Raw genomic sequence first — 144,179 nt, forward strand, 5'->3', positions numbered from 1 at the left:
TGAATTCCCATCTAACACTGCTGGCACATGCTTATGTGTTTCAAAACTCCCCAAACCTGACAACTGACCTCACCCGCCTACCTTGAAAACGACTTTGTAATTACATAGCACTTAATCTGACAGGGAATCTATCTTCTGGCTCCGATCTACCTGGTTGGAGGGAAAAGGGTATAATTTCCTCACAATCTCATACCAACTGCAGAACACTTGTGCTGTCTTTTCAAACTATATTCATCGAGAACTGCCAGGTCTTTATAGTAGGAAAAATTAAGAGTAGTATTAAAAATGAGATTTTTACCTATGACTGATCCATGTTGACCTATGGCAGAAACCAACACAATACTGTAATTATCCTTCAATTTAAAATAAATAAATTTATTAAAAATGAGATTTTTTCCACAATCTTGTCATAGCTCACTTTTGGTGGTTTCATTAAATCTAAAATTCTCCAGCTGTTGGTCTTCATGTTAGAAATGAAACATTGCTTTCTACTAATATTAAGTCTATGTCCTAAATTAAAAAAAAGAAATTATTAAATTTAAAATTGTGTATTTTTAATCTAGCCTCTGTGGAAAATTAAGGCCTAAAACTACACACACAGCCTCATAAACTAACACCAAATTTCTTTTAGAAAAATTCCTAGAGGATATTTCCAATGAAAGTTAGACACACACAGGAACTCAGTCGGTCATGCCCAGTTTTCAATTACTGCATACATACAGAAAGATCTAAAAAACCTCTATCTCACAGAAAAGGTAGTTTTTTTGTGTATCAAATGACTTTGCTCCATTCACAGATCTGCTAAAATGTTAATGTACCTGAAATCTTTGTGTAACAACTTAATGGAAAGCTATTGGTCAGGAACTTGGGAAACCACTATTCCAGACCTGACTCCACAGAGAACTAGCTCTGTAACATAGCAAGTCACCCTCCCTCAATGGACACTGAAAAAGCTAAAGAGCAGACAGCAGTGAAGGCGTGGGTCCTGGGGTTCTGAGAGAGGGCCCCGAACACCCATCATGCCCCTAACTCAATCTACTTATGATTGTCAGTTTCTAACTGGAGCAAATCTGAAGTACTGATTCTCTAAACTTTTTTCTTTTTTTCCTTGGAGTCAGAATATTTAACACGAGACCTACCCTTTCAACAATTCTTTTAAGAGCACAGTGAGGTATTAACTCTAGCTACAATGTTGTACAGCGATCTCTAGAATTCATGCATCTTGCATAACTGAAATTTTCTATCCCTTGATCAGCAACTGCCATTTCCCCCTCCATCCAGCTCCAGAGTCAGCGTCACGGACTCAATGGACATGAGTCTGAGCAAACTCCAGGAGATGGTGAAGGAAAGGGAAGCCTGGCATGCTGCAGCCCACAGGGTCACAAAGAGTTGGGCAGAACTTAGTGACTGAACAACACCAGCCCCAGAACCACCATTCTACTCGCTGCTTCTATGAATTGGACTATTGTAGATCTCTCTGTGGCTGGCTTATCTCATTTACCTTCATATCCTCTGAGTTCACCTAAGTCATCACGTTTTATAGGAGGTCTTTCTTCCTTAAGGTTGAACAATACTCTGTTGCAAATATAAACCTTATTTTTGTTTATCCATTCAACTGTCAATGGACATTTAAGTTCCTTTCACATCCTGGCTATTATAAATAATGCTGCAATAAGTAAGGGAGTGCAAATATTGCTTTGAGATCTTGATTTTGATTCCTGTAGCTTGAAAGTAAGGAGTGCCTTCAACTAGAAATCCAATAAACAGTATCTCTCCTTTTGTCAATATAAACCCACATTAATATCTACATAGACCTCCACACACAAAATGATTGCACAAAGCACGAAAAACATCACACTTGCCTGGGTAATATTATATCAGTTGGCCTAAAATTATGCTGACAACAGAGTCTGTTTTATTAATACTTGGGATCTTTTCCTCCCTAATATTCAATTTAATTTCTGCTGTAATCACCTAGAAATAACTTCAGTTAACATACTTGATGCAATTCCTTAGGAAGAAACATAAGATCAGTTTCTTTTTAAAAGAATGTGAATCTTGAACTTAAAGTCTTATCTTTTCAATTTTGTCTTTACCTTTACATGGCTTTAAAATTACAGCATGTTAATCTGCTTCATACATAGACAATGTATTTCCATTACATCCATTCTAGTAGAGGCTCATCAACTTCAAGTAATGTAGCTGTTTTGACATGAGTTCTAGTGAACTGTGTGCTTTCAGGGTCCCCATATTTCCCATCCTACACCCTTTTGCTTCAGTATTCTTGACCCAATATTTTCCTATGCTATTTTTAATTACCTAACAATTTTCTTTATTCTGGAACTATACTTATACTCCTGGGGTGAGAAACTTTTGTGACTATGTTTCCACAATGATCCCTTCAAACAGAGTAAAGGCACATTCTGAAATACGATCTAATATACTACGCCCATATGTAATTTTTAAAATAGATTAGTTTAGTAAACAAAAAAACTGCAGAATTTATGACACTGATTCAGCCCCACCATTCTTTTTAATCCAGAAGTTGTGTTCTGAATTCAAAATGTTATGTTGAAAATGATGAACTTTCACTGCCAAAAAAAAAAAAAAAGAAAAAAAGAACATGAGGTTTTCAGCCTGTCCAACCTCAAAGGGGAATGAAAGATGTTTCATAAGTGAGAGATTTTTTACCAATTTTCAGGCTGTTACAGAGCTCTCAATCTGTGCTAAGACATTTCAAAAGTGTAAAATACATTTGTTTCTTTTACAAACTAAGACAGCACAAATGAAACGAAACAAGTTGCTGCAATTTGGTGTGAGCAAATTCAGGCAGCTGCTGCTGTGCTAACGAGATTGGGGGTTATCTTACCAGCTCTGCTGAGCCTTCAGCCCCTTCCTTAAGGATAATTGAGTGCTAATTCAAGGGAAGGAGGCAATGGACCAAGATAGTTTTCATAAAATATGAACACTCCCCAGCACACATTCCTTCTGGCAGCTGCTTCTTCATGAAAATTCTGAAATGCATCATCACATTCACAGTGAATGTGGTTAGCTCTATCAGTTCTATAGGTCAGCCAAGATACCATGATTAATCTTTTTGTACCATATGAGAGGAGAATCACAGTAATATAAGACAAAAATAATGCTTGAACTAAACTATTTTTTATAAAAAGATGGGAATACCAGACCACCTGATCTGCCTCTTGAGAAATCTGTATGCAGGTCAGGAAGCAACAGTTAGAAATGGACATGGAACAACAGACTGGTTCCAAATAGGAAACGGAGTACGTCAAGGCTGTATATTGTCACCCTGCTTATTTAACTTATATGCAGAGTACATCATGAGAAACACTGGACTGGAAGAAGCACAAGCTGGAATCAAGATTGCCGGGAGAAATATCAATAACCTCAGATATGCAGATGACACCACCCTTATGGCAGAAAGTGAAGAGGAACTCAAAAGCCTCTTGATGAAAGTGAAAGTGGAGAGTGAAAAAGTTGGCTTAAAGCTCATCATTCAGAAAACGAAGATCATGGCATCTGGTCCCATCACTTCATGGGAAATAGATGGGGAAACAGTGGAAACAGTGTCAGACTTTATTTTTCTGGGCTCCAAAATCACTGCAGATGGTGACTGCAGCCATGAAATTAAAAGACGCTTACTCCTTGGAAGGAAAGTTATGACCAACCTAGATAGCATATTCAAAAGCAGAGACATTACTTTGCCAACAAAGGTCCATCTATTCAAGGCTATGGTTTTTCCTGTGGTCATGTATGGATGTGAGAGTTGGACTGTGAAGAAGGCTGAGCATTGAAGAATTGATGCTTTTGAACTATGGTGTTGGAGAAGACTCTTGAGAGTCCCTTGGACTGCGAGGAGATCCAACCAGTCCATTCTGAAGGAGATCAGCCCTGGGATTTCTTTGGAAGGAATGATGCTAAAGCTGAAACTCCAGTACTTTGGCCACCTCATGCGAAGAATTGACTGACTGGAAAAGTCTCTGATGCTGGGAGGGATTGGGGGCAGGAGGAGAAGGGGATGACAGAGGATGAGACGGCTGGATGGCATCACTGACTAGATGGATATAAGTCTGAGTGAACTCCGGGAGTTAGTGATAGACAGGGAAGCCTGGCGTGCTGTGATTCAAGGGGTCGCAAAGAGTCGGACACGACTGAGTGACTGAACTGAACTGAACTGAAGTTTTCTGACGTGACTAGGATTGGGGATTGTAATCTAAGGTACATTTATGTTCACACAATGTGGATATGTGTTCATTCGGTGAAGGTTTGTGAAGAAAGTGTCCTTAAGATGTACTGAGGTTTCAAGTCTCTAAAACAATATTAAGCAGACACACACACAGTGGTATTTTAAAAAAAATAATAAATCACAAGTTATAGTTAAATACAAGTCTTGAACTAAAATAAACTCTTACATGAATTAGAGGACTTGTTCTGGATATAAAAGTAACCTGATTAAATATCTGAATGAAATAGTTGCATGCAGATCAGCAGAAAAGATCTAATCGGTGGTGTTCAGTACATACCAAACAACATTATTAACTTATAATCTATAAATTTTTGTGGCAGAAACCTGATAGATTTCATGATTTGCTTATTTTTGTATACTCGTTTCCTAATGAACCACTGCCAACTTGCCTGCTATGCTGCACTGATTCAGAGTAAGAGATAGACCTCATACAAGAAGTCCCACTAGAGAAGCAAATAAACTCGGTGTGTCTCAGAGTCAGCTTGTGAGTTCCACGTGAAATCTATGGAAAATGAATCAATCTGCTAGTCTTTCATATTATGTATGTTACACAATCACCACAGTCCAGTCCCGAACACTGCAAGAAAAATCTACACCTAATTTTTGAAGAGTCCGTTCACGTGGTTAGGTCATTCTAAGCTTTAGCAGTCACCCCTATCGCTTGATGAACTAGTCACACAGTCAGGAACAGAACTGCTCTCGAGCTGTTTGATTTCCTTAAGGAATTCTGATTTGGCATCTCCTTGCCTCACCTCTGCCCTCATCCACAAGAATCCATAATTTGTTCTCACACTTCTCCCACTTTCTCCAAGTCTCCTGAAGGTGTCCTATTACCATCAGACAGAACGTAGAGACCCTGTGATCGAGTCTTGACACGCTTCATCTCATTAGTGCCTTTTTTAATCATCCAGGGTGACAACCCATGATAAATTATGTCAAAACACAGGATTCTAAATGAGGAGAGGGAAAGTGAGGGAAAGGAATGTACTCCAAGAATAGATGTGTTTATTCATCTAATTTTGAAATTGAAGAGAAAGAAAGATAAACCCGAGAGGGCCAGGGAGCACTCTGAGCTAGACTGGGGTTGGGGGTTGGGAGGAGAAGTGAGGAAGAAGAATTGCAAATGAAACTCCCCAAAAGGGAAAAGACGGGGAAGCTAGCCATTTCTCAGTTCTGTTTACTGACCTCTTTTACCTATCAAGGGATAAAGAATGTATCTGAATCCAAGAAGGAAGGAAACAAAGAAGGGAAGGAGGAGGGAAGGAAGCAAGAAAGGAAGGAAAGCAGGGAGGGAAGAAAGAAAAAAATGTTTGGCATCTCAAACTGAGACACTTGGTTAGTTCCTTTGCAGGAATACATTGACTCCTCTGTGAATTCCCTGAAGCAGCGCTGGAGTGAAAGCAGAGGTAGCCAGAAGAGGCAGGACCAGGGAGAACCACTGCAAGAATCATCACCATCCCCTGCTACACAGAATACCTAAGAGGGGTCCTTCCCCTACGGTCTCCTGCCCTAAAGGAGCTTCTCAAGGACCCAGAGGCTGAACAAGCAGCAGTTCTGACCACACTGCAAAGAGAGTCCTGTCTCCTTGTCACTTTCCTTCCTCTCTCTGTTAACAGTGTGACTCTCCCTCCTAAAAATAAGAATCCAGGGGAAGACAAAAAGGGGAGGGAAAATGGGGAGAACCCTGAGCCCAGCAAAACTCTTGAGTTTAGCAGCTGTTGCTCACAGGTCAGCTGCTAAACTGACCTGGGCTTTTTTGCTGGGCTCAGGGTGACCTGACCTCACAAGTCAGGCTCATCCAATAAAAATCTATGTAATGACTGAAAGAAAGGGCCCAGGATCCGTTTGATATAGCAGGATCTTTAGTTTAACCAAGCAGTCAGGCAAAGATGTTCTCTTTTCCACAAATCTCCTATGACAAGGAACTGACTGAAATATGACCTGACAAGGGGTCTGGTTCTCATTGCTTCTAATTCCAACTCAGGAAGGAAACATCTGAGCTGAACACTGAGGCGTCAAAGATGTTCATGGAAAACTGTTTAGATTGGGTCTTTTTCCCCCAAAGTATTTCACGAGTCAAAATATCAGGTTTAATCTGGAAAAACTGAATAAAAAATTTAAAGTAAATGCATTCCCCTTCCAACTCTGACAAATACAATAACTGTATTAGGTTAGAATATATATCTTACTTCAATCATTAAAATGGAGGTGACAGATTAATTTCCATTTTCATAATTACATAAACCTTAGTTCATTGCAAATTTTACACTTTTTTGGCAAGCAAAACTGTCTGGAACATATCACAACATGCTCAGTCTCCTTCATCTGAAAAAACAAACCTGTCTTAACTCTCCTTGCCTCTTTTATTGCCTTCTTTCCTACAAAGCCATGCTTCTTTCAAGAAATTTATATTTCCACCTTCCTATCCACCTCCAAAACTATGACAGTTTGGCATCCTTTGCTATGACTCCATCAAGGCCACCAACGTCTTGGTCTTGCCTAATCCAAGAGACACTTAGAATTCAAAATGTGTCCCACTGCCCACTGGCTCCTTGGAACTCTTTCCTTGTCTTCTGTGACACCACCCACTGAGGCTTTCATCCCCCTTCCTGGCTCTCCTCCCACCCCACTGATCACATCTCCTCAGTTTTCATTACCAACCCTTCTTCTGCTCTCCTTGTAAATGTCTCCGTTCCCCAAAGGTCCATCAGTCTTTTTTTTTTTTTTCAAATTTCCATACATTCCTGCTGGTGAGTTCAAATGGGTCCACAACCTCAACTACTTCCCATGGCATATTCTTCCCTCTGGTCCTCTTCCACACCCTTATGCACCTGGGACACATCTTCAAGACATAACTCAACACAGTGTTGGACACAATGGATGCACACTGAGTACCTACTGAAGAATGAATGCATGCGTTTGATTTACAGAACGTTCTTAACTCTGCTGGGGAAACCAATAGCTGAATTTCCAAAGAGGAGCCTGGATTACATTCAGTCTTGCAATAGCTCAAAGCTACCCTTGTAAAGTCACCATCATCATCACTACCCTCTGTTTAATGTATGTAGACAGTGGATACTCATTGGAAGGATTGATGCTGAAGCTGAAGCTCTAATGCTCTGGCCACCTGATGTAAAGAGCTGACTCATTATTGGAAAAGACCCTGATGCTGGGAAAGATTGAAGGCAGCAGGAGAAGGGGGAGACAGAGGATGAGATGGTTGGATGGCATCACGGACTCAATGGATATGAGTTTGAGCAAACTCCAGGGGCTAATGAAGGACAGGAAAGCCTGGCGTGCTGCAGTCCATGGGGTCTCAAAGAGTCGGACACGACTGAGTGACTGAACAACAAGACAATAGATGGATGAATGCCCAAATCCAAGTCTTTCTGGTTCTAAAACTCATGTCATTTTTTGCTATTTTATATGTTCCCACAAAAAGAGGGGAGAACCATTCTTTTCCACTTTTAAAAAGAATACTTAGAAGCTTTGTCACCTCATGGACTCCACTGCATCAGTGGATTGGTGAGGCTGCACTAGAGAGACTGGCATCATCCAGCCAAAGTAATATAACTCCAGGAAGGAGACAGCTATGCAGCAGGACTGGCCAAGCAGAGCTGAGGTGATGGGCGACCTGCAGGGGAGAGAGGTGGCCCTATTTTCTCAGTAGACAAGTAAACAGAGGCCACAGTAATTCAGTCATGCCCAGAGGAGCAAGGCATTCCTTCACCTACAGACAGTGACTCTCTGGGGAGTCCCAGGTATTGCCCCAGAAAGACTATTCTGGGAACCTGGAGTCAGTCATGGGTTTGGAGTTAAGACTCAGGAAAACACAGTTTGCCATGAAAAGTTTTACCTTGGAAAACAGTAGCTCTCAAAGAAGTCATGAAATTTATATGACTAGAAATATTGGTATAATTTTCTTGCTTTATTGAAATAAATAAATCATGTTTTAGAATGTGATGACTCTTCTCTTTTCAGCAGGAATGTTTAATTTTGTAAGTACACTTTCCTGTAAGGTGAGAGGAAATATATCTGAAAAGCTATTAAGATTTTATCAAATGTTATCAATTCATGACACCAAAGTATGTCTCATATGAGAGTGAGAAGGATATCCTGAAATAATTACAAATAGATTTTTGCTCACAGCAAACCCACAACAAGCTCTGTTATAAATAGTCTCCTTTTACTGTAAAGTTGAGTAAGTGAAAGGGATTAATTCATGGTCTGAACACACATCCCAGCAGTGCTCAGGGGACAGTATCTCAACAGACATCTGGACAAGCCACTGATTAATTAATAGATTAATTAATAGATTAATTAATCAGACAGCTGTACTCTTAGGAGAGAATTTAATTGTTTGGATTAATAACCCTACTAATTAATCCTAAAAATCAACAACCTTAGAGTTGAGAAACTGCTGATTGTCTAAAGCCCCTTCTGTATGATAAATATCCTTCTCAAGCACTTACTGGCTAACCAGACAACAGCCACCAGGATGCTCAGTGCCATGAAGGTGATTCTTCAGCGGGATCAACACTCTTCCTGCCTCACCCCCACCATCATAACCCCACAAGTCTTCATGGCATGAAGGGGAAGTCCTCGGATGGTGTTTATTTGAAACTTGAAGCACGTGACACCAAAACAAAGCATGCCATTTCCTAGAAAGAAGGCTCCGAATAAATTTAAAGAAAGATTGCCACGAGCTAGCATGATTGGTCCATATGACATTTTTCAAGATGAAACAGAAACAGACAGAACCTTATTCCATATCACCTATCTAACAGATAAAGCAGGGATGTACAAATACTAATAAATGGGCATGTTTGTCAAGTTAGGAGGAAAAATGGTTTGGGATAGCAGCTTATTAATAACTGGGGACAGAGAAACACTTGAGCGTTTGATAACTCATTATTCAAATAGAATTTTTTTCAAGTGGCATTCTTAGAGCAAAATATAATGTCATTTCCCTGGAAAATGTGTGTTTAGAGAATAGACGTTAGTCTCCAATTTTCAAGTACACATACACAGAATCAAAAATTTTGCCAAAGTAGCATTTATGGCCACAATGAAACACCAGTAGTTTAATAACCAGGCAGTCAGAAATATACTTTTAATCAATTTTTGCAAATCACATTAAGTTTCACAACTTGAGAACACTGTATAAGAAAGTTCATGGTAATGACTGTGCTGAGACAAAGACAGTCAATGGACCAGTAAGTCCATCTACATCATGATATATTCTTTGACAAAAGTAGAGGAGGTATTAAAAAAAAAAAAAAAAAAACCAACAGAGGAAAAAAAGACAAGTACATATCCTGGCAAAGAAGAAAACATTAATGAAGATAAAAGAAATACTAAAATAATGTGATTTTCTAGATAAATTTTAGTTACTTTTACATGGCCTTAAGTACCTTACCTAACAGGGAACCTGGCAAACACAGCAGGGGTTCCAGCTAATACATCATGTAAACAGGATGTTTTCCAAATATATTTTCCTTAGATACCCATGCCAGCAAAATCTATGCTGCATAAGTCTATATCACATTCATCTGTGTCATAAAGACAAAATAATAATACTGAGTTGTATAAAGGACTCCTGTTATCATTATTTTCCAGATAAGAACTCAGAGGCATTGAAGGGTATGGATGAAATGCCTACAAATTAAAATTTAGATAAATGTTGAAAAGGGTGTGGAGAGAAAGGTTCCTTCTTACACTGTTGGTGGGAATGTAAACTGGTGCAGCCAATATGGAGAAGAGTATGGAGATTTCTCAAAAAACTAAAAATAGAGTTACCTTATGATCCAGAGATCCCACTCCTGGGCATACCTCAAGAGAAACACATATAACTTGAAAAGATACATGCACCCCAACACTCATTGGCTATTTACAATAGACAAGACATGGAAGCAACCTAAATGTCCATCAATAGATGAATGAATAAAGAAGATTAGTATATATACAGAAAGGAATATTACTCAGCCATAAAAAGAATGAAATAATGCCATTTTCAGCAACAAGGGTGCACCTAGAGATTATCACACTAAGTGAAGTAAGTCAGACAAAGTAAAATATCATATGATATCACTTACATGTGAAATCTAAAAAAAGGATACAAATAAACTTATTCAAAACACAAATAGATTTACAGACAGACAATAAACTTATGGCTACCAAAGGGAAAAGAAAGGAGAGGGATTAATTACACAGGAGTTTGGGATTAAAATATATACATTATATAAAATAGATAACCAACAAGGACCCACTGTACAATACAGGGAACTACACGCATATATACATTCTGTCTTAGATTCTTTTACATTATACATTATTACAAGACACTCAGTATGGTTCCCTGTGATCCATCTAGGTGATCACTCACCTAGAGCCAGACATCCTGGAAAGCAAAGTCAAGTGGGCCTTAGGAAGCATCACTACGAACAAAGCTGATGGAGGTGATGGAATTCCAGTTGAGCTATTTCAAATCCTAAAAGATGATGCTGTGAAAGTGCTGCACTCAATATGCCAGCAAATTTGGAAAACTCAGCAGTGGTCACAGGACTGGAAAAGGTCAGTTTTCATTCTAATCCTAAAGAAAGGCAATGCCAAAGAATGCTCAAACTACTGCACAATTGCACTCATCTCCAGTACTCTTGCCTGGAAAATCCCATGGAAGGAGGAGCCTGGTGGGCTTCAGTCCATGGGGTTGTGAAGAGTCAGACACAACTGAGCGACTTCACTTTCACTTTTCACTTTCACTCATTGGAGAAGGAAATGGCAACCCACTCCAGTGTTCTTGCCTGGAGAATCCCAGGGACAGCAGAGCCTGGTGGGCTGCCATCTATGGGGTCGCACAGAGTCGGACACGACTGAAGTGACTTAGCAGCACACGTTAGCAAAGTAATGTTCAAAATTCTGCAAGTCAGGCTTTAACAGTATGTGAACCATGAACTTCCAGATGTTCAAGCTGGATTTAGAAAAGGCAGAGGAAGCAGAGATCAAATTGCCAACATCCGTGGGGTCATTGAAAAAGCAAAAGAGTCCAGAAAAACATCTACTTCTGCTTTATTGACTACACCAAAGCCTTTGACTGTGTGGATCATAACAAACTGTGGAAAATTCTTCAAGAGATGGGAATATCAGACCACCTTTCCTGCCTCCTGAGAAATCTGTATATAGGTCAAGAAGCAACAGTTAGAACTGGACATGGAACAACAGACTGGTTCCAAACTGGGAAAGGAGTACGTCAAGGCTGTATATTGTCACCCTGCTTATTTAACTTATATGCAAAGTACATCATGAGAGATGCCGGGCTGGGTGAAGCACAAGTGGGAATCAAGATTGCCAGGATAAATACCAGATGACACCACCTTTATGGCAGAAGTGAGGAAGAACTAAAGAGCCTCTTGATGAAAGTGAAAGAAGAGAGCAAAAAAGTTGGCTTTAAGCTCAACATTCAGAAAACTAAGATCATGGCATCTGGTCCCATCACTTCATGGCAAATAGATGGGGAAACAGTGGAAACAGTGACAGACTTTATTTTCTTGGGCTCCAAAATCACTGCAGATGCTGACTGCAGCCATGAAATTAAAATACACTTGCTCCTTGGAAGAAAAGCTATTGTCAACCTAGACAGTATACTAAAAAGCACAGACATTACTTTGCCAACAATGGTCTGTCTAGTCAAGGCTATGGTTTTTCCAGTAGTCCTCTATGGATGTGAGAGTTGGACTAAAAAGAAAGCTGAGTGCCAAAGAATTGATGCTTTTGAACTGTGGTGTTGGAGAAGACACTTGAGAGTCCCTTGGACTGTAAGGAGATCCAACCAGTCAATCCTAAAGAAGATCAGTCCTGGGTGTTCATTGGAGGGACTGATGTTGAAGCTGAAACTCCAATACTTTGGCCACCTCATGTGAAGAACTGACTCATTTGAAAAGACCCTGATGCTGGGAAAGATTGAAGGCGAGAGGAGAAGGGGATGACAGAGGATGAGATGGTTGGATGGCATCACTGACTTGATGAACATGAGTTTGAATAAGCTCCAGAGCTTGGTGATGGACAAGAAAGCCTGGTGTGCTGCAGTCCATGGGATCGCATAGAGTTGGACACAACTGAGCGACTAAATTGAACTGAAAATTAATGCAACATTGTAATTCAATACTTACAAAAGCAATACATTTTTTAAAGCAATAAAGCATAATTTTTTTTAAAAAATTCAGTATTGCAATCACTGTGAGATGGGGTGGGAAGTGGGGGGCAGTAGCCCACAACACCTTCACGACCAGGGAGGACAAAAAACAAGGGCATAAGGGCTGCACTAGAGACCTGAGTTAGAATCTGAACTCTACTGACCATCTCCTTGGAAAGTTATTCTAAGCTGCAGTACTAATTGGGAAAAATAATAGCCTCGATCTCAGAAGGCTGATGTGAGCATTAAGTTATTGATTGTGTATAAAGCTTTTTGCACCATATTAAAACAGTAATACTTATTGTCTTCAGTATGAAAAAAAAAAGATTTCACGGTCTGTGTGAGCATTCCACACATAATGGGGAGTTTTGAGGGGGCTGCTCAAGGTGCAGTGGGTCTCAGAGCAGGATCAGTTTTCAGGGTGGCATACTATGCAGTGGTGTTATCATGTTGAGGAAGTTCTAAGGCAGTTGATGAAAATTTTTCTACCATATAAAATTAAATTAATAGCTTTACCAAGGTTTTCTTCTGTAGCTTTAGAGAAGCTACATTCTGTCCTCCATTTGCGCCTGGAGGAGGGATGTTCAAGTGAGTAAATATAACAACCGTCACATTTTAAGGTACACACATCGACCTCTAAGGAAAGCGTGAAAGTGTTAGTCCCTCAGTCATGACCAACTCTTTGTGACCCCATGGACTGTAGCCCACCAGGTTCCTCTGTTCATGGAATTCTCCTGGCAAGAATATTGGGGTGGGGTGGGTTGTCATTTCTTCTCCAGAGGAAAACATACACACATACTACACACACATTTTAAAATGACATCGAAGTTACTTCAGTGTTTCTGTAAGTCTTCGAAGATGCTTCAAGCTCTTGAATTACCCAAGGACCAGTCAGGTTGAATCTGTTTTCCTCTAATGGCCAGAATTCACAGACATGCAAGTTGGTGACAACTTCTGATTAACTGACTGTTAGTAAAGACTGTTCAGAGTTTCCTTTCCAGTAATATGTCTCAAGTGTGGATGAGCTCTGAACACCCACCTCCTTGCTCCATACTCCTGCCTAGTATCTTTCTCCTTTTACTTCTGAAAAGAATCAGCCATCATAATAACTCTCCGAAATCCATTTAATTATATACCTTCAAGTGGAAACAGCTATTTACCAATACCTACCTTTGTCACATAATGGATTAGATGAAAACTTGTAAAAATCCACTCAGTTTCAATTACCTCTGCTGCTCAGAACTTGGTATAATTAAAGTCAATGGCATTATCTGTAAACTTCATTATAATCTCATTTTACCTTCAATGTTCCCTGCCACCAAAACCTTTTACAAGAGCTGTTAATAAAAAGGAAAAGAGACTATTGCATTCTCCTCTTCCTGCTCTTCCCTAACCTCTGATGAAGTCTTAACAAGCAAAGAAATGAGAGAAAGAAGAACAAGGGAGGGGCGCAAAGAAGATCAAAGTGCTCAGATAATACCAATGGACTAATTAAGGCTGTGAAATGGAAGTGTTCGTGCTTGTACTTTTCTCTTTGGCTTCTGGTGCTTTGTATTTTTACCTTCACAGAAATGAATTTGCAGAAAGACTAAGTCGACCTCCTACAATGGATGTGTTTGCTAAGCCTCAGGACATAGAGGCGGAAAGTAACTACAAGAGATGATCTGGGAGAAGAAAGCACAATGGAGTCTGATGTCAATGAATGATTTTGCAGTTTTAATTCTTCTGAAGTTCAGGCTCAAGTCATGCCAGTATCTGGGACAACTTTGCAGACACAGACAGCCTGAAAGTACTGCATTCAGCCAACTGCGGAGAAGGAAATGGCAACCCTCTCCAGTATTCTTGCCTGGAGAATCCCGGGACAGAGGAGCCTGGTGGGCTGCCGTCTGTGGGGTCGCAGAGACAGACACGACTGAAGTGACTTAGCGTGCATGCATGCATGCATTGGAGAAGGAAATGGCAACCCTCTCCAGTATTCTTGCCTGGAGAATCCCAGGGACAGAGGAGCCTGGTGGGCTGCCATTTATGGGGTCGTACAGAGTCAGACACGACTGATGCGACTTAGCAGCAGCAGCAGCAGCCAACTGCAAATGCCTGGTACCCAACGCCACTATACAAAGCTTGGGCATTAGCTACAATTCCAAACACATTAACTATAAGGAATCCACCAGAAGTACTAACCAATCATTCTGTAGTACTAATAACAGGTCTATTAAATTGGCAACTTTTTGTACGGAAAGCCTTTCTTGTTTCCTTGGTCTAAAGTAGGTCACCTACCCCTCCTCCTAGTCTCCTGTACTTTGATTTTAGTACACTGATCATATATTTATTTGAATATTTATTCATATCAGTATTTTGTCTGCCTCTCCCCTAGATGGTAAGCTCTGTTAGGACAGGGAACCAAGTCTATTTTGTTTGCCATTATAAATTCATATATTTTCCAGGGTGACAGAGGAGCCTCTCAATATTCAATAAAATAAATGAAAAAATGAATGAGTGGGCAAATACACGGGTGCTAGAATTCAGCCCTGGCCACGAACTTCTGATGTGACCAAGTGAAGTCACTCCCCTTCACCACAATTTCTCTTCCCTCTGTTGTTGTTATTGTTGTTTAGTCACTAAGTTGTGTCTGACTCTTTTGTGACCTCATGGACTAGCCCACCAGGCTCCTGTGTCCATAGGATTTCCCAGGCAAGAATACTGGAGTAGGTTGCCATCTCCTTTTCCGGGGATCAAACCCACATCTCCTGCATTAGCAGGCAGATTCATTACTGCTCAGCCACCTGGGAAGCCCTCTTCCCTCTACACAGCCTTAATTACCTCTGCAATATCCCAGGACATGACTTCACATTTTTAAAAAAATCATCATAAGCTGATCACAAGGAAAATTTCAAAACTTTTCATTTAAATGTCACTCAGTGAGGTCAAGCTGACTTCTAACTACTGAAGTTTGTTCCTGGTAAACAGGAAATGGGAAGAAAAAAAAAAAAGACCATAAAATCAAGTAGTGGCTGCCCCCCTCATGTGGGGTGTGACCCTCTTGCCTTCAGCAAATGCTCACTAGTTTCTAATATGTACAGGACCATGCAAGGCACGTGAGGGATACGAAATACTTCATTCACTGAAGGAACTTGTATTCCACGGGAGTTATATCTTCTTTGAAGAATGCTAAAGAAAAATAATTTCTCCCGGTTCCTATGTGAAAATAGCTATGGGCCATTTAAGAGATAAATACAATCTTTCTCTCCTGGAAAAACCCAAAGAAATATTTGGGAGCATTAAACCATCACAATTCTGGCTCTGACTTCAAATAAACAGGACCAATAAACCCTCCCTTCTCTGCATTTCTAATTTAGCAAGGCCTTTATACACCCTCTAAGAGCAAGTGAATTTCACATTCGCATCTTATTCAAAATGTGTTGGCATTTTGCTAGATTTTTTAACTGTAGTTGGCAGCACTGAACCATCTATTTGGGAATATAGAGCGATATCTGCTCAGAGCTCCTATTCTGGGCCCATACACACACACACATGAATGTACATATTTAGAATATCTATACTGAATGTTTTTTTGATGGAATTAGGGAGGGAGAAAAACCAGAGACACATCAGGTTAGCGTCCAGTAATACCACTAGATCTCATTTACTGAGTGCTGACTATGTGTTAGGCACTTGCATTTATATCATGTTTAATTCTCTCAGAGCACTATAAACAATTACTATCACTTACCTAGTACTGGTGGCTCAGGCAGTAAAGACACCGCCGGCAAAGCAGGAGACCCGGGTTCAATTCCCGGGTCGGGAAGATCCCCTGCAGAAGGAAACGGCAACCTATTCCAGTATTCTTGCCTGGAGAATTCCATGGACAGAAGAGCGTCACAGGATACATTTCATGGAGTCACAAAGAGTCGGACACGACTGAGCAATAAACACTTTTACTTTTCCATGAGCCAGGTTCTATTTTAAGAGCCTGTAAATATGTCGTCTTATTTAAGGCTCTCATAGTCTCATGTTATGGCAGAGCACTCAGGCAGTTGGGCACGAGTCAAGGCCTGCAACTACCTTTCCACAAAATGCTGCTATAATCCCACGTGCAAATGAAGGCTGGGGCTTGGCAGGCTGGCTGGCTGGCCCAAGGTCACGTACCCTGCAAATGGCCAAGCTGGGCTCTCAAACCAGGTCATCTGTAGCCAGCTCCCAATCCTTTATGTCCTGGTGGTATGATGGCCATGCTAGATTTGTCTCTGTGGCATATATGAGGAAGAAAAACTTGATGTTTGAGAAGCAGAGTTAGAGAAAAGAGGGACATGTTTAGAGTATGAAGAAGTTGTTCTAAAAGGCCTTACAGACTGACTAACCACAAAAGTTACTGTCCAAACTTTTGAAAGTGAAATGGGGGCTGTTAATAATAATACCTGGACAACAGGCATAAACCAAGAGGTGTGATCACCCAAAAGAACTCTGATGCGATTCACCTTATTAGTTGAAGTAAGTAAAAAGATGCATAGGAAAAATAACCCACATACCACTTTCTCTAGGTTAGGTGATCCTTATGAACAACAACGCAGAAGGCAATGGCACCCCACTCCAGTACTCTTGCCTGGAAAATCCCATGGATGGAGGAGCCCGGTGGGCTGCAGTCCATGGGGTCGCTAAGAGTCAGGACACGACTGAGCGACTTCACTTTCACTTTTCACTTTCATGCACTGGAGAAGGAAATGGCAACCCACTCCAGTGTTGCTGCCTGGAGAATCCCAGGGTTGGCGGAGCCTGGTGGGCTGCCGTCTATGGGGTCGCACAGAGTCGGACACGACTGAAGCAACTTAGCAGCAGCAGCAGCATGAGCAACAAAAGTATAAATAATGTTGACAAACAGATGATCTTTTTTTTTTAGTAGTCCTCTAAAATGTATTTCAAAATCATATCACAGAGTAAGAAAATGAATTTTATTCAGGGAACTGAAATAATTGCCTGAAACCAGGTAATATCATTCACATGATATATTTGTCTAAAATACTTGAAAACAAATTAGATGTTTCAGACTCCTAGGAAGACTTGTTAATTAGCATAAAAATGATTCTCAAGAATAAATGAGATAAATTGAAAGCAACTTTACCCTGGTCTTTGCTTCTCATCTTCCTATTGACTCACTTTATTGCTTGTTTCACCTTAATTTCTTGGCTTCTATTTTAAAAATCCTATAGTAGCAAGTATCTACCACTGTAAGAAATCAATAGAATTTTAAAAGTGGAAACATCTTCATTCATTTTCAAAAATGCAAAGCTTCAAACATGGAAAGTTTCCAGGTTGTAGACTATCTTTCCAGCAAATGAGTCCTCACAGTTCAACTTTATTTGTTATAAACTCAGAAATGGAACAGAGGAGAGAGACTAAGTTCTAGGAGACTAAACAACAAAAATAAGTCATTGCTCTGGCAGGCTGAGAAGGGCAAAGCATGTTAGACAGTGGAAGGGAAAACACAGAAGCGGAGAAGTCCCATCAAGTCTGGAAAAAGCTGCAATAGAAAAAATTATCACACAGTCAGTTCAAGGGCTTACAGGTGCATCCCTGCTGGTGTTAGTAAATTCACCATGACATGAGTGGAGAATATCTAACTATCTATATTCATTCATTTTACAAGATTTTAGATTTATTATACTTGATGATACTTTTACAGAACAGCATGTCTTCAAGAGTCATTAAAAAAATATCTTTAGCAAGAATTATAGTTGTTTAAGGAATGACGCTGAGGCTGAATCTCCAGTACTTTGGCCACCTGATGAGACGAGCTGACTCGTTAGAAAGGACCCTGATGCTGGGAAAGATTGAAGGCAAAAGGAAAAGAGGGTGGCAGAGGATGAGATGGTTAAATGGCACCACCAACTCAATGGACATGAATGTAAGCAAACTTCGGGAGATAGTGAGGGACAGGGAGACCTGGCGTGCTCCAGTCCGTGGGGTCACAAAGAGCTGGACATGACTTTGAGACTGAACAGTAACAACATAGTTGTTGCAGGTGATGGGAACAGAATGGTGAAAAGTTACAGGCCTTATTGCTAAAAGGTTACAGTCTAGCAGAGAAGACAAGAATTAAACAAGTGCACACACACATAAAGACCGTCAAACTCCCTAAATCTAACAGGAAAACAACATTCATTTTATTGGCATTCACATTATGATCAACGTCGCAGAAAAACAGCTATTTTCTTCAAAGCTTAAAATAACATATAAAACCATAGATGAGGTGCAGCAGAATACATCATTTATGTGCTAATAACTGTTTATTATTTCTCATAATTGTTTTTCTTTCAGCCTATTAGAGAAAGGCAGGTGAGGAGCAAAAAAAAAAAAAAAAAAAGAAGAATGCTAAACTTTTTTTCATTTTGACTTTTATTAATTGGCCTTTATTTTTGCTGTCAAGGCCCTTTTCCATTCTTTCTGTGTCTTTATATTTATCTTTATATCACTTACATCTTTACATTATTGCAATATGAATTATAATCGCTAATACTTTAACCCCTATTATTTTCACAGAGTATGGAGGAAATGATAAAAAGAAAAACCTAGGCAGTGTGGACTTATTTAGAGAAAGACCATGGTATTATTGATTAGTTTAAATGTGGGGGGATATTCAGGCAGAAATATTCTAGACTCTCCACTCAGCAATCTCTCCGTAAACACCCAAAGAGCTATTAACATCAATACAGATATCCCTCCTTTAGTTTGTTTCCCTTGTGAAAGGCAGAAGCGTTCTTATTAAATATTTATATGAGTGAAATTTCAGAAGATTGGGTGTTTTCGAATATATGTACACAAGGACTTTTCCCCACCCTTTAAAAAATAAGTCAAATACGTCTGTTTCCAAAGCTTTCCAAATATACACATCCTAACAAATTGGTGTGTGATGATATGAAACGAGGCAGTTTGCCCATAATTGAAGACATTTTGCCAACAAGTCCCAGGCTGCCAAGAGAAGCGGTGACAACGTTCTGAATATGAGTGTATGATCCCTATGTAAATATCTAGGCATTCTGCCCTTTTGAAGCCATGATACAGGCCCATATGACTGGCAGATTCCTTAATTAATCATGGCGTCCTGTGATGGCCACCCTTAAGGATGACTGACTGCTACCTCAGCTCCAAGCTAATATTCACTTCCCACCCCATTCTCTGATCTGACCCATTTCTTTTTGTCATGACCACATTGTTCAGAAATGAGGCACCAAGAAAATTTCACTTAAACTACAACTCATCTTTTTGTGGTCCTTACCACTAAAAGAACTTTGATTTTCTTAACACGTAATTTTCACTTTTCACTAGCTGTTTTCTGCATTCATGGTGTGAATATATGTATATATTTCCTCTCTCAAACTGAGATGGTATTAGGACTTAAGAAAATCAAAGTTCTTTACAAATCCATAATTTAAGACCAAAAATAAGAATCCTTTAAATGACACCAAAAAATGGCAGGTTCTTCATACTGTATATAGGGTTTGTTCCTCCTGAAAAGAAGGAAGTAAATTGCTACTCCATTGGAACACTTTTTCAAGCTATGAAGAAGTAATTTCTTATGCTAGAGTAGTAATTTATTAAATGAATTCCTAGTGACCTGAAGACTCAATGCACCTACTAACAGAAGCACTTTGCTGCCTTTTCATTAATAGTTCTTGCCCATTTCATAAAATTCATAAGAGGCAGGAGCAAGCCCATCACTGCTCTTAAGAGCAACATCTTACTCTCTTTGGTGAGATTAATTATTGACTTTGGGGGCATGTTTTCTGACTTAACAATCACTGGGGAAAGGGTTCATGCTATAATTCCATCCAGCCTCATCCTTTCCCTCTGATAATATTTACAGCAGCATTTGGAGTTATCTCTGTAGCTTTTTATTTGAAACTGTCAATGTTTAAAAATCCTCCACGGGCCTCCTGTGCTTAGTCACTCAGTCATGTCTGACTCTTTTCAACCCCATGGACTGTAGCCCACCAGGCTTCTCTGTCAATGGGGATTCTCCAGGCAAGAATACTAGAGTGGGTTGCCATGCCCTCCTTCAGGGGATTTTCCTAACCCAGGGATCAAACCCAGGTCTCCCACATTGCAGGCAGATTCTTTACCATCTGAGCCACCAGGGAACCACTGGTCTCCATCCCTCTCCATTTATAGATCCTCAACTAGTTGCCACGACATTCTCCAGATTCTTGTATCACTATTAGTGGTTCTCAACCTTTTGTCTGCACCATATATACCTCCTATAAATAACAGACACTCATTCAAGGGCTGGGGCATTGGTGGTTGGGAATAAAACTTTAAAAGTCAGTGGGTTGGTAATGTGAGTTGCTCAGTCATATCTAACTCCTTGAGATCCCATGGACTATAGCCCATCAGGCTCCTCTGTCCATGGGATTCTCCAGGCAACAATACTGGAGTGGGTAGCCATTCCCTTCCCCAGGAGATCTTCCTGACTCAGGGATTGAACTTGGGTCTCCTGCACTGCAGGCAGATTCTTTACTATCTGAGCCACCAGAAGTCAATGTGGATGGGTGCAATTTTTAGAACCTCCCCTCCAAAATACGGTTAACATAGCTATACATTTATATATCCTTGATAATATTAAGAACCATTTGTTTGTTATAGCTATTTCTACCAGGAAGCTACTTTTGAAAACTCAATGATTTTCTCTCATGCTCTTTTCTTCCTGTCACATTTCCTATTAAGGGTTTTATAGTTGATAGCACATTTGCCAAAGATAACACACAAGTTACATTCTGCCAGGCACTCACAGAGCTAATCTAATTAGTGGCTTGAAACCCTTTAACGATAAGTATGTGTCCTCATTTATTTATTCTAAGAAGGTATGTTACACTAACAAAATAAGTATATAATTGGAATTAGATAACAATTCATCAGTGGTAAGACATTGTGTAGAATCAGGGAAGCAAATGTCACCCAAAGCCATGTTCCCACGCTGCCTGGCATGGTCGCTGGGCTTCATTATCCAGTAATAAGCAGAGGGGTGTGGGCCAGGAATTGGCCAGCACAGCAGCTGTGAGTACAGAGCAACACTGGCTGGGCTAGAAAAGCAAGTGGAAGGCGTAGGCTCTGGGCAGCTTCAGGCTAAGTAAGCCCTACCCAGAACCAGCACTGGGTCTCTGGTATCTTAGGGTAAGGAATATGAGTGGCAAAGAGTTAAAGAAGCAGTGGATCACACTACAGAGATTAAAGAATTCCTTTATAAATATAATATAATGAAAAGACAAATGACAGGTCTTTGAAAAACAAAAGAAAGTCCTTAGTCAAGAGCATCTGAATGGTCTCCATGAACTGTCCATAAAAATGTATGAAACGGGTTTGTTTGTTTGTTTGTTTTTGATGAGCTGTCTTTTAGTAATCATGGAAGCAGTACACGCTCAGAGCTAATATTCATTAATAAAGGAAAAGTCATAACAATGCCTATAAATCCAACCAAAGATAAAAATTGTTACATGCTGCCTGGTATTTTTCCTACATGGATAGGCTGTATAAATTTTTACTGAAATCCTATATGCTCTGAAGTAGGTTAAAGTATTTTAAACTTGATAATATAACTGAACATTTTATGTATATACATCTTAGACGAATATTCCAGAGATGTAGCTTTATTTGCAAAAAAAAATAAAAATAAAAAATGAACTAGTTTCTTTTCTAACAAGTTTCTTCCAGGTAAATTGCCAATTTTTGCAGACTTTTTTTAATTCCACATAATTATCAGGTAACTCATTCCAGAGTAACGGAATACTTCCATAAATTTCCCTTGCTCTTCATTTTACCACTCTTCAAGCAGAATGGCAAGAGGTTATGGACTACTTTATGAGCAGTTTTTCATTTCAGTATAGGGCTGATGGTTCCTGCATAAAAATTACCTGTAACCTTCTGGATCTATCTTTCAAGTAGTTATGCATATGATTTAATATGCTGGCCCAGGCATACTAGAGTCAGCTAAATATATGGATTGTATGTGTCAGCTCTTTCTCATAAATAATAATGTTGTACTTTCTCTCTCAAAACAATTGGCTGCCACAATGACAACTGATTGTAGGAAAAACAAAGAGGGTTTCTCGCGATGGATCCTTAATAGGTTTTAAATAATAAAAATTACAACATGATAAGCTCAAAAGCATAGCGATTACATTTCCCTTGTTTAGAATGTAATCCAAATTCTTGCATTAATTCCGTGTTGTGTGTTTATATTTTGGTTCACTGAGGCTTACTGATTAGACCAGATACATCTTGTAGCATTTCTTTCAATATCCAGCTCACTGTGGTATTGGATTGAGCAACTATTCCCTCCAGAGCGCTGATCTGGCATCTGGAGAAACAGCTGCTCTGTTTCATATTGGAAAAATATTCACATAATGAAATGTTTATGCTTAAAACTGGATATGGATTTTATACATCCTGTTTTTATGTAATGAAAGGGGTATGTTATTTTAAGAAATCATTAAGTATTCTAATGTTTAGTCAGATTTTCATTTCGTGTAACAAGATTTTCCCAGAAGCTGATGCCACACAGACCCCAACCCACCCCATCCGCCTAAAGCAACTGTGTCTTCTAGCACCTGCAGAAACAATGAAGGTTTCAGCTGTGCACCACAGCAGGCAGGCAGGCAGGCACCACGGAACCCCATTGCACACAAGCAGGTGCAGCTAACACCAGGCCTCTGGATGCAGTACTGGTACAACCCAAAGTCTTGCTCACAGCTTTTGGGGCTCTGCACCTTAGAGACTCAAACTTGGGTTTCCCTGGTGGCTCAGTGGTAAAGAATCCACCTGAAACTGCAGGATTACAGGAGACGTGGGTTTGATCCCTGGGTGGGGAAGATCCCCTGGAGAAGGAAATGGCAACCACCTCCAGTATTCTTGCCTGAAAAATTCCATGGAGAAAGGAGCCTGGTGGGATATAGTCCACAGGGTCACAAAAAGTCGGGCATGACTGAGCACACATGCATACTATGGTATGGTACAACTTAGAAACTCAGGGAGGTGTTTTCATAGAGTTTTTAAAATTAAAACCACACATTTGCAATACAAAGTGCAGAGAGGAAAAGCCAAAACAGTTACTGTGCTCATTTTCTGCTTTTAACATACTCAAGGGGGATACCTAGAGCTCCCCTTGATTTTAGAGCCTGCGTACTGCCTGCTGCCAAGAAGTCCTTCTGCAGAGGACAGCAGGCCAGGCCCTTTCCTAGAGCCCTGGACCAACTTCGGGAGCACAGCTTATTCCTATGGGGACTCTTTTGATGAGCATATTACTATTTCTATTAGGTCAAATATAAAGGTCACTTTAGGGATACAGAGAATCTTAGACATAAAACTAGCTTCAGCAAAACCAGCACTCAGGATTTTCTATCTACTAGCCTATAAAGTTTCCACACTGGTCCTTTCTATCTTAGATGGAAAGACACCCTCCTCCCCCTGCCTAAGGTTGCTGTCTCCCCCTCTACCTGTACCCTTCTTAGGAGCCCCTCTCTGGATGATCTGCTCACTCTATTCCCACATCTCACCTTTAACCCCTCTCTACAGACCCTCAACCATCACTAACCTACCTGTAGAACTAAACAAAACCAAATCCAAACACCTCTCCAGCCATCTCCCCACCACAGCTCCAGCCATTCCAGCTCCCGCCCCTTCACAGCCACACTTATTCTAAGTGGACCCCTCTTGCAGGCCTTGTTTGCTCACCTTCCGTCCATCTGTCAAAGCCACGTCACCCTTTTTCATTGGAGTCTCTACCTTCCATGTCATGGGACTTTATCTAATGGCTACTTTTCAGTCCTTCCTTACCTAGACCTTTCACAACACATGACATTGTCAAATGTTCTTTTTCTTGGAACTGTCTCTCTTTTTGTCTTTGGTGACCATCTTCTCTTGGCTGTTTCCTCCTACCTTGGTCAAAGCTCCTATGCTTCATGGGTTCATGTGAATACTGATGCTTAGGGCTATGTGCTGTCTCTTGGCCTTTCCTTCTCTCACTCTCCACACTGTGCCTGGGCCACCCTATCTTTCCTGTGGTTTTAATTAGCATATGCCAATGACCCCCAGACATTTATCTTCAGCACAGATCACTCTCCAGAGGTGCAGAAATACATTCTCCATCCAACTGCACATCTCACCCCAAAGACCTCAAACTCAATGCATCCAAAATGGAGTTCACCATATCCCTAGCCCTGCTAACAGACTCCTTATCTTGTGCATCCTTCACGAATGAATGACATCATTCATGGAGATACCTGTCAGGTCATATATGACCCCTCCCTCTCCTTCATCTCCCATCCCCCAACCAGCAGGAACCAGTAAAGGGGAATCATGTCACTTTTCTGAGTACCTTTTTGTCTCAACAGTACTCTCTCTTCTCTCTTGCAACTCTTACCTTGAGGAAGCCTGTTTAAAAAGAGAAGAAGAAAAAAATACTGTTCTTTTCCTTGGTGAGAGACTGACAAGAGGTAGAATAGAATAAAAAGCCACCACAAAGCTGTACCCCCAATATGGCATCTTTTTCCTGCCTGCTGCTATGGCTGGAAGGCCATGTGTAGACAAATAGCAAGAGGTAATGTCACCTTCCTGCTCCTAGATCTAGGTGAGAATTTTCATTTAAAAAAAAAGTCATAGATTGGCTGCAAAAAAGGAATTTCAGGTACATGAAAACTAGAAAAATAAAATGTAAGAATTTGCCAGAAATATGATTGTCAACCAAACAGAATGTGGACTTGGATAGTTTTTATGAACATCTACTTCTATACTGTCTAACATGTTATGGCTAGCTACCTAAGACTATTTAAATGTAAGTTAATTAATTTTGAAAAATTAAATTAAATTTTAAAATGTTGCATCCTCAGCAGCATAAGCCATACTCCAAACACTCAGCAGTCATGTATGGCTAGTGGCTACGGTATTGAATGGGGCAGAATAAAACATTCCCATCACCGCACAGAGTGCTACCTGACAGGACTGGTCCAGACAAATATAATTAATGCGAATGGGAAATAAAATAGAGGGAGCTAAGATTGAATGAGAGGAAAAGGCCAGTGGTAGATTGGCGCTGACAAGAGCTGTGCCTTTGGCCTTTATGGTATAAAGGTGGTGACGACCAAATAAGAAGGAGGAAGTCTCAGGGGAGAACCAGGGAAAGGCTGTCATGAATTCTCAGAATAATGGTGCTCACAGGAAGACTAGCATTTTTTTTTTTTTCTTAGCTGCAGAGCACAGCATGCGAGATCTTAGTTTCTGGACCGGGAATCAAATCTGTGCGCCCTGCAGTGGAGGCACAGAGGCTTAACCCCTGGGCCACCAGGGAAATCAAGACTAGCCTTAATATTAGCATCCTCTGGTTTCTTCTCAGATGACATCGCTTCCCTCCTCAAAGACCTGAGCAGCAGTTGTCAGTGCTGGGAGCCAGACACCCGGAAGAGCTGGTGTGGATTTTCAGTGTACCAGTAATCTGCTGACAAGAATATTTAAAGCGGCAGTTTGTGCATAATTGGTGATTTTATGCACTAGGCTCTTCCTATCATAACCAGATTATCATGGATTTGCATTCTAATACAGCACTAAATGACCCACACCTATATTTCTTCAGAAAATCACTCTCCATGATGGCAGGATTATGTCTCGTTTTCCCTAGCACTTAGAACAGTGCCTGGCATGAGTAAGGAATCAATACACATTTGTCATATGAAAATACGCTGGGCATGTGAATGCTGACAGCCATACACCTTGAGAAACAAGAGGTTGAAAATATCCAGCCTACAAAATAAAGTAGGTCCTCTCAGTATATTCATAATATTTAGGAATCAGAGACCACTTTCCAAGCCAACAGACATATCTTCCCTTTATTCACCTATTCGTCCTTACGTGCCTAGGCTCCAGAGCCACTGGACGACATCCTTTCCTCCACAAACACCACACACTTTCATCCCTTTAGGCCTCTGCTCAAGCAGCTCCCCTATTGGAGAATCCCTCCCCCTCACTCCTCTTTCACCCTCCCATAAATCAAAATCCTACCCAGCTTTTAAGACTGTTCATCTAAATCATACACATCATGCAACAGGAATTTACTTGGCACAGCAAGATCAAGCCAGTCAATCCTAAAGGAAATCAGTCCTGAATATTCATTGGACAGACTGATGCTGAAGCTGAAGCTCCAATACCTTGGCCACCTGATGCGAAGAACTGACTCACTGGAAAAGACCCTGATGCTGGGAAGGATTGAGGGGAGGTGGAGAAGGGGGCAACAGAGGATGAGATGGTTGGATGGCATCATCAACTCAATGGACATGAGTTTGAGGAAACTCCAGGAGATAGTAACAGACAGGAAAGCCTGGTGTGCTGAAGTCCATGGGGTTGCAAAGAGTCGGATAGGACTCAGCGACTGAACAACAAGCACTGCCATTTTGTTTTGATGGAGTTTGAATCCTCTGTACAACCCACCTCCTTCCTACACACAGTAAATACTTTGTTCATTCCTCCTTGGGGTCCCTTCAGGAGCCCACCGTGGTACCTGCAGGAACACTGCTCAATAAACTCTCCTCAAATAGCATCATTTAGGAATTGGGCCTTGGTTCATCACACAATCTTAACAGCAAAGTTGTCGAATGTGAAAATGAATTCTGATGGCAACTGATAACATTTATTGGGCACTTACTATATGCATCAGTTCAGCTCAGTCGCTCAGTCGTGTCCGACTCTTTGCAACCCCATGAATTGCAGCACGCCAGACCTCACTGCCCATCACCAGCTCCCAGAATTCACCCAAATTCATGTCCATCGAGTTGGTGATGCCATCCAGCCATCTCATCCTCTGTTGTCCCCTTCTCCTCCTGCCCCCAATCCCTCCCAGCATCAGGGTCTTTTCCAATGAGTCAACTCTTCACAGGAGGTGGCCAAAGTACTGGAGTTTCAGCTTTAGCATCATTCCTTCCAAAGAAATCCAAGGGCTGATCTCCTTCAGAATGGACTGGTTGGATCTCCTTGCTGTCCAAGGGACTCTCAAGAGTCTTCTCCAACACCACAGTTCAAAAGCATCAATTCTTCGGCGCTGAGCTTTCTTCACAGTCCAACTCTCACATCCATATATGACCACTGGAAAAACCATAGCCTTGACTAGATGGACCTTTGTTGGCAAAGTAATGTCTATCTAGGTTGGTCATAACTTTCCTTCCAAGGAGTAAGCGTCTTTTAATTTCATGGCTGAAATCGCCATCTGCAGTGATTTTGGAGCCCCAAAAAATAAAGTCTGACACTGTTTCCACTGTTTCCCCATCTATTTGCCATGAAGTGATGGGACTGGATGCCATTTTCTTCGTTTTCTGAATGTTGAGCTTTAAGCAAACCTTTTCACTCTCCTCTTTCACTTTTATCAAGAGGCTTTTTAGTTCCTCTTCACTTTCTGCCATAAGGGTGGTGTCATCTGCATATCTGAGCACAGAACTACATAAACAGCTCATATAACCCTGACATAGGTGAGGTAACTCACCCAAGGCCACATGGATTTAGGTGGCAGAAAGGAAGTCAAATCCACGTGTAACTCTTTCCACTGACATTTGTGTTTTCTTTTCTTTGCACTGTGTTTTATGATCTGTAATAAGTGTGGATCAGCTTAATTTTTTCACTTTGAATATATGACTCTATAAAATATGAATGAGTGTTACCCACAGACAACTCTCAACCTCTGCTGTATGTTTTTCCTGTGGATGTTAATTCCAAAATGTTTGAAAGCATTTTTAACTACAGGATGTGGATTATAACCTATTAATATTTATCATGCTCTATGTCTACTATAACCAAGTTTACCATCAAGGGGAAAATTATGCTTAATTTTTTTCTATAACCAGATAATGCCTTAGAATTGTTTTTGAATCATGCAAAAAATAAACTCATCCTTTATTGTGAAGACATATTTATACTCATGCAATTTTTCAATAATTAGAAGCTCCCTTGGGATCCCCAAGGTGAGCAGAGAGGTGTACTGGGTAGTCCAAGTTACTCTCCTAACTGGAAGTCAATCTTCGTTTGGGAGGTGGGAATGAAAATGGGCACAGCATTTTATTTGCCCAGGATTATTTACTACTTATGAAACAAGGTGAATTTATATATAAGTAGACCCCGAACGTGGGGCTTCCCAGGTGGCGCTAGAGGTAAAGAGCCCACCTGCCAATGCAGAGGCATAAGAGACTGGAATTCAATCCCTGGGTCACGAAGATCCTCTGGAGGAGGGCATGGCAATCCACTCCAGTATTCTTGCCTGGAGAATTCCATGGATAGAGGAGCCTTGTGGGCTACAGTCCATAGGGCTGCAAAGAGTTGAACACAACTGAAGCGACTCAGCAGGCACACAGACCCCAAACATTCTACTAACACCACAGCTAAGCAGTAGAGTATCAAAATGAGTAAACCTTAAGCAACTATTAATTAAGAGTCAAAAAAATCTAAAGGCAAGATTCAAAATATAAAGCAGAAGGGCAATAAACTTCTGATGGCAGTAAGCTTAATTCCCAGCACTTTCTTGTCCTTACTCCGTCAGCTGTACGTAACTCTGTGAAGCAGGCTCTGTAAATGTGTTCCAACTTCTCCCCATTGAATGATACAGTCAGAGGCCTTGCCTTATTCCTATTATTGCATTTAACAGACCTATTATTTTGATAGATTGGACTTTTTAAATAGTATACTCCATGCTAGAATATAGCCTTCATCAGTTTATTCTTTTCAAGTATTGGTTGAGATTTATACTACAGTTTGTGTTTTAAAAACACCAAACACTACATTTATATACAGATTTAGTTGCTACATGCTTTTTAAAAAAACTCATTTCTCTAAATCACATACAACTGGCTGTTTTCCATACTACAAACACTATTTTGGTTTATATCAATGATGTCTGGAGATTTTAAATCTAAGTAGAGATTTAATTTTTCATTCAAAAGTCACTTCTTTGCCAACCCTTTCCTCACACCTCTAAAATCTAGGAAATGTGCCAAGATTTTCAAAAAACATATTTACTTATTCTTTGAATGTACTTGGAGGGAGATTAAAGCATAGAAAAATAAAAGCAGATGAATAGGACTTGTGGGCTAAAAGAGATATATTTGACTCATTTTGTTGTCAGTTACAAGAAGGAAAGAGAGAAAAAGAAAGAAGGAAAGAAAACAGCCTCAAAAATTTGAGGCAATGAGTCCAGTGTTTCCTAACACTATGCCTTAGTCAATCACATCTATCAAACTCTTCAATGAACTCCTTTGTCTTAACATGTACATAAATATTACCCTGTTTTGTATTTCATGGGGGGCAATAAAGTAATTTTCTAAAAATAATATTTCTAATGCTAATATTGGGATTTTATCAAGATGAGATCTATTGGAAGTTATAGTTTGTTATATGTCTAACTGAATGATCATCGGTTCATTCAAAGAAGATACTATGTTTTCTCCCCAAAGGCCCAATTAAAAAAAAATTTGGTCACCAAATTCCTTCAGTTCAGGCATCATGGAGAATATTCACAGACATTTGGAAATGTTTGGATCTTGGTACAAAGCTGCCCACTGGGTTATATAAGTAAAAAAAAAAAAATTTGACATGTACACACTGCTATACTAAAAATGTATAACCAACAAGGGTCTACTATATAGCACAGGGAACTCTGCCAAATATTATGAAAAACCTAAATGCAAAGAGAGTTTGAAAAAAGAATATATACATGTATATGTGTAACTGAATCACTCTGCTATACACTTGAAACTAACACAATGTTGTTAATTAACTATACTCCAATATAAAAAAAAGTTTATCAATTAATTAAGACAAAACAAGAAGAATCAATATGTGTAAGAGAAAATGATTTGGGGGAGGGTCAAAAATTCCAAAATGTTTATTTTCCTCTCAGAATGTATAAAGTGATTTCAAATGGCAAATTATTATACCTTAGGGGGCACACATGGAGGAGGAAAAAGTAATTAAAAACCAGTGTAATAAAATTAGTTTCCATTTCAATCACCTGATATATGCAGTGTGTTTTCAGGATATGGCTAGTACTCACAAGCATACCTTTTATAAATCTAAGGACACCTGAAATCAAAGAGGTGAAATGAATTTCCTGAGACTTAAAAAGTCTCTGTGTCTTAGTTTCCTTACCTATAAAATGGAGCAGCAACAGCAACTACCTTATTGGGTTATTATAAGAATTAAATGGAATTTGTATACCTTGCTCTGACCAATGAAAGCACTGGGTATTTTTTCACCAAGGCCACTCAGTAGGGAGCTGGGGTTCCTTTCTCCCAATGCCCCAGCCTCTTTCTGCTTCACCACACATCCTCTGAGCATAAGGAATGGAAGACCAATAGTTTCTGAGGACATTTAGAAACTTCAAATATTTTAACAGGGTCCTAATATTTAAAGGTCAAATAGTAAATTATGAGCTGCCACTTGGAATTCTAATTACAATATAGAGTATTTCTTGCCCTGAAGCATTAGTGAGAACAAACTCCTGCTTTCAGCAGTGGTTGGGGACACTGGTGCTATGATGGTTAACTCTATAATAAGGCATCATCATTAAAGGACTCAGGCTTCCCTGATAGCTCAGTTGGTAAAGAATCCATCTACAACGCAGGAGACCCTGGTTCAATTCCTGGGTCGGGACGATCCCCTGGAGAAGGGATAGACTACCCACTAGTATTCTTGTGCTTCCCTGGTGGCTCAGCTGGTAAAGAATCCGCCTGCAATGACGGAGACCTGGGTTTGATCCCTGGGTTAGGAAGATCACCTGGAGACGGGAAAGGATACCCACTCCAGTATTCTGGCCTGGAGAATTCCATGGACTGTGTGGTCCATATGGTTGCAAAAAGTTGGACACGACTGAATGACTTTCATACACCATTAAAGGACTCAAATGAAAAATTATCATTCCATAGCAGAAGGTGCTACATTTTATAAAATATAATATTTAAATCATCATTTAAAGACTCTCCATGAGCCAGAGATCCCCATGAAATACAGAATACAGTAAACCAAATTTACCAGTATGTTTTGTGTGTGTATGTATGTGTGTGTTGCTCAGTCGTATCTGACTCTTTGCAATCCTATGGACTATTGGCCACCAAGCATCTCTGTCCATGGGATTCTCCAGGCAAGAATACCGGAGTGAGTAGCCATTCTCTTCTCGAGGTTATCTTCCAAACCCAGGGATCAAACCTGGGTGTGTCTCCTGCATTACAGGCAGATTCCTTACCACCTGACTCAACAGGGAAGCTCATATATGCCATGACTGTAGGGTAAATCAGATCAGAAGATCACAGAATAATATTAACACAGACTGAACTACAAAAAAGGTCAAAAGAAATTCTTACGCAGTCTAAGGTAGTTACAGACAAAATTACTAGTATGGAATTATCAAAACTTACTAATATATAATATAGAGAAGAACAGAAAGTAAAATAAGATGGATGGTCTAATTTTCCTCATAATTTTACAGGAAGTGTATTTTGTGAATTTGAAAGCGCACTTTGTCCCGTTTCGATGACATCAGGACAGAGAACAATGGAAGGGAAGCTACAGCTGACTACACAGGGCTAGTGACACAATTGCTTTGAGGTGTGCATATGCAAACTCAGATGCCATTCCTGGTACGACAATTGCAGAGACTCCAGCCTACATTTCAGCTAACAAACCATTTAATCACCATTTGAAGAAAGAATGAGACACTGTCTGGAAACCTTCTGCAGACAAGTAAGATCAAGATAGTACCAACATCTGAACTCGTATTAATAGAAGGGCTTGGATGAAATCCAGAGATGACAGAGACTCTCAGGCTCCGTCAGCCATCCTCCTGCCGACCAGGACACTGTGAAGACAGACCTGAGTCCAAACGTGACTCAGAAGAGTCTGCCTAGAAAAACGCTGAAGGATGACCTCATGCTTCCTTCGCTTTACTTTTACAGCTGTGTGTGTCTGAGTGATAAAGCATAAATATCTATGTATACAGAAGTCTAAGATAGCTCTGCCGATAAGCTAAAAAGAAAAATCTTAATGAAAAAGTTGTATGGTGTACTAGTTGAACACTTCTTCTCTTCCAGTGGCACTTACTAGTGGCCTTACCCTCTACAGCACCTTAGACTTGCAGTATATTTCATCCCTTCTTCCTCTTGTCTCCTGACCCCTCTAACACGCCGTCTTTTAAGATAAACTTTCTCTCATCCATCTGACCCCTCCTGCTTCTTAATGTAAGGCCCTTATAACGGAGGAGCCTGGCAGGCTACAGTCTATGGGGTCGCAAGAATCAGACACAACTGAACAACTAAGCACACGTTTGGTCTCATAAGAATTTAACCCTATAAAACGTAAATGAAGGTTAAGGAGCTCAGTCATGCCTGACTCTCTGTGGCCCCATGGACCACAGCCTGCTGGGCTCCTGTGTCCATGGCATTTTTCAGGCAAGAATAATGGAGCGAGTATTACTCACTCCATTTCCTCTTCCAGGGGATTGTCTCAAGCCAGGGATGGAACCCTGTGCCTCTTGCATCTCCTGCACTGGCAGGCAGGTTCTTAGCCACTGTGCCACCTGGGAAGCCTCACTGTTTGTGTAGGACAGCTTATCAAAGTATCTTTGCATCTTCTCTAGTAACACAGCATACACTAGCATTCATGTGATAAGTACATTTATCAGAGTTTGATTAACTTTAATTGCAAGAATAGATTTATACTTTATTAACTTTAATTGCAGGAATAGGTGATATCCTTCTCACAATCCACGTTAGAAAAATATAACCAAAGGAAAATCATAATTCCAATAGTGTGGCAATTTGGTACTTTCAGACGCCTTCACAAATTATATTTGATATATTTCTGCAGAAGAAAACTTAAATGAGCATGTAAATTTTTATTTTATAAAATATTTGCATTTATAGTTTTATACAAAAGGAAACAGGAAACCCAGAGGACTTGAACAACAATAAACCCCACCTCAAGGTGAACTTCTGATAAAGAGAAATTTGGTTTCCTGGGTCCTGGAGTGAAAGGCACATATGTGTGCTCAGTTGTGTCCGACTCTCTGTGACCCCATGGACTATAGCTCTCAAGACTCCTCTGCCCATGGGATTCTCCAAGCAAGAATACTGGAGTGGGTAGCCATTTCCTTCTCCAGCGGATCTTTCTGACTCAGGGACTGAACCTGGGTCTCCTGCCCTGCAGGTAGAATCTTTACAATCTGCGCTACTAGGGAAGTCCCAGTGAAAGGCATGCTCTCCTTCAAACACAAAGGCCATCAAGTTCCTGAAAGTTCCCCAAGACCAGAAATGCCCTGGTAGAACCAAATGACACAACTTGACTTCAGTTTCTTTATGCATGTGAGCAAGGTCACTTGGCTCTTCATTCAACAATATTACTGAACACCTACCACGTACCAGAAATGCACCAGAACTACATAAGGATCAGTCATAAGCAGGGAACAACTCTAGTGGGGGCGAACCAGATGTGCTCACAGCCTTGGGACGGTCACAGTCAAAAAAACAGACCACGCCGCTCAGTGACTTTCTTCTAAAGGACATGATGTTATTCACAGATACCATCTGTTTCCCAGACCTTTCACAGGGTGTGTTTAGGCAATTCTGTCCAGTGGACATGTTTACAGACCTGAGAGCAGCAAAGGGGTGAAAGGAAGTGGTTAGACAGCCACTCACTAGAAAAACCAAGACTAGATTGCAATCAGGGCTTCTGATTTACAGGTCAGGATTTAGAAAAAAGACTAAATGTATATTCTTCACTCAAAATGGCTATTTTTGCAAATGCTAGTATGTAGATTGATTAATTTCCAAAATGAAGTTGAAGTTGAATTGATGGAGCTCGGCAGATGTACAAGAATGCACACCGAATATATACAACCCATGATTGGTGTTCATTACTCAACCAAGAGACAGATGAGATTCCACAGATATCCTGTTAATGGTATGTGGATGTATTAAAGTGGAGAAAGTGGGCCAAAAAAGTGTCCATAATTATATGAAGACGCTCTGTCCTCAGAGTAACTCTAGGGTCAGGGAGGGAGGGAAGTAAGCTTTTCACTAAAATTGTTCAAGATTCCTCTTATAAATTAAGAAATCCTCAATGGGACAGCATATGACCTGCAATCAAACTAAAAGGTATTCATTTTCCGGACTCAGTTGACAGACTTTAAGGGCTGCCTTAGGCGAAGTGATTTTACTAATAACATAAACCATCTTATTTTCTATTAAATCCTCCTTACTTGGGATCACTACTGCATGCTCGTAGGGGAAACGTTTTTTAAAAAATACATTTTGCAGCTGCTCACCAACATTATTGACTTTTCTAAATAATGCTCAACAGATCAAGGAAGATTTGAAGCATGAGATTTTAGAGCTGAAAGATTAGGTTTTCATACCATAACACTGGCCCCACAGAACCCAGGAGCTGCTTGGAGCTTTAGTTTATGAACAAAAGCATGTCTTGAAAACCTCTGAAACTAAGTTGAAATTAAAGCCAGTCTACAAAGATGGGTCTTTTTTTTTTTTTTAAATGCCACAGATCCCTGTAGGTATCTTTCTAGGACCTGACATCAGACAAAAAGCCAGGATTAGAGGATCTGGGAAAACCTCAACTGTCTATCACCAGCCCAGTGTCATGGTGGGCTTGTCACACACTCCAGGCTCCAGTGTGTCTTAACTACACAATTTCTGAATCTGTTTAGGTCTTCCTCAGGTCCTTTTTCATTTCTAAAAATCAGAAATCTGCATATTTCTTCCTAATATTTATTCCACGTCCTCCTGGTTTTAAATTTACTTTCCTCTCATCTTGTATTCAGTGTGAATAAAAACAGCTATTCATTATCATCAAAACATACCACATGATACCATATAGAGAGAACCCAAAACACTATTTCAAAACTTCTTTGAATTAATGTTGGGGGCTGCTTATCATGTGCTAATTAGTGTGCTAAGCATTTACAATGATTATTCTATTTGTTCAAAGGTCATGAAGGCAGAAAGTGGTAAGGCTGGAATTTAAATGTTTAGGTCTCATGACCCCAGAGATGCCGCTTATTTATAGTTGAATCACATCAAACTGTGGGTGATGGAGTTTCAGGGACTCTGGAAGCCACAGCAGGATCCATGGGAGAAACTCCACAAATGAACCCACTGACCCCCTAATATATCCCAGCACTCTCCCTCCCACTCTGGGGGGCCACAATAACTGGAACAGAATTGCATGCTATTTATCACCCTCAAAAGTACTTTTTTAATCAGAAGAGAGGTGGGGAGAGAAGGGAGAAGCCACAACACACATATACATAACCATCACACAAAAGCATCCAAGCAAACATCATTAAGGATTTATTTGAATTTTGCATGCAGTGTGGGGAGCCAGGCTTTCTCCTTTCTTCTGTGTTAGCACTCTGATTTCCCATGCTAACCATAATGCTCCAGTATCGTAAACATTTATATATCATCCATTTAAATAACGCACATACTATGTCCCATTCATTGAAATGTAAATGATCACAAAAGAGCCAAGGCGGGAATCGCAGTGAAAGCTGTAACATTTATTGAACAGAGGACATATGTTTGCAGATCACAGCGTTGCATGAGCATACATTCCAGGATTCATAACATGGTTCCAATTCAGCTTTCTCACACAGTCCCTTTTTCAAACGGTAACTGAAAGGAAAAAGGTGTCAACTGCAATTACATATACAAAACCACAGGGCAACTTTCATTTAGAATGCATCTCTGCTCTACTGCCTAGACAGACACGAGGTGCTTTTTCAGGCCTGTGCACACATTTTTGTATGATTAGAACTTTTCAAAGAACAATGCTTTCATAACCCACAGGGTATCTGAGAATACTGTCCAGCTTATCAAGCTGAGCAACAACTTCAATGAACAACAGAATTTCTAACATTTGTCTTAATCAATATTCCACTTTGCCCTTAAGATACTCAATACAGCAACTCAGTTTTTGGAATAACAAAGGAAAATTCATCTGACAAAGGGCATGGTACAGAATATATCTATAAAAGGTATTTCTCATCAACATTAAATAGCCAACTTCTTTCCTTTTGTTCTAGTGGAAGAAATTCTGGCCAAATTGTAAAAAACAAAAAACAAAAAAACCCCACCAAGCTCTTGAAGTAGTCTTTAACCTGCAATTTTCCTCGAAACATTATCTTTAAATAATAACAATAAAAAATAAAATTTAATTTCTAGGAATTTAAACAATTTAAAAGAAAATCTCTATTTTGATCAGTTAAAAAAATAAGGTTGTTCATTTTTCTGAACTACTGTTCTTTTTTCTTTCCTTTTATGGAAATATCTAAAATAGTGATCATGAAATACAAAATGATTATAATTTATCTCCTTAAGAGATTAATAACAGAAAACTGAAGAGGATTTTTGAATCAAAGAATCTGATAGGTAAAACATCTGATATAGGAATGTTTCATTGATGACCACTCAGACTATTAATAAGAATAAAATTAGGAAATCTAAAAGAGAAAGCCTAGCTGATTCACTTTGCTCTGCAGAACTAATTTTGTTTAATTTAATACAGCATCTATGATCTATGATGGCTTTCTTCTAAGCACAAGTTGTCAGCTGATCTATTCTAAGAATTCCCTATTACTCCGTCCTTGGTATGAATGGAGATCTGGCCATTTTTAAGGTGAAGCTCTTGCTTATGTCTTGCATATGTCTCTGGATATAATCTTCTTCTTTATTTTGAAATTCAGAAATCCTCTGCCTGTCTGAACATGATATTTTAACACATAATTAAATATTACATGTAAATATTAATCGTTTTGTCCAAGAACTACATTTTCTTTGACCTTCTTTTTGTTACTGCTCAATGTTCATGCAAAGACCTTTTTATAACACCCAGACTCTTCACTAAGAACAAACCAGAAAGGCTCTTCTGTTTGCTGGCAGGTGCATCCCAGGCATAGCACATCTGGTTTCTCTTCATCTAGAAGAGTTTGCTGATCCGCCATCATCTGCTTCGTGTCTTGGCTGGATTCATCTCAGAAAAGGCTATGGGGGAATGCCCACGTGCACTCCTAATTTGTAAATCACAATCATAAAATGAAAGGAAAATGCACATTTGCCCTCACTAATTTGCAGAGCAAATTTATAAATCTAGAGCGGTTTTAAAAAGAGGTAAATTAAAGAGTTCCTTTATATGTGACTATTTCCCCAGACTTGAAAAACACTGATCTTAGTCATTGGTTCATTGTTTTTAGAAATCACAGTCTTTTCATTCTATCAATAAACGCTTCTTCAACCCTACTACGAGCAGGCACTGAAATCCTGTTTTATCCTTCCTAAAAGAAAGCAAGGGTTTCCCAGGTGCCACAGTGGTAAAAAATCTGCCTGCAATGCAAGAGATGCAAGAGATGTGAGTTAAATCCCTGGGTGGGGAAGATCACCTGGAGAAAGAAATGGCAACCCACTCCATATTCTTGGCAGGGAAATCCCATGGACAGAGCAGCCTGGTGGGCTACCATCCATGGGGTTGCAGAGTCAGACAAGACTGAGCAACTAAGCACACCACAAACACACACACCAAAGAAAGCAAAGGGCCTTATTCAGTGGGTTGAAGACAGCCACAAGGACATGTCAATTTATGCTTGAGTGGTCTAGTTAGTTTCAAGGTAATCTCTTTTATATAAGAGGAAAAAAAGAAGGCAAGAGAGTGAGGCACTGTGCACCTACTATGCGTCAAACACCATGAACTGTGTGGGTTTGTTGCAGAACTCTTAAGCCTCCTAAGAACTAAGGAAGGGTATTTATTCTTCCCATTTTATGGACAAGGATTAAAAAGTCTTTGATGAGTTCAGTAATTGTTCAAGATCATTTCCCATGCTACAGTCTCAGCTTGCCTTCTTTTTTTTAAAATTTTTATTGAGGTATCATTGATTTACAATGTTGGGTCAGTTTCATGTGTACAGTACAATGAATCAGTTATACACATGCATATATCCAGTCTTTCTTCTAGATTCTTTTCCCATATAGGTCATTACAGAGTATTCACTAGAGTTCCCTGTGCTATATAATAAGTAGGTCCTTATCAATTATCTATTTTTATATATAACAGTTAGCTTATGTTCATAACACAATCACCACAGGAAAAAGCTATCAACATGATTCTAGAATTTGAACTCGGATCTGAGGAACTCCAAAATGAAAACTCAATGCTTACTGTTTCTGTTATTAATTTCACAACATCAAGATGCTATAAATTTCTCTAGACAGAAAAAATGTCTGAGTAACAGCTATTCTAAATTGATATAATTTCCTTTGTGAGGAAAGAACTCTTAAAATTATGCATCACTCTGCCAAGAATATGTGAGTAAGTAAAATCTTCATTTCAAAAATTTTAGATCAAATGAAGAAAATTTTGCTATAATCCTCCCAATTCCTCAATATTATGAAGTCTGTAATTAACCTCTCTCGATGGTCTAGGAAATACAAATCAAGATAATCCTCTAGTTTTGATAATATATTTATTTATCCCTCCATTATTTCCTTCTCCTTAAAAAATTAAGGCTACCATGAATATTAGAGAAAAGAAAAAAACACTGTGAAAAATTACTCTTCTTAAGCATTTTTATCTCCAGATACAATTCATGGTAAGATTACTTCCTTTCTCATATCTATAGTCTAACTCTTAACTCATCTTCATTTAACACAAAGGAATTAATGGGCTTCCTTCAATACTTTTCTGCTTAAAGCTTTCTTCCTCTACTTTCAGGTAAGAAATCTTTCAACTCCATAGGCTATTTCACTGTTCTAGATTGTGCCTCTTAATTTAGATTGCTGTTGTTGTTCAGTTGCTAAGTCATGTAACTCTTTGCCACTTTGTGGACTGCAGAACACCACAGCTCCTCTGTCCTCCATTCTCTCCTAGTTTGCTCAAATTTGAGTCTATTGAGTGGATAATGCTATCTAACCATCTTACCCTCTGCTGTCCCCTTCTTCTCTCGCCTTCAGACTTTCCCAGCATCAAGATCTTTTCCTATGAGTAGGGTCTTTTCCAGTGAGTCAGCTCTTCGCACAGCTGGCCAAAGTATTGGAGCTTCAGCTTCAGCATCAGTCCTTCCAATGAATATTCAGGACTGATTTCCTTTAGGATTGACTGGTTTGATCTCCTTGCAGTCTGAGGGACTCTCAAGAGTCTTCTCCAACACCACAGTTCAAAAGCATCAATTCTTAGGCACTCAGTCATATTTATGGTCCACATCCATACATGACTACTTATGGACTTTGACTTTATAGACTTTTGTCGGTAAAGTGATGCCTCTGCTTTTTAATAGGCTGTCTAGGTTTATCATAGCTTTTCTTCCAAGGAGCAAGCGTCTTTTAATTTCATGGCTGCACTCACCATCTGCAGTGATTTTGGAGTCCAAGAAAATAGTCTGTCACTGTTTCCATTGTTTCCCCATCTATTTGCCATGAAGTTATGGGACTGAATGCCATGATCTTCGTTTTTTGAATGTTGAGGTTCAAGCTAGCTTTTTCACTCTCCTGTTTCACCCTCGTCAAGAGTCTCTTTAGTTGCTCTTCACATTCTGCCATTTTGCCAGAGTGGTATCATCTGCATACCTGAGGTTGTTGATATTTCTCCTGGCAATGTAGGTAGAGGATTATCTTTTTCAAATTTCAAGAGCAAACCCAAAGAGAAGATTTAAACTTGGCAAAATAATTGAAGTTACATATTATACAAATAGAAAATCAAACTTGAAATGACTGAAGAATTTTCTAGTTCCTGTAGATTGCATCATAATGCCCAGGGTGAAAATAATAGATTTTTCAGAAATCAGGTCCTCTCCAGCAACAATTCAACAAATGCATGAAAATGTACATCTGTGAAATAAATCTGCCACAGATGCTGCACCTGGAAATGAGGTCTAGAACAGGAAGCCATTTATTATCACAATAAATCATATCTATAAATCTATAGAGATCCCCACTCCATGAAAAGAAAAAAAACCTAGTTTGGAAATTTTAAAGACTCTAGTTCACTTAAAAAAAATAATGATGAAAGATTGGTTGGAATATAACTCTTACAGAGCTGCAAGCTACAGCATGTTGTTTAAAAGACAATGTATACATACTTTCAGAGCTTAATTTCCTTGCATTTGTACTTAAGAATGAGACTGAATTTACCCAGTCTAAATTAATCTTTAGAAGTGGCTAAACTATGTAAACCTGATATTTTTAAAGTGATTAATATGGCCCTTGGAGACCTTAACTGCCTACCCATTCCAGTATGCACCAGGAAAAAATGAAGGTAAATTTCTTTTTTTTTCTGAGAGTTTCCTACTCTTGAGTATTATGTGATGTAAACTTTTATCTCTTATGTATATCTAAGCAGTCCAGAGAAGATTTTGGAATACAGTTCTGCCTAGCTGTTCTCAGAAGCTGTTTGACCGTGGGGCTGGCTGTGTTTCTAGATCTTTTTGATGGTTTCCTTTCAACTAAGTTTTTGGTCTTCTCAACATGGTTGCATTTTCTAAGCAGAGAAGAAAACTGCCAACATCCAAAGGCAAGAACATCAGGAAGCAGAAAAAATTCAAGATTCATCTTCATTTCCTCCTTTCACCTCCTTCTACTCTCCTTTTAGTCTCTTGTTATAAAGGGCTCTTAATATCCACTCCCACTGCTCACCCCCCGCCAAAGGCCTGAAATCGGAATCTGGGGAGGCAATCTGGGGCATAGCAGCGTCCAGGGCTGAGGAAAACCAGCCATCAAGCCACACAGCTGGCCCTTGCTCAACGTGCATCAGAGTAAGACACTCTTACAGGTCCCAACACTCAAGTTCAGTCAGATAAAATTTAAAAACAGAAGTTAGAAAAAAGTTTCTTCCTTTGCTTTTCTTTCTTTATAAGTATATCTTGTAAGGAACATCAATCTGTCACCTTTATCATTGTACTTATATGTGAAATAACTATATAAAGCACCTAAAATAAGAGCTCCTTCACCAAACTATTCTATATAGAATTATGCAAAATATCTCAACCTATGAAAACATAATCTTATATGAAGTGGAAAAAAAATGTTTAAATACAAAATTTAAATGACTATTCTCAAGTTAAAGGCTAATTTAGAAATGATGTAACATCTAGCTATTGCCAGAAACTTTTTTGTCTTGTATTACACACTTAAAATCAGTCAGATTAACCAAAAGCTTTAGCCAGTTTCATTTGTTTTCATCAAGAATGTATAGTATGGAGGGCAGAACCCTCAAACACGCAGAAGACTGTTTCTAACAATGGTATGTTTTTTAAAAAATGAATTCAGTACTTCTTTATGTGTGATATTTCACTGCCTTTTGTCTAGCTATTATGAATGTGTTACCCAGTGTACTAAGTTGATAATTCCAGAATTTTTCCAAGCAAAAAGTTAGGCTGATGAGTATTTCCAGGGTCATCATCCATTTCCCTTTTTGAAAGAAGGTTCTAAATATGCCCTTTTCCAGTCTTCAGGCACCTTATCAGTCCTCCACGAGTTTTCAAAAATGATATCTAGCGGTTCTGTGATGACTTCGGCCAATTCATTAAGAACTCTAGGATGCCAGCCATTGGGACCTGTGGATTTGAACATATCGGGGTTATTTAAGTTCTCCTTTACCCATTCTTCCCCTAGTCCATCACGGATTTCTGCTCCATTTAAGTCATACTTGTCCTTTTCTGGTTACCATATGGAATTTTGAAAACTAACTTTAAGACTCTGTTGTTTATCAATCAATTTTCTCTTTGAAGCTAATAATAAGAAAATGTATTTTATTCTTCTCAAGCCTATATTTGTTTTTTTAAAAAAGGTCTACTTCTCTTTCCTTTAATGTTTCTTATGAGAATAGGAAAGTAAAAAAAAAAATTAAATAAAAATATATCTTATAATAGTTTGCCTTCCTAAATCACATCACTCAATTCTACACTTTGGTAGCCTTAGTCATAGAATATCAGTCAACATACAGCAGAATATTTGAAATATTTGAAACGCTACCTAGCTCATGCTCAGGAGGTATGTATCTATCCAGCTTGTCTGTGTAAAGGCTAATTCAAAATGCACCTTCCTAAATAAAAGATTCACAACCATCTTTAATCATAATCATTTGTGTGCACAAACAGTAACTTTTTCACACAAGCTTTTAAGCATATTTGTGCATTAGCTGGAAAGAGATGAATAAGGATTTCTTACAAAGCAGTAACCTAGCAGAATTCATCTGCTATTGTGTGGTCGTCTGCACCAGTGTTCTGGGATTGATATTACACTAATTATCGCCAAGCTCTGATTGGTGTTGACAGTTTTAACCCCTTCATGGTCACCATGATTCCTCCACAAATGAAAAGCAGCAACAGATTACAGTTTCCTGCCCATCTGTCACTGTTGTGCCCTGGGCCAAGAGCCCCTTGACAGATCAGAATGGACAAAGGAGAAGGAAAAAAAAGAGTGCAAAGGAAGAATGAGGATGCCTGGGTCTCTCCCATGATTTTTGATACGATAGGCAGACTGTGCTGCTTGGATTCAACCATTTACTTGTTTTTTGGTGTGTTTGTTTTTATTGTTGCTTAACTGAAAATGCTTTTGGAAAAGGCTGAATCACTTTTGCTCTCTTTCATTTTTGTTTTTCTAGTCTACAACTCTCCAGTGTTACCCCCAGTTTTATCTCTTGCAGAAAAATTGTATTGCAGGCATTATTGAAAGACTTTAAAAAATGATTCTGCACATTTCTCTAGGGTACAATAATTGGTTTTAGCACAGGCTATGTTCACCCCTGCTCAAACAGCCACCTGCTGATAGCAATATGTTAACTAATGTGTCACTATTAATTACTTTGGGCAAAATCATCCAACAATTGCATCTAAATGGACAGAAAGTATTACTAGCCATGCTCAGAAAGTTTCTTTCCCCAGAGAATCAGGCTGTTTTGAGATCTTTTTGTCCCTGTAATACCAAGTAATAATATCTTAGAACTCACTAATATATTCAAATAGTCACTCAGATAAACCCATCTCCAAGCCAATCCATTCCTCTATGAAAATCAAGCTCCTATTATAAACTATGTAAAAGTAATGTTCGATCTAACTTGACAAGCTAAGTTTTTTGGTGTTTTTTCTTTTGAGGGGAGGAGTGAGGGAAATTTAGCTTAACATGAAGGCAAAACTGTTTTATTTTTAATGCTCTAATAAATGAATAAATGAAAAAGTGCTGCAACAAAAATGTATTTGCTTTAGAGTGTGAGTTAACTTGCTATTTCTACCTGAAAAACCAGAAAGAGCCTCTGGTTACAGCATTAGGGCAACTAAGAACCGACTCATTAGAAAAGACTCTGATAGGAAAGATTGAAGGCAGGAGGAGAAGCGGATGACAGAGGATGAGATGGTTGGATGGCATCACCAACTCAATGGACATGAATTTGAGCAAGCTCTGGGAGATAGTGAAGGACAGGGAAGGCTGGAGTGCTGCAGTCCGTGGGATCGGAAAGAGTCGGACACTACTGAGAGACTGAACAACTGAACAACAAAAGACCTCAGGAAGACTACAGCTGAATTTTGACAAAGTCACCAAGGAAGGAGACACCATCCTGAGAAGACTCTTGTTAAAACAAAAGATTCTCAGGTGTTGCACCGTGCCTGATACAGCTCTGCCTGGAGTCAGCAAGATACCCCTGCCAACCATTAAAGGTCATTGTGTTCAAGATCATCGTCTTCCAGGAACCTATGGAAATAAAGAAAATGCCTTGGACAGGCTGTCATCTAGTAAACGCAGGCACCCTCCACATTAAACTCAGCTAAAGATGTGGGCCACGAAGTCATTCACAAATATAGCATCAAGCTAACAGCTCCAACTGAAACCTCTTGCATCTTAGGTTCAGCAAAAACAAATTGCATTGATTAAACAAGCCCAGCCTTGCCATTTGCTAGTTTTCATTCTTTGGGGGAAAGGGTGGGAGGCAAACAAACAGGATTTCCGCAGTTGGGTCATGGAGAGTTTCAAGATGTGAGAGCAGTCTCAGAGAACAGTAATTAGTGGAGCACATGTTGCTTCATGATCACAGGAGACATTAGTAATTTCCCTGCTCGGAAGGCTCCTTGGCGCTCTGGCACCTGGCATGCACTATGACATCCTAGATCCTGCTCCTTATAGATCCCACTCTTCAAGCAGAAGAGAAATGAACACATGTTTACAACTCTGATCAGCATTAAGGAGATAACTGCTAAAAAGATGTCTTATGGGCAAACAAGCGATGTCAGTCCAGTCTCACTTCACAGAGCTGCTCCTATCAGCTCACATTTTTCCATTTCATTTTCCCCCTAAATTGTCCAGCATATTCCTACAGAGAAAAAAAAAAAAGCCCTTTCTTCATTCCTCCAAGGAAAATAAAAATCTGTTTCATGTAAGTTTGGGCTTTCCAGGTGACACTAGTGGGAAAGAATCCGCCTGCCAATGCAGGAGACACAAGAGCCGCGTATTCATCCCTAGGTCAGGAAGATCCCCTGGAAGGGGAAATGGCAACCCTCTCTAATATTCTCGCCTGGGAAATCCCATGGACAGAGGAGCCTGCCAGGTTATAGTCCATGGGATCACAAAGAGTCATACATGACTGAGAACACACACATACACACACCTTATAAGCATTTACAGCCTTCTTTGGATATAGGACTAGGTTGACTTAAAAAAAAAATCATGAAAAACATTGCCTCAAATCTGGTCCTTTCTCAAAACTCGCAAAAATCCATCTCTGGACCAATAAATGAGTGAGTGAGTGAGTGAAAGTTGCTCAGTCATGTCCAACTCTTTGCGACCCCATGGACTATACAGTCCATGGAATTCTCCAGGCCAGAATACTGGAGTGGCTAGCCTTTGCCTTCTCCAGGGGATCTTCCCGACCCAGGAATCGAACCTTGTCTCCTGCATTGCAGGCGGACGCTTTACTAACTGAGCTATAAGGGAGATCACAAGACCAATAAATGGTAAATTATATTTTTGGTTCTACTAACGTTCTTGAAGCTTTACTGTTTTTAAAGACAGAGTTTATAAAAATTGAATGCCAGTAGCCTATAATGTGTCAAATTATTATCTATTTCTGAGAAGATCTTACTAAAACGTTTATAACCCTAGCTGGCCTAATTCTTCCCCGACCTGCTTTGAGACACTCAGAGTTCTTACCTCAGGGCCATACAAACCTAATTCCTGGGCTGAACTGTGGGTTTCTCAGTTTTATTTGTTCTAGGCTATTAAGGAGGGTGAGAGAAGAAGAGAGGAAGTCTTTCATTTCCCACATATCTGGTAATTCTAATCTATTACAGTTCCAATCAGAGAAACGAAGGGGGTTCACAGAGGCACAGAAAAAGTTATTGAGAGAATAAAAAACTATTATCCTGTGGCTAAATATTAAGTTTTATGAGATAATGTGTGTTTTTTTCTTAGCTGATTATTCTGATTTTTAACTGACTTCAGGTCTGCTACTCTTTTTAGCTTCTAATTTCCCCCTAATTAAAAGACAATCAGTGTCAGATGCAGGATAAGCCATTTAGAAGTTATTTTGCTATTGTGATAGTATTTAAAAGGAGGTAGCCCCACTGCAGATGTAGAACCAATAAATTCTCCACATTTGGTAGCAGAGATTAAAAAAAAAAAAAAAAAAAAACTGGTACCTGTACAATAATAGTCCATGCAATTTCCTTACAATTGGGGGTGGGTCAACTGTCTCTCAAAGGCAATGGCACCCCACTCCAGTACTCTTGCCAGGAAAATCTCATGGACAGAGGAGCCTAGTGGGCTGCAGTCCATGGGGTCGCTAAGACTCAGACACAGCTGAGCGACTTCACTTTCACTTTTCACTTTCATGCATTGGAGAAGGAAATGGCAACCCACTCCAGTGTTCTTGCCTGGAGAATCCCAGGGACGGGGGAGCCTGGTGGGCTGCCATCTATGGGGTTGCATAGAGTCGGACACGACTGAAACAACTTAGCAGCAGTAGCAGCAGCAACTGTCTCTTAGGAAAAATAAATTAAAAATAACAGTAAAAATTTTGCCTGGATGGCACACATGCACTAATCTGGTGATACACATGATTTTTTTTTACCACATGACTTTCTCAACATTTAGCCATGTCACACTACCTATCATGATGGACCCAAGGAAGATTGGTAATACTCTAACAGACTGGGGAGGTGGCAGGTGCGTATAAATCCAGCCTCATTTTAGCTTCAAATTTCTCCAAAGGCATAACCACATTTTACACTTCTTTCTATCCACTGCAGCTGTGAAATTAGAAGACGACAGCTTCTAGGAAGGAGAGCTATGACAAACCTAGAGAGTATACTAAAAAGCAGAGACATCACTTTGCAGAAGTCCATATAGTCAAGGCTATGGTCTTTCCAGTAGTCATGTATGGATGTGAGAGTTGGACCATAAAGAACGCAGAGTGCCAAAAAATTAATGTTTTTGAACTGTGCTGCTGGAGAAGACTCTTGAGAGTCACTTGTCCACCAAGAGATCAAACCAGTCAATCCTAAAGGAAATCACCCCTGAATATTCATTGGAAGGACTGATGTTGAAGATGAAGCTCCAATCCTTGGCCACTTGATGCTAAGAGCCAACCCATTGGAAAAGACCTTGATGCAGGGAAAGACTGAAGGTAGACGGAGAAGAGGGCAACAGAGGATGAGATGGTTGGATGGCATCACCAATTCAATGGACATGAACTTGGGCAAACTCTGGGAGATGGTGAGGGACAAGGAGGCCTGCCTTGCTGCAGAACATGGGGTCGCAAAGAGTCAGACAGGACTTGGCCTCTGAACAACAACAGCAATATCCACCCTGGGAATATTATAGAGCACATCACATACTACTGCTGCTGGCTGATTCAACTGTCCACAGTAAAATTTTTACATCCAATTTCTCAGTAAACCAAGTTGCTATCAAGAAATTTAAGTCTAGCAAGTCAGACAGGAGTATAGATACCTTTGCCTACATGGCAGAGAAAAAAATATCAATATGTTCACTAATCCCATCAGTATCTTCATGGTCACCTTTCAGTTCCTCCAAAGGCCTCTGAGGGGTGCCTCTGAGCTCCTGGGAAGGTTGAGGCTGCCTCCCAGAACAACAATCTGGAGTACATGATGTCATGTTACACAATGAGCTGGCATGGATATCCTTTTTCCTGCTACAGGAGTTCCACAGGGTAGATTTCTTAGGGATTCTATAGACTAGACAAACGTTTGCCTGCTCCAGAATGATCTGTGTATACTTTCTTTTTTTTGACTGTAAACACAAATACCCAAATGGAATATAAACTGTTCTTTATCACTATCCTGTCTTCATAGAAAAACATCTATTTTTGCTTTATTGACTATGCCAAAGCCTTTGACTGTGTGGATCACAATAAACTGTGGAAAATTCTTCAAGAGATGGGAATACCAGACCACCTGACCTGCCTCTTGAGAAACCTATATGCAGGTCAGGAGGCAACAGTTAGAACTGGACATGGAACAGACTGGTTCCAAATAGGAAAAGGAGTACGTCAAGGCTGTATACTGTCACCCTGCTTATTTAACTTCTATGCAGAATACATCATGAGAAACGCTGGGCTGGAAGAAGCACAAGCTGGAATCAAGATTGCCGGGAGAAATATCAATAACCTCAGATATGCAGATGACACCACCCTTATGGCAGAAAGTGAGAGGAACTAAAAAGCCTCTTGATGAAAGTGAAAGAGGAGAGTGAAAAAGTTGGCTTAAAGCTCAACATTCAGAAAACGAAGATCATGGTATCTGGTCCCATCACTTCATGGGAAATAGATAGGGAAACAGTGGAAACAGTGTCAGACTTTATTTTTTTGGGCTCCAAAATCACTGCAGATGGTCACTGCAGCCATGAAATTAAAAGACACTTACTCCTTGGAAGGAAAATTATGATCAACCTAGATAGCATATTGAAAAGCAGGGACATTACTTTGCCAACAAAGGTCCGTCTAGTCAAGGCTATGGTTTTTCCAGTGGTCATATATGGATGCAACAGTTGGACTGTGAAGAAAGCTGAGCGCCGAAGAATTGATGCCTTTGAACTGTGGTGCTGGACAAGACTCTTGAGTGTCCCTTGGACTGCAAGGAGATCCAACCAGTCCATTCTAAAGGAGATCAGCCCTGGGATTTCTTTGGAAGGAATGATGCTAAAGCTGAAAGTCCAGTACTCTGGCCACCTCATGCGAAGAGTCGACTCATTGGAAAAGACTCTGATGCTGGGAGGGATTGAGGGCAGGAGAAGCCGCGACAGAGGATGAGATGGCTGGATGGCATCACCAACTCGATGGACGTGAGTCTGAGTGAACTCCGGGAGTTGGTGATGGATAGGGAGGCCTGGTGTGCTGCGATTCATGGGGTCGCAAAGAGTCAGACACTACTAAGCGACTGAACTGAACTGAACTGTCTTCATGTATGGTGTGTCCTTGCTAAGTACTGATTTACTAGCTAGTTCCTGGACAAAACTAAATAGGTTATAACAAACTGCACTGCTACTTACCACTTTCTCTGGACTCACAGAGTTCTAGGCTTCACTCAGGATTAAATTTGCAGGTTTTCAGCAAATTGAAATATACTGGAGAGGATGGAAATTTTTCTACCCCTTCTTATTCAGCAAACCCTCAGGAAAAAACTCAGAGGTTAAAAGACAAAAGTGTCTTTGTTTATTCTCTCCTCCAGGCATTAACTGGCTTTATAATTTTTCCAACTGAATAGCTATGTAAATTCCCGATTTCTTAAAAGCACTTTGTTGCAGTCATCGCATATTCCAAATATGCTAAAATTCCCCCACATGGAGAGCAGCCCACAGGGCTGTGGTCTGCAAGCTGCAGAAAACTGCAGACAAGAGGCCTAGGACCTCCCTCACTGCCCAGAGTTGGTCCTGACTTATCTCTACCAGGAAGAAATTATCAGGAGTTGAACTGTTAGGAATTCTGAATTGTTCTTTCAGCAATTTTATAATAATTAACAGCCGGTCACAACATGAAGCTGGGGCTAGGTCACCACACTTTCAAGAAGTATAATAGCACAGTTAAGAAGGCAAAATAGTAGCTGTAGGGGACAGTGCTTTTAAGAACAAGGAAGGATCTGGGCACGTTTACAGAAGGAGTGGAAGGGTTCCATGGAGAGAGACCAAATGCAAGAAAACAAAGGGATAATTATGGGCCATAATTATGACTAGGGCCATGAGTAGATACCCAGAGGACGGATTAGTCTTAGAGGGGAGAGGGTAATTCTTCACCAGAAACAGGGAACAAAGAACAGATGGGCAAAGATGCCAACACACTTTGAGATGAAGAAGGGGAGAGTGAGGGAGCTCTTGTGCAGCAGGCTCGATGTTCTAGGTAATGACGTAGCCAAGGCTGTCTGCAGAAGGGGAGGTGAGGGGGCAGGGGTAGTTTTAAGGCACCCGAAGGTGGCATGGGGGGATCTGGAACAGTCACCAAGAGAATAGTGACATGAAATCAGTTTGACAGTTCCAAGAAGAAAGATTAGGCTGGGCTGGGCAGGACTGGCATGGAATTACAAAGAAAGGGCTTTTAGAGACTTTCTGTACTATGCTTCAAAGTCTCCAAAAGCTACCCAAAATAGTGATCAAGACACAGGCCTAGAAATGCTCAATAGAAGTCCAGAACAGAAACAATGATAAATGCTACAGGATGCTGAATACTAGGGCTTCCCAGGTGGCTCAGTGGTAAAAAAGACCTGCAATGCAGGAGATGCAGGAGACGTGGGTTCTTATGTCCATTGAGTCGGTGATGCCATCCAACCATCTCATCCTCTGTTGTCCCCTTCTCCTCCTGCCCTCAGTTTTTCCCAGCATCAGGGTCTTTTCCAATGAGTCAGTTCTTCACATCAGGTGGCCAAAGTATTGTAGTTTCAGCCTCAGCATCAGTCCTTCCAATGAATACTCAAGACTGATTTCCTTCAGGATGGACTGGCTGGATGTCCCTGCAGTCCAAGGGACTCTCAAGAGTCTTCTGCAACACCACAGTTCAAAAGCATCAATTATTTGGCACTCAGCTTTCTTTATAGTCCAACTCTCACATCCATACATGACTACTGGAAAAACCATAGCTTTGTTGGCAAAGAGATGTCTTTGCTTTTTAATACCCTATCTAGGTTTGTCCTTACAAGGAGCAAATGCCTTTTAATATTGTGGCTGCAGTCTCCGTCCACAGTGATTTTGGAGCCCAAGAAAATAAAATCTGTCACTGTTTCTACTTTTTCCCCATCTAATTGCCATGAAGTGATGGGACTGGATGTCATGATCTTGGGTTTTTAAATGGTGAGTTTTAAGCTAGCTTTTTCACTCTCCTCTTTCATCCTCATCAAGAGGCTCTTTAGTTCCTTTAGTTCTTTATCTTTATAGTACATACTATGATTATAACCAGTCTACCTCAGTAACAGTCAACAGCTACTAATATTAACTGAATAAACTTCTTCTGTGCCAGGCACTGTGCTGAGGACACAGCATATTTAAACATAATCTCCTTTACTTCTTACCATAAGCCCACATGATGGCTGTCCTGAACTCAGTTTTACAAAGAATCTGAGGCTTTCAAGTGTAGATATCCTGAGAGTGTCAAATTAGTGGCAAAACCGTTCTATCCAACAGTGAAGCTCACCCTTGTAAAAGTATGTCTGCACTCCCCATCATTTTTGTTTTATTTTATTTATGTATTTACTTATTTATTTTGGTTGCACAGCATGCAGGACTCAGCCAATCAGGGATTGAACCCATGCTCCCTGTAAAGGAAGTAAGGAGTCTTAACTACTGGGCCGCCAGGGAATTCCCCCCACCATTTTTGATTGGGAATGTACAATAGTTGAATAACATCCCCCCAAACTCACAGCCACCTGAAATTCCAGAATGTGAACTTAGAAATACAGCCTTTGCAGATGATGTAAGCTCTGCAGATGCCATTACTGGTGTCCTTTCAAGAGGAGAGGAGACACACAAAGAAGAAGGCCATATGAAGACGGACACACAGAATGCAGTGATGCAGCTATTAATACAAGCCCAGTAATGCCAGGAGCCACCTGACGCTGGGAGAGAGGCAAGGAAGAATTCTCCCTTCAAGGCTTTGGAAGGGAGCATGGCCTCACCAAAACTGTGTTTTCATACTTCTGGAATCCCAAACTGCTAGAGAGTGAATGTATGTTGCTTTAAGCCACTCAGTTTGTGGTACAGCCCTCAGAAACTAATATGGAACCCTTTCATAGAAATATATAATTTCTCAAATGAGCTTAGGAGTATTTTTAATCACTTCATTTTCAGCAGTACATGCAAATGTGATTTTAAGCAAAAAGTATTTCATTTTTATTCAGGGTAAGAAATGTGCATAATACTTACTTAGATATTATATTTAATGTCATTCATAATATATAAGAAAATTTTAACTTCATCCTATTAAATAAATGATGCCAACTATTTAATCATGTAGGAAAAATATGATTTATAAAAAATACATTAAAAACTAAATACTGTGTTTCTGCATGGCCTCCATGTATATTAAGATGCAGACTGAGATTTAACTATTTCCTACAAGATCAAAAATATAAAATAGTCAGCAGTTGGGGTGAATGTTTTTATTTTGCTTGATGTCCACTAGTTTCTATACCTGAATATTTATAATTTGCTTTAAATTGCAAGATAAGAAAAAAGGTTTCAGTGACTACTTGTAAGTATTTCTCTACAAATCACATACTACATAGGTGGACATTTTTATTTCCAATAAGTTAAAAATGAATGTAAATGCCAGTATTTTTCTATTCTGCTATCAGTTATTGAAGAATTGAAGAATGAGAGTTTAACGTGCAATGTAAGCATATTTGAGCTCTAAGAGGTTTTCATTTCACAGAGGAAAATATTTAAATAATTTCCATTGTACACTTAAAGATATGTAATGAAAGAGTTACTATTCCCAATCTGGAGAACTTTTTTGACTCCTTTAACAGTTCAGAAACCTCCAGCTAGTCAACATGGCGATTTCTATATTAGCAGTTCTCAAACATCTGGTTCCAGGAACAATTTGTAGTTTTAAAAACCACTGAGGATTTCAAAGAGCTTTTGTTAATGAATTGTAATTCATATATATATATATATGTGTGTATATATATATACACACACATATATAAATAAAATAACTTGATATTTACCATATTTGAAACTGCAAATGTGAAATATTTAAAATATCTAATTCATTTAAAAATTAAAATAGTACATTCATCATGTTAACATAAATAACATTTTTATGAAAGATAAATATATTTACCCCCAAATTAATAATAAACATGGCATTGTTTTGCATTTTTGCATATCTCTTTAATGGCTAGTTTAATAGGCTACTGAGTACTTACATCTTCCACACTTGAACTGTGATAATATGTTGTTTTAGTTGAAATATATGAAGGAAATCTGTCATTAGAAAGAGGAAAATATTTTAATAGATTTTCTAGGTAGACAATTGTAGACATTCTTTTGATACCATGCCAAAATTAAACATATAGTTTAATAACATATAGTTTCTTAAGTCAGTTAGAATGTGAAATCTGAAACCATATCAATAAACTTTTTGTACTCCATTAACTACATGAAAATATGTCTGTCTTCTACTATTAACAGATCCTTTCTCATATGTGACTTGGTAATATCATGCATTAATCATTTGGAAAGTACTGGGTTCCTGAGTTATGCAAATCTTCTAAATGTTAACACTTAATCATCATTCAATGTCAAAAAAGAAACATATGCTACTATCACCACCCACCCCATCAAAAAAGGCTTCAAGTCTTGGGAAACTGTCAGTTTTACTGTGGCATACACAGGTTTCTAATGTAAGTTTTACTTAAATATTCAAATTTTGTCATTAACATATATTGTCCATTGTTTTTCTTAAAATATAACTAGTCGCTCAGTAGCGAATGATTCTTTGTGACCCCATGGACTGTACTCCACCAGGCTCCCAGGATTTTCCAGGCAAGAATACTGGGGTAGGTTGCCATTTCCTTCTCCAGGGGATCTTCCTAACCCAGGAATCAAACCTGGGTCTCCCACATTGCAGGCAGACTCATTACTATCTGAGCCACCAGGGAAAGGTTCACTTTATTACTTTCAAGAAATTTAGCTGCCAAATATCCAATAGGTAACCATAGTTTGTTCCATAGTGTTCTTCTAAGTGAAAATGATATTCCATGACAAAAGCAGCTAGTTGAGCTAGTAACTTAGACAACAATAGAAGGGGTTGGTAAGAGACAAGGTTCACGTTCACTTCCATTTGCAACAGAAATCTTTGTGAGTGGTTATCAAAATACATGTACTCAAAAGTTGAGAGTTAATAAGCTTACTAATTTCTACTGCTTCATCAAGGACATTTTAAGGAAAATGGTCATTTTTTTTGGCATGTGTACAAGAATGCCATAAGCACTACCGTAGTTTACGGTCACTGCCTTGATTGGCATTAATGTGATAGCATTTTTACACCTAGAGGCTTTTGTGCTACTAATGTAATTGTCCACAAGGTGAAAAAGACAAATAATGTCAAAGAGTATTGTTATGAAATAATTATTATCTTGCAAACTGAGTCTTGGGGACCCCTAGGGAATCTGTGGACCACACATTGAGAACAATAGTCTAAACCACTTCTAGACACCCGAGTCAAGATACAGGCCACATACACACACACACAAAGTCACCAGTGGCTCTCAGACCAATGCATCAGTCTGGAATATAATTCTCCCCTTTGCAATAACTCCTTCCTTACAATCATTCTGCCTTTACCTTCCTGGCTCCCTACCTGCCTCAACCTCATGAAACTAGGAAGTCTGTATATAGTCTTTCTGCCTTGAAGGTGAGTTGACTTTCCTCCTCTGGGGAGGGGGTTTGCAAAGATAGCTAGGCTGGCTTGGGTGGAAGGGGTGGGCAGGGGAAACACTTCTCAAAGGGACTGTGTTTGCCAGCCTTTACAAAAGCAAGAGCTTTTGAAGTGACTTAGGCAATTCTGATCAAAAATAACCCTTTGTTTCTTAGCGTCCAGTCCCAGCTCCCCGAACACTGAAGCGTGGCCTCCACTGGGCTTTAACTTCACCTGCCAAATTGGAATGGGCAGGGAAGCAAGACAACTGTCATAATCCTCTTTAGCAATTCTTTGGAAAGCACATTTGCATGTTCAGTTGCAGCCAGAGTGAAGCACTACTCAGGGGATCTCTGCTATTTTCCATCACTCCACTTCTCTGATTTTTGCAGGGGAAAGAGGGACACTTTCAAATGTCTCAAGAGGGTCTTAAGAACCATCAGCTAACTGTTTAAAAAAAAAAAACAAAACCAACAGTACTTATGAAGTCTTCTGAATAATCCTCAAAATGCTAGCCTTGTCCAAATGAACTCTGAGGACATGTAAATGGGTTACCTGAAGCAGCAAAACATGTAAATAGGACTGAGTTCCATCATACACTGAAGGTCTTTTGCACACATACACTTGCTGTTATGAAGTGGTACTCTGAGAAGGTTTGGGTGCAAAACACAAATCAGAGGGCTTCAAACAGTTACAGTTCAAGGTAGCCTAATGTCATGTGTCCAGAGTAAGTCCAGGGTGGCTCTGTATGTGTGTATGTGTGTGAGAGAGATGTTGAGGCAGGGAGGGTGGGGGAAGATGGAGGAAGCATGGGTCTACTTCCTCAAACCAAACCAGCCTATCCTCCAGGTTTTCCTCGGCAATCATCACATCCCTTCCTGCCAGGACAGAAGTGAAATCCTGGGGGAAGCAGTGCAGGGTTAGAGATCCGTGCTCAGACTCTGGAAGGAAACTCCAGGCTGATGACTTCCTGGATGGGTGGCCATGGACACAGAGCTGCTCTGTGCTTCTTTCCCATCTGAAATGGGAACCACAGTGCTACCTACATTTCAGAGAGCTATTATCAGAATTAAAAGAGAAAATAGTTGCAAGACGGTTTAGAACAGTATCTGGCACAGTGTAAGCCGATGTAAGTGTCTGAATGTTTTTTCTAACACATGCCCCATAACAGGCATGGAATTCTATTTCTTCATTCAATCAGGGAGTGATATAAACCCACCCCTTAGGAGGCATAGATACTTAGACACATCTTCAGAACAAAAACATAATGGATGTGCGGCAACATTATTAAGTTAGTCATCCACAAATGTTATTAGAATAAATCATGAATAATGTGTATGCTTTAAGCACTGTCTAGCCATTAACTTTTAAAAATTTCATTTAGCTTTGTGAAGCATGCCCTATAGAACATAACTCCCATAGCAGTCGTTCTCAGCTTATTCAAGCATAAAAACCTCTTTTTAATTGTTTTAAAACATAAGACCTGCCCTACTTCTGCCATAGGGCATGTGTGCATGCACCCCCCCACCCCCACTATACACCACAAAAGAGAGTAACTTCATATTACATTCTTCTTACTTTCTTCCCACTGTTTGAGAAAAATTGTTGCTTTAAAAGTGACCAAGAGGGAATTCCCTGGTGGTCCAATGTTTAGGACTCTGAGCTTTAGCTGCTGAAGATGTGGGTCAATCCCTGATCAGGTAACTAAGATCCCACAAGCCCCATGATACAGTCAAAAATAAGGAAAAATAAAATAAAATGTACATTGTTGTATAAAAAAGTGACCAAGAATTCAAGAATTTCTTCAAATAAATTTATAGAATAGTTGGTACCCAACTAGGTTCCAAGACCCGTGGATTAATTCCTCAAGAGTCTGGGTTTCTCATGTTAGAAGATGCTTTCACAGAAGAAAGGGAATCATCAGAAACTAAGATCATGTTCTTGAAAAATTCAAATACATTAAAAAATTAACCAAGTGAAAGTCAAATGCCAGAATCGCAACTTCTTTAATACCGTGTGGTTGCTCCAGTCATGCATGGGTTAGTATGCCAGTCAAGAAGTATTTCAGTACATCTGAATACAGCAGTATTTCAATAAGCTAAAGGCCAACATTTTTTATGACTTAAATCAGAACAGTTTGCTTTCATCTCCACACAATCTTCCACAGTTGAGCCTGACAATTTTTCATTGTTTACTCCTTTAGGAATCTGACCCACTGTAACAAAGATGTTAAAAAACAGAGAAACAGATAATTCCATGTAGTTTCTGCAAGAATCATGCCTGGTTCCAGAGATAATAGAAAGGACTGAAATTTCCTGGAACTAATACAGATCCATGGAAACATCCCCAAGCAAAAACAGAGAAGTTCAATGGACTACATATCTTTCAGACAATTCAAAACTAGGATAACAAGAGATTTCAGAAACCCCCTATTGCTGATAGGAGTTTCCCTTGTATGACATGGAACACAATCCCAAGAGCTGACTTTTTGTCCCTCAGATAAAACTGTATTTAAAATATGTATAAAGTGAAGTCGCTCAGTCGTGTCCAACTCTTTGCGATCTCATGGACTGTAGTCTACCAGGCTTCTCTGTCCATGGGATTTTCCAGGCAAGAGTACTGGACTGGGGTGCCATTTCCTTCTCCAGGGGATCCTCCTGATCCAGGGATCGAACCCAGGTCTCCTGCATTGCAGGCAGACACTTTACCCTCTGAGCCACCAGAAAAGCCCATTAAAAAATATGTATAAACATCTGCTAAAATCACATTTAGGAACCAGTTCTTCAGTTATTCTCTTCTGTGTTTCTCATTTCCTTTGGGACCTAATGTAAAATCACCTCTCACATAACTGCATTCTACCATCACTTTGAAGGCAGAGCTGTTTTTATTTTAGGATATCATGTGCAAAATCATGCTATTTGACACTACATTATATTCACAGATGATCCAAGTTAAATAAAGACACCTTGCTGATTTCTTAATATAGATTCAGCTAAGATTAGTTATGCATCTGCCACCTTAACATTCAGATTGAGGGGAAAAAAAGCCTTAGTTAAAAATCACACTGGCATCAGAAGCACTTAGAATTTCATGGTTCATTTAAGAGCATCACAATCAAGAATTTAATTATGTCAGAAAAGAATGGTAGCTTCTTAACAACCAAAATGGCACCCCCTCCATTTCTCTCGCTTCCACCGCCAAAGTGGGTCATTTTCCTTAACCTTTACTTACAGGCTTGTCCTCTGATCTATGGAACACAGAGTTTGATGAGATGAGTTTCAGATACCCTCTGGTCTTACCATGCTGTGATTTTAAGACTTCAAGAGAACAGGCTGACAAGGAAGTGAAGGGGAAACAGAGCCAAGACGCTATGGGAACTTGGCCAATTCAGTCCCTAAACAAGGCAGTATCTCCCATGATGTAGACACAAATTCCACTTGTCTCTGTCAGTGGACTGGCCACTCGGAGTTCCTAAAAACAACAGTTTCACCAAAACCAGAATTCTGTATTAACATTTAAATATCGGCCTACTTTATTCAGTCCATTCTATTGTTCATGCAAGGAACTCTGTGACACCTGTTATAAAAGAAAATTCAACTGAGGAAAGGTGAAGATCTAGTTGGCTTTTAAAATAAATAAATAAAACTTAAACAAATAAACATTTCCCTAGTAGTAGTGTTAGTCACTCAGTCGTGTATGACTCTTTGCGACCCCATGGACTGTAGCCCACCAGGCTCCTCTGTCCATGGGATTTTCCAGGCAAGAGTACTACAGTGGGTAGCCATGCTCTCCTCCAGGGGATCTTCCCGTCCCAGTGACAGGACTTGGGTCTCCTGCATTGCAGGCAGAATCTTTGCCATCTGAGCCACCAGGGAACCCCAACAGTATGTTAGTCAATAAACCACTGAACCTCAAAAAAACATGATTCCTCCCAAATAAAGTCTGTGTTACAGCATCAGAATGGACTGAGAACTAAGGACAGGAAATTAATCTCTGTGAGGTGGAGGGGAAAGTCGTGTTTTGGAATCAGCAAATCTAACAATAACTTCCAGGCTGAGTAACAAAGTGCTTATGCTTGCTTCACAAGCTTCTATAAATGTAGTAAAATCCTTTACAGTGTCAAGTTAAAGTTTACACCACTGAATTACTTAAAGAATTCACTCTAGTGGTAGATAATGTTCTAATTGGTTCAATTAAAAAAATGTCTGACTGGTTCCTCCAAAAACAGAAACTGAGACGAAAGCTTTAGGTACAGTCATTTATTTGAGAATGTGATCCCAGAGAGCAGAAATAGTGGCCAGGGAGAGTGAAATAAACACAAGGATGCGACTGGCCACTCTGTGATGTGCTGTTCGATTCTGTAAGATGGTCAGAGGAACCTCAGGAAATGCATTTCAAAACCATGCATGCGAGAGAAGAAAGAAGAAACATTTAGCCCTCATCTTCTATTACCCACTTGTCAAGGTTTGCTTCGTGGGTGGTCATTTTTCTGCACTTCTTGTTTACACACGTTGAATGCCCAGTCGGCTCTCATAGGAGCTAATAACAAAGTCAAAGGAGATCCTGGCTATAAAACAAGAAGCACAGGCTTGAGCGAATGAGCCGTCAGGCTACATCTCAGAGCTACCTGTTGAAGCTTGTGCAGAACTGTTCACTCAGCAGTGGGTGGGATAAGAAATAAGGCCAAGATGATTTGAACTGATGTACACAAGCGTCAGGCATGTGTATGAGTCAGGATGGGCCACTTATGCTGCAGTAACAAATGACCCCATGATTTCAATGAATTACAACTACAAAGGTTTCTTTTTACTCATGATGCAATTCCAAGGTGGGTATGCTATGATCCTGGGACAATTTCTTCACTCTAGGACCAAAGCTGAGAAATCAGTCTCCATCAAAAACATAGCCAATCATTGTGGTTTGAGGGGAAATAATAAATTTGTGAACTCTGCAGTTTTATAAAGCTTCTGCCTGGAAGAGGTCCATATCACTTCTACTCACCTTTCATTGACTAAAACATGCCATCTGCCTAAATTTAATTCAAAGGGCTGGAATATATAATCCTTCAGCAGAAAGGGGTATAATGTAGCAAGGTGACTGAGAGTACAGTAACACAGTCTATTACTTTGTACTTTCATTTTCACAGAAGAAAAGCCAAGGGTAAGAGGAACAATTCACTTTAAGGAACCCTGTGAAAATTCTTTCATGGTACCATCTTTTCTTTGAGCACATGGCAATCAATATTTAGGAATATTAAGTCTCAATCAAAGAAACTAAATCTTTTTCCAATGAAGAAGAAAAAAGCATGAGGGATACCTCATGGGGAAGGATAAGAAACCATCACACGTCCTATACTGTGAATTTCTTCATCTTATGGATGTTGAAATGATTCTCAGAAATCCCAAATAATGTTGACTTCTAAGGACATTAATGACAGACCTGGGCCGAGGCTTCAATTCTCTGTATTCCCATTCTAGGGTAAAGTTGATAGGGAACATTCATCAACATTTTATATTCAAGTTACCTGAAGAGTATAAACACTTTACAGAAAATCTCTTTTTTTTAATTTAACAACTTAATGTAACAATGAAAGAATTTAAATAGCAAGGCAAGCATTCCCTGACAAGACAAAATTCAATTTAATTTATTAATAAATACCACTGCAAGTAAGCATGTTACAGTTAGAACATTTGATTTATCAGCCTGCTGACCAGAAACATCGAGGTCTTTGTATTAATACAAACTTAAGTATCATCAGAATTCTATTAGATGAAACAACCAAGTGGGAAGAGGGAAGAGTTTAAAAGAGCCTCATTGAAATAAAGGGAGTCCCTATTTGGGAGAGAAAACTGTAACCTCCAAGCCTTTATTTGATTTGATCTGCCTCAGGGGCCAATGATGAAAGGGTGGTAGACCATTCCAGTCATTTATTCATTCCATCTGTATTTACTCAGTGCTCATCCTGTGCACAGCACAGTTCTAGGCACTGGGCGCAATGCCTAGAAGAGCGAGGCAGCTATGCCCCTCCCTTCATGGAGTGTACACTTTAGGGAGGAGGAGGGGATACAGAGAATAAACAATGAGATGTGCAAATAATCAAGATAACTTCAAATTAGGGCAGGTCTTTAAAGACAGTACTAGCAGTTTGAAGGGGAGAGGTGGGATGCCAATCTCTAAGTGGTGATCTATCTGAACGGGCAACATGTAAGAAAATTATGACACTATGTATATAAAGTGCAACCTGGCTGTTAGAAACAGCAACATTATCCTTTAAGGGCTACTGTTACTCTAGTAAGATTTCTGAATGTTTCAGTCTCTGTGCTCTCCCCCATGTCCCATTCTCCACTAAATCTCTCTTTTAATTGCCCAGTATTTTATTCTTTCCTTGCTTTATTTATTAAATGCATTTTTATGATTATAGTCTTAATTTTTCCAGTGTTCTTGCCTGGAGAATCTCAGGGACGGTTGAGCCTCGTGGGCTGCCGTCTATGGGGTCCCACAGAGTCGGACACGACTGAAGTGACTTAGCAGCAGTAGCAGCAGCAGTCTTAATTTTAAAAAAATAAGCTATTTTATATCCCCATTATCCAAATTAAGTTGCTTTTTAAGTATTTTGTATACATCATGAATACTTTGCAAGAAAATTCATCCTCCCACCTCACCAACCTCAGTTTCCTCCTCTTCCCCTACCTGCATTTAATTCCTGTTGTAGAAAGATTTCTTCCCTTTCAAAGCTGTGTTTGGGGGAGAAAAAAACAAAACAAAACAGGTTCTGCACAACAAAAACTTCCTTTCTAACCTATCCTGGGCAGAAACACCTAAGGGAAACAGAATTTGAAGAATGTCCTCACTGACTTTCACCTTTGTCCAAACCCCTTGCCCTTTGAGTAAGGCTGACACCCATGAGTACATGATGTCACTCCCATGATTAAATTACACTGTATGACAAAACGCAGATTCTTTGGGTTGGCTTAATCTAATTCTGGTCATTTTAAAACACAGTGTTCCTCTGGCTAGAAGACAGAGAAACTGGGAGCAAGAGAGGGAGTTGGCTCACCACTTCCATTGTGAAGATGGAAGGGCTTACATGAGAAGGAACACAGTCAGCCCCTGGTTGCCCAGCACTGCTGCTAAGTCGCTTCAGTCGTGTCCAACTCTGTGCGACCCCATAGACGGCAGCCCATCAGGCTCCCCCGTCCCTGGGATTCTCCAGGCAAGAACACTGGAGTGGGTTGCCATTTCCTTCTCCAATACATGAAAGTGAAAAGTGAAAGTGAAGTCACACAGTCGTGTCCAACCCTACAGCCAGCAAAAATGTGGGAACCTCGAATCTACAGCTGAACAAATTGGATTCTCCCAACAACTTACGATCTTAGGAGCAGATTCTCCCCAAAATCCTCCAGATAAGAGCCCAAGTTGACTGATACCTTGGCTTTGGCTTTCTAAAACCCTGAGCAGAGAATCCAGCCAACTTGCCCAGAGTGTGGACCTACAGAACTAATTGTGAGATAACCAATGAGGGTTATTTTTAACCATTAAGTTGGTGGAAACTTGTCAGGCAGCAAGAGAAACTAATACAACATGTAACCAGATTTATCAACCTAGTGTTCTATCGTTCAGTTCTGTTTCAGTCGCTCAGTCGTGTTCGACTCTGTGATCCCATGAACCGCAGCATGCCAAGCCTCCCTATCCATCACCAACTCCCAAAGTTTATGCAAACTCATGTCCATTGAGTCGGTGATGCCATCCAACCATCTCATCCTCTGTCGTCCCCTTCTCCTCCTGCCCTCAATATTTCCCAGCATCAGGATCTTTTCAAATGAATCATTGGGCACCTACCGATCTGGGGACTTTCTCTTTCAGTACCCTATCATTTTGCCTTTTCATACTGTTCATGGGGTTCTCAAGGCAAGAATACTGAAGTGGCTTGCCATTCCCTTCTCCAGTGGACCACATTCTGTCAGACCTCTCCATGATGACCCGCCCATCTTGTGTGGCCTCACATGGCATGGCTTGGTTTCATTGAGTTAGACAAGGCTGTGGTCCGTGTGATCAGATTGGCCTGTTATCTGTGATTGTGGTTTCAGTGTGTCTGCCCTCTGATCCCCTCTCGCAATACCTACCGTCTCACTTGGGTTTCTCTTACCTTGGACGTGGGGTATCTCTTCATGGCTGCTCCAGCAAAGTGCAGCCACTGCTCCTTACCTTAAATGGCTAAATAATGACTCCTTCCCATCTTCAGAATGTGTATCATTAATTCTAATGAAATGAGGGGAATTTTCTGGGAGCAAAAAGGGAGGAGGATCAGTGATGAAAAAGTGGGAGCCAATGTGGGACAGATTCAGGGCAGACATACTGTATGATTTACCCTGCCCAGGTGCAGTATCACAGCTGTGCTGGGCCACCAACTTCTCTAAAGGAAGGAAAGAGAAAAGCTAGGAAAAACTAAAATGTGCCACAGCACAAGTGACAGGAAACTGGGTACAACCAGCTGATTTTCTTATCGATTCTTGGCACATGGAGTAGGGGGATGGGGGGATGATAAAACTGCTCAAATGATGTCATGCCTTCCTGGCATTTTTCCAATGATAAATTCACATGATTATATGCAGAGTTCAGAAGCATCTGCATATTGCAGCAAAGGAAACACTGCGTGTTCCCCTGATGGCCCTGCCTTTTCCTTGGCACAAAGGAAGACTACTGCTTCAGGCTCCCCTACAAATATGTTAGGGGTATGATGGAGTTCCGGCAAACAGGTTTTAAGTAGAAATAACAGAAGTCATCTCCAGGTCACACTCTTTAAAAATAGCAAGATCCATCTCAAGCGCTCTTGTCCCTCAAGAGGCCTTGTGCTGAGATGACAGGCCACTAGATAGAGGGAGTCTGGATCTCTGAGTCACTGTGTGGAAGAGAGCCTCCACCAACAAATACTAGACTTTCTTGGGGCCATACATAAGTATCTGTTAAGGTTTTGAAATTGAGTGGGGGGTCATTTTCTTATTATGGCACAACTTAATAATATTAATTTATCCTAAATAATACATGTGTATTTGCTCATTTGATTTAATTTAACAAGTTTGGACAGAATCTCTTTATCTTAGACTTTTTCTTGATTCAGTGCAACATCTAAGCATTACACGAGGACATTAACACAGGAACTTGAATATCAAATTTAATTACTGTTATGAGAAACTCACATTCTGACACATCTGATATTTACACTGGATAATTTCTGTCTTACATAAAACTACAATGAGGAGCACATATACACATGCAAATTTATAACATACATGTAATTATCAACAGTAGGAATAATGACAAACTCCTTCCTGCAGTACCAGTTTTAAAAGTGTATTGGCCTCAACCACATCTCTGTCCCACACTGACCCTCACATCAGAAGATGGGGCTAACCCTATGATCTTCTCAGCCTAATTTAAGCAATGTCAACCTGGAACAAGGACAAGTTGAAAGTAAAAACAAGCAATTGTTTAGCAGAGAGAAGGACTCACAATGAGAAGTCAAATTATTTCCCTGAACATTCAGAAAAGGTGTTTAACCATTTAGAAACCAGGAGAAGCAGTGAATATACCAGGATTTCTAACCTAATCACCCATCTGCCATTTACTTGAAATGAATTTCAAAAGACCTAAGAAAAGACAAAGGGCTAATACATATTCTTAATGTACAAGATTATAATTAACCTAACGTCTGTTTCAAATTTACTATTATCTATTAAAGAATAAATAATTTCACAGCCCTCTAATACAGCTCTTAAGCTTTAAATCACTGACCATAACTAATAAGCAGCTTAATAGCAAGAATACCCTAAATAGAGCCACAGACTGCAATTTCACTGAGTGTAAATCATCATCATTTTTAATGCGAAGGCAACAGCAAATCTCTGTAATTACTGGGTGCATTTTGAATCACTTTTATTATTACCGCACTGCCTCCATTAAAAGTCCAAAACACTGAACTGTATGGAATATAAAACTGGAATTATGATACCCTACAAACTCTAATTGAAATCCATAAATTTTCTGCTAGTATTCAGAATTATTTTGTTGCCAAAGAATTTCAGCTATTCAGAATTAACTTTGAAAGCATTTGCTTTGTCTCAAGCAATAAGTAAGAGCATTTTACACTGCCAAATTAGGGGAAGTCAATTTTGGAGCAAAACTATGTGGATGGTTTCTTAATCACCAGGATTTTACATTTCTAAGGAAAATCATAATATGAAAAAAGAAAAACAGAACAGATAAATAGAATATACCATCCACAAAAGCGTATTAAACAGTGCATCCCTCCCCAAACCACATCAAAAAACTAAGATCATGGCATCCCATCACTTCACAGCAAACAGAAGAGGAAAAAGTGGAAGCAGTGACAGATACTATTTTCTTGGGCTCTAAAATCACTGTGGAGAGTGGCTGCAGTCACGAAATTAAAAGATGCTTGCTCCTTGGAAGAAAAGCTACAACAAACCTAGACAGGATATTAAAAAGCAGAGACATCACTTTGATGACAAAGGTCCGTATAGTCAAAGCTATGGTTTTTCCAGTAGTCATGCACGGATGTGAGAGTTAGACAATAAGAAGGCTGAGAGTCAAAGAACTGATGTTTTTGAATTGTGGTGTTGGAGAAGACTCCTGAGAATCCCTTAGACAGACAGCAAGGAGATCAAACCAGTCAATCCTAAAGGAAATCAACCCTGAATCTTCATTGAAAGGTCTGTTGCTGAAGCTGAAGTTCCAATACTTTGGCTACCTGATGCAAGGAGCTGACTCATTGGAAAAGACCCTGATGCTAGGAAAGACTGAGGGCAAGAGGAGAAGGGGGCAGCAGAGGATGAGATGGTTAGACAGCATCAGTGACTTTTTACATGAATTTGAGCAGACTCCAGGAGATAGTGGAGGACAGGGGAGCCTGGCATGCTGCAGTCCATGAGGTCGCAAAGAGTCAGACAGGGCTCAGCGACTGAACAACAAACAACAAATCACTGCCACAGCCACCCTCACCAATCGGATGTGAGGGGGACTGCAACAGTCCCAACAACAGCAGCATCAATCTCCTTACTAAAAATGACCAAAGGATGTCACTCCATTTACAAAAAGTTTATAATGACAACATTCTTGTCGGCACACATATGAGCAATGAACAGGGCCACCAAGCCACTGGAAGGGATGGTGATATTATGAACATAACTTTGTGTGCAAGTTTAATAGCTAATGATGTAATAACTGCCTCTTAAATATATTCCATAAATACTGGCATTCACATGAATGCACATATCTGTGTAGCTATAGTATTTACTATTTACATCACAGGGTTCAGCATGCAGTGTAACCATCCTATTAAAATTAAATTTCCTATATACTAACTCCTACTAATTTGCCTAATGTCCACTATAGAGGTTACAGCCCTGCAAAACTAACAATTTTCTTTTAATGAGGTTGTGCCACCATAGGGAGCCTTTTTATAAACTGCATGCATTATAATTTTCCAATCACAATGCACTGGCATCTGAAGGGCCTTAATCTCCTTTGAGTATCTTATTTTTGAATATACTTTAAAAAAAAAAAAAAGGATTTTGCTCTCCCTTGAACATTCCTTTCCCACTGCTTATATGTGTTTGCTTATATTTCACGTTCTCCTGGAATGCTTCCATTCCTCCTCTCAATTCATATCTAAACCTGACTCAAATTTCATCCTTTATGTCAGAAATTCCCAGATCACCCCACCCTGAAGGATTCATTCTCCTTATTCTAAACTCAGTTCAACTAGCAGTCCCCCTGCTTTCCCCATCTTTGCTGCCTTAAGCTATTACTTAATTTACACATGTAATATTTCACAAATTTTTCTTATCAACTGTAAATTCATCAACAGAAATCATGCCCTCGTCGTGCTGAAGTATTTTTAAAAACTGCCCATAATTCCCAATACTCAAGAGTTCCATAATTTTAGGTTTAGATGTTCTTCCTCAAGTTATTTAGACCTAAATGTTGTCATAATATCCAGTTTGGCTCCAAGCAAATCAAACCTATAGATATGGCAAAGCCAAGACTCTGATAGTAAATTTTTTTTTAATTAAAATTTTCTCACTTTTATATAAGTTCAAGTAAGTTCTATAATTCTGACTTTGCTATCCAGTAATGACCTATACAGGAAAATAATAAAGAGTGGTTATATGCAGATGTATAATTAATTCAATTCACTTTGCTAGACAGTAGAAACTAACACAACATCTTAAATCCACTATACAGCAATAAATTTTTTTTTCTAAATTTCTGACTTGCTCTCACTAGAACTTTCTCCAGAGGAGTGAGCAGAGGAAATTCTCATTTAAAAATCATAAAAAAATGTTTCTAGATGTCAAAATGTACACTTGTGTTTATGCAAATTAGTGCAAACCAGGGCAAATGACACAACTTTCAACAGAGAATTTTCTAGCCAATTGTGCAGCCAGGAGAAATGTGACTTCAAATCTTGATTTTGTCAAAGCCAGGATGGGAAAGAGGGTTAGAATGACATGAGTCAGTGATTCTCAAACCAGTGAGTTACCCAACCTGCTGTGCGTGTGTTATCTGACTCTTACTTCTTGCCCTAACTGTTCTTTCAGACAAGCTTCTGTTAACTCTGCTTGGGAATTCCTTATGAGATTTTTGCTTCATAAAGGGTACTACAAAAAAATTGAAAACCCCAGCCCTTTCACTTCTGACATAGCACGTCTCTACAAATACTGTCATTTTATATGGAAGGAGACAGGCTGAAAAGGCTAAAGCGTTCACCTCACTCAGGACCCCAAACTAAAGTAGCCAATGGCAAAGCAGGGATCAACCCCCCCCCCAAATCCACCTGTGTCGTTCTGCGGCATGCTAGGTATGGCAGACTGTCACACTGTGGCAGGAGGTGACCTGACCCCCTCCCACCCTTTGTTGTGTCCAAGTGGGGAGTTCACATTGGGGTTTGTGATGGTTCATTTTCTGGATCAATGTGGCTTGGCTATGGTGCCCCAAGACAGTCTGGATGTTGCTATGAAGATATTTTTTTTTTAATGTGGTTAACATTTAAATCAACCTACAACAGACTATAGCAGTTTTGCCTGAACAACATGGGTAGGTCTCATCCAGTTAGTTCAAAGCCTTAGGAGAAAAACCGGAAGTCTCCCAAGAATGAAGAAATTCTGTCTTCAGACTGACTTTGGACTCAAGACCACAACATCAGCTCTTCCCTGAGTCTCCAGCCTGGCCCACAGGTTTAGACACACCAGCCCCCACAACCATGTGGGCCAATGCCTTAAAATAAATCAGACTTTCACTCTCTCCTTCTTTTTCTCTCCACACATACATGCACAAACACACACACCATGCACACACTCTACTGATTTATTCTGATCCTCTAATATAGAATCCTCACCCTTTTTCAGTAACTCTCTTACTGTCTTTTGCCACCACTAAGCTTCCTGGGTATCATGTCTTGCAATCCTGTTGTCCCTGAAAGCTTTGCCTGATCCCTAAAATGCTCCCTTTACTTGATCAAAGTCAGGTCTGCCATGAAGGCTTCATTGGTGACTCAGATAGTAAGGAATCTGCCCTCAATGCAGGAGACTTGGGTTCGATCCCTGGATCAGGAAGATCTTCCAGAGAAGGAAATGGCAACCCACTCCAGTATTCTTGACTGGAAAGTCTCATGGACAGAAAAGCCTGGCAGGCTCTAATCCATGAGGTCACAAAGAGTCGGACACAACTCAATGCCTAACACGTACACACAGAAGCTTCCGGGCTTCATACCTGGGCTTTTCCCAGGGCTTTGACCTAATTGTGCATTTTGTTCCTTAAAAGTGGCCCACCCACTCAATTTGACAAACCTTCATCTCCAAAAGACCTGGCTCCATCCCTGGGTTCTACAGATGGGTGGGCCTGGGCCCCCAGTTGGAGTCTGAGCTCCTAACCTGCCCACCCCACCTCTGGCAGTGCCACCAGACTCCTCCCCTGCCCAAGGTCTGACCATTCCTGGGACCAGGCTGCATGGCAGGTATGTAAAATCTCAGCTCAGAAGAACTTAAGTTAACCTTGACTACTTAAAATTCTAAAAGTAACTCGCACAATAAGCCCTCCTCAGTGGAGTGCAGTTAATATTTAATAACTGGCTCCCCAGGGGTCAGGACAAACGATGGCAGTGCATAGGCGCCGGCAAGGAGGAGGTAGCCGCGGCTGGAGCGGCGGGGACCCAGGGCGGCGACCATGACCCAGCAGGGCACGGCGCTGCTGAATTACAACAACAAGCTGGAAGGGCTTCCATAGTAGTTCAGCTGGTAAAGAATCTGCCTGCAACGCAGGAGACCCCGGTTCAGTCTCTGGGTTGGAAAGATTCCCTGGAGAAGGAAACGGCTACCTACTCCAGGATTCTGGTCGGGAGAATTCCATGGGCTGTAAAGTCCATGGGGTCGCAAAAAGTCAGACACGACTGAGCGACTTTCACTTTCATAGGGGGGAAATGAATGCACACGGATACATTCATAAACATATTACACATGTAACTGATATAAATGATGCATAGCACATCACTTACAAAAAGATATCCAGTATCCTTGCCTGGAAAATCTCATGGACACAGGAGCCTGGTGGGCTGCAGTCCATGGGGTAGCAAAGAGTCGGGCATGACTGAGCAACTAACACTTACACCCCTTATGGTAAATTCCATAATACCCAAGTGATTCTCACAGTATGCTTTTGTTGCTTTGGGCTGAACGCTTGTGTTGGAAGCCAACCCATAATAATAAAGAGCATGCTTCTGACCTGAATGTTGGTTGCTCGTTTGTTGAAATTAATCAGCAAGATGAAAATGGAGGCAAGTGTCCTCTTAGCACACATTCCATTGAGTGGGTGCCTGCCAGGCACCGGGCATGGTGTCCTGCCTTGGGGTTGAAGAGGTAAATAAGACAAGGGCCTGCCTTCACATCTTATAGACTGAAAAGACTTAAAACAGCAATTATCCTGACAGTCATCTAAGATTACAATTAAGTACTGCAATTTCAGGCAGAATATTTTAAGTGTTGTGCCAAATTCACTTCTACAATTTACATAATCATAACTATTGTGACTTGGGTGTAGATTTCATATGTGGACTGGACTTCATTCACAAAAACAAGTTTAAATTTTTTTCGGAAACATTAGAACAAAAATCAATTGAGCGTTTTAAATCCTAAAGAATCTCTTTGGTCTCCAAAATGGAAAAGAAAAATATATACATTATTTTTAAATCCTTGAAAGTTCAAGTGCCCTGGGATAATTGAAATGTATATTCTGGTTTTGTTACAGAGACTTCTCAAGCCAGAAGGGATCTACAGTGGGGAGAAAAAGGCATGTTTCATAAACAGAACACTGTTTAATGTGCCACAGTCAAGACAGTAGTTTACAATTTTAAATAAGGCTAATTCTAAATGAAAGTAGGTCAAGTTCAGAGGTTAACTTGGATTAACTTGGATCTGTGTAATGTGATTTGGTAGTTCTTAGAATAACAGATTAAGACGTCAAATGGCAGAAATTGCAAAGAAGGCTGGTTATGCAAAATGCCCAGAGCTCAGAACCAAGGACTTTTCTCCCAGTGTTTAGGAAGCACAGCCCGGCCAAGCATCTCGCCAACTCCTCAACTCCACCCCAAGCCACTCTGCACCCCTGATTTCTGCGTTTTAGTTGGTGATCCTTAGCATTTACAGCAAAGCCTTGGTAAGGTTTGCTTCTCACTGTTTGTTCTGCTTAATTAATTAATTTCACAACCCTCAATAGTCACCACAAAGATTTAAAAAACAAAAACGACCAGCCAGTTGTGGTTGAGAAGGCAGGGGTGGGGGCTGGATGGCACGTCTCTAGGATGCCAGCAAAAGGAAGGAGTGGGCAGGCCCCAGAGGGTACCGTGGGCTGTTTCACTTTGCACTTCTCTGCAGAAAGGAAATGAGAACTGACATGCCCTATCACTTACAAAAAGCTCTCTGCACCTGCCTCCTGCACACTGCCCACCGGCCCTGCTCCAAGGTAAATGCCAACAAGAAAAATGTGCATGTGCGTATGTGACACATGTGTACAAGACTGTGGTAAGTAAGTATTACTAAAAAACATTCCTACACTAGTATTAACCTGATTCCTTTCCTAGTCACCTCTACTTATAGTTTAAAAGGTTAATTTTTTTTTCATTTTTATTGGATGGCTCAGCAGCTAAAGAATCTGCCTGGCAAAGCGGGGGGACATGGGTTCGACCCCTGGGTAGGGAAGATGCCCGGGAGAAGGAAATGGAAACCCACTCCAGTATTCTTGCCTGAAAAATCCCATGGACAGAAGAGCCTGGTGGGCTGCAGCTCATGAGGTCGCAAAGAGTTGGGCACAACTAGGCACACACAGCACAGAGCTGATTTTCAATGTTGTGCTGCTTCCTGCTTGCTGTACAGCAAGGTGCATCAGTTATACATATGTCCACTCTTTTAGATTCTTTTCCTATGGAGGTCATTACAGAATACTGAGGAGAGTTCTCTGTGCTATACCGTAGGTCCTTATTAGTTACCTGTTTCATATGTAACAGTGTGTATAGGTCATTCCCAGGCTATCCCTAACCTCTTTCCCCCAGTAGCTATTAGACTGTGTTCTACACCTGTAACCCTGTTTCTATTCTGTAAATAAGCCATTTGCACCATTTTTTTAGATTCCACATATAAGCACTATCATATGATATTTGTCCTTATGGTAATTATTGCTAAAGAGAAATCCCAATCACAAAGAACAAATACTTCCTTTCCTGTGGCAGAACCTCTGAATATGTTTGCTGGATAGCTCTGTTTGTAGGATTGTTTAAAGGAGACTATAAATACTAGAAAAGTACCTTTTCCATATGTAGTAAAGACTAATCTATCTTAAGGGGAAAAAAAAGATGCTGAAGAGTCCCAACTATTTATGATATTTTTAAATGTCCTTTCAATCTGTTACTAAAACTAACAAACCTTTTCTGCTAACTTTATTCTTTTAAACATGCAATACAAATCGTAAGTATCTCAGTTACCATTTGCATTGTATAAACTGGGCAGCTTCTGAAAGAATTATTTTATGATACTATTCGAAATAGCCATATAGCTCTTCCCTTCTGTGGCCATCGCTGAAGCGCCAGTGGCCAAAATGAAATCCAATCCCTTTGTTAAAAAAAAAAATAGCCATATATTACAAAGTATTTATAAGTGCCCAACTCATTTTTATTGGATGTTTCAAAATATGCTAAAGTGAGTATAGGACTAACAAAGTGGTATGACAAGCATTAATAATAAATTGCTTTGCTCAAAGTGGGAAGAAGTAGGCAGAAAGCACAAAAGGTTCAAGAAAATCATTACCAGTGAGTTTATTCAGCATTTTCTGTGAATGCCATCCTTTCTTTATGCAAACCTTCCTATAACATTATCTGTAACAAAATGGTAATGGTATCCAATTGTTCTGGGTATCTTAACACAAAGAAATAACTTATTTGCATCTACTCCACATAAGTAAGACAATTAAATTTATACTGTTAACAGAATCAAATGTTCAATTCTAGAAAATAAAGCTACCTAAGTCAATCCTAAAGGAAATCAGTCCTGAATATTCATTGGAAGGACTGCTGCTGAAGCTGAAACTCCAATACTTTGGCCACATGATGTGAAGAAGTGACTCATTGGAAAAGACTCTGATGCTGGGAAAGATTGAAGGCAGGAGGAGGAGACAACAGAGGATGAGATGGTTGGATGGCATCACCAACTCAGTGGACGTGAATTTGAGTAAACTCCCAGAGTTGGTGATAGACAGGGAGGCCTGGTGTGCTGCAGTCCACGGGGTTGCAAAGAGTCGGACATGACTGAGTGACTGAACTGAAATTGAAGTTACATCTAAATTGATATTTCTCAAATTGTTGGATTAAGGCCAAGGAGAGTTATTTTTCAAAAATATTATGGTGTACACAAGAATAAAAAGTACACATTATTTGATAAGGTTACCAGAACTATATTAAAAATATTTTTTAAATATATAAGAAAAAGTTTAGTTTATTTATACAAATATGGCTGGAAAGACAAATATTTTGCTAATAGTTCTACTGTTAACATGCCTGTGAAAAGATTCACCATTTTCATCTCTAACGGCAGCTAAACATCGAACACATATTAGTTAACTTCCTGAATGCTTACTATGTACCAAGCACTGTGATAAATGCTTGGTATACATTTTCTCCTTTAATCTTCAGAACAATCTTATAAGGTAGGGAACATTATCTTTCATTTATAGATAAGAAAAGAGTGGCAGAGAAAGATTAAGCCATCTCTGTTGGAGGTTACACAAATCAAAAATGATGGAGCCCAGGGCATCTGACCTGAGCGCCTGGGATCTCATCAACTATACATGCTGTTGAGCACTTGCTTAGTTGGTTGTTCTCTAGTAAATATTATGCAATTGTGCTATGGACTTATCTTCTTCCTTTCCAAACTTACTTAAAACTATTGTAATAAGGACTGCTTCTGGATTTGGGAGAGACTGAGCTCTTCAGACAGAGAAGGCAATGGCACCCCACTCCAGTACTCTTGCCTGGAAAATCCCATGGACGGAGGAGTCTGGTAGGCTGCAGTCCATGGGGTTGCTAAGAGTCGGACACGACTGAGCGACTTCACTTTCACTCACTGGAGAAGGAAATGGCAACCCGCTCCAGTGCTCTTGCCTGGAGAATCCCAGGGACGGGGGAGCCTGGTGGGCTGCCGTCTATGGGGTTGCACAGAGTCGGACGTGACTGAAGTGACTTAGCAGCAGCAGAGCTCTTCAGAACGGATCGCCTTCACTGAGCAACCACCTAGATCCATCAGCATCTGAGCAACTAGCCACTTTCAGCCTTACAGTCAAGCTCAGATCCCAACACATGACCCAGATTGACTTCAACCCCAACAGCATGACTGCCTGTCAGGTGGTAGAATATAGATGCAACCCCTTTATGTCAGTGTTATGGGTTGAATTGTGTCCTGCCCAAAATTCACATGTTGAAGTCCCAAGCCCCAGGATTCTAGAATATGACTGTATTGAAGATAGGGCCTTTAAGAGGTAATTACAGGATAATAAGGTCATAAGGGTGGGCTCTCATCCAATAGGACTGGTGCCCTTATAAGAGGCAATCAGAATATTAGGACACAGACAACGCACAGAGAGGAGACCCAGGGAGAAGACGGCCATCTGCAAGCCAAGAAGAGTCCTCAGAATGGAATGAACCCTACCCACACCTTGACCTTGGACTTCCAGCCTCCAGAACTGTGAGGAAATAAATTTCTGTTGTTTAAATCACCCACTCTGTGGTATTTTGTTATAGCAGCCCCAGTCAACTAATACAGTTTAGCAATTAAATCCATGTTCAACCCTTGCAGGAATATCCTGAATTATATGCTTTTGACCAACAAAAAAGGAAAAGTAGTTGATTACCATTAGAGAAATATAGGAGACAGTTTTTTAAATCAAAGCCCTGAAGTCGGAGGGTAGCATGGAACCCAATAAACTGGTGCTTGTGGAGAAAGAGAATCAGAATTCCTGAGGAGATAACAGGGAAGAAAACAAAGAACGGTGAAAGCATGAAGAAGCTTTGTAAAATAAACAGGTTTAGGTAACTGTCCTTGTCAAACATATCTGACAGGTCCCACGCAATGGAATAAATTCTACACTCCTTAGCACTAAAGCAAAGCACCTAAAAAGTCCAGCCCAGCCCTAAGCTGCATCCTACACTAAATAAGCCCCTGGAAGAGGAAATGTCAACCCACTCTAGTATTCTTGCCTATATAATTCCATGGACAGAGGAACCTGGCGGGCTACAGTATATGTGGTCGCAGAGAGTCAGACACAACTGAGTGACTGAACTGAAATGAACATCATAAACCATCTAGCTTTCCAGATGGCATACTGGCTGTCTCGGTTGTGCTTTTCTACCCGTAGGTAAGCATATCAACAGACTGATCCTTCAAAAGCAGCAGAATTTGTCAAGCACATTCAGGGACACTGACAATAACCAGCACTTCTCTAACACAGGTTGACAGATGTTGCTCTCTTTACGAGACTCTGTGACACAGGTTTCAGCTGATTTTGCCCACACAGGAACCAACACCATGGTTCACACCTCAACTTACAATCTTAACTGCTTTTCTTTAGGAATTTGAGGGCTGTGGTTTAAGTCTGACCTTTCCATTATGACTAACAATGATGCCAAGTCACAAATGGGAAAAGGTTTGAATCAGATCCTTTGTAAGCGCTAGCTATGGACACTCTGGATATCAACTGATTTTACTTAAAGACTGAATACTATTTATACAGAGTTCTATTTTTTAAGGTTCTATTCTCTCTGTATGGGTGTTCCATGAAGTTTTAAAAATGTATTTCCACTCCCAAACAGGCCAACTGATGACTAGCTTGCATCAGGGGTCAACCACGTCATCACCTCCTCCATAAGATCTTCCTGCTTTCCAGATCAGATACCCACTCCACTGACTCTCATAACAGGCTCCCACACCTACTCACAGTACTTATCACAGTCAGAGCACTGTAGTTCCCTACTGAGTGGTGTGTTCTCATAATAAGTTCTTGAGAGCACAGACTGAGTCTTATTCTTCAAGATAATTCCACCACCTAACAAACAAAGTCTAACAGAGAGAGTCAAAAAATTTCAAATGAATGCAGAAATGAGTTTATGCACAGCACAAGCAAACATCAGTTTTGCAGTAAAACAGCATGGACAAAGAATGGCACTGCCTTTCAGTAAACAAAGGGTGTTGCAGCCATTAAGTCATCAATCTCTTCAGCCACCCTTGATGGTGAACCTAAGGGGAACATAGGTTGGAGAAAAACAGGACACTGGCCCTAGATAGTTAAAGTGTATATCAAAGGAGTAATTTGAATAAGCTCAGACTCTTGCATCTTCCCTTACAGAGAAAAGTGCTAAACTCATTAACTTGAGGTGTCTGTTTTTTCTTTAATTAGCAGTCATCTTTTGATATTTCAACTACCTGGATTTTTGTTTGGTTTGGATTTTTTTTTTTTTTTTTTTTTTGGCAAAATCTCCTATATACCCTGGCTCCTCACTTACCTCTGCGGACCCTTACCTCCCTTACCTCCTCTCCAAGTTATCTGAGAGGCTATATCCAGTAAGTCCGCTAAATAAAATATAATCCTCAACTTTTAGGTTGCAGTTTTTCAGTGATCAATAGTAACATTTATCTAGATTCTTACTTCAGGTCATCAAGAACACATGGAGATCTAAGTCTTCTGTCCCCTATTACATTCAATTGCTAAAGCAACACAGAGATAACATTATTTGAGTCCTTACTGTGTTCTGGGAATTTTTCTAAGTCCTTTATGTGTATTATTTAAGTGCTCACAAAAAAAATTCATATAAGGTATCAAGGATTGCTATCCCATTTTACAGATAAGGAAAATAAGGCCCCAAGAAGAGCCGTAACTTATCCAACCCTCCTCACATAGCACAACATTATTGTAAACAGAAAGTATCACACGATCTCAAAATTATATTTTAAATTTTTTCTAAGACCTTACTATGTGTCCTTCTAGAGTATACTAGCATTTGGGGATAAGTCTGTTTAAATATAATTTGCATAGTGTATCCTTTTAATCTATTTGGCTCAATGAATTTTGACAGACATATACAGTTATGAAACCACAACCACAATAAAATATATAACATTTTCATCATCTCAAAAAATTTTCCACGTGCCCTCTGGCAGTCATTCCCATTCCTCCATCCCAGCCCATGGCAATCACTGATCTTTTTTTCTGTCACTATACTTTTGTCTTTTCTAGAGTATCATACAAATGGAAGTATACACTATGTAGTCTTCTGAATCTAGTTCCCTTCATCTTGCATTAGGCTTCCAAGGTTATTGCCAAGGGTCAGTTATTTGTTCCTTTTTTTTGTTTGGTAGTATCTCACAGTATGGATATATGACAATCTGTTTCTACACTCACAAGCAGATGAAGATTTGGGCTGTTTCCAGTTTGGGACTATTTTCAGTAAAGCTTCTATGTATATCCATGCACAAGTTTTTGTATGGACATACGTTTAACGTCTCTTGGGTACAGCTATGAATGAGGCTGCCTGGTTGTGTGGTAAGCTTATGAGTACCTTCATAATAATTTGCCAAACTGTTTTCCAAAGAGGTTGGACCATTCTGCATTATCAGAAATGTGCATTCTATTTGCTTTATATTCTTAAGAGTGCTTGGCTTTGACAAGCTTTTTCATTTTAGCCATTCTAAGCTGAAATCAAGATTGTCAGGAGAAATATCAATAACCTCAGATATGCAGATGACACCACCCTTATGGCAGAAAGTGAAGAAGAACTACAAAGCTTCTTGATGAAAGTGAAAGAGAAGAGTGAAAGGGTTGGCTTAAAGCTCAACATTCAGAAAACTAAGATCATGGTATCTAGTCCCATCACTTCATGGCAAATAGATGGGGAAACAGTAGAAACAGTGTCAGACTTTTTTTTGGTGGGGGGGGGGGTCCAAAATCACTGCAGATGGTGATTGCAGCCATGAAATTAAAAGACACTTACTCCTTGGAAGAAAAGTTATGACCAACGCAGATAGCATATTCAAAAGCAGAGACATTACTTTGCCAACAAAGGTCCATCTAGTCAAGGCTACGGTTTTTCCAGTGGTCATGGTATGGATGTGAGAGTTGGACTGTGAAGAAAGCTGAGTACTGAAGAATTGATGGTTTTGAACTGTGGTGTTGGAGAAGACTCTTGAGAATCCCTTGGACTGCAAGGAGATCCAACCAGTCCATTCTAAAGGAGATCAGTCCTGAATATTCATTGGAAGGACTGATGCTGAAGCTGAAACTCCAATACTTTGGCCACCTCACGCGAAGAGTTGACTCATTGGAAAAGACTCTGATGCTGGGAGGGATTGGGGGCAGGAGGAGAAGGGGACGAAAGAGGATGAGATGGCTGGATGGCATCACCGACTCAATGGACATCAATTTGAGTGAACTCCCGGAGTTGGTGATGGACAGGGAGACCTGGCATGCTGCAATTCCTGGGGTCGCAAAGAGTCAGACACAACTGAGGCACTGAACTGAACTGAATAGTATCTCACAGTGGTTTTAATCTGCATTTCTCTAATGACTAATGATGTTGAGCATCTTACCATGTGCATAATTGCAACCCATAAATCTTTAGTGAAGGTAAAAATATTTGTCTATTTTCCTGCTGAAATGATTTTATTCTTATTGGTGAATTGTTAGAGTTCTTTCTATATTCTAGTTAGTTCATCAGTTCAGTAGCTCAGTCATGTCTGACACTCTGAACCCCATGGACTGCAGCACACCAGGCCTCCCTGTCCATCACCAACCCCCAGAGCTTGCTCAAACTCATTTCCATCCAGTCAGTGACGCCATCCAACCATCCAACCATCTCATCCTCTGTCATCCCCTTCTCCTCCTGTCTTCAATCTTTCCCAGCATCAAGGTCTTTTCCAATGAGTCAGTTCTTCACATCATGTGGCCAAAGTATTGGAGCTTCAGCTTCAGCATTAGTCCTTTAATCCGACAAGCATTTTGCAAATTCTTTCTCTCAGTCTCTGGCTTAAACTTTTATTTCCTTAATAATATATTTTAAATACATTCTTTAACAATATAATTTTTAATAAAGTTTATTTTAGAAAAGTTTCAGATTTATAGAAAAATCAAGAAGGCAGTATAAAGAGTTCCCATATAAACCCATACCCATTTTCCCCTATGTTTTTTTTTTAAATAATTAATAGCCATTTTTTAACTTTCAACCTAATAGTTACAATATCCTGGTCATTCCTAGGTCTGGTTCTATTGACTGCTTTTTCTCTGCTAAGTCAATTTACTTTTCCATTCCTTTTGCATATCTATGAGTTTTGATTAAATGCAAAACACTATATGTAAAAGAGCAGCTGAGACTACGGTAAATGAATTTACTTCTGGGAGGGGCACATCTCTTCTGTTATCAGGCTATTATTGTGAGTGGCTGTGTTAATCTAAGAGTACTGAAGTGGATGTGTGTTTTGTTGTTGCTACAGTAACAAGGGTACAGCAAAAACTATGAATTCCTCTAGCAGTGGATTCCAGCTACCTTATGTTTAGTGAGAGATCTGGAGTAACAGCGGTGTTTTCTTAGTATTCCAGTCCACACCAATACATGGTGGGGTCAAAAGGAGTTTTCTTTATTCTCCTGTTGCACATGTCTTTGACAGACCTTGTGCACCTAAGCTTCCTAGGTGAGGCTTTCTCAGCATCCCTTCATTCTCTGCCCATGAATGACAGCCAGTCTCTACCTTGCACCGCTGGAGGACCGTGGGTCCATGCCTGCTCTTCCCCAGCTATGGCAGACCCCTGGTTAATATCAGTTCAGATCCTGGGCATAAATGGATTTCCCACTCCTCCCTTGGTGGTGGTTGTTGTTCAGTCGCTCAGTCATGTCCGACTCTTTGCGACCCCATGGACTGCAGCACACCAGGCTTCACTGTCCTTCACTGTCTCTCAGAGTTTGCTCAAACTCATGTCCTTTGAGTCAGTGATGCCATTCAACCATCTCGTCCTCTGTTGTCCCCTTCTCCTCCTGCCTTCAATCTTGTACCTCCCTTGGTACAGACGGGCTTTATCCAGTGTCAATGCGGGGCTGGGACAGTATATTTTCTATACCTATCCAATTAATCTGTCAAAAAGAACCTGGATCCAGGTGGTTGGGCAGCTTTCTTGCCCATCCCCTGCCTATGACACCTTTTGTATCCTATGACAAAAGTTCTGGGACACTAGGGGATTTTGTGCCTGTCTCGCATCACCTGCATGCCTGCATCACTGACAGGCTCTCTCTGGTTTTCTGGCCCCTCCTAATCTTTCTCATGAGTATTGAGTGAAGGCCTATGCAAAAGAGTGGCAAGCATATACATATCCTCTTTGTGTCTGGGGTGTGTTTGTGTTTGTGATCATTTAAAACTGTTGTGCTAGCCCATACTAGCTTTTTAAATTTTTCAAAAAACTTTGCTTGTTGTCTTAACATCTGCCTTGATGGCTGGTAAAAGCAGAGACATTACTGTGCCAACAAAAGTCCATCTAGTCAAAGCTATGGTTTTTCCAGTAGTCACGTATGGATGTGAGAGTTGGACTATAAAGAAAGCTGAGTGCTGAAGAATTGATGCTTTTGAATTGCAGTGTTGGCGAAGACTCAAGAGTCCCTTGGACTGCAAGGAGATCAAACCAGTCCATCCTAAAGGAAATCAATCCTAAATATTCATTAGAAGGAATGATGCTAAAGCTGAAACTCCAATACCTTGGCCACCTCATACAAAGAATGGACTCATTGGAAATGACCCTGATGCTGGGAAAAATTGAGGGCAGGAGGAGAAGGATGAGCATGAGATGGTTGGATGGCATCACCAACTCAATGGACATGAGTTTGAGTAAACTCCCGGAGTTGGTGATAAACAGGGAGGCCTGGCGTGCTGCAGTCCATGGGGTCACAAAGGGTCAGACATGACTGAGCAACTGAACTGAACTGACCATGATGTGTCTCTTCTCTCCTTGGAATTTGGATCACCTGTTTGCCTTTAGAACTCAGATCTCTGATGGAACAAAAGATAGGCATGCTATTGTACATTATGCATCTTTTTCTCATGCTTAAAGTGGGAGCAGTGTCTTCTTGTGGCTTTCTATACCTTAAATGAAAGCAGAACTATAGAGCTTAATATTATTTAAAACAAGTTATTGATCCTATAGGACATTACAGTATAACCAAGGGCTTTCTCATTATTTTGAAACTTTCCTTCTTTCCAACAAAATTAAGCCTCATATTCAGTATGTGAGTCTTTTTTTCAGACTGAAATGATCTGAAGGTTTCCTAGGCATATTCCAATTAAGACACACATGGTGCTCACAGATGTAATGTGGGATGAGCTTTACTGGAACTCAATAATATGTCAACTAGTTCTTCAGATCAAGACAGCTTATTTCCCCAAGTTTGTAACTGCTACTCAATTTCAAATATCCTTAATTTTATTGCAAAATAAGACCATTAAAATGGATGAACCTAAGCAAAGGGGGTACTTATTATAAATGAATATATTTTTTAAACAAACAAATCAAGACACATGTGCTAAAAAAAAGTATCCTTAAAAGTAATTTTTGTAAACAGTGCTGCAATGGACACTGGTGTGCACATATCCTTTGGGGCTATTTACAATAACAAAGACATGGAAGCAATATAAATGTCCATTGACAAAAGAATGGATAAAGAAGATGTGGTATACACACACACACACACACACACACACTGGCATATTACTCAGCTATAAAGAAGAATGAAACAATGCCATTTGCAGCAACATGGATGAGATTATCACTTCAGCAACCTAGAGATTATCATATTAAACAAAGTAAGTTAGAGAAAGATAAATATTATATGATATCACTGATACATGCAATCTAATTTTTTTAAATGATACAAATTTGTATCATTTAAAAAAAATTAGATTGCACGTAAAATTATTTACAAAACAGAAACAGACTCACAGATATCAAAAACAAACATATGGGCTTCCCTGGTGGCTCAGATGGTAATGAATACAGGAGACCTTCAATACAGGAGACCTGGCTTTGATCCATGGGTTGGGAAGATCCCCTGGAGGAGGAAATGGCAACCACTCCAGTGTTCTTGCCTGGAGAATCCCATGGACAGAGAAACCTGGTGGGTTACAGTCCATGGGATCACAAAGAGTTGGACCTGACTGAGCGACTGAGCACAAGGTTACCAAAAGGGAAACACAGCAGGGTAGCAGGAAGGATAAATCAGGAGCTTGGGATGAACACACACGAACTACCCCACAGAAGACAGATAATCAACAAGGGCCTACTGCACAGCACAGGGAACTCTGCTCAGTATTCTGTGATAACTATATGAGAAAAGAATCTAAAAAACAATGAATATATGTATAACAATCACTGCTGTATGTCTGAAACTGCTGCTGCTAAGTCATTTCAGTTGTGTCTGACTCTGCGTGACCCCATAGACGGCAGCCCACCAGGCTCCCCGTCCCTGGGATTCTCCCGGCAAGAACACTGGAGGGGGTTGCCATTTCCTTCTCCAATGCATGAAAGTGAAAAGTGAAAGTGAAGTCGCTCAGTCGTGTCTGACTCTTAGCGACCCCATGGACTGCAGCCTACCAGGCTCCTCCGTCCATGGGATTTTCCAGGCAAGAGTACTGGAGTGGGGTGCCATTGCCTTCTCCAACATCTGAAACTAACACATTGTAAATCAAACATACTCCAATAAATTAAATTTTTTTAATTTAAAAATAAAAATCTTTTAAAAAGTAACTTGTTGGGAGACAATGCTTATTACAACAGTAGCGCTACGTACATGATCAAAATATTAATAAATCATTTCTCCCTAGAATGCACATTTCTAAGAAAAGCAGCTTTGTCTCGATACAGTCACATTTTTTGTTTGTTTGTTTTACTTTTTATTTGATTGTTTGGGATTTGGAACTAAAATAGGACTACCCACTAACTAAATGGGAACCCACTCCAGTGTTGTTGCCTGGAAAATTTCAGAGGAGACTAGTATGGGATTGCGAAGAGTCTGACACGACTGCGTGACTGAGCACACACTAACTAACTTGTTTACTAAAATGACTTGCAATTGTTTCAGAACCCCACGTCAAAAACCAAAAATGCCATTCAGTTCAGTTCAGTTCAGTCGCTCAGTCGTGTCCGACTCTTTGGGACCCCATGAATCACAGCACGCCAGGCTTCCCTGTCCATCACAAACTCCCGGAGTTCACTCAAACTCACCTCCATCAAGTCGGTGATGCCATCCAGCCATATTACAGATGTTCAAAACCTGTGTTGGAGGCTACAAAAGCAACTCAGAAGAAGTATTCCAAGAAAGAAGAGAATCACTTGATTAAACGTCCACTTCCCATACTATTCTACACTTTTTCTAAATGAAGAAAAGCCCTGCATCTTAAGAACTTATCTTAAACTAAAATTGGGCTTCCCTGGTGGCTCAGTGGTTAAAGAATCTGCCTGTCAACGCGGGAGACATGGGTTGGGTCCCTGATCCGAGAAGATGCCACATGCCACCAAGCAACTTAGGCCAAAACTACAGTCACGTGCCCTACAGCCTCCACAAGAGGGGGAGCATGCTCAGTTGTGCCCAACTCTTTGCGACCCCATGGACAGGCTCCTTTGTCCATGGGATTATCCAGGCAAGAATACTAGAGTGTGTTCCTATTTCCTTCTCCAGGGCATCTTCCCAACCCAGAGACTGAACCCAAGCCTCTTGCGACTCCTGCACTGGCAGGCAGATTCTTCACCTCTGCACCACTTGGGAAGTCCCACAACAACAGAAGCCACCGCAATGAGATGCCCAAGCACCACAAACAAGAGTAGCCCCGCTCACCACAGCTAGAGAAAGCTGGCGAAGCAACGAAGGCCCAGCACAGCCAAACATAATTAAAAAAAAAAAAAAGAAACTAAAATCACAAGTTAAATATATAGCAAAGACAGTAATACAGTAAAAACTGGGCCTTCCCTAGTTGAGACTCTGTGCTCCCAATGCAGGGGGCCCAGGTTTGCTCCCTGATTAGGGAACTAAATCCCACATGCCACAACTAAAGATCCCATGTGCCACAACCAAGATTAAAGAGCTCAGTTGCAAGCAACAGCTAAGATCTGGCACAGCCAAATAAAAAATTGTATTAAAAATACAGTAAAAACTCTTGAAAATCAGAACCAAAAAGAACTAGTATTTGCTGTGCAGAACATGTTCGACAGTAACATACACAGTTAATGATGACTAATTGCTTCATCAGTGGATTAACACTGATGAAGATTAACAAAGGTTAACAGGGACTTTTGTTACCAAACTGATGTGATTTAGTTTCTATATGACTCTCTTTCCAGTCTCCTTTTGCCAATCAGTATCTGTAATGCATGTTGAAAGAATGAAGGCATTCTCTTTGTCTTATCAAACATAAAATATGGATTCATTCTATCATGAGCCTGTGGAATTTACACTGATTAGCATGCTATTAAATTTTAAAAATAAAGTGAAAATCTCTAGGACATATCCACTCCCTACCCCCACAACTAGTCCTCATCTTCCTCACCTATAAAGTGGATAGCACAAATAACGTTGCTCTCAAAAACCTGTGATGAGGACAAAATGAAATACTGCGATAAAGCATTCAAATAATATAGACTGTTACCATGATTATTATCCTGCATGAAGGAGGGAGTTCAGTCAAGAAGTCCCCTCCAGATGTGAAGAGGAAAATCAGACATATCCATAATTAATTCATATAAGGTTAAATCAAGAATGTATATGTGTTCAGTCGCTTAGTCATATCCGACTCCATTTTGCAACCCTATGGACTGTAGCCTGCAGGCTTCTCTGTCCATGGAATTTTCCAGGCAAGAATATTGGAGTGGGTTGCAATTTCCTCCTCCAGGGGATCTTCCCGTCCCAGGGATCAAACCCACCTCTCTTGCCTGTGTCCTCTGCCTTGGAAGGTAGATTCTTTACACTTGAGCCACCTGGAAAGCCCTTGAATCAAGAATACGTCTAACTTTCACAATGAGTGAATCGAGGCACAGTGAAAGTGGTCATATTACAGGGTGAGCTTGCTGCTCTAGGAAGCGCCTGCTTTTTCAGTTTGCCAGCCTCCAAAAGCACACCTCTCCTACTTTTCCTACAAATCACTTGTAACATAATTCAGCATGTGTATCCCAAAACAGCAATCTTGGGGGTGATAAAGAAGATCATGCTTCCTGTCAGAGAGCAGGACTAATGTGACTCAGCAGGTCAAGCCTGTCACTGTCACAGTGTTTTAATAAACGATTAGAAGATTCAATTCACCACTATTTTCAAGGTGAGTATATCAATATAAGGAATCATATTAACAGAGATACACACATGGCCCAAACTGCTCTGCCAAGAAGTGGCAGTAAAAACTCTGATTTAAAATGACATGGCAATAAAACTCAAAGTTAATGTCACCAACCTAACTCCAACTCTCCACCACCTCTCTATAATGAAGTCGGTCTCAAAAGAATAAATTACTTTGCATACCCCCTGGCTCCACTCTAATCTATAATGGATGTAATATGCATATCCTAAATTATTTTTCAACTGCGCAAGCCTAAGCAAGCCGGAGAAGGCAATGGCACCCCACTCCAGTATTCCTGCCTGGAAAATCCCATGGATAGAGGAGCCTGGAAGGCTGCAGTCCATGGGGTCGCTAAGAGTCGGACACGACTGATGACTTCACTTTCACTTTTCACTTTCATGCACTGGAGAAGGAAATGGCACCCCACTCCAGTGTTCTTGCCTGGAGAATGCCAGGGACGGGGGAGCCTGGTGGGCTGCCGTCTATGGGGTTGCACAGAGTCGGACATGATTGAAGTGACTTAGCAGTAAGCGAGCCAGAGAAACAGGGGGTTTGTGGGACTCCAGATAGGAACTAATCCCATCTTTTCTTTAGATGCTTTACAAATGATGGTGACTAAAGCACTGACTTTGGATGCAATTAACAACTCATCGAATTTTTTTTTCTTTCACATTTAGGTAGAGCCAGAAATAGAGGAAAACAACAGAATGGGAAAGACTAGAGATCTCTTCAAGAAAATTAGAGATACCAAGGGAACATTTCATGCAAAGATGGGCTCGATAAAAGACAGAAATGGTATGACCTAACAGAAGCAGAAGATATTAAGAAGAGGTGGCAAGAATACACTGAAGAACTGTACAAAAAAGATCTTCACGATCAAGATAATCATGATGGTATGATCACTCACCTAGAGCCAGACATCCTGGAATGTGAAGTCTAGTGGGCCTCAGAAAGCATCACTATGAACAAAGCTAGTGGAGGCAATGGAATTCCAGTTGAGCTATTTCAAATCCTGGAAGATGATGCTGTGAAAGTGCTGCACTTAATATGCCCACAAATTTGGAAAACTCAGCAGTGGCCACAGGACTGGAAAAGGTCAGTTTTCATTCCAATCCCAAAGAAAGGCAATGCCAGAGAGTGCTCAAACTACTGCACAATTGCACTCATTTCACACGCTAGGAAAGTACTGCTCAAAATTCTCCAAGCCAGGCTTCAGCAATAAGTGAACTGTGAACTTCCAGATGTTCAAGCTGGTTTTAGAAAAGGCAGAGGAACCAGAGATCAGATTGCCAATATCTGCTGGATCGTGGAAAAAGCAAGAGAATTCCAGAAAAACATCTATTTCTGCTTTATTGACTATGCCAAAGCCTTTGACTGTGTGGATCACAACAAACTGTGGAAAATTCTGGAAGAGATGGGAATACCAGACCACCTGACCTGCCTCTTGAGAAACCTATATGCAGGTCAGGATGCAACAGTTAGAATGGGACACGGAACAACAGACTGGTTCCAAATAGGAAAAGGAGTTCGTCAAGGCTGTATATTGTCACCCTGTTTATTTAATTTATATGCAGAGTACATCATGAGAAATGCTGGGCTGGAAGAAGCACAAGCTGGAATCAAGATTGCTGGGAGAAATATCAATAACCTCAGATATGCAGATGACACCACCCTTATGGCAGAAAGTGAAGAGGAACTAAAAAGCCTCTTGATGAAAGTGAAAAAGGAGAGTGAAAAAGTTGGCTTAAAGCTCAACATTCAGAAAACGAAGATCATGGCATCTGGTCCTGTCACTTCATGGGAAATAGATGGGGAAACAGTGGAAACAGTGTCAGACTTTATTTTGGGGGGCTCCAAAATCACTGCAGATGGTGACTGCAGCCATGAAATTAAAAGACGCTTACTCTTTGGAAGAAAAGTTATGACCAACCTAGATAGCATATTCAAAAGCAGAGACATTACTTTGCCAACAAAAGTCCGGCTAGAAAAGGCTATGGTTTTTCCAGTGGTCATGTATGGATGTGAGAGTTGGACTGTGAAGAAGGCTGAGCGCCGAAGAATTGGTGCTTTTGAACTGTGGTATTGGAGAAGACTCCTGAGAGTCTCTTGGACTGCAAGGAGATCCAACCAGTCCATTCTGAAGGAGATCAGCTCTGGGTGTTCTTTGGAGGGAATGATGCTAAAGCTGAAGCTCCAGTACTTTGGCCACCTCATGTGAACAGCTGACTCACTGGAAAAGACTCTGATGCTGGGAGGGATTGGGGGCAGGAGGAGAAGGGGACGACAGAGGATGAGATGGCTGGATGGCATCACTGACTCGATGGACGTGGGTTTGAGTGAACTCCAGGAGTTGGTGATGGACAGGGAGGCCTGGCGTGCTGTGATTCATGGGGTTGCAAAGAGTTGGACATGACTGAGCGACTGAAGTGAACTCAACTGAACTTTTCATCTTAACTGAATTCTGTAGTTAGCAAGTCCTAAGAATTACTCAGGGACTTCCCAGGTGGCTCAGCAGTAAAGAATCCATCTGCCAATGCATGAGACACAGGAAACGCAGGTTCAATCCCTAGGTTGGGCAGATTCCCTGGAGGAGGGCATGGCAACCCACTCCTATATTCTTGCCTGGGAAATCACAAGGACAGTGGAGCCTGGTGGGCTACAGTCCATAGGGTTGCAAAGAGTCAGATACAACTGAGCAGCTAAATACACACACGCACAAAAATTACTCAACTTTTTTAATGTAAAATATTTCCCCTTCATAAAGACCATCTGCCACTGTATTACTTTCTGGCCATGAAAATATGGCTAAACTTAAAGCAGTACTACTTTTGTCAATCAAGAGTTTCCGAAGGAGAGCGTCCTAATCCAGCAGTGTTTCATTTTGCATTGATACATGGCTACTTTAAGTGCCTACATCTTTACTGCATGATTGATGGCCAGCTTGGGAAGTGTTGGGTGCATCCATTTCTACAAACTAAGCAGAATATAGCAACTGAGGTAGCTGTTTCATCTAGAAACATACCATTCTTGTATCCCATGTTTAACATTTGCTTCAATGGCCTTTTAAAATGAAAGTCATTCTATTTGACCTTTCCACAAATGTTTAATTGTCAATCAAGGATTTGCTCCAATAATATTTCTTACAGAGTTCTCCAACTTAATCTTTATTACAAGTGGACTGTTGTTTCTATGCAAAGCCAAACATTCACATTAAAATGAATGCCACTTCCATTTCTTTTATAAGGGTCTTCTATTTAACATGGCATCTGGCAAGCAGCCCCATCTGTATTTTCCACTAAAAGGTGTGGGGTGGGGTGGGGGCAGAAAGGGCGAAGACTAATTGATCAGGGAATACAAGGTATGTGGGGGAAGTGGAAGAGTGGGAGGATGGAGAATATAATTCTAGAATCTGGGAGCAATTTCCTGAACTGCACATGGTGGTGAGGTGGGGAGCCCATTTTGGCTGTGAAAACGGTAAAATCAATAAAGATTCAAGTTAACCCCTCACCCCCCTCAGAGTCTGTGCCTTCTGGTTCAAAGACAAAATGTCTCCACAAACCAGAAAACTAAATCATTGCTCACAACTCCGTGTCAACTGCCTTTTGACTAAGAAGAGTGTGGCGCTGGTCCCCCCATCTCCCCGCTGTCACTGCCTCTCCTGCTTGTCTAGACAGAGATGGCAACCTCCAAAAGCTACTGGCGGAAGTCAACTGTAATAATATCATGACAACAACTGTCGCAGTGCTTACAAACTGAAGGTAAATGTCAAACATCATCGTGAAAGGAAAGATGCGTCGTATAAAAGAATGTGACAGTAATCTGGGCGTGAGATCACAAAATTCCTCCCCTCACACCCAGGTTGCTTCAAAAGACATCACTTAAGGATGGTTCATGTCAGGAAATCTGTTCATGCAATACATCAAGCGGCAGGCCCAAGAAGAAAAAGACTCTCAACTATTTTTAAGTTGCAAAAAAAGACATTTACTAGAATCAAATGTCCATTCCTAACAAAAAATGCCTAGAAAATTACTAAAACCAAGATGCTCTTCAACATCACGAAGGAGACCTTAAGCTGAGAGCCAATGGCAGAATACTAACAAAATCCTTGTAGCATGTCCATTAAAATTTGGAATAAGACAAAAACATCTACTTATCATTCTTATTTAGCACTGCCATATAAACTCTAGCCAATGCGATAAGACCAGAACAGACAAATAAAAGCTATAATTCCTGTGAAGTAGGTGATAAAATTTTGTCTATATCAGATTACATATAACATTAGAACTTTATCTTATATCATATCCCTAAATAAATTTCAGATGAATTAGAGAGCTTGATGTAAATCTGAAACCAAAAAAATTAATTGGAGATATAGGTAAATATTAACTGATTTTTTTAATAGAGAAGGAATTTAAGGATAAAATAATCACAAATATTATAAGGATAATATCATAAAATATTATAAGGATAAAAGTAATCATGAAAATAGAGATTGATTATATTTCTTCATTAAAAAAAAAGGAAACCATAAAAAGCAAATGGTAAATTGGGCAAAATATTTTCAACTGTTATACCAGACAAATAAAGTATATATGTTATTGATAGTATAAAAGCTTTTTGAAATTATGAAAAGAACAACTAGCCTCAACAGAATCACAAGGACATAAACTAATAATTTAAGATAAGTCTTCATATTAAGAATAACCTCATAATCATACAGTTTTGTATTATACCACAAACATTACCCAGACGTTTTGAGGAATTACTATCCGTCAGTTACTCTCTGAGGTGTTTCTCATATACTGTCTCTGTATTCAACACTCTTTAAAAAGTGGATGATAGTTTACCCATTTTATAGATGGAGCAACTCAGTTTTAGAAAGATTAAATAATTTGTCCAAGTAAATGGTAAAAAAAAAAAAGATTTTAAGTTCAATTCTAAGTCTGTATCCTCTATATTCCTTCAGTCTCAAAGAAACAACTAAAATTATTGATAAGGTAGAATACATAAGAGTTTAAAAATTTTGGACATCCAAAAATAAATCATAAAATTCTAAGCTAAACCAACACTCTGAAAAACCCGTATGCAACAATGATTATTTTCCTTAATATAGAAAGAATTCTTGCAAAGCAACTGGAAATGGTATAAGACCAACAACAAAAAAATAGGCGAACACCATTAAAAGCACTATGTAATTATAAATATCGGAGCAGACAATGGCACCCCACTCCAGTACTCTTGCGTGGAAAATCCCATGGATGGGGGAGCCTGGTAGGCTGCAGTCCATGGGATCGCGAAGCGACTTTACGATCTGAGCAACTTCCCTTTCACTTTTCACTTTCATGCATTGGAGAAGGAAATGGCAACCCACTCCTGTGTTCTTGCTTGGAGAATCCCAGGGACGGGGGAGCCTGGTGGGCTGCCGTTTATGGGGTTGCACAGAGTCGGACACGACTGAAGCGACTTAGCAGTAGCAATTATAAATATAAAAGCTACAAATACAAAACTATGTTGATTGGTAATCTAAGAAATACCATTCAAAGAATGACGAAATACTACTTCTCAAACATGACATTTTCAAATAATAAAGAAATTAAATAATCAATAATAACATGGGTAAGGCTTCAACCCAATAAGAAAATGACTGAATTAATTATGGTGTTAAACTAAGACGGGATATGTCTTCGTATTAAAATCATCAAATGATATTTGCTAACACAAGACTAGCCTTACCCTTCTTCTTATCCAATACCAGATTTGTGCATGTGTATAAGACAGAAATTCTAATTCATGGGCAATTTTTAAAGAAATACACTATGAGGGTTAGAAATTATACAGACCATTTTAAATTTCTTCTCAATCTGCTTTAGTATTTTCCAAATTTTCTCAATTCGGTGTATTCACTTTTCAATCAGAAATATTTTAAAAATTGTATTAGGAACACAATGATTTATACACTATCAATAAGAACACTTTAAATTTGTATAGTTCGTTTAGAATTTACAAAGTAACCTTATAAATATTATTCCATTTAATTCACACAACGGTCTTTTGAGATATATACTGGCACCATTTAACAAAATAAATAATTTTTATTAAACTAAAAAGATTAAGTTTCTTTATGTCTTCCAAGGACAGGGCAGAGAGAGGGGCAGGCAAAGACGAGCCCTTAAAAGAAAATGAAACTCTGAATTATGAGCATGCCCTAAAGAAACTCTAAACAATGTCAGTGATACAACATTTCTCCCTGAAAAAACCTTTTGTTGGCCTAACTTCTAGCTGTCACGGTTACTGTCAAGTGATAATGGTATTACATTCACTTCAAACTAGCATCTTTTATTACCTGTCGTTTTATAAGCATCGTGTTCTACGTGGGAGTTAATTCACAGAACTCCTGGTTATATAACTGGGACCAACCCACAAACTTGGTTGTAAGAGTCCTTTTCTAAAATAAGCTGGTAAAAGTGGTCATGTCTCTCCCATGGTACTACATGAATAAGTCAAACAGACTGAAAATAAACAATGTTAGCACCATGATTTGTTAAAAAACAAACAAAACTTGAATTAGTTCAATTCAATTATTCTTACGTGACCACTTAGAGAGTTTTCATTTGTGTTGAAAAGTCAAAACGGGAACACAGTACAAACCGGTACAAACTGCAAGGGGGTTGTATGTTAGTTTGGTTGAGTGCAAATTCTATTTCATAGATGAAATGGTTTTACTAAATTTGAATTCTTTAAAACTGAAATGCATTCCTTATTTTAATTGTTAACTGTTTAAAACAAAGAAATCAAGAAAATAAATACTATGTATTATTTTCTGACTTGTACTTAAAATAATCTTGTCAAATAGAGGTAGAGTGCTAAAAAAATACAGGTGTCAAATCAACAGGTTCATCTCTAGTCTCATTATAAAGTTAGGCTCTAAAAAAAATACCTTAAAATTGGAATATCTGTTCATTAGGATTTTGGTAAAGAATACACACGAATTGTTTTCCTTGTCTTTTGAGCATGTTCCAAATGTGGTAGATCTTATTTTGTTAGTATTTATAACTGTATGGAAACATAATAGGAAGGTTTTAAGAGCTCATCAGACCATTTATTTCAATTAGAAGCGGTAATGAAATCTGTTTAAACTATTAGATATCACTTAGTCTCTATGTAAGACAGATTGTATACTTAATGCCTTTTGGCAGGATCCATAATTCCTTGTCCTTAATACTTTCATATTGACTGAAAACAAGGATTCTCTTCCTACTCCACCCAAACCTCCTCAAGCCCAAATCAGCAGTTTGATCTCAAATAGCACTTTTCATAAACCTTAGAAAATAATGGTTATAAACCTTTAGCTCACATGCTGGCAGTAGCAATAATAAGCCTTAGCTATAATAAGCCTTAGCTATAAGCCAAGGATGGCCTCCCTGGTAGCTCAGAGGTTAAAGCGTCTGCCCGCAATGCAGATGACCTCGGTTCGATCCCTGGGTCGGGAAGATCCCCTGGAGAAGGAAATGGCAACCCACTCCAGTATTCTTGCCTGGAGAATCCCATGGATGGAGAAGCCTGGTGGGCCACAGTCCACGGGGTCGCAAAGAGTCGGACACGACTGAGCAACTTAACTTTCACTTTGACTTAACTTTCATAAGCCAAGGATTCGATGCTGTTTCTAGCTCTACACAGACTACGACCTTGAAAAGTGATAACTATCACGGTCCTGGATATACCTGCCCTCACCATGGGCAATGTTCTTCCAAATGCCTTTCCTTTCCGAAAAATGACACACTGGACCACTATACTCATGACATCATGCTGCTTGAACCTAGTGGGCAAGATGTAGCAACTACTCTAGATGTACTGGTAAGACCTCTGCATGTCAGAAAGTGGGAAATCTAACAAAAATTCAGGGGCTTTCTATCTCAGTGCAACTGTCAGGGGTCCAGTGGTACGGGTTATACTGAGATATCCTATCTAAAGTAAGGATGAGCTGTTGCATCTGGCCGCTCTGACAATCAAAGAAGGGGCACAGTGCCCCTTTGGATTCTGGAGAAAACCTATGCCCCTTCTGGATGTGCTGCTTCAGCCCTTTTACCAAAAGACCCCCCCAAATCCATTAGTTTGAGTGGGGCCCAGACCAAGGGATTCCCTGGTAGCTCAAACGGTAAAGAATCTGCCTGCAATGCAGAAGACCAGGTTCAATCCTTGGTCAGGAAGATCCCCTGGAGAAGAGAATGGCTACTCACTCCAGTATTCTTGCCTGGGAAATTCCATGGACAGAGGAGCCTGGTCGGCTACAGTCCACGGGGTCGCAAAGAGTCAAATACAACTGAGCAACTGACACTTGCACTTTCAGAGCAAGGGAAGGCTGGGCACCAGGTCCAGGCTGCCATGCAGACAGCTTGGACATCTGGGCACATGCTCCAGCAAGTTGGCAGTGCCTGTCCTCTCAGTGGCAGGGAGAGATGCGCTGTTTGGAGGTGCTTTGGGGAAATCTGTAGGTAAATTGGTGCAGACCTTTAGGATCTTGGAACAAGACTCTACCGAACCTTAGTTTTGAACATCTAGCCTTCAGGACCGGCAGAGAATAAATTCCTATTTTTTCACACCTCCAGTTTGTGGGAGTTTATGATCACAGTCCTAAGAAATGGATAGAAATTTTTTTCTAATGACTTCAAGGGTATTAGCTCATCTAATCACTTTAAGGACTACAGCCCACCAGGATCCTCTGTCCATGTGATTATCCCAGCAAGAATACTGGAGTGGGTTGCCATTTCCTCCTCCAGTGGATCATCCTGACCCAGGGTTCGAATCCATAACTCTTAAATTTCCTGCATTGACAGGCAATTCTTTGCCATTAGTGCCACCTGTACAAGGACCAATCACCTTAAGAGTCATGAGTATTACTACTTTTTAGAGAGGGGCTTCCCAGTTTGCTCAGCTGGTAAAGAATCCACCTGCAATGCAGGAGACACTGGTCCAATTCCTGGGTCAGGAAGATCTCCTGGAGAAGGGACAGGCTACCCACTCCAGTATTCTTGGGCTTTCCTGGTGGCTCAGACACTAAAGAATCTACCTGCTAATGCAGGAGACGTAAGAGACTCAGATTGGATTCCTGTATTGGGAAGATCCCCCGGAGGAGGGCATGGAAACCTACTCCAGTATTCTTGCCTGGAGAAATCCCATGGACAGAGGAGCCTGGCAGGTCAGTCCATAAGGTCACAGGGAGTCAGACACGACTGGGTGACTAAGCACACAGCAGAGAGAGCAGCCAAAGATGACCCTGCATGGGGCAGAGGTGGGACATGAACTCTGCAGTCTGCTTCTGAGCCTGTGCTCTTAACCACTAGACCATCATGTCAGCAGAGGAGTAACAGGAACCCACAAGCTTCTCTCACCTGGATAACCTCAGTAGGCTGTCATCACCATAGAAACCACGTCCTCTTAGTTTGGGAGCTCAGCTCTCTAACTAGGCTCTCAGCACCCTGCTGTTGAAGGCAGGTTCTGAGTATCTGAAGGGTAGGTGACTGCCCAGCGTTCGACTTGAAGGCTCCCTGCAATCCCCACAAATATCTGCTATTTTTTGGTAAGGGATTGATTTTGTTAATGGCAGACTGCCCAGGCTGGCACAACCCCGAGGGTGATCCCTTTCTTCAATTTTGCACCTTGGCACCCCACCTGTCTTACCTTGGTCCTGGCCCTGCTGCCAATATCTTCTTTTCAAATGACCTGCAAGAATAGCACTTTAAATCCTAGTTCTTCTTGGATACTACTTAATGAAGAAAAACATTTTGATTTTAAACTTCATTACCTGACTGGAGTCTCAGCCACAGTTGATCTTGTTTTTTAACATCTGAAATAAACTCAAGCATAAAATTCTCCAATCCTTGCTAACTTTTGGAAGTAATATTCAACTTTTACATGGTGCATCCATTCCAGCAATGGGCTGGACCCTCAACATCAAGGTCCATTCAAGAGTAAGCAGGAGGATATCTGTCTAGTTCTCTACTATAAAGCCAAGGGCTTGGCACATGGCATTTGTTTAATGTTCATCCGGCGGGTGGATGGACTGATGGATGCATGGATGGATGGCCAAGGGTCCAGGGATGCTGAAACTCCATAGAAATTAAACTATGAGGAGCATGATGAAACGGGCAGCCCTGCCAGCACCCAAGCTCATCTCCTCTCTCTCTCTTTTATCCACAGTATTCTTTTCAGGGAATAAAACCAAACAAACAAAAAAACCTAGAAAGATCATCTCTTGCCCAGATTGAAGATACTTAATGATATTGATTTGATTTGAAAAAGCTGAAATGCCAACCTCCAGGCTGTCCAAAGTAACTTCATAAAGGCAGAAATTCCTGGGAGAAGGGATATTTATTGTCATTTCAGCTTTCTGCCAGGACCCAAGGCACAACTCCAAAGGACACAAGCCTATCTGTGCCAACCTCTCTCTTTCTAAATATTTCTTCTATATCCTTCACCCTGGTGCCAGACACAGGAGCCTTCATGCTACCTCCAAACACCTTCATCCCAAGCCATCTCTCCCAGACACCTAAGAATAACCCTATTACCATGAAAGTCTGTGGCGTGAATGAAGTTTAACACTCCTATAGTATTATTAAGTAAGGTTATACTAACTGAAACAGCTCTAGTTGGTAGCGTGTGCCTAGGAGGTATTTTTCAGTGAAATCTATATACCTGCTTCATCCACGATCTACCCTAGGCCCCCTTCCACTTTCCCAAGTCTGCTAGAAAACAGGATACTTTTACAGTTCCCTACCATCCACATCTTCATGGCAAGTAGATGGGGAGACAATGGAAACAGTGAAAGACCATTTTCTTGGGCTCCAAAATCACTGCAGATGGTGACTGCAGCCATTAAATTAAAAGACGCTTGCTCCTTGAAAGAAAAGCTATGACCAACCTAGACAGCATATTAAAAAGCAGAGACATTACTTTGTCGACAAAAGTCCATCTAGTCAAAGCTATGGTTTTTCGAGTAGTCATGTATGGATGTGAGAGTTGGACTATAAAGAAAGCTGAGCGCCGAAGAATTGATGCTTTTGAACTGTGTTGCTGGAGAAGACTCTTGAGAGTCTCTTGGAGATCCAACCAGTCCATCCTAAAGGAAATCAGTCCTGAATATTCATTGAAAGGACTGATGCTAAAGCTGAAGCTCCAATACTTTGGCCATGTAATGTGAAGAACTGACTCACGGAAAAGACTCTGATGCTGGGAAAGATTGAAAGCAGGAGGAGAAGGGGACGACAAAGGATGAGATGGTTGGATGGCATCACCAATTTGATGGACATGAGTTTGAGCAAGCTCTGGGAGTTGTTGATTGAAAGGGAATCCTGGCATGCTGCAGTCCATGGGGTCACAAAATGTCAGACACGACTGAGCAACGGAACTGAACTGAACCATCCACATCTACCATAACCCCCATGCACAAGCGTGGCCAAACTTACATAACACAGCATCATACATAGCTTATAACCTGCAGCACAAATATATGAATAGTGAGTGTGGTTTCTATTCATGTTTACTTATATAAATCCTTTAAGCATTGTTCTACAATATTTCTATTTAGGCAAAGGTGTTTCCCTCATGCCTCAGTAGTAAAGAATCTGCCTGCAATGCAGGAGACCCAGGTTCCATCCCTGGGTTGGGTAGATCCCCTAGAGGAGGGCATGGCAACCCACTCCAGTTTTCAAAGGAGCCTGGCAGGCTATATATAGTCCATGGGGTCACAAAGAGTTGGACACAACTGAAGCAACTAAGCAGAAGCAGCAGCATAAACACCAGATCCAAAATACCTAAAATTTATTTATTAACACAATGTTTGCCAAAAATCTCTAATCTCTCCATCTATCCCCTCACTGGTATCATGTGGGCAGAGAGAGAAAGGAAGACTCTTCAATGTCACCCCAACAAAGTTCCCAGTCTACTCATCCATCCTCCTCTCTACCCCTCTGTCACAGAGAAAGTGTCTCCACCCCCTTTCCTTCCAGTTCTCTGGACACAATTCCCTCCACTTCTTTGACCTCTTGGGCCATCTCCCTTCTCCCATTATCTTCACAGGCTCCCTCTCCCTGACATTCTCCCACCAACACTCAGACACGCTATAGCTTCTCTCATTCTTGAAAAAAATACAAATTCACAAAACTCCTCGCTTGACCCAAATTCTCCCTTCTTCCTACAGATGTAGCTTCAGTTCTATCTTCTCAGTCTGACTTCGTTAAAAAGTTGTCTGCAGTACATCCAGACGATGGAATATGACTCAGCACTAAAAAGAAATGAGCTATCAAGCCATGAAAAGACCCAGAGGAATCATAAATGCCTATCGCTAATAAGTGAAAGAAACCAATCTGAAATGGCTACAGAACTCTTAACTATGTGATGTTCTGGAAAAGGCAAAACTATGGAAATAGCAAAAAAAAAAAATCATTTGTCCCCAGGTGTTGGGAAAGAGAGGGATGAATGGGCAGAACACAAAGGATTTTTAGGGCAGTGAATATACCCTGCTTGATACCATAATGGTGGCTATATGTCATTCAGTATACATTTGTCCAAAGTCACAGAATACACACCATCAGTAGTGAACCCTAATGTAAAATCTGAACTTTAGATGATTACAATGTACTGATGTAAGTTTATCAATCATAACAAATGTACCACTTCTGGTGGGGGATGCAGATAAGACAGGCAACCATGCTTGGGTAGGGGCAGGGGTAGATAGGAAATCTCTGTACCATTCTCTCAGTTTTGCTGTGACCTTAAAACTGCGCTTTTAGAGACTTTCAGGATGGTCCAGTGGTTAAGATTTCACCTTCTAATTCAGGGCATATGAGTTTTATCCCTGATCGGAGAGCTAAGATCCCACATGCCTCATGGCCAAAAAAACCAAAGCATAAAACAGAATCAATATTGCAACCAGTTCAATAAAGACTTTAAAAATGGTCCACATAAAAGAATCTTATTTTAAAATCTTAAAAAACAATAAAACTGCTCTTTAAAAAAATTAAGTCTTTAAAAAGAAAAAGTTTGTGCTCCCCATTTTTACTTCCTCTCGGTCCATCACTTTAACCTGCTATTTCAGAGGTCCCCGCTGGCATGGCTGCTACTTCCCATGGATACACTTAGTTCTTATCCTGCTTGGTCGCACTCTGACCTCCTGACCAGTCCCTCCTCCTTGAAGCAACACTGCTTCCGAAGATTTACCCTTTCACCTCCCTCCAAGGTTCTTCATCCTCTGCCCATCTCTCAAATCCTGGTTTTCCCCAGGGTTCTGTCCGGGTCCCTTCTCTCTTCTCCCTCTACAGCTCACTCATATTTGTGGCTTCAACATGGGGACAACTCCCAAATCTGTATCTTTTGCCCCAGCATCTTTTCTCTGCTCCATAGCCATATTTCTAACTATTAACTAGATAAATATGTACAAATATGCCTCCGGCATTGGACACTCAGTGTGTTTAAACCCGAAGGCAACATCTTTGTTTCTAAACTTGATTTTCTCCTGGGTTCCCTACTCAGGAGAGGGCATCGCAACCCTAGACTGGAACTCTCTACCTGTCATTTCAACCTCCCTCCTCTCTCACCCTTGTCATTCAAATAGTCATCCAATCCTGGCTCACTTACCTCCATGGCACCTCCCGCTGTCACCAAGCAGTCCAGGCTGCAGCACGTGTCTCCTGACACTGCAACCTCATCCTAATCATTTACTCCATTGCTGGTCAGGATCCATCAATAGCTCCCCTCTTGAGATACTGTCCAAGTTCATTCAGGACCAGCCCCCTCCTGTCTCCACCTCCTGCCACTTCCTCCAAGCACTCTGTGCTCCAGCCAGACTAAATCCCTCTACATCCCCTCTGCCCTGCTGGATGGTGCCATCCCTCACTTTCTGGCTCTTGAGCACACCATTCTCTCTGCCTAGAACACTTGTTCCCTTTAGGTCCCTCCTCTCCTTCAGGCTAACCCCTGCATCCTTCAGTTCTCAGACTAAAGACAGGTTCTAGAGAGCCTGTCATGACCCCACCTCCCCAGACTAGATTGGAGGCACCTGTCCATGCCTCCCATGAAAGCAATCAGCATACCTTATCATTGTTGTTCATTCTATTCTGTCTTCCCCACCAGATCCCAAGTTCCTTGAGGGCAGGCCTGGTACATTCCGCCTATCTCAGTAACCTGGAGCTTGGCAGAGCCTCCACAGAGAGAAGCTTGGTAAAATATTGAGAAGGGGCTTCCCTGGTGGCTCAGATGGTAAAGCGTCTGCCCGCAATGAGGGAGACCTGGGTTTGATCCCTGGGTTGGGAAGATCCCCTGAACAAGGAAATGGCACTCCACTCCAGTATTCTTGCCTGGAGAATCCCATGGACAGAGGACCCTGGTAGGCTATAGTCCATGCAGTCACAAAGAGTCAGACATGACTGAGCAACTTCACTTCCTTTTTTTCTTATACAAAGCTTTACCTAATACTTACTTTAGAAAATACCACAGTCAGAGAAGCTAAGGACAGGGCAAAGGAGGGAGTCATTCAATGTTTTTAGATTTTAAGCAGCGCTTTTTCCAAAGCTATACTGACAAAGAGAAACTTACTTTTCTTACACTTTAACTGACCTAAAAGAGGAAATTAACAACTGTTGATAAGATGTAATGAACATAGCAGTGTGGCAGAGTTCCTGGTAATATTATCTGTTATTGAGGCAAATACCACAATCCTACAGTCCTTTCAAGTAATTCTTGGGGAAATTCTGCAACTTACTTTCTTCTGTAAGGGCTCACTCTTCCTGCCTTGATCACCCTTGGTAAAATCTGCTTTCAAACCATCTAATAATCTCACCACAGTACAAAAAAATTATAAGGATCAGCCATGCAGAGACTATAAAGAAGAGGTGAGGCCTCTCTAATAAGCAGAATTCCAAATGCACATAATAAATATTATATTTTCTGATCATAACAGAGCCAAGGAATCTGAAGAAATTAAAAATTGGATCACATTTTAAAGAGGAGTCCTAAACCTGTCTGTAAAGAAACAAGCTGCATCCAAAAACATCTTAAATAAACTAAAATCCAAAACTGAAAGAGATAATGGACACATAAGCAACAAATTCAGAATGACCAACATAATCTGGCACTATACACGTGCATGCTCAGTTTGGACTATACTAATTATATTTTGGTTTCTAAGTATAATTATTTATAATTTAGTGTATGTTTTTCTTGCAAAAAAATATATAAAGTAACAGAATTTTTTTTACAATTAAATTTGTCAGCCACATTTTTCTGGTCCCCAGTTGGGAGCATCAGTGGAAGAGGTTCAAAAACATTCTGGCCCCATTTTATTCTTCAGTTTGAGAAAGAGAATTACATATGCATAGAAAGTGAAAGAGGGTACATTTTGATTATCAAACATTATTGTTATGGGATTTATATATAGAAGTTGACCAAAATTATTATTTACATGAAAAGTAAATCTTACTACAATTTTCTTCAATAAATTGCTCTTACTCATATCATACACTGATTTAGGCAGGAATGCACAGTTCAAAGCCGATGGCCAGGCACTCATGAGCTTAGAATCCTCCTCCACTGAATTCGTTTTAGATTCTGTTTGATATCTAGTCTGTCTTTTTAAGCATCAGAATCAAAATGTGTTACTTCCTGCACATCAACCTCGCCTACAGACCATCCTCTCCTCTGTCCTCCCAGCCCAGCACCCAGCTCTCCTCCTGAAGCATAAGCAATACCAAGTGACATGAACTTGTTCTTGGCATCCCTTTCTGGCCAGGACTTGACCTGTGCTCTCACCATGTGCCCACGTGCTCACACTCTCGCAGCCCAAGCCCACCTCACTTCCTGGGCTGTTATCACAGAAGTCTGAGTGGCCTGAACTCCTCTGTCTACTTTTTACAGTTTTCTTTGGAACTTCCTTGAATCCAGACGTTATGGTCTTCAGACTATAAAGCAATGCAAGCGCCCCAGACAAGCACCCAACGTGTGGATTATCCGCCTGGCCCTGTTTGCAGGCGGTGTTCACTCCTCGCCAGCAAGAGCAGCACCACCATCATTTTCCCCTGGGCCTCTCTCTGTCCTGACTTTCCCGCTGAGGCGCTCCTTTTCCTGCAGTAACCCCAGGCAGGCTTGAGGATTCCATGTACTGTCTACTTCCTCCTTTCAAGTTAGGACCCCTCTACCTGGATGGCTGCAAAAGCCTAAGCTGAACAGTCTCAGCTGGAGGCCGAGTTCTCGAAAGAAATAATCATTAAACGCCCAAATCCACAGTTCAGCCTTCCTCACACAGCGGCTGCCACAACTTCCCTGCTTCTTTCCAGGCTCCTTCCCTAGGGAATTCCTCACTGGTGACGAAAAATCTCACTTCCTTGGGTTGTGCCCTCCTTTCCCACGTTCGAACCCACTGAGAAGTCCGTAGCACCTGCTTCATCTCACCTGAATTAATAATCAACCAAATTGGTGACCCAGCACAGAACGGAGCAGCGCACCTTCAGTGGCCCCGGGACCTCCAACGCCCTGAGCACCCACTACCTCCCTCTACCAAAGTCGAAGGAACTTATCCCAAGTGGACCGACTTGGCTTTCTGTTAACTTTTCCCCTACACTGTTCAGGTCAGTCATTCGCGTTCCAAATGTGCAGCGGTGCTGGGATGCGACTGAATGGAATTGAGAGCAACAGGGCATCAATTCTCACTCTTTGATGAAAAGAGTTGGTCAGTTTCCCTTGGCAGCTTCTAGAAAAGGCAAGGAAAAGAACGAGAAAAAAGAAAGGTCGAGAACCATGTGGGGTTTAACCATTCTTCTGGTACCCCTAGACCCAAAAATACACGGAGGCTATCAAGAACTGCCCGGGGCCCCACTGGGGGAGCACCGAGCGTCCAGTTGCTGACCGAGACTACGCGGGGGACTTGGTCCTAGTGGAGAATTATTAACACCTGGGTGAGAGGTCCTGTCTTAACACCAGGGAGGAGGGAATAAAAGAGCGAATACAGAAAGAACACAAAAAAGGATCCCAAACACCCGAAGCATCCTCGTCTCGCGTCGTCTCCCGGAATGGGCTGCCCCAAGCCGGAGCCGAGCGGCTGGGCGGGTCCCTAAGCCGCGCGCCCCGCGCTGTCCGGGCGGCGCCTCCTTACCTTTCGGGAGTACGGGGGCTTGCTCAGGTGGATGCCGTCGCGGACGAGCTTATCCCGGATCATGATCTTCAGCTTCAGTTTCGGGTAGCTCACCAGCTCCCTGCCGCGAGGGGCGGTCGTCTGGCCGCGGGGGTCCCCGCGGGGGCCCTGGCTCGGGCCGCCGCACAACTCCCCCAGGTGGCGGGTGGGGACGGCGAGCGGGGACGGCCCGGGTGGCGCTGGCGGCGGCTGCGGCTCCAGCGTGAAATAGAGGCCGGCGGCGGCGGCGTCCTGCTCGCGCAGCCGGCGCACGGCCTCCAGGATGCGGCGGCGGTGCGCGGGCGCCAGCACCCCGATGGCGTCCAGGTCCGGGTCCCCGATCTGCTTGCACACCTCCAGGTCATCGTAGCCGTTATCCACGAAGGACTCGGCGTACTGCGGGAGCTGCAGCGCTTTCAGCCACTCGTAAACTATGTTGGTGCACATGGTGGCACCGGAACCCCGCCGGCAAACAGCGTCCCGGCGCCCGAGCGGCACCAGTTCTGAGAACTTTTAATCCTCTTCCTCCAAAGGGGAAAACGAAATCTCGGTAAAGTTTTCCTTTTAAAGAGAGGGACAGGGCCGGAGACAGAAAGCCATCAGAAGCCTGAGGAGGGAGTAGCGGCAAAGCAGCCAAGTGAATTCCCCAAGCAACCCGGAGCTTGCAGGCACTGCCGGCTGGGCGAGCCGCTCCGCGCAGCCCCTAGATTCGCCGCCGCAGCCGCCGCCGCCGCGGGGAGGAGCGCACGGCGGGCGCGCGAGGGGGCGGAGGCGGGCGGGGCCCGGGCACACCCCTCGGACCCGCGCGAGGTCAGCGGTGCCCGACTCCGCCCCGGACCTTCCTCAGCCGGGACGGTCCCCCGGCTGCGCGCCGCATCTCAATCCCTGGCCGCTGCCGTGGGCGTCTGAATGCGCTCCCCGCGTTGGAGAGACGCCTCCTCCGCGCAGACCCGCGGCCGCCCAGGAGCGCCTGGTCTCGGCGAGTGCGAGTCACGGTTGTCCTCCTAGCGGGAAAGGGGGTGGTCTTCCAAACTGCCGGGCTCCAGCGGCCGCCTTGGATGGCTTTTTACGTGTCTTTTTAATCCGTTTTCTCTAGCCCGTGAAAATCTCTGCGCTCACTTCTTCCCGAGCCTGACTCCAGCCTGCGCGCTCGCCGGCCGCCCAAGGGCACTTCCCCCGGCGGGGCGAGCCTGTGAGGTCAAGTTTCCACTCTCGTTTCCCGATCCGTGTTGGATTTCCCCTTTCGTCCGAGCCCGCGCGCAGGCCGGAGCCCCGCGGTCCCGCTTCTCAGGTGGACCGCCGCTCAGCGCCGGGGGCAGCGGCGCGTTGGCTCGGCGAGTGGGCGCGACGCAGGGACCGCCCGTTTCCAGCCCGCGCTGCGCTCGGCCCCTCCTCGCTACAGCTGGGCGCACCGGGCGGTGGGAGAGGCTGGTGCTTCTGCCTGGCTCGCGCTTCCTAGACCCCGGGGTCCGCGAAAGTTTGGGTTGGGTTGTGCTTTCCCTCCGCTGGCGCATCCCTTGCGGTCCCCCACCGGGTCCTGTCACCCTCGTGTCCACTACGCTTTCCTTCCGGTCCCACCGCTACCATCCAGCATCCTGCCCGACCTCCCCGAGTGGCTCTGTCCTCCAGGGACGGCACTTCGAGGTGTTCAGTCCCGGAGCCTGGGCAGCAGAGCGCACGCCTCCCGCCCGGGGATCGCGTGGACATCGATACACCACCACCCAGCTCGCGTTAGAGGAGACGCGCGGACCTCCGCCCGCCACACTTTCTCTCTTGGGAAGAACGAAATCGACCGAGTTGTCTCTTTCGTGCTCAATACCTGAACAGGCCCCTGGGGTGGGGACCCGAGAAGCAGGTTGAACAGCCCGAGTACCTCGCCCGAGTTTCCTTGAGTGTCTTGACCTCTTCTTGGGCTCGGGAAATTTGGGTCTAAGTACTCGGTGGGCAAGGTCACTGTCTCCTCTCTTTTCGGGGATGGGCGATTCAGCTACGCACCTGAGCCATTTCAGGACCTGAACTGGACATTTCTCCTGGAGTCTCCGTGGGGACGTTCCAGCCACTAGCCCCGACCCTGGAGGTGGACCACGCTGATTTCAGTGTCGTTTGCAGACCTGCACATTTGGTCTTTAGGGCGGGGAGAGGGTCCGCTTTACCTAAATCAGAAGAGTTTAACCCCTTAGGGGATATAGACCCCTTAAAGAATCAAATAGCTTTTGCCCTTTGAGGCGGGAAACTAACGCACCTAATTGCACCCAAAATATTCCCTATATTTGGGGGCGGAGGGAAGAGGATGACCCGGGTTCCCAAGCCTCAGGACTAGCAGATTAAGAACAGTTGCCAGGAAGGAGCTGCTTGGAAGGAACCTGGTGGGAGGTGGGAAATCGAGCGCGGAGAGCCGTGGAGCTGCAAGTAGCCCTTCCCCATCCCCTCTGGGTCACCCGGGTCATCCCTTCCGGAGCTCGAGCTGGAGTCATCGGCTCTGTTAGGATGCTTGTCTTCTGCGCGCTTCGGCGCTGGAAGCACTAAGCCCTTTCCGCCCCTCGCGGCTCAACTCCTCTCTAGCTCCAAGGCGGACTCACAGTGCCCCCTAGCGATAGCGTGACTGAATTTTAAGATGTTCTGCTGCTGCTGCTAAGTCGCTCCAGTCGTGTCCGACTCTGTGCGACCCGAGGGCAGCCCACCAGGCTCCCCCGTCCCTGGGATTATCCAGGCAAGAACACTGGAGTGGGTTGCCATTTCCTTCTCCAATGCATGAAAGTGAAAAGTGAAAGTGAAGTCGCTCAGTCGTGTCCGACTCCTAGCGACCCCATGGACTGCAGCCTACCAGGCTCCTCCGTCCATGGGATTTTCCAGGCAAGAGTACTGGAGTGGGGTGCCATAAGTTACCCCAAACTTGATTTAGTTCAGCGAAAGTAGTATCTTCAAGGTTTTATACTAGTTCCTGGCCCCCTTTTAAAATATGAATGTTTATTTTTTTGCATCAGATTCACCGTTGTACCCAGACACTGTTTCATAAGAACCTTTGACTTGTAGGAGGCAAATATTCCAGCACTTTGAATAATGCTGCCGAGAAAAGAAGTTATATCAGATATTTCTTTGGAACTTCCTATATGCCAGGAACCTACACATTTCTCTGTATATATGGCAAGTATCATATTATTATACAGTATGGGGCTTCCCTGGTTGCTCAGTGGTAAAGAATCTTCCAGGAGACAGTGCTTCGATCCCTGAGATGGGAAGAGCCTCTGGAGAAGGAAATGGCAACCCTCTCCAGTATTCTTGCGGGAAAAATCCCACGGACAGAGGAGCCTAGTGGGCCCTAGTACACCGGGATCACAAAAGAGCAAGACATGACTTAGTGACAAACAACAACAACATCCTACAGAAGAAAGGGAGGCAGCTAAAAGAATCCCTGTTCCTCCCACCCAAGATGTCACCACTGTTCACAGGAGAGCGAGGGTTAGAACTCCGGAGGCATTGATTCAGTGCTTGTGTTCAGCCAGGAAGCTTCTGGAGAACATGCAGAAAACATCTGACTGGTTGTGATAAGGGAATGCATTTTGTTTTTAGAGTGGGAAAGTGAAAGTTGTACTGCTGTGATTGTTTTTTTCCTTTCCCCAGTTGTATGAAAAATCCAACAGTGTTACCAAGGGGTTCTTTGCTTGCTTATCTACAGCCTTTTCCCCTCTGTGAGCTGAGAGATGTTCACCTTGCTCATTAATCCTTAGAGAAGGGCAGCAGTGTTTTTATTTCCATTTTATAATTAGGGAAACTGGTTTGGGGAAAGATAAATGACTTGCCCAAGGTCATACAGTAAATCAGGGCAGAGACAAGAACAAACCTGCTACGTCAAAGTGTCTCCCCAGCTGGCGGCAGTGATTCTCCCTTTATTTATGGGCAAGTCAGTATCCAATTAGGAAATAAAGCATCCTGGTACTCTCTTTGGAAGGGAAGCCTTTTCTAAATTAATCACTTGCTAATCAGTCATAAATAAAACTTACTATTACCTCTAGAGAAAGCCTGCTATGTGGAGTCTTCACTAGTCCAAACAACACTTTCCAGATACTTGTAGTAACCTCTCTCCTTTCCTGTACTTGCTCAAGCCTTTTATGTGTGAGCCCTCAAGGCTCTTTCTTCTGCTTGCCTTGGCATATTGAACCTCTCTAAATAGATTTAGTTCCAGAGGCAATTAGGTGTAATCTCAAATACAAAAGTTTTGTAGGTTTAAGGGGAGGGAGAGACACAAGGCTAAAATCCAAAGTAAAACAGGCAATTTTAAAGAGTTAGAACTGTAGTTTTCTGGAGCTAGAAGGCCTTTCAAGGTCATCTCAAGCATCCATGTTTACACGAAGGAAGTTGAGGCTCTGAAAGTCTAGTCACTTACCTAAGGTCACGGCCCTGGTTGGTGACAGATCTAGGACAGGAACCCAGATCTGTTTCCTCCCGTGTTCTTCACGATGCCCTGCATTACCTCATTTTGCTGTAAGCGCCTGGCTACTGTCAAAGTCATTCATTTACTCATCAAATGTTTATTAAGTAGGCACTTCAGTGCCAGGCACTGAAGCAAAAAGAGAAGAGTTTTTTTTTTTTCATTAATTGGAACTGGAGAGATTTCAGCATTCTAAATACGTAGAGAATAAACCCATCGTTTTTTGTTTTTTTGTATGTGGGTTCATGAATTAAGATTATGAAGGTGATATTTTCTTCTATCTTTAATTAATTATTCAAATTCCATGAATCATTACATTAGCCAAAATTTGTAATTAAACTATTCTACATCCAGACAAAAATGTACTTTAAAAAATACAAGTGACTATTATGCTTCTAGGCACAGCCTTAGAACACCAAATTAATTTACTCAACACACATTGTCAAGTACCTATAATTTTACAAGTATTCTCAAGTGGTATTGCTTTATTAGAATTTCTTTTTAAGAAAATGTCCAAAACATTTATGATGCTGATTATTATTAATGTTTGGGGCCAGATTTTTTTTTAGAGAGAGGACCCCTCACCTGATGAAAATCAAGGATAAAATAGGTTTTCTTTTTTAACCTATCTTAGACAAAGTTTCTAAATGTTTCTTTTTAGGCATTCTTTTGAACTGTTTTGTAATGGTAATAACTGGCAAAATGCCTGTTGATACTCAGTGTAATAAATTAATGATAATTATATTCAAGTTTTAAATTCTAAATCTCAGAAGACAGCTTTTCTACTTTGCTCAGGCTCTGTAACTTGATTTAAGGATATAGAATGAAAAATAATTTGTTGTGAAATTTTCTTGGTGCCATATAAGGTTTCATGAGGTTTCACACCATTTTTTTTTAAGATAAATGTTCACACATAGGGTGTATAAAAATTAAATTCCATTAACATCTATTAAATGTCAGTCCCCAGGGTGTCTAGGCTTGTAAAAGTCAAGGATATATAATATTAATCTTCAAATGCAGAATATGTCTTGCCTCTGTTTAAACTATCAGCTGAAAAGCATCTAGGAGGAGCATATGCCATAGGGAGAAAAAAGAATAATGGACTTGAGTGATGTAACAGGCAATCTGTTCTCCAGTGGCTGGGAGTCAGGCGTTGGGTTGGCAACTTAATTGGGGGCAGGGTGGGCGGGGATTTCTGTTAATATGTCTGAGCCGTATACATTATACTTGTGTGTGACAACACGTATATGAAAGAAGGAGAGACATGGAGCAGTAGGGAGCAACAGCAGGATTCCATTAGATAATTCATTACTATTATAACTGGCCTTTCTTTCTTTAAGGAAGGAACAAAGGGTAAAAAAAAAAATGTTCAAAAAGTCAGAGACCTGGAGATCACTAACAGAAAGAGCCAAGCAAGAGATTAATACAGATAGAAAATAAAATGAGATATGTTTTTTAACAATCTTATCTCTGGTCCACTCTCCTGCTATTCAGTTGCTCAGTTGTGTCTGACTCTCTGTGACCCCATGGACTGTAGCCTACCAGGCTCCTCTGTCCATGGGATTTCCCAGGCAAGAATACTGGAGTGGGTTGCCATGCTCTCCTCCAGGGGATCTTCCTGACACAAGGATCAAACTCAGGCCTTCTGCATTGCAGGCTAATTCTTTACCACTCTGGTAAGCCCCCCAATTTCTATATTTTCAAATGCTCTCAGGAACCAGAAGAAAGAATTGGTTTGGTGTTTCCTAAGATAAAGATGGAGAAGGCAATGGCACCCCACTCCAGCACTCTTGCCTGGAAAATCCCATGGATGGAGGAGCCTGGTAGGCTGCAGTCCACGGGGTCACTAAGAGTCGGACACGACTAAGTGACTTCCCTTTCACTTTTCACTTTCATGCATTGGAGAAGGAAATGGCAGCCCACTCCAGTGTTCTTGCCTGGAGAATCCCAGGGACCGGGGAACTTGGTGGGCTGCCGTCTATGGGGTATCACAGAGTCGGACACGACTGAAGCGACTTAGCAGCAGCAGCAAGGTAAAGATGATAGGTGAAGCTATTTTGTTAAATGATAGGCAGCTCTTAGCAGTAGCTTTTTTTTTTTTTCTCATTTAAATCAGCAAAGTTAACTTACCACCTGAAAATTAGGTTATACTGATATAATCAAAATAATCTCAATACAAGTGAAATAATATTGATGAAAGCTATCTCTGACAAGTGCAAGTTATTTACCTAATCACAACTGTGAAATCACTCAGTTTATGAACAGGTGTCAAAAACTGAACAAATATTAGTTGTTCCCACCTAACAGTTGATTTCCAATCCGGTCTTAGGACAAATGATTTGGTGAGGCTACTTCCTGAGGTCTATTTGGCTCCCTATTGACTAAGAGGTTGTAGGTGTTCTTTTTTGAGATAGACTAATTTTATATATTTGTTTTCACCTCTTTCTTCTTACTTGGTTTAAGTTTGCTGTTGGGATATACAGTCTAAAATTCTTGAACACTCTTGAACCTTTAACTTAAAGGAAACCTGCATGTAACTGGGGCTCCTATGGAAACCTTAGTTTGTTACCATGAGCTTGAAAGGTTCTAAGACAGATTTTTAAAAAATAGCCAGTGGTTATTAATCAATGTGATTCTTTGATATTGAATAAAGAAATACGTCAACATTTGGAAGTTCTACCTATATCAGTATATTTTCCAAATATTATCACAAATTCATGCCTGCTGAGAGATCCACTAAAAAAGGAAGATAAACCTATCTGTAACTGAATAGGAAAAGTTCACTGATGTGGTTTTAGATCTCACGTTGCAACTAATCTTTAGAAAACTGAAGGTGTTCATCAAGGTTTCATATAGTACCAAGAAAAATATCTACAATTATCTGAAAAGGGTGTTAAAACAATCCTTCCACTTCTAACAACACATCTTTGTGATGATGATTTTTTTTTTTTAATGTACTTCAAGTAAAGCAACATATTGCAACAGATTGAATACAGAAACAAAAGGAAGAAGCCAGCAGTCTGGCTTAAGAGATTAATAAAAGAGATTAATAAATATATTAAACAGTGCTCTTCTTGCTAATTTTTTACTTTGGAAAATAGAGTTTTCCACATAAAAGCTATTTATGTTAACATATAATGTTTGATTATTGTTATTTTAAACAAATAACTATTGTTAGTTTGTGGGCTTTAGTTCCCTGACCAGGGATCAAACCAGGGCCCTCGGCTGTGAGAGTGTGGAGTCCTAACCATTGGACTGCCAGTTAATTCCCAAACAAAGAAATATTTTAAAGTTTTCTCTGTTTTACTTTCTAAAATAGTAAATATCAGTAGATAAAATCCACAAAAGCAAAAGCTCTGCAGGATCCTTGATAATTTTTAAGACTGTAATATACTCATAAGGCAAAAAGTTCGATAACTGCTAATCTAAGTAGTATGTTAACGGCTGACAGCATCACTAAAAGAGAAACATCTGGATATTACTATTACTTCCAATTGGAAGTAGATACTACCTATGAAGAGGTTTTGCTAAAAGTTATGTTGAACTTGATTCTGATCAAAGCTCTACAAATAATTAGCAATTTATCAGTTCAGTTCAGTTCAGTTCAGTTGCTCAGTCGTGCCCAACTCTTTGCAACGCCATGAATCGCAGCACGCCAGGCCTCCCTGTCCATCACCAACTCCTGGAGTTCACCCAGACCCACGTCGATCGAGTCAGTGATGCCATCCAGCCATCTCATCCTCTGTCGTACCCTTCTCCTCCTGCCCCCAATCCCTCCCAGCATCAGAGTCTTTTCCCAGGAGTCAACTCTTCGCATCAGGTGGCCAGAGTACTGGAGTTTCAGCTTTAGCATCATTCCTTCCAAAAAAATCCCAGGGCTGATCTCCTTCAGAATGGACTGGTTGGATCTCCTTGCAGTCCAAGGGACTCTCAAGAGTCTTCTCCAACACCACAGTTCAAAAGCATCAATTCTTTGGCGCTCACCCTTCTTCACAGTCCAACTCTCACATCCATACATGACCACAGGAAAAACCATAGCCTTGACTAGACGGACATATGTTGGCAAAGTAGTGTCTCTGCTTTTGAATATGCTATCTAGGTTGGTCATAACCTTCCTTCCAAGGAGTTAAGCGTCTTTTAATTTCATGGCTGTATTCACTATCTGCAGTGATTTTGGAGCCCCAAAAAATAAAGTCTGACACTGTTTCCACTGTTTCCCCATCTATTTCCCATGAAGTGGTGGGACTGGATGCCATGATCTTAGTTTTCTGAATGTTGAGCTTTAAGCCAACTTTTTCACTCTCCACTTTCACTTTAGCAATTTGTAGGAAACACTATATCTCCACACTTACAAGAGTGTGAGAATAAAAATGTGGAAGGTACAATCAGCAAAATCCAGAATGAAAGGATATTGCAGGGGAAAAAAGACCTTGTTTCTTCCACAAAAGTGGCAAAATAGAGAGTGGGTGGGGAGGGGAATTAGGAGACAGGGACTTTGACGAGGAACAAAAGGCAGATCAAACAATTAAAAAATACAGACTTTTTCTGGAACCTGATTCAAGCAAACATTGTTAAATATTTTTACAAGAAAATGAGAAAAATGTGAATATTGACTAAATAGTTGTTGATATTAAGAAATTGATAATTTTAAGGTGTGGTACCAGTATTATGGTTAAGTGTGTTTTCTTTTTTTATTTTTAATGTAGCCACCCAATAGAGATGCAAATTTTGCAGGTGAAATGAGATAATGCCTAGATTTGTTTCAGAGTTAACCTGGAGAAGTAAGAAGTTGAGATACGGAGCTGGCCAAAAAGTTTTGGCTAACAAACCAAAACAAACTTTTTGAAAAACCCATTACATGAAACAAGCTCAACTATTAATTAATTGTTGAAGCTGGGTGATATTAAATTGGGTTCATTATATTATATTATTTATGATTTTACATTTTCTGATTTTCATAATAAAAGGTAAACAAATATACAGGCAGCGAATATTCCACATTATTCTGTGGGTGACTTGAAACTCTTAGATGAACACAAGGTGGTCTGTTGTAATTACAGTCCTTACCACTCTCAAGGGGGCTTCCCCTGGTGGCTCAACGGTAAAGAATCCATCTGCAATGCAAGATACACAGGTTCAATCCCTGGGTTGGGAAGATCCCCTGGAGAAGGAAATGGCAACCCACTCCAGTATTCTTGCCTGGGAAAACCATGGACAGAGCAGCCTAGCAGGCTACAGTCCATGGGGTTGCTAAGAGTCAGACACAACTGAACCAACGGGGCACTCACGCCACTCTCAAGAGGTGATATTGACATTGACAGAGATCAGAGAGATAATGTAAAGGTCCAGAGTTGCAGACAACTAGAACCATACCTGTGACAAAAGCTCCATTTCAAAGAGTATAAGCAATGTCCAGTACGCAAGTAGGTGGAACTAGAACTAAAAAAATTTTAAATACCTTATTTCATTGATTAGTTTTATCTTTTAATATTCATTGAGTGCCTGTCATGTTTCTCGCACTCTTGTAAGTGCGGGGATATAGCACTGCCTAAAGAGGGACACAGTTTCTGTCCTTGAAAGGTTCAAATAAAACACTATATAATTTCAGATGCAGTTAAAAATATAAAGAAAAATAAAGGGAAGAGAGCATGTCATGAAATACCTGGAGGAAGGAGTGCTCTGGGTAGCCGCAACACCAAATGGAAAGGTACTGAGGCAGGATCAAACGTGGTGCATTTGGGGAGAAATGAGAAGGTTTATGAACTATGCAGGGAAAAGGAAAAGCACAGGAGAGTGGAAGCAAGAGGAATCAGAGAGGCAAGGCAGGACCAAATTGCTGTAAGGGGTATTTTAAACTGGGTGGCGATAGTGGTAAAGAAGTCTTCTGCCGGTTCAGGAGACATAAGGGATACAGGTTCGATTCCTGGATCGGGACCCACTCCAGTATTCTTGCCCAGAGAATCACATGGACAGAGGAGACTGGCGGGCTACAGTTCATAGTGTCTCAAAGAGTCGGACACAACTGAAGCGATGTAACACACAGCACACAAATATGATGAAAAGTCACTGGAGGGTTCTGGGCCAGGAGAGCTTGAGCTGATTCAAAATGTAATAGGACTATTCTATCTACTTCATGGAATAGAGACCAGAGGGATCAAGGGCAGAAGCAGTGTTCAATAGGTCTAGCAAAGCCTTGGACTTGGTCCCTACAGAAGCAAATCTGGGGTGAGAAATGTTCAGAATTTATGACACAGACATACCTCATTTGAAGATACTGCATTTTTCATACATTGGAGGTTTGTGGCAACCCTGAATTGCACAATCTATCAGCATCCTTTTTTTCCCCAACAGCATTATCTTTTAATTAAGGTATATACATTGTTTTTAAAGACGCAATGCCATTACACACTTAATAGACTTCAATATAGTGTACACATAACTTTTATATGCACTGAGAAACAAAAAAAAAATTCTTACGACTTGCTTTATTGTGATATTCACTTTATTGCAGTGGTCTGGAATTGAACCTGCAATATCTCCAAAGACTGCCTGCAGTAGGAATGCTTGCTAGATGTGGGCTGTGGACTCCTAAATATTTGACATGAGCAAGTGAGGGACCAGTTGCCATCTTCTAAAATGGAAGAGACAGGAGTGAGTTTGGGAGTGGGGAGGGAGAAGAAGCAAGAGTCCTCATTCTGATATACCAAGTTTCAGGCACCTGACAGTCATCTAAGTGGAGTTATTCAAGGGGTGTCTGCAGTCGGGGGAGAACAGGAGGTAGAAATATCATTGTTGTGTTGTTTAGTTGCTCAGTTGTGTCGGATTCTTTGTGACCTCGTGGACTGTAACCCACCAGGCTCCTCTCTCCGTGGGATTTCCTAGGCAAGAATACTGGAGTGGGTTTCCATACCCTCCTCCAGCTTGGTCCATACTCTCCTCCTCCTCCTGGTCTTCCCAACCCAGAGATCAAACCCAAGTCTCCTGGATTGCAGGCAGATTCTTTACCACTGAGCCACCTTGGCCATTTCAGCATGTAGTTGGTACATAAAATCATAGGATAAAGTGAGATTAGATTAAAGAAGGCATGCAATGAACATGTACCTCAACATGGAGACTCTGGGAGGGACTCGGAGGAGCCACAGGAGAGGAGAAGGATCAGCTGGTGAGTTCAGCGTGGAACCTTTGAATAAAGCCATTTCTAGATGAGCAACTGCATCCATTGCTGCCGAGGGATCCAGAGGTGTAAGGACTGAAGCTGACCTGGATTGGCAACAGGAAGGCTAGTTTCTGGCCTTGCCCAGAGCAGTCTCATCCATGGGGGTGGGCTCAAGAGACACTGAGGGGAGCACGTGGCTGTGACAATATAGGGGCTGTAACCATAAGGGGCCAGAAAAATGGGTGGGGGCTAGAGAATGTCATGCAATATGGAAGGGTCTTTTTCAGTAATGAGAAATTTCTGCATGTGGGGCTGCCAAATGGAAGGATTCAGGAAGCTGGGGGTGGGGGGGGGAAGGGTGATACAGGAGCAGAGCTCCTGGGTGGCTGTGAGGGGATGTAAATGGAATCCAAGGCAGGCGTGGGTGCTCTGGCCTTGGGTAGGAGCCCAGCTGGTGCGTTTCATTTGTAACAGGTGAGAAAGCAAGTCTGTGGGGACAGACACAGGTAGCTGAGTAGATGTGGGGATGGAAGGATGTGGAAGTTCTGTTCTGATTGATGACCAAAGGCAAAGTCATCTGATGAAAAAGAAGAAGAAGGCAAGGGAGATAGGAGATAGTGTAAGAACAGTCATCCTAGAGAGTGGGAGAGTGAATTGACTAGAGAAATATAGCCGGGATGCCAGGAATCCCGGGGTCATATTTGCAGTCTATGGCCATACATTGAATGAGACCAGTTGGCAGCATTGTGTGTTCTTCAGTGGCACTGAGGTGCTCTGGTGCAAGTATAGAGCTGCTGGAAAATTCACTTTAAACACACTTTGACTTAGGAAAAGAAAAGAATAAGATGCAAGAGAGGATTTACATTTATAGGCAATGAAAAAGTGGAATAATACAACAAATGTAAAATTTGAGTCTTTCTGTTCTCCAAAGTAAAGCAAGGAAAGAACTGATCTAGTTAATTGAATAATCTGGCTAACAGGACTTTATTAAATAAGATTGTACATATTTAAAGGATTAGTATAAATAAAATAACTACTGAAACCATACTGGCAACCTTCTTGATTCAGAGGTCAGTGTGGTATGTTGGGGTAATAAATAGGAGCATCAGTTACTCATTACAGTATATCAGTACATGAGTGCAGTACAGTACTAATCAGTACATCATTACTGTACTAATCTTGATATTAGAGTGAAGAGGAGAAAATGACTATACTTGATAGAATTCCAGATAATCCAATTTACATTCTAATCGAAATTATCTTAGTATAATCTGTCATCCTGAAAATGCTGCAGGAAAGGAAATCAAGACTCAAAAATGTTTTTCCAGTGTCTGAGATCAGTGGTGTAGATGGTGAAAATGATTTACAAATCCCTTTGAGCACATAAATTTCAGGTACAAAGGAAATAAAAGAAAAGAGCACAAATGCTCCATGAAAGGAAGAGTTTCTTCTCTAAATTTTGTTAGATTAATTTAATCCTCTACCTAGAAATGATGGGAAATGACTTAAGCTTTTTCTTTCCAGAAAATTCTGAAAGATTGTGCTGCCAAAGGTAAAAGGAAGGTGGAAATAATTTATATCGTGAAAGATTTATAAAATGTAAAAGCTATAAAGTAGACTTTTCCTGAAGACGTCCAAAAAGAAGATCTTTAGAAAAACTGTGTTTTTCAAGAAATTTTATAAGATTAATGGGAAAAAGTGTTTAAAAGTTTCTTGACAAAAAACTTAGGGTGTCCACTAAAATAGAAATTCTATGAAGCAAATACTAAATGATAAATATGAAGTGAAGTGGAGTGAAAATCGCTCAGTCGTGTCCTACTCTTTGCAACCCCATGGAATGGAGCCTGTCAGGTTTCTCTCTCCATGGGATTCTCCAGGCAAGAGTACTGGAGTTGGTTGCCATGCCCTTCTCCAAGGGATCTTCCCAACCCAGGGATCAAACCCAGGTCTCCAGCGTTGCAGATTCTTTACACTTTGAGCTACCTGGGAAGCCCGATAAATATGAATAAAATGATAAATATGCAATATCACAGGAACTTATGTCTGTGTATTTTCTAATTCCTTACGGAATTTCTGGGTAAGGGCAGAATTATTTGAAATAAATGTCATAGATGTTAGTGTGTAGTAGAAAGATACAGGTTCTTGCCTTTCTTTAAGATGCACGTAGCTCCTACACGTTTATGGGAACGCTGTGGGCTTCCAAGGTGGCACTAGTGGTAAAGATTCCACCTGCCAGTGCAGGAGACACAGGAGAGGCAAGTTTGATCCCCGGGCCGGGAAGATACCCTGGAGTAGGAAATGGCAACCCACTCCAGTATTCTTGCCTAGGAAATTCCATGGGTAGAGGAGTCTGGTTGGCTACAGTCCATGGGCTTGCAAAGAATTGGATGTGACTGAGCAACAGAGCACAAATATGTGATATTATATGTCACAGAAATCACCTAAAAGTTTTTTTTAAGTGTCTCACACAGTACAGAGTAATTTGTAAGTAAAATATTTTAACATAACTTCTTTTTGTAAAATTCCATTTTTCTGTAATAAAATCCCAATCTGAATTTCCCTTTCATATAGATTTTTCATGTGCCTACATCAAGTTAAGACAAGAGGAAATTCAAAATATTCTTTGTACGTAAGAAAAAAATGTCTTCTGCTTCTTAATATCAGTACAAATTAATGGGCTTTAAAGACACTAGTAAAAGATGAATTCTCAGATCCAGCAGCCCCTGCTTAGTACGATTATTAATAATAATGTTAATATTAACTTCTTGAGAGAACAAGTAGATTTTTATAGCTTTGTATATATCACACCAAGCTAAGTTCACCTAATACTGTTCATAAAGTTAAAGTAGGTCTTACGCTGGTTTTTATCACAATGTAGTTCAAGTGCAGGAACTAACAAGGCCCTGAAGCTCCGATACGTGACTGAGTGACTGAACAAAAACAATGACAAACATAAACAAAAGACCACATACTTTCTTCCAAAGTCACTTGCTTTGTTTCTTTTTACTATGTGATTCCAACGTCCTGCCCGAGAATGATATTCCCCATTTCTAGACATTTTTGCAATAAATATAATCTCACTATTTATGAGTCAGTACCTGACAATAATTTAGTTTTTATAATTAATGTATATAGTTACAATGCCAAATTAACTACCAATTTTTAACAAACTTTGACATAAACAGTCTTCTCTGTGTGAATGTGGATGACCAGGGCAGGGCTCTGCTTTCCTGTAAAGGGCCAACAGTAAATGTTCTAGGCTTTGTGTTCCGCATAAGTATCAGAAAACACTCTTCTCAATCATTCCACAAAGAGCCCGAAATGCATTTCCCCCTGAAAAAGTTTGTTATCTACATATACTTATATTGTATCCTTTACACAAATGTCTCTGATGTAAGTGAAGTGGAAACACATTCACATATTTCTATGATCCAAGGTCAACCTTCTTTTGAAAAGCTATAAGGTGATTTCCTAGGACTTTCCTAGTGGCTCAGCAGTAAAGAATCTGTCTGCAATGCAGGAAACACAGATTCAATTCCTGGGTCAGAAAGATCTCCTGGAGGAGGGTACGGCAACCCACTCCACTTGTCTGGAAAATTCCATGGACAGAGCAGCCTGGGGGCTATGGTCCATGGGGTTGCAAAGAGTCGGACATGACTGAAGGGATGGGGCATGCACGCAGGGGGATTTTCTGGGACCACCTTGAGAACCAAGGTCCTTTTTTTTTCTTTGAAGATGTCTTTGATGTAGACCATTTTGAAAGTCTATATTGAATTTGTTACAATCTTGTTTCTGTTTTACAGTTTGGGTTTTTGGCTTCAAGGCATGTGGAATCTTAACTCCCTAACCAGAGACTGAACCCACAACCCCTACATTGAAAGGTGCAGTCTTCACACTGGACCACCAGGGAAGTCCCTGAGAACCAAAATCTTTGAAGGTCCTCGCACGTTTGAGGGTTTTCTTTGCAAAGCCCAAGGCCATGACCACCTTCGCCTTATGACAGAGCTAACGCCACTCACTTTATCATGGAACTGACTGTGTAGGCTGATATTCACTAAATGGAACACAGCAAACAAACAAAAAGTGACCAAGAAAGAGTAGATGACAAGCAACATGCGACACAGGATTCTTTTTCCTCTTTGTCCCCGTGTTGTGGCAATGAAAAGTACTCTGAGGAACAGCAGTAAGGAATATGAAAAGATGAGGTAGTGGGGGTAAGCAGTGCCCATTCTAGTTGACTTCAGAAGCACCATTGCCAAACTTCCATGAAATCTTTTAAACATAAAAGTTCGCAGTTCTGCCTTTGAATCTGACAAGTTCTTTAAGTACCTGAAAGATGAAAGTGGTAAGAGACTGTGGATTTTCAAATATACAATGTATTTTTTGTGGAGTGGTGTAGAACTGTGTGGTCCTGTGGTGATTCTTAGCTTTCCAAGAGGCATTGAATAGTAAAGGTCAAGTTCGAATTCCTGTGGATTCTTGACAGCAAAATAAAAATACATCTGGTAAAAATAACACTTCTCTGACAAAGAAATATAGATTTGCCAACTTTTAAAAAATACAGTAGATTCAGTTCTGCCATGTTTAAAAAAACAAGAGAATAGGCTGAAAGCATCACCAGAGACAGTAAGCAAAATTGAACAGTAGCGTTAACTTTACTATAAGTTAAAAAAGGCTTGAGAATGGCAGTTATATAGAGATTTCATTGAGGAAAGGGGTCAATGTACAGAAATGTACACCAGAAAAAAATTCATGTCATTATTTTTTAAATTTATTTTTCTGATAATAAAACTAATCTATACAGGAAGGCAATACACAAAAAGGGTCACTGTAATTATTTTAGGATGATGAGGTTATGAGGGAATTTTAATTTCTGTTTTATACTTTTCTGTATTTTTTTATTTTTGCAATTACAATATATTTACAAGCACAAACACGAAATTGTGAATGAGTTAATAAATATTGGTTTCTAATATTTATATTATCTCTGGCATTACTTCTTCAGGAGAAGAAGTACATTTTAGAGGATCCGACTCCTTTAAAACTGGGTTAGGGGCTATAATAAAGAGTCAGACAGACTCCAATTTTGATGTTTGACTGCCCACAGCTTTTAATCCTTACCCTTCTCTCTCTGATGTGTCACAAACTGGCAAGTTGATAAGAAAGAGCAAGTGGATCCAATGGGAAATTCAAACCACACAAACCTCTGCACATCCGCTGGAATTCTCACCACCGTCCCAACACTCAACCACAATAAAAACTCTGAGTTAGTTTCCTTTCCTTTCACTCTCAGGCCATTTTGACCTGCGAGACGAGCCTCCCCTCTAATTCCTGCTGCCCAGAAACCTCAATTATTTAAGCAACTTTTTCATAACCTCTCAGGGTATGTGTGACATTATCAGTCTTGACATCTGAACCAAAATTTAGGTGGAGGTTCTAGCAGAGACCTGGACCTCTGGGAACTCTGAGACTATCTGGTTTCCTCTTCTTCTTCTTCCTATCTTACAAATACTCCCAGGATGGTAACTCAGTTGTGTCCGACTCTATGCAACCCCATGGACTGTCGCCTACCAGGGTCCTCCGTCCATGGAATTTTCCAGGCAAGAGTACTGGCGTGTTGCCATTTCCTTCTCCAGGGGATCTTCCTGACCCAGGGACTGAACCCGGGTCTCCCTCATTGCAGGCAAACGCTTTACCATCTGAGCCACCAGGGAAGCCCTTACAAATACAGGTGTTTCTAAATTGAATTATCTCTTTCTTCTCTGGCCACCATTTTGGATGCTTGCAATGACACTTTCAGGTAATCTTAGCATTGCTAGCCTGGTTCAGGCTTTCCATCATCTCTCACAGCAGCATCCTAACCCTATCTCCCGGCTTCTGCACTTGTCCCCATCCCGTGTATCCACACACAGCAGCCGGAGCGATCCTTTTCAGATTTAGTCAGGCCTCTGTTTGGTGCCCTCCATGTTTGCCCATCTTTTCTCTCAGAAGAGAAACCAATGGTTTCACGATGTTCTGTAAAGCCCTACTGGATACATCGACAGCTCCAGCAACCTTCCCACTGCCTTATTCTGCTCCAGGACAGTCATCTCCTTGCTGATGGTCAAGCATGCCAGATGCACATGCTGACCCTTGGAACCTTAACCCTGGCTGCTGCCTACGCCCAAAGAAGCTTCCCCACCTGACCTGCCAGGCCTGCTCCCTCACTTCTTCCTTCACCTTTATTCAAATGGGCTTTTTCTGGCTACCCTAATTAAAGGGCCAAATAAACAAGCAAATAAATAAGCAAAAATTCTCCCCCACTACCGTACAGTTCACTCTCCTCCCTGATTTTATTTTTCTCCCTGGAACTTATCATCTGACACAATATTTAATGAGGTTCAATCAGAACAGAGATTGGGGGTGGGATAGTGGCTGTTTTATATACTGTTTATACTTATTTCCTAATATATGAGAGGTATTTAACAACTATTTTTAGAATGAATGCAGAAATGATGAGCAGTTCTTTAAAAGATCAGTAAACATCTCCATGGTGGAAAAATCCACACGGCACTTCTAGACCTAGCAAGCTTGCATTAAAGAGCATGCATAATTTCTGTAATTTCTTGGTAAAGATAATACTTTCATTATATGCATAATTGGAATAATGTATGTTACTGTATTAATGTATATGTTCATGACTCCAGTTATTTGGAAACCATTTGTAGATTTCAAAGACACTTAGTTATTAGGATTTTTAAAGCCCTCTAAGTTATCTGGCCCTCTTGGTCTATTCCTTCAGATGATTTTCTTTTGAAACATTGATTGTCTATTGTGTTTACAGATTTGTACCAGAATGATTAGAGCAGCCTCAAAGAACTTTGAAATAAAATGAAAATTGGTCTTATTCTTCCTAGCTCTTCCTAGCACTTTTCTAATTTATCTCTGTCGTTTCATTGTTTAAAGTTAAGCGTGCTGCATTGCACGCTCCTCTGCCTAGAACCATGCGTGTGTCCTATAGATAAACTGGGAAAGAATAATGTGCTAATTTGTGGGCTCCAGAGCATGGTTGCATTTAGGTTTTAGCATAAACTTTAATTTTAACAAAGAGAAAATTGCTGATTCAATTATAGATGTGGAAAGCCTCAGAGACAACTAGGAGTAAAGGAAGACAAAGTCAGAACCATTACAGTTTTAAAATAACAATAGCGTTAGTATTTCACTGTACAAAGCACTTTTGAGAACTTTATCTTTTGTGCACCTCATTCACTCTAAGCCTTGATATAAGTATTTTTATCGCTTTAAGATGTGGAAACCAGGGTTCAAAAAGGCTCTCGGTCATTTATAGTCACATAACTATTAAGTGACAGACAAAGGATTATCAACCCCAGGTCTCACAGCTCCAAATTGTATGTTCTTTTCATTGCATTACATTAACATATCCTTGTTGATTCTTGATCAACAATTATCAAAGCACCTGAAATAATCTGATTTTTAAAAACTTTCCAGAGGCAGCTATGTAAAAGCAATGGCAAAAAACCTTGCCAAGAGTAGATCTTCCATAACTGAAGAAAGAGGTTGAGAAGCAGGCAGTAAACCAACTGTCAGTGTCAAAATCAGGAGAGATGTCAAAATAAAGTAAAATTAGAGACTTCACAGAAAGAAAGAAGGGTAGTAACAGTGGAGATAAATGGCCTCTCCAGGTGCCGACAGCGTTTCTGTGGAGCCACAGTGTACCTCCTAACGCTCAAAAAATTATTATGATTATTATTAAAGGTATAAGAAGGAGGTTAAAGTTTAACAAGATCTTCTGTGTGGTTGGTAGTCAAGCAGTCTTAATAAGGTCACAGTCTATTGTGTATTTCTTGTGAAATGTTTCAGATTTTACTTTTCTTTATAAAGATATTTACTTGATTTTTAGCTATGATACTTGAAATTGGTGCTAATAAAAATAAGGGACACATGTTATAACCTTGGACATAACCAGAATTTCAAAAATAAAACCAATGCTTTGAAGATGGGAAAAATAGTTCACTAAGGAATTTACTGTCTTGTGAATTTTTAAAAATACAAGAAAATAAATGTCAAAAATACAAGAAAATAAAAAAATACATAAAAAATAAAGTAGCAGATCCTGCTGTTGTTGTAAATTGTATACCTAATAAAACATTTTTCTTCTTTAATATTTCAGGGAAAAAACAGTTGTTCCAGAAGATAATAATGAAAATTAAATTAAATATAAAATTGTGTTGTCTGTGAAACAAACCACTTTTAATAAAAATTAGTTTTTGGAATATGTATGGGCTTATTTCAAAATTTTCAAAGCAGAGCGGATCATAAATTAATCATATACAAGGATAAATTACACATTTGTATTCTAGGCATCTGTTTTGTCATCTGCTTCACTAGATTCTAATTATGAGTTTTAAACTGGACAATCTGCACATGTAGAATTATTATACTTAAGATATTAACAGAAGCATTTCTTAAACATTTGGTTTACACACTTAACTTACCATGAGGCATTTTATTCAATCATAATTTGCACACCTAATCCAATTTTTGTAAATGCACCTAAATCCATTTGGTTGAATTGCGTGTTCATATGAAATGCTTCGGAGAAGGCAATGGCATGGTCGGAGGAGCCTGGTAGGCTGCAGTCCATGGGGTCCCTAAGAGTCGGACACAACTGAGCGACTTCACTTTCACTTTTCACTTTCATGCATCAGAGAAGGAAATGGCAACCCACTCCAGTGTTCTTGCCTGGAGAATCCCAGGGACGGGGGAGCCTGATGGGCTGCCGTCTATGGGGTCACACAGAGTCGGACACGACTGAAGCAACTTAGCAGCAGTAGCAGCAGCATGAAATGCTTGCAGGTCTAGTAGAAAGTAAGCAACTCTCTTTTTGTAAAAATAAATATTACCTGCAAATTTTATTTTTCCATCTTTAAAGCCATAGGCTAGGTTTGGAAATAAATATTCTCATCTTAAAATGGAGAATATAAAAAAATTTGAAATTCTTATAGACATATGTCTTTTCTGGCTTTCTCTACAAATAAGAATTTCCTTCTCCTTAATCAGACTGTGTTAGATGTTATCATGAGGAATAATATCTAAACATATTTAATGGGGATTTGATACATTCACATATTTAAAAAGAAAATGTTTTTCTTACATTTACTTTAAGAGAAATATATACTCACATTGAAAATTTAGAAAATAAACAATGAAGAAGAAAATAATTTCTTACTTCTTACTTTTATCACTACTTATTCATAATTCCATCAACCAAGGATAACTGCTGTTGGCAGTTTGGCACATTTCTTTTCCACTTTTATACATTTTTTTCACTAATTTAAATGGACATAAAACGAACATTTTTGTACATTTCTTTTTGTTCACATTTCTGATTATATTCGTAAGTTCCTAGAAGAGGAAATACATTATTAATGTCCACTGGATTGTTGTCATCTGCACAGAAACTTCTCTGATGTTTTCCTTCTTAGGAGCACTTCCCTGACTCCCATGATCCTCTTGAGGTACATCCCTCTTTCCTATTATTCTTTATAGAATAAGTTCCAGAGTTATCTTAACCTCTTGTTTGTCCTTAGCTCCTCCCAGTCAAATGTCTTTCCCCTCTTCAAAGATCACCCATGACTCCCCCCACGCTGTCAAATTTAAAGAGCTCTTCTCTGTTCTCTCAGCAGCATTCAATGCAGTTACCCACTCCCTTCTCTGGAAATACTTCTTTTCTTGGCTTCTCTATCACTAAACCGTCCTGTGAAACACAGCAGGATGTATATCACACTTTCCAAAGCTGGGCAATTCGAGATGGAATTTAATATATGCCCAGGGACTTCCTCCCAGGTGATCATGAGGTATAGACAGAGAGAAAAGCAACATCATGACAGTCAGAAGCCTCCTTCTTCTCCTCACGTTTTGCAGCTGTGGCTCTGCCAGTACAACAAGGGGTTCTCAGGGCTTGGAGTACCAGGCGTGGGCAAATTGGAGGCAGCGGAAGAAAACTAGATAAATCACTTCCTTCTGGAGCTTCTCATATTTGCTGAAAATAGACTTTGCCAAAACCATCTTGGAGAAGACAACTTTCCAACTTCAACTTGTGTCACAAGACTGACTCATGACCCACCAAACATGGCCAAATGGGTCTTTTAAGACTTTATGAATGGGTGATAGTCTAACGAATGTAGGCTAGAATCATAGACGGTGTCCAAGCTGTCCTTTAGGCGTTGGTCATAATTCAGGTTCAAAATCTTTTCTGAACCCACTTTGTCCTAGACCATCCTGTTATACTCTTTATACTAGATGCTGTTATTACACTAATATATCCTAGACACACACTAAGTATCTTTTGATTTGAATGGAGTAACTACAGTTAAAAAGACTAGATTCTAATTTGTTTTTGAAGTTAATGGAGTCATATACTGGAGGGAAGCAAAGGTGCTGATGGAGAAGCTCAGTGGGGACAGAGAGAAAGACCCCATCTCCCCCCAGATGAGGCTACTATCTTTGTTGGAGAGGAACACTTGTTAATTATGAACTGCTCATAAATCTGCCTCAACTTAAGTGCCCACGAGCCGAGGATAATGGAAGGAAAAACAATTTAAATCACATTATGTAGCAAGCAACTGAATAATGTATTTCATGCTGTCTCAGTGCATTTCATTTCTTCAAGGATATAGACTTGCTCCTGCAACTTCAAATGACAGAAGGAAAACAGCCTTTTGGTTTATATTGTTCTCTATCATTCATGGGTTCTTGGTAGTAAATAGCATTTGCTCCAAGAGGATTTTTCCTTTTCAATGCCTGCTGCTGATTTATGGCTTGTTTTTTGAACGGCTTTGAAAGTGTTGAATTGGCTAAATATATAGTTATCTCTGAATGCTATCTAAATTTTAGGAGAATTTCTATACCAATAACTCTTCTAAAGAAAGCCAAACCATATTTCAAAAAATTGTAGAAGAATTCACTGGCTGTCCAGTGGTTAAGACTCCATGCTCTCACTGCCAGGGGTCTGGGTTTGATCCCTGGTCAGGGAACGAGGATCCCACAAACCACGTGATGCTGCCAAAATAAAATAAAATTTTAAAGTCATTAATAGTAATTATGGAACATCTTGCTTTCAAGGATATGTCATTGTTATTTTACCTCTTCTGGTTACTATTAAAATTGAAGTGAAGGAAAAAAAACAATTTTTTATTTTGGTGTATTTTGCTTTACTCTTCTAATATTTTAAAGTGGAATTATAATAGTCATCAATCAGGTGTACAGGCCCCAATACAAGAACTCCCACTATAGAAGAGAAAATGAATGAGCCACTCAGGTCAGAGAAAAACTATAGTTTTGAGTAAAACAATCTCATCCCTGTGATGTAAAAAAAAAAAACCCACTACTTGATTAATAACTATTGAAGTCTCTGCACAATTAAGAATTATTGCATCTGCAAGTCATGAACATTTACAGCTGAAAGGGTCCATAAGGATAATTTAGCCCAATCTCTTCATTTTTCATAGATGGAGTTGCTAACACACAGAGAGAAAGAAAGACTAACCAAAGGTCATGTTGCTAGAACCGGAATCAAATTCCCCACCTTTGCTGGAGTGAAATTAAAAAGACATTAATTAAAATCCACTGCAGTTAATATTACAGACTAAATGTTCAGAAGAAAGGAAAATTGCTATATAATTTTAAGTATTTTATAATGCATGGTTGATCTGATAGAAAAGTACAAATAATAATAAGAGCAAAAATGATAATAAAGTGTGAATTTGGAGTGGCATGTAAGTGCTGGAATCAGGTGTTTGTCCATGGTATTTGGCAATCTCTGGGGGACAAGAATTTGGGATTTAAAGAACCCCATACAAGGACTTCTCTGGTGGTCTAGTGACTAAGACTCCACGCTCCCAATGCAGGGGTCTGGATTGAATCGCAGTCAACTAGAGATCCAGTTGATCTCACAATCTGCAACTAATTATACCCCATGCCAGAACTAAGGTGTGGCACAGTCAAATAAATAAATAAATAAATATTTGAAAAATAAATAACATATGAGGCCTTAAAAAAAAAAAAGAGCCACAAACAAAACCTGGCACTTTGAGCAGAGTAGAGGTTTGTATAGTTGATCCCCCCATGTAAAAATATAACTTACAAAGGATGATAACCTCAGTAATAAGGTAAGTCCGGGAACTATCACCATGTGAAGGGAGAGCATTGGCAAACATCTCAAATTTGGCTCTGAGTGTCAGAGGAAACACAGGTTTCCCTAGAAGATTCCTAACATCAAGGTAGGTTTGGTACAGAAATGCGTACTTCCCCGGGTGGTAAAATTAATTCCAAGTGATCAAGGGTTGTCGGTGTCCCCAAAGATCTGGCAGAAGCAATTCCAAAGGATCTCTGAACACTTTGAAGCTAAATCTTACATCATTCATCCAATTAAAGGGGGAAAACAAAGGAGGAAAGAAATCTCTACAGTAGAGACATAGATGAGAACAGATGAGCAAAATATACTTGCAGAGATTTCATATATTGAAATACCAAATCTGATCACCTTTTACATTAAAAGAATATATGGTAAAGCTTGAATTATTAAGTCACTATGAAAAAGATACAAACGGGACTTTCAGGAATTAAAAATACAGTGTTGAAGTAAAAACTCAGTGGAACCATGCAAAATGAAAGCAAGAAGAAAAGTATCATTTACAATTGCATACAAAATACTTAGGAATAAATTTCATGAAAGAAGTATAGAACTTATACTCTGAAAATTATAAAACATTGCTTAAAGAAATTAAAGAAGACCTAAAGAAGTGGAAAGATGTCCCAAGTTCTTGGTTCAGAAGAATTAATATTGTTGAAATAGCAATATTTCTCAAATTGATCTACAAATTTTATTCAACCCAGAGTATGTTTGGCTTTTTTGGAAGAAATTAACAAGATGATCCTAAAATTTAGATGTCAATTTAAGGTACATGAAATAGAAATAAGCAAAAAAAGTATTGAAAAAGAACAACATTGGAGAACTTTTATTTATTTATTTCAGAACTTTTTACAAAGTTACAGGAATAAGACAAGGTGGTACCAGCATAAGGGTAGATGCAGAGGGTAGAATAGATCAGTGGAATAGAATCAAAAGTACACAAATAAATCTTCATATTTACAGTCAACTGCTCTTTGGCAAGGATGCCAAGTCCAATCAACAAGATAAAAATAGTCTTTTCAACAAATAGGGGTGTAACAACTGGATATACAATGCAAATGAATAAAACTGGACTCCTACTTTATGCCATTTACAAAAATTAACTCAGAATGGTTCAGAGACCTCCGTATATGAGGTAAAACTTTAAAGTCTTAGAATGAAACATAGATATGACATTAAAAGTGCAAGGAACTGAGGAAAAAGAAAAGTTCATTAAAATTATAATTTTTATGTTTCAAAGGACATTACAAAAATGAAATACAACCTATAAATTGAGAAAAAGTTTTCCTGATCATTCATCTCATAAAGGATTTGTATTCTGCATATATAAAGACCACTCATAATAATAAAAAGACAAGTGACAATGGGTAAAAGATTTGAACAGACATTTCCTCAGTTCTCAGCAAAAAAAAACCACTGGCCATCAGGGAAAGGAACATTAAAGCAACAATGATATATGACTTTATATCTAAAATGACAGTGATGATGTGCAGAATTTGAAACACTTAAACATTGCTAATGAAATTGTAAAATAATGCACTTACTTTGGAAATGATTTTGGGAGTTTCTCAAAATATTAACATATATTTACCATATGATCCAACAGTTCCACTCTTAAGTATCTACCCAAGATAAATTTAAACATATGTTTACATGAACAGTTGTACAGGAATATTCATAGCAGCATTATTTGTAATAATGAATAACTAGAAACAGCCTAAATTTTCGTCAAGTGATGAATGCATAAAATAGCTTCTATCCATATAATGGAAAATTCGGTTCAGTTCAGTTCAGTCGTTCAGTCGTGTCTGACTCTGTGCGACCCCATGAACCGCAGCATGCCAGGCCTCCCTGTCCATCACCAACTCCCGGAGTTTACTCAAACTCATGTCCATTGAGTCGGTGATGCCATCCAACCATCTCATCCTCTGTCATCCCCTTCTCCTCCTGCCCTCAATCTTTCCCAGCATCAGGGTCTTTTCAAGTGAGTCAGCCCTTCGCATCAGGTGGCAAAAGTATTGGAGTTTCAGCTTCAACATCAGTCCTTCCAACTCAGCGATAAAAGAATGATGTGTTGATACATGCTACAACATGCATGACTCTTGAAAATACTATAATGATGAAAGAGGCCAATAACAAAAGACTATATTGAATGATTACATTTATATAAAATATTCATAATAGGAAAATTTACAGAAGTCAAAAGTAGATTGCCTAGGACCAGGCCTGAAAACAGAGGAAATGGGAAATAACTGCTAATGGGTGTGGGATTTCTTTGGGGGATGATGAAGAATCAGGACAGTTTTCACAGGGAAGGACAATCAACAGATGCCAATGCTGATATGACACAGATATTGGAAGGATCTGAAGAAGACTTGAAAGCAGTAGCTATACAAATATTCCAGCCAGCAATTGTGAACATTCTAGAAACTAATGGAAAAATAGCCTCAGCAAAGAAATTGAAGATATAAAGATGAACCAAGCTGAAATTTTGAAACTGAAAAAGTAAAATGATCAAGAACAAGGCAAGGGTGGCCATTTTTACCATTACTATTGAGCATAGTACATCTTAAGTAGTACAATAAGACAAGCCAGATTTTATATGGATGGATAGATAGATGATAGATCAGAAGGTAGCACACCATTTGAAAAGTAAGAAATAAAACTGCCCTATTTGCAGATGGTATGATTATCTACAATAAAAATCTCAAGGAATAAACAAAAACACTCTAATACTCATATGAGAAGTCATAGTATAAGATACCAGGTCAACATATACAACTGAATCATCTTCCTATATAGTAGAAATGTATGAAAACTGCTTTTTACAGTACTATTTACAATAGCTCCAAAAACAAAAACAGAAAAATCTAGGGATAGATCTAGCAAAACTTATACAGAATCTGCTGGTTGACCACAACAAAAAACCGGACAAATATAAGCAAAATATTTGACTTGACCATAAAAGAGATGAAAACAGCCAATAAGTATGAAAATATATTCAATCTCACTAGTGATTAAGGACATGCAAATTAAAATAAAAATGAGATTCCATCATACACCTACTAGAATGGCTACAATTAAAAAAAAAAACCAAAAAACAAAAAACTGACAATACCGAGGGTTGACAAGGATTTGGAATAACTGGAACTGTCATACACTGCTGAGAGAAATGCAAAATTTTGCAGCCACTTTAGAAGGGTTTGTTAGGTCTGTACACAATTAGTCATACATTCATTATTCAAACCAGAATAACCAAGTGAAATGTTAAGTATCCTAGACAACTAATATGGCCAGATACTCCCTAGTAAAGAGAGGTAACCAAAGAGACAAATCTGCTTCAGTCTTAGATGTATAGGAATGACTCATAATCTGACTTCCAAACTTAATTTACTTAAGTCATTTTCTCTCCAGAGATAATTGTACGTCATATTGATGATGTGAACATTATGAATTATTGTGTTTTTCATTATGAATTATCCCATCATGTTTCTGGTTTACCACTCCACTGTTTGTCAGTACTGTTTGTCCAATTACTTTTAGATGAACTGACTAAGCCATTTCTGAAACTGAAAATTTGAAAATTAGTCTATAAGACATAGCCAACTAGTCAGTTACGATAGTAAACCATTGGTCTGCAAAGTCCTACAACATGGCAGGACTCTTTAATCCACTGGACACCATAAACACAATGCTGGAGCCTATGCACTTTTCATGGTACCATGAAATATTTGTGATTTTAAAAAAGAGAGATTTCATATCTTGAAGGAATACTGCAGAATCAAATTAATAAATGTTAACAAATGTTTGACTAAGTATCTATAGAATATAAAATTATGTTAACTAATCACCTGTATCTAAACTCAATATGTGTGAGTTTAGATACAAGAATATACGCGATGTAAAGAATCTGCCTGCATTGCAGGAGACCTGGGTTTTATCCCTGAGTCAGGCAGATCCCCTGGAGAAGGGCATGGTAACCCACTCCAGTATTCTTGCCTAGAGAATACAACGGACAGAGGAGCCTGGCGGGCTGCAGTCCATAGCGTCGCACAGAATCAGACATGACTGAAGCAACTCAGCAGCAGCAAGATATACAAGATGGAGGGGGATATTGCCTGGGAGGAGTGCTGAGTGTTCACGAAAATTTAAAAACAGCAGAGAGTTGAATCATTTGTCTTAGAATATGACTTATGCACAAAGGGATTGTCATTCCTGAGGTCTATAAACAAGTGCTCTTGTGCTTGTTTTTCTCTTGGCTGTGACAGCGTGAGTCACAATGAAACATCTGTGTAGCCCAGCCATCAGCATGTATCCCGTAACAGCAGACAACTATTGTGGTTTTACCTCATGTATTACCTGTTTCCTTCTTATAAACTTACCCTCTGAGGGGCTTCCCTGGTGGCTCACTGGTAGAGATCCACCCGCTAATGCAGGAGACATGGGCTTGATCCCTGATCTGGGAAGATACCATATGCTGCTGAGCAGCTAAGCCTGTCTGCCACAAGTATCGAGCCTGTGCTCTAGATTCCAGGAACCACAACTCCTGAGCCCCTATGCCACAATTACTGAAGCCCAAACACTCTAGAGCCTGTGCCCTTCCATAAGAGAAGCCACCGCAATGAGAAGCCTACCCACTGCAACTAGAGGGTAGCCCCCGCCTCCTGCAACTAGAGTGAGCCCGTGTGCAGCAGTGAAGACCCAGGGCAGCCAAATATAAACAAATAAATAAATAAAGATACCATCTTCAGTGTATTCATGGTGGTCATCAGCAACAATTCATTTTGATCTATACCTGCTTGTGGAAAACTTCGATAATTGCAAGAGATAGTGGAGGGCAATTCGTAACTTTGTATTTCAAAAGTTATATTTATAGTCATGAGAAAATGAAATTCATTTTGTCAGTGCATTTACATCTAAAGTCCTGAATGTATATATGAAAGCATTCAGATCTCTCAAAGAACACATAACTTTGGAGTATACACCATTTGTCGTGCGCATTTTCCTTTCATATTTGAACATTTTTCAACTGTAGCAAAAAGATTGGTCTGAATCATTTTTAAAAGGAAGATGACATTTATGATAAGATGTACACTCTTGGAACCACAGATGATAATTTGATGCATAAAAATTTTCAACAAATAGCATGCTGTTCCATATTTATTAACACATTCAATAGGTTAAGTCATATGCTAACTACTGACAGTAGAGAGGAAATTTTCACAGGCAGGATTAATCTGCGGACTACTGAATTCTGATACTTCTGAAAGTTAATTCAGTAAGAGGTGAAATTAGTGTCCCTAAAATGTACTGGGTGTTCCAAAACTGACTAAGCAGCTTAAACAACAGAAATTTATTTTCCCTCGTTTCTGGAGGCTCTAAGTTTGAGATCACGGTGTCAGCAGGGTTAGTTTCCTCTGAGGGTCATCAAGGAGGGATCTCTACCTGGCTTGTAAATATTAACAGATGGTCATCTTCCTCTGTATTTTCCATGGTTTTCTCTCTGCACTTATCTATGCCCTAGTCTCCTCGTCTTGTTAGGACACCAGTCAGACTTGATTAGGATCCACTCCAGTGGCAGTATTTAACCTCAATTACCTCTTTAAAGACCCATCACCATGAACAGTCATATTCTGATTCCTTATATTGAGGACTTCAACACATGGATTTTGAGTGGACAAAACTCAGCCCGTAACAATTTACAACAAAAAAGTTAAAAAAAATTTTTTTTTAAATCAAGACATAGTCTAATTTAAACATGAGCTCTGAGGGAGGTAGTTTGTCATCCTTAAAAAGTGAAGCTTTTAAAATGTTTTTCTACTTTCCCAATGTTTCTTTTGGGTTGACAAATTGTATCAAAAGACTTTATTTTTATTCAACCAAGTGGCAAATAGAGATCATGCCTGGGGGAAATAAGATGCAATTTTAAGTAACAGTTTTTATTTCTACTAAGTATAAGTCTTTCAGTGTCATTCTAATTTAAACCAGCAATCCCTCCCTGCTAATGATTTCTTAATGATCCTGAAGCCAGGAGGCTGTCAGTGCTTTAGGGTGGATTCTCTTCCTTGGGGCCTCATCTACTCTGCACTGGATGCGTCTCAGTGTGTGTGTTTTTTTTTTGGGGGGGGGGCAGGGGTTAGGGGTTTGTGTAGAGGGCACAGACAGCCCAGGAACCCCCCCAAAGCTGAGGCGTCCAAAAGTGTAATTGAGTTGAATGTGATCAGGTTTTTGAAACAGCGAATGCATCCTATTTCAATGTCTTTGGAGTCCATAGCTCTATCGTTGTCACTTTGTTTATCTCTTGGCTGCATTGGGTCTTAGCTGTGGCATGCAGGATCCTCACTGTGGCACATGGCCTTCTCTCTTATTGTGGCTTTTATGCTCCAGACCACATGGGCTCAGTTGTTGCCGTGCTCGGGCTTAGTTGTCTTGCAGCATGTGGGATCTTAGTTCCCTGGCTAGGGATTGAACCCACGTCTCCTGCATTGCATGGTGGATTCTTAACCACTGGAACACCAGAGAAGTCCCTACTCTTCTATATTAATAAAGAGCTTTTGAGCACCAGTACTATGTGAAAGTATATTTTGATTTTTACATTTATAAATATCACAAAAATGGAAACTTTAAAAGCAATACAAGCAAACTACCTTATATTTTCTTTTTGCTCCTCCTTGTTCTGTCATACACATTTCCCAGAGAGTAGATGCCCCATTTTGGAGGCTATTGCCTCAGATGTCTTATGACATGAGTGCAGCTGTGAATATGGAAATGGACCAGCACCAGGAAGGAGTACACACGTCATTTGTTGAAAGGGGGCGATGAGTGTGCAGATTTCCTGCAGTCCATGTGGCTTTCTCCAGATCCACAGATTCCGCAGGTGGATGGGACAAATGTTCTCTGAGCACTAATGGTCTTCTCATGATTCCCGATGCCTTCTACATCAGGAGAATTTCTCGTCAGAAGCTTACATTTTCTCAGAGGCCAGTAAAACACATGAGCACAGTGGGAGTCCTGGCTCTGCAGCTGTTTACAGAACCAGGTTTGTATACTATCATCATGAGCTGCATGATTTGAAAGACAAGTCTTGTGGATCAGTCTCTCAAAAAGGAAAAAAAATTTTTTTTTTTTTTTTTTTTTCCCAGACTCAGCAGGGGGTCTCTATTTAACACTTACTTTGATTTGCTTTTTTCCTAAGAGTTATCAGTAGGGAAATGATATGGACTTATCATGGTGATCATTTTGAAATGTATAGAAATATCCAATCACTATGTTGTGCAACAGGAATTACCATGGTGTTGTGGGTCAATTATACTTCAAAAACAAGCAAAATCACAGAAAAAGGGATGCAATTTGTGGTTACTAGAGGTGGGGATAGGGTGGGGGATGAAGGTAGAGGGAATTGGATGAAGGGAGTCAATAAATACAAACTCCAATTATAAGACAGATGAGTACTAAGAATGTAATGTATAACATGGTAACTATAATTAACATTGTTGTTTGCTATATATGAGAGTTTTTAAGAGCATCAATCCTAGGAGTTCTGATCACAAGGAAAATTTTCTTTTACGTCTTTAATTTTGAAAAGATGAATGTTCACTAAACTTACTTTGATAATCATGATGAAGGTGAATCAAGTCATAATGCTGTATACCTTAAATTTATACAGTGCTGTATGTCACTTATATCTCACCAAAACTGATAGGAAAAAGCTTAACAGTAAAAAAAGAAGAAATATTTCTTTTTAAAAAGATAAGAAATAAGATAATTAAAATCACTAAAATGCAGTTATTCCCTTTCTAAACTACATATTTCAATTTTAGATAGCATTTATTGTTACTCTACCAAAAAAATGAGATTGACATTTATACTTCCATTGACCTCTCTCCCCCACCATTCCAGTTTACATTACTCACTGTATTATTTTCTGACATTTTGACAGATGTCAGGATCTGTGAACATTCTGAGATTTTACTACTCACCAATTAACAAGTCAGGGTGCCACTGCTGAGGGAAGACAGAACTCCTGGGTCAGAAACAAAGGATGTTATTACTCAGGAAATAAGCAGCATGAGTCAGCATGCTCACATCAATTCCTCTTACCCTCAAGTCCCATGAAGGCAATTCAGATTGAAGGGGTGATTTCTAGGGATGTTTAGGAAGTAACCTGTAAAACAGAGCCCAAAGAAACACCGCGTTAAGATTCCTGTGACTGTAAGAAAAGGTTATGTCCATAAGTCAAGAGATGGATTGAAGTCCCAGTTTTAACAGACATAGTTATTAGAGGTGCACAATTTCTGCAAGATAAACCCTTGACTTGGGATGGAGGATTAGAGAGCCTGAGAGATTTGACTCAGCTAACCTTGCCCATCATAAATATGCTCTACAATCCATGATTTTGTTGTACCAGAAGAGATTAAAATCCTGGTGCCCTTTAAGCCACTAACATTATTATTTTGAAATGGCAGGAAAAAAAAGTATACAAAGAAGCAGGAGGTGGGGGGATATTTTCTGGTGAAAAAAATTTAAGAATTCATCTTTTGCAGGAAAATTTTTGCTTTGTGGGGGCAGGGTGATTTTTTTTTTTTCCTGGCACAAAGTTATTTAAGAAATGGTTGATTCGTGAATAACCTCTTTATGTCCTAATACCCAAAGGCACACTTTCATATCTGAGATTCTTCTTTAAAGATTCCTTTAGGTAATATAATAATTTGCCTAAATTTCACTTCATTCAACTTTTTTTTTGAGACTTTGAAATATACAACAGAAACTTATATGATGGAAAGCATCAACCCTGTTTTCTTGCATGCTTAGTCACTTCAGCTGAGTCCGACTTTTTGTGACCCTATGGATTGTAGCCTGGCAGGCTCCTCTGTCCATGAGATAGCAAGAATACTGGAATAGGTTGCCATGTCACCCTCCAGGGGATCTTCCTGACCCTGGGATCGAACCCACATCCCCTGCATCTCTTGCATTGCAGGCAAATTCTTTACTGTTGAGCCAAAAGGGAAGCCCTGTTCTCCCACTACCATTTATTTATAGTTTTACTTTAAATAAAATCATTAATTGGTGTAAGTAAAAATCTCCATGTCTGGTTGCAGGAAAGTGCACATGAGCGATCTGACAGCCTAGGGCTTGCTGTGAACAGCATGGTTCCAAATTTGGCACATCTGCAATTATTAAAACATGGTCATCTTTCATTAATTACTGATAAATTAGGCAGGATGATAAAAGTTTGAACTAATTTCTCTGAAAGATGGATGATAAGTATCCACTGCAGGAACAGTTCTCAAGCCTGTTCTACAATTCTAGGGCTCTTCCCACCTGCCTCTTTGTGAGGCTGCTGCTGCTGCTAAGTCGCTGCAGTCATGTTTGACTCTGTGCGACCCCATAGATGGCAGCCCACCAGGCTCCTCCGTCGCTTGGATTCTCCAGGCAAGAACACTGGAGTGCGTTGCCATTTCCTTCTCCAATGCATGAAAGTGAAAAGTGAAAGTGAAGTTGCTCAGTTCAGTTCAGTCGCTCAGTCGTGTCCGACTCTTTGCGACCCCATGAATCCCAGCACGCCAGGCCTCCCTGTCCATCACAAACTCCTGGAGTTCACTCAGATCAAGTCCATCGAGTCAGTGATGCCATCCAGCCATCTCATCCTCTGGTGTCCCCTTCTCCTCCTGCCCTCAATCCCTCCCAGCATCAGAGTCTTTTCCAATGAGTCAACTCTTCCCATGAGGTGGCCAAAGTACTGCAGTTTCAGCTTTAGCATCATTCCTTCCAAAGAAATCCCTTGGCTGATCTCCTTCAGAATGGACTGGTTGGATCTCCTTGCAGTCCAAGGGACACTCAAGAGTCTTCTCCAACACCACAGTTCAAAAGCATCAATTCTTCGGCGCTCAGCCTTCTTCACAGTCCAACTCTCACATCCATAAATGACCACAGGAAAAACCATAGCCTTGACTAGACGGACCTTTGTTGGCAAAGTAATGTCTCTGCTTTTCAATATGCTATCTAGGTTGGTCATAACTTTCCATCCAAGCAGTAAGCGTCTTTTAATTTCATGGCTGCAGCCACCATCTGCAGTGATTTTGGAGCCCAGAAAAATAAAGTCTAACACTGTTTCCACTGTTTCCCCATCTATTTCCCATGAAGTGATGGGACCGGATGCCATGATCTTCGTTTTCTGAATGTTGAGCTTTAATCCCACTTTTTCACTCTCCACTTTCACTTTCATCAAGAGGCTTTTGAGTTCCTCTTCACTTTCTGCCATAAGGGTGGTGTCATCTGCATATCTGAGGTTATTGATATTTCTCCCAGCAATCTTGATTCCCACTTGTGTTTCTTCCAATCCAGTGTTTCTCATGATGTACTCTGCATATAAGTTAAATAAGCAGGGTGACAATATACAGCCTTGATGTACTCCTTTTCCTATTTGGAACCAGTTTGTTGTTCCATGTTCAGTTCTAACTGTTGCTTCCTGACCTGCATACAGATTTCTCAAGAGGCAGATCAGGTGGTCTGGTATTCCCATCTCTTCCAGAATTTTCCACAGTTGATTGTGATCCACACAGTCAAAGGCTTTGGCATAGTCAATAAAGCAGAAATAGATGTTTTCCTGGAACTCTCTTGCTTTTTCCATGATCCAGCCGATGTTGGCAATTTGATCTCTGGTTCCTCTGCCTTTTCTAAAACCAGCTTGAACATCTGGAAGTTCACGGTTCACGTAGTGCTGAAGCCTGGCTTGGAGAATTTTGAGCATTACTTTACTAGCATGTGAGATGAGTGCAATTGTGTGGTAGTTTGAGCATTCTTTGGCATTGCCTTTCTTTGGGATTGGAATGAAAACTGACCTTTTCCAGTCCTGTGGCCACTGCTGAGTTTTCCAAATTTGCTGCCATATTGACTGCAGCACTTTCACAGCATCATCTTCCAGGATTTGGAATAGCTCAACTGGAATTCCATCACCTCCACTAGCTTTGTTCATAGTGATGCTTTTTAAGACCCATTGGACTTCACATTCCAGGATGTCTGGCTCTAGGTCAGTGATCACACCATCGTGATTATCTGGGTTGTGAAGATCTTTTTTGTACAGTTCTTCTGTGAATTCTTGCCACCTCTTGTTAATATCTTCTGCTTCTGTTAGGTCCATACCATTTCTGTCCTTTATCGAGCCCATCTTTGCATGAAATGTTCCCTTGGTATCTCTAATTTTCTTGAAGAGATCTCTAGTCTTTCCCATTCTGTTGTTTTCCTCTATTTCTTTGCATTGATCGCTGAAGAAGGCTTTCTTATCTCTCCTTGCTATTCTTTAGAACTCTGCATTCACATGCTTATATCTTTCCTTTTCTCCTTTGCTTTTTGCTTCTCTTCTTCATGTCCAACTCAGTGACCCCATGGACTGCAGCTTACCAGGCTGCTCCATCCATGGGATTTTCCAAGCAAGAATACTGGAGTAGGGTGCCATTGCCTTCTATGTGAGGAGACCTCCTTAAATACAAATATGGGGCTTCCCTTTTGGCCCAGTGGTTAGGAATCTGCCTTGCAATGCAGGGGACAGTGGTTTGATCTCTGGCCGGGGAGGATAACACATGCCGTGGAGCAAGTAAGCCCGTGCACCACAGCTACTGAGCCCATGCTCTAGGGCTCATGAAGCATAATTACCAAAGCCCACGCACCTAGAGCCTGTGGTCCTTGACAAAGAGTAGCCCCGCTCACTGAAACTGAAGTGAGCAGGCAGCAAAGAAGACCCACCACAGCCAGAAAATAAAATAAAATACATCTTTAAAAACAAAACAACAACAACAACTACAGCCAATTTGGGATGGACTGTAACTATCTGAATTTTTTAAAGGTCAAAAAAGATGATTCTGTTCATCTTTGGAATTTTCAAACTACTGTTGTAATAAATGAATTTGCTAATTGTTCTATCCTGCTCAACAGATAAGCCCATGCTTAGTTTTCAGTATCTGTCATATATCACACATGACATTTATCATAAATCCTATATGATTTGACAAATGTGTCATACACCAGAGAAAAAGCTTAAATAACTTTCCTGGGGTTATAAATATGTGAACATCAAAGCCAGAGCCAGAATTCACAGTATCTGAATTTTCAGCTCGTTTTATGAGTAGATTTGCTGTCATTCTTCATTCCATCTTTGACACAGTCAAGTGGAATGAGGGTAAAGAAAAATAAATAACTTCCTGGATGCTTCTAAGTCTTCTTTGGTAAGTTTTAGGGAACAAGTTTAGAGTCCTGAACACAGAGGGCTTTTTAGGTTTTGAGTTATTTTGCAAATAGTGAAACTGAGTTGGGAATAATTACAAAGCAAACAGAGATCTAAAATCTGAAAAGACTCCAAAGCTTGATAATAAAGCAGGAAAGAAAACTGAAAAAGACACAACTTAAGTCTAATGACTGGATACGATTAGTCCAGGAAAAAAATGGTAATAGTTGTGTTCAGAAGGATGATGCAAGGGCTTCCCTGGTGGTCCAGTGTCTGAGACTCAGCACTCTCCATATAAGGGGCCCTGGTTGGATCCCTAGTCAGGAAACTGGATCCCACATGCCACAACTAAGAGTTTGCACACTTCGGCTAAAGATCCCACTTGCCCCCAGTGAAAGCCGAAGATCCTGAATGCTACAACTGGAACCCAGTGTAGACAAATACTTTTTTTTTTTTTAAAGATGATGTAAAGGAAGGAAGTTCAGAAGTTAAGCAAATCCAATTCAACTTGAAAAAAAGAATGACCATATTCTGTCTACTGTTAATAGGGATAATAAACACACTAATCTCTTGGCTACTGGGTATACTGTACACATATCTATGTGTGCGCCCTATGTATACACACACAACCTGGATTGAACTATGTTGATAAGATTAATGCAAAACTATTTTAAATTTCTTTGTGTGTTTGTGTGTGTGTGTGTTAGTCGTTCAGTCCTGTCTCACTCTTTGAGACCCCGTGGACTGTAGCCAGACAGGCTTCTATGTCCATAGGATTTTCTGGCAAGAATACTGGAGTGGATTGCAAGTAGCCCCTTCCAGGGGATCTTTCCTACCCAGGGATCAAACCTGGGTCTCCCGCATTGTAGGCAGATTTTTTTTTTTTTTCAGGGAAGTCATTTCTTTTAACTACAAAATAAAAATCCCATGAACAGAGGAGCCTGGCAGGCTATAGTCCATGGGGTCATAAAGACACGACTGAAGCCAGTTGGACACAACGTGTCAAGGGAAGCCCCAGAGAAGGCAGTGGTAAAGTGAGAGAGGAGAGGCTCCTGGCTAGCTGATCATCGCTGGGTGAGGGACGGGAGTGGGGCTGAGATGGGGAGTGGGAGTGGGGTTGGGGAGGAATGCCTCCGCAGCCTGGGACCAGTAGGAGCAGTCTCTGGGCGCCTCCGGAGGAACAGAGCAGACACTGCGCAGGCTTGGCCGGCTTGTTCCTGGCAGGAGCGCTTTGAGTGGTCCGATGGGGATGGGGGTTTTGGGATGGATAGGCTCCAGGTGACAGAAGCAGCCCCTAAACTCCCCTCTGACAATCCCTAATGCAAAGATAGAAAACCTTACAACCAACAAGCTGGGAGAATTTACCATGGGTGAGTGGGCGGAGAAGCCGGGTTCATAAAGCAAAAGCATTGCAGCTGGTCTTGGAAGAGGGGAGAGAGTGGCAAAGTGCAAAGTATGGGGGTGGGGGTGGGGGTGGGGAGGCAGTCAGGAAAGGTGCTGGGGAGGTTGCTGGGGGGATAGACCAGGCATGTGTTAGGAGATGACAGTGTTGTAACACTGTTTTAGCATTGCGGGCCTAACCGAAGCAGCAAAAGGTGTGCGCTATGAGGAATAATACTTCAAGGAATTTTCCTTTGCTTAAAAAATACTCTTCAGTATTAAATATGTGGTTTCAGTACCAGTGTGAGTTTGAGCTGTACTCAGCCTCAGCTTCCAACCCGCCAGGTTTTGACAGGTTCTGAAATTCACTCTTACTCAGCTTGTTTGTTTTTCTCTAGGATCTGTGGATTGGAAGGTCCCACCCCCTCCGCGGGCATGGAGCTTCCCTTGTGGCTCAGCTGGTAAACAATCTGCCTGCAACGTGGGACACCTGGGTTCAATCCATGGGTTGGGAAGATCCTCTGAAGAAGGGAATGGCTACCCACTCCAGTATTCTGGCCTGGAGAATTCCATGGGCTGTATAGTTCATGGGGTCACAAAGGGTCAGACACGACTGAGTGACTTTCAAAATTAAAAAAAAAAAAAGCCACTTCATTTAGTCTGCCAATACAAATATTAATCTCAAGTAGAAACCTCGTCACTGATACACTCAGCTTATTTGACCAAATACCTGGGGCACCTTTTGGCCCAATCAAGTTGACATATCAAATTAACCATCACAGCCGTATCTAGTCTGAGACATGGGCTATTTTTGGCAGATGAATGCTATCTTGAAAACTGGCAAGAGAGATGTTGAATGAGTTAAACATGAGACAAAAAGACTCAAAAATTAGCTTGAATCATTTATATTCATTTATATTTATTTTCATTTATTTCATTTAGAAACCTTATTAATTATAAAATAAATCACGCATTTCAGAGAGCAGAGGCAGAAGTGAAATACGGTAGTTGACAAGAATTGTATTGGACCAGAGTCATAATAGGGGCAAAGTACAATTTGTGCATTTTGCTCTTTCGGCAGCTCCATTAGAAAGAAGTCCATCAATCAGCTGGAAGAATGCAGGGAGTCAGCACATCTGAGTCTCAGTTGAGAGATTTGAGGGCTGGACAGTCTATAATAGATGTAAGAGTCGTGAAGAGGCACAGTCAGACACTAAAGCGCATCTAATAAAGGAAATATTTTTAAAGGAACAGATGTCATCCCTGAAGATAAATGAAGATTGTGTACTTTTATGGAAAGAGGATTATAGAAGCATTTGTCTTCATTTGTTATCTGAACCTTGTGAAATCCTTTTCATTATCATTGAGTAACACAGAAAAGGTTTTGGTGACTAAATATACCTGAAGTACATTCAGTTAAGATAATATTTAGCTTTAGTGAAAGTGTTAATTGGTCAGTCATGTCCGACTCCTTTCGACACCATGGACTATAGCCCACCAGGCTCTTCTGTCCATTGAATTCTCCAGGCAAGAATATTGGAGTGGGTACTGAAGTGACTTAGCAGCAGCAGCAGCAGCCATTCCCTACTTCAGGGGATCTTTCCAGCCTGGGGATAGAACCCAGGTGTCCCACATTGCAGGCAGATTCTTTCCCATCTGAGCCACCAGGTAAACCATTTTAGTTTTAGGGGGCTGAGTAAAGAATTTAAGAATTCTTCTCTTCCCCAAAAGACATACAAATTAATAAATTTATAAAAAGTTTTCTAATATTAACTATTGAGTTTTTTTTTTCTTTAAATGTTAGAAATAAAGCACTGGAAAAGGTCATTAGACCTTGTCATCAGCTTATTGGACAGCTGAAAAAATTAAGACCACGAGTGGTGATCTGGAATGGCCATAAGCACTCAGCTACGGTGATGGAGAGAAAAAACCTTTAGTTTCTGATCCTCACTCCTTTTCTCTTTCCATTGCATCTTTATGACGACGCTTGGAATGTAGCACATATTCTTACATGGCAGTCATAATTTAGATTTTTTTCAACCACATTCTCTCATTTAGGTTTCCTAACAATCCTTACGGAGAAGGCAGGGGCACCCCACTCCAGTACTCTTGCCTGGAAAATCCCATGGACGGAGGAGCCTGGTGGGCTGCAGTCCATGGGGTCGCGAAGAGTCGGACACAACTGAGCAACTTCACTTTCACTTTTCACTTTCATGCATTGGAGAAGGAAATGGCAACCCACTCCAGTGTTCTTGCCTTGGAGAATCCCAGGGGCAGAGGAGCCTGTTGAGCTGCGGTCTATGGGGTCGCACAGAGTCGGACACGACTGAAGCGACTTAGCAGCAGCAGCAGCAGCAACAACCCTTGAGGATTTTCACCCTTTTATAAATGAGAAAACTGAGCCTCAGAGAGAGAAATGATACCCTCATGGGTACGTAGAGCTAGAAATCACACCACGTGTGTGATGGGGTTCTCTTGATGTTGGTTCTGGTGGTCTTTTAGTTACCTCCCAGGGGTGGGGGGAGAAACCCACCCAAATTAAGATGTGCTTGGAGACTGCTTTAGTTCTACTTTATCTCTTCTTAACTGTAATATAACATTAATTTTTTTCAGTGCTAGAATGTGACTAAAACCTTTAATTTTTGAATGATTAGTGGTAGTTTTAAAGAATATTTGAACCAAGTGATTATGGTGACAGGAATGGTGACAATAAGATACACAAATCACATGGACTGCTTGGCTAAATTTTGTAATCATTCACTGGGGAATTAGCATTATGGGCCAGAAATAATAATGGTAGTTTTGAAAAGGACACTTGAAACATAAATAAAAGTATTAAATTAATTTTAGCTTTAGAGTAACTTGTCATTTTTGCCCCATCAGTTTTTATCCATTTTAATTTTATGTAGTTTTTTAAAAAAATGTTTATTTACTTTTATTTGTTTATTTGGCTGCACTGGGTCTTCGTTGAGGCATGCGGGATCTTTCACAGGCTCAGTAGCTGTGGCACAATCCCCATGGCACGTGGGATCTTAGTATCCTGACGAGGGATTGAACCCACATGCCCCCTGCATTGGAAGGCGGGTTCTTAACCACTGGACCACCAGGGAAGTCCTTATTTTATTTTTAAAATCATAAAATAATAATGCTTGTCACAGTGGGACAATGTAAAGAATAATCATGCCCAAACTGGCATATCCACAATGTTCACAAAGATATGATCATATGCAAGTGTTTTGTTTTTGCCAAAATATAAACATACTATGTTTATCACTCTATAATTCGCTTTTTTAAATCTGACATTTTTCATGGGCATTCCCACAAGTTAATCTTAGACATAAACCATTTTTTTCAGTTTAGTTTCTTTGTAAACACATATTTTTTATAAATGGAATATTTTCATGTTTTTTTTTTAATTAAGCCTTTTTTTCTTGTTTGTCACCCTACTCCTTTTCTCATTCTTTACCCCAAACACAGGCCTCCAAGTTGTGTTCACAAATTGGCATGTCTCGTTCCACTTTTATTCAGTCTGTGTAACACATGCATGCATACACACACAAACACACATACTGAATCACATCAGATCTGAGATGCACTTTTATCTTTTTCAAATTTTAACATTGCTGAAATTGCTATATGTCTTGCAACTTTAGATTTAATGAAATATGGTATGGATATACATATATATATATGGGAGCCTTTCCCCTCACTCTTTGTGTTACAAAAAAATCTGATCATGTTTTACCTATTTTTCTGAATTTTCCTTTCTCTTTTAATTTGTGGAAATCCCTCTAAGAAAAGTGATAAAACTCTAATCCTTTTTAAGCATGTATTATCATACATTCACTATTCCACTAGTGATGGGCCTTCATTTTTTTCACTAGTTTTTGTTTGTTTTTAATTCTGCAACAAAAATGCTGCAATAAATATTATTATTCATATATTCTATGTACTGGTGCTTTGATTTCCTGGGATAGACTCCAAGGAATGATATTTCTGGTTTGAAGGGAATTATATTTTTATTTTAGTTGTATTACCAGGTTACTTTACTGAATGGTAGTTCATTCCTGTTCTTGTTATCCATTGCTGTATTACAAACCACTTCAACTTTTAATGGCTAACAACACCACCAATTGATTACCCTATGTATGAATCTGCAATTTGAGTTGCATTTAGGGGGCATGATTTAGTTTTTGCTCCTCATGTGTTTGGACCCAGAGCTGGGATGACTTGCATAGCTGGGGATGCACAGTTGGGGGCTGGCCAGACATCTCTGACTCTCCACGTATTCTCAGAGCCTCTTCTCCAAAATGTCATCTCCAAAATAGAGGTGTTGCCAATATGGCAGTCTCAGGGCTCAGGTGAGAATTGCAGGTCTTTTTACAACCTATCGTTTGCAAGTTCTTTTAGTCACTTCTTCTGTATTTCTATTTGTCAAGCAAGTCACTGAAGGCCAGCCCAGATTCAAGCAGAGAAGGAACAGATCAGCTACAAATCTCATAGCCAGTGAACAGAGTGAAAGTTGCTCAGTTGTGTCTGACTCTTTGTGACTCCATGGACTCTATGGTACATGGAACTCTCCAGGCCAGAATACCGAACTGGGTACCCTATCCCTTCTCCAGCAGATCTTCCCAACCCAGGAATCGAACTGGGGTCTCCTGCACTACAGGCAGATTCTTTACCAACTGAGCTATCATGGAAACCCAAGTGAACAGAGTACTTATTCCTATGTCTTTCCCAGCCTGGACTTGTTCTTTAAAAGTTGTGTCAATCTGACAGATAACTGGCTGTTCATCATTTCTTTTGTATTTTCACAAGTATGCTGCTGCTACTGCTAAGTCGCTTCAGTCGTGTCCGACTCTGTGCGACCCCATAGACAGCAGCCCACCAGACTCCCCCGTCCCTGGGATTCTCCAGGCAAGAACACTGGAGTGGGTTACCATTTCCTTCTCCAATGCATAAAAGTGAAAAGTGAAAGTGAAGTCGCTCAGTCGTGTAGGACCCTCACCGACCCCATGGACTGCAGCCCTCCAGTCTCCCCTGTCCATGGGATTTTCCAGGCAAGAGTACTGGGGCGGGGTGCCATTGCCTTCTCCGTTCACAAGTATAGATGAAGATGAACATCACCTTATATGGTTATTGGCGACTTGAATTAACTCTTCTATGAAATGCCTATTCATTTATTTGCTTGTTTGGAGTTATTATTTTCTTAATAGGAGCTCCTTGTACATTGGAAATGTCACTTTATCTTGTCATATATGTTGCAAATTATTTTCTCTATTTTTTTTAGATTTGACTTTGTTTTACTG

General features: G+C 40.6%; 2 protein-coding genes and 1 long non-coding RNA gene across 4 annotated transcripts in view; 1 reads left to right on the top strand and 2 right to left on the bottom strand.

Annotated features, from left to right (window-relative positions):
* Positions 1 to 41,675: 41,675 nt before the first annotated feature.
* Positions 41,676 to 102,233, bottom strand: SAMD5 (sterile alpha motif domain containing 5). 2 transcript variants are annotated; one of them, XM_025295003.2, is made up of 3 exons: positions 101,475 to 102,233; positions 52,879 to 52,936; positions 41,676 to 42,072 (listed from the first exon to the last, which is right to left on the bottom strand). In XM_025295003.2, the coding sequence occupies exons 1-2, from the start codon at positions 101,937 to 101,939 to the stop codon at positions 52,913 to 52,915; spliced, it is 489 nt and encodes a 162-aa protein (XP_025150788.2). In that variant the 5' UTR covers positions 101,940 to 102,233; the 3' UTR covers positions 41,676 to 42,072; positions 52,879 to 52,912. The 2 variants fall into 2 exon arrangements, with proteins under 2 accessions (XP_025150788.2, XP_025150787.2); XM_025295002.2 differs by lacking the exon at positions 52,879 to 52,936.
* On the top strand, positions 101,938 to 103,352 carry LOC123327823 (proline-rich protein HaeIII subfamily 1). Its single transcript, XM_044924555.1, has 3 exons — positions 101,938 to 101,992; positions 102,161 to 102,475; positions 102,589 to 103,352. The coding sequence occupies exons 1-3, from the start codon at positions 101,938 to 101,940 to the stop codon at positions 103,350 to 103,352; spliced, it is 1,134 nt and encodes a 377-aa protein (XP_044780490.1).
* A 36,421-nt stretch (positions 103,353 to 139,773) lies between these two features.
* LOC123464602 overlaps positions 139,774 to 144,179 on the bottom strand; it is a 9,233-nt gene continuing 4,827 nt past the window's right edge. The window contains exon 3 of the long non-coding RNA XR_006639630.1: positions 139,774 to 140,042. This is a non-coding gene — a long non-coding RNA (uncharacterized LOC123464602). The remainder of the gene's footprint in view (positions 140,043 to 144,179) is intronic.

This window comes from Bubalus bubalis, chromosome 10 (genome assembly GCF_019923935.1).
Source record: "Bubalus bubalis isolate 160015118507 breed Murrah chromosome 10, NDDB_SH_1, whole genome shotgun sequence".
Lineage (NCBI taxonomy): Eukaryota > Metazoa > Chordata > Mammalia > Artiodactyla > Bovidae > Bubalus > Bubalus bubalis.

Coding starts and splice junctions, on each gene's coding strand:
- LOC123327823 (XM_044924555.1), top strand. CDS start 101,938: ATGGTGGCACCGGAACCCCGCCGGCAAACAGCGTCCCGGCGCCCGAGC. Junction 101,993..102,160: donor CCGGCGCCCGAGCGGCACCA/GTTCTGAGAACT, acceptor CGGAGCTTGCAG/GCACTGCCGGCTGGGCGAGC. Junction 102,476..102,588: donor GGAGCGCCTGGTCTCGGCGA/GTGCGAGTCACG, acceptor CGTTTTCTCTAG/CCCGTGAAAATCTCTGCGCT.
- SAMD5 (XM_025295002.2), bottom strand. CDS start 101,939: ATGTGCACCAACATAGTTTACGAGTGGCTGAAAGCGCTGCAGCTCCCG. Junction 42,073..101,474: donor AGCCCCCGTACTCCCGAAAG/GTAAGGAGGCGC, acceptor TCAAATCCACAG/GTCCCAATGGCTGGCATCCT.